Source organism: Diospyros lotus, chromosome 10, assembly GCF_014633365.1.
Source record: "Diospyros lotus cultivar Yz01 chromosome 10, ASM1463336v1, whole genome shotgun sequence".
Classification (NCBI taxonomy): Eukaryota; Viridiplantae; Streptophyta; class Magnoliopsida; order Ericales; family Ebenaceae; genus Diospyros; species Diospyros lotus.
The window spans coordinates 31320620-31437947 of record NC_068347.1 but is presented as its reverse complement, the minus strand read 5'-3'; the positions used below and the strand labels follow the sequence as shown (position 1 = coordinate 31437947).

General features: G+C 34.8%; 12 protein-coding genes and 1 long non-coding RNA gene across 14 annotated transcripts; 4 read left to right on the top strand and 9 right to left on the bottom strand.

The window, feature by feature from the left end:
* Positions 1–9330: 9330 nt before the first annotated feature.
* On the bottom strand, positions 9331–17235 carry LOC127812141 (glu S.griseus protease inhibitor-like). The gene is given in 3 exon segments (XM_052352472.1): positions 9331–9420; positions 9422–9528; positions 17217–17235. Coding segments are annotated over 3 exon segments (216 nt in total).
* Positions 17236–27169: 9934 nt separating this feature from the next.
* Positions 27170–27963, bottom strand: LOC127811606 (uncharacterized). The gene is made up of 3 exons (XR_008025738.1): positions 27838–27963; positions 27345–27717; positions 27170–27230 (listed from the first exon to the last, which is right to left on the bottom strand). It is a non-coding gene; the product is annotated as an uncharacterized LOC127811606 (long non-coding RNA).
* A 4820-nt stretch (positions 27964–32783) lies between these two features.
* Positions 32784–33981, bottom strand: LOC127811604 (syntaxin-related protein KNOLLE). The gene is made up of 2 exons (XM_052351614.1): positions 33376–33981; positions 32784–33238 (listed from the first exon to the last, which is right to left on the bottom strand). Exons 1-2 carry the CDS (start codon positions 33979–33981, stop codon positions 32909–32911), a joined length of 936 nt encoding a protein of 311 aa, XP_052207574.1. The 3' UTR covers positions 32784–32908.
* An 84-nt stretch (positions 33982–34065) lies between these two features.
* On the top strand, positions 34066–39085 carry LOC127811605 (uncharacterized). Its single transcript, XM_052351615.1, has 2 exons — positions 34066–34521; positions 38072–39085. Exons 1-2 carry the CDS (start codon positions 34218–34220, stop codon positions 38077–38079), a joined length of 312 nt encoding a protein of 103 aa, XP_052207575.1. The 5' UTR covers positions 34066–34217; the 3' UTR covers positions 38080–39085.
* A 1921-nt stretch (positions 39086–41006) lies between these two features.
* Positions 41007–45266, bottom strand: LOC127810963 (DNA repair protein XRCC4). Its single transcript, XM_052350607.1, has 5 exons — positions 45059–45266; positions 44832–44974; positions 44050–44178; positions 42304–42426; positions 41007–41500 (listed from the first exon to the last, which is right to left on the bottom strand). The coding sequence occupies exons 1-5, from the start codon at positions 45249–45251 to the stop codon at positions 41267–41269; spliced, it is 822 nt and encodes a 273-aa protein (XP_052206567.1). The 5' UTR covers positions 45252–45266; the 3' UTR covers positions 41007–41266.
* A 1318-nt stretch (positions 45267–46584) lies between these two features.
* Positions 46585–48338, bottom strand: LOC127811956 (uncharacterized protein At2g34160-like). The gene is made up of 5 exons (XM_052352176.1): positions 48136–48338; positions 47383–47431; positions 47152–47214; positions 47000–47064; positions 46585–46913 (listed from the first exon to the last, which is right to left on the bottom strand). Exons 1-5 carry the CDS (start codon positions 48295–48297, stop codon positions 46773–46775), a joined length of 480 nt encoding a protein of 159 aa, XP_052208136.1. The 5' UTR covers positions 48298–48338; the 3' UTR covers positions 46585–46772.
* Positions 48339–48726: 388 nt separating this feature from the next.
* Positions 48727–51408, top strand: LOC127812208 (40S ribosomal protein S15). The gene is made up of 4 exons (XM_052352582.1): positions 48727–48842; positions 48981–49126; positions 49231–49288; positions 50864–51408. Exons 1-4 carry the CDS (start codon positions 48840–48842, stop codon positions 51110–51112), a joined length of 456 nt encoding a protein of 151 aa, XP_052208542.1. The 5' UTR covers positions 48727–48839; the 3' UTR covers positions 51113–51408.
* Positions 51409–58337: 6929 nt separating this feature from the next.
* LOC127811239 (uncharacterized) lies at positions 58338–63761 on the top strand. Its single transcript, XM_052350947.1, has 6 exons — positions 58338–58732; positions 60247–60791; positions 60907–60960; positions 62051–62676; positions 62756–63285; positions 63405–63761. Exons 2-6 carry the CDS (start codon positions 60262–60264, stop codon positions 63618–63620), a joined length of 1956 nt encoding a protein of 651 aa, XP_052206907.1. The 5' UTR covers positions 58338–58732; positions 60247–60261; the 3' UTR covers positions 63621–63761.
* A 1805-nt stretch (positions 63762–65566) lies between these two features.
* On the bottom strand, positions 65567–67497 carry LOC127811238 (protein ACCELERATED CELL DEATH 6-like). The gene is made up of 3 exons (XM_052350946.1): positions 66915–67497; positions 66287–66831; positions 65567–66205 (listed from the first exon to the last, which is right to left on the bottom strand). The coding sequence occupies exons 1-3, from the start codon at positions 67495–67497 to the stop codon at positions 65651–65653; spliced, it is 1683 nt and encodes a 560-aa protein (XP_052206906.1). The 3' UTR covers positions 65567–65650.
* An 800-nt stretch (positions 67498–68297) lies between these two features.
* Positions 68298–68825, top strand: LOC127811237 (PRA1 family protein D-like). The gene has a single exon (XM_052350945.1). It carries the CDS (start codon positions 68298–68300, stop codon positions 68823–68825), a length of 528 nt encoding a protein of 175 aa, XP_052206905.1.
* Positions 68826–74562: 5737 nt separating this feature from the next.
* Positions 74563–79824, bottom strand: LOC127811968 (E3 ubiquitin protein ligase DRIP2-like). Its single transcript, XM_052352191.1, has 7 exons — positions 79169–79824; positions 78470–78569; positions 77053–77416; positions 76453–76889; positions 76301–76351; positions 75071–75143; positions 74563–74986 (listed from the first exon to the last, which is right to left on the bottom strand). The coding sequence occupies exons 1-7, from the start codon at positions 79290–79292 to the stop codon at positions 74813–74815; spliced, it is 1323 nt and encodes a 440-aa protein (XP_052208151.1). The 5' UTR covers positions 79293–79824; the 3' UTR covers positions 74563–74812.
* A 3227-nt stretch (positions 79825–83051) lies between these two features.
* LOC127811817 (protein transport protein SEC23) lies at positions 83052–95345 on the bottom strand. 2 transcript variants are annotated; one of them, XM_052351995.1, is made up of 4 exons: positions 94413–95345; positions 90696–92466; positions 90003–90056; positions 83052–83785 (listed from the first exon to the last, which is right to left on the bottom strand). In XM_052351995.1, the coding sequence occupies exons 1-2, from the start codon at positions 95118–95120 to the stop codon at positions 90811–90813; spliced, it is 2364 nt and encodes a 787-aa protein (XP_052207955.1). In that variant the 5' UTR covers positions 95121–95345; the 3' UTR covers positions 83052–83785; positions 90003–90056; positions 90696–90810. The 2 variants fall into 2 exon arrangements, with proteins under 2 accessions (XP_052207955.1, XP_052207954.1); XM_052351994.1 differs by lacking the exon at positions 90003–90056.
* Positions 95346–99398: 4053 nt separating this feature from the next.
* On the bottom strand, positions 99399–101636 carry LOC127810938 (auxin-responsive protein IAA14-like). Its single transcript, XM_052350571.1, has 5 exons — positions 101217–101636; positions 100882–101102; positions 100477–100612; positions 100144–100205; positions 99399–99743 (listed from the first exon to the last, which is right to left on the bottom strand). Exons 1-5 carry the CDS (start codon positions 101504–101506, stop codon positions 99706–99708), a joined length of 747 nt encoding a protein of 248 aa, XP_052206531.1. The 5' UTR covers positions 101507–101636; the 3' UTR covers positions 99399–99705.
* Positions 101637–117328: the final 15692 nt, after the last annotated feature.

Here is a 117328-nt window from a genome sequence, read left to right as displayed (position 1 = left end):
ACTTTCTAAAATTCTCTATACATTCTACACAATTTTACACAATTTGACAGTTATGAAAATTGAGATGATCATACATTGTTCTTCCCATCAGGGAGTTTTAACACTCTTTGAGTAGGACAGTGATAAGCATTGCTTGCCTTGTTTTCATCACAAAAGATAAGTTAATTCTCCCATGCATGTGATGTAAATTGAGATGAATTTGGATTGTTATTGTAAATTTGATAGTTGTTATCTTTAACTTGAATTATGAAGGTAAGCACTACTTGATATTAGTGGAACTCAAGTTACAACCTTTCAACTCTCTCAAAGATTTGATTGTTCTTGTTTTTCGCCTTTTAGCTTTTTCCTTAATTATAGTAACATAAGTCTTTTTTCAATGTAAAGTCTATTTTGACTTATCCAAAACGAAAGGCTTAATAATAGTTAAAATCAAATTTCAGTGTGGTAAGATATTAATTGATAATGTAATTTAGTAATTTAACTGATTGCGCTGACGTGCCATAATTTAATTAGAATCTAATATTTGGATACATTACCTAGATTGTACATAAACGAAAACGAAAAACCGATACGATGTGAAACTAAAATTGGAAAAAAAAATTTTTCAAAAAAAGAAGAAACAGAAATGTGGGGAAATGCATAAATAAAAAAAATTTAGGAACATTTTTATAAAAATAAAATTTAATATAAAAAATTATAAAAATTAATTATTCAATTTAAAAATAAACCTAAACTTCATCATGCATTCAAACAAATATGAACATAAATTTTATCATCCATAAACCATATGACTTATTCATTAAAAATAAATAATAATTTTTTTTAAAAAAAATAATCAATTAAACATAGGGCATCACTTCATTTGCAAATTATTATTTTTTTTTCTATTTCATATATGGATTGATTTGATAATGAGAGGGCAACCATTTTTTCATATTGAGTGAGGTTTCCACTTACACATAACAGTAATATAGCTTGGAGCATGAGATGACTTGTGGGGTGACCTAATTTCCCTCTAATGCTAAATATTTCCAAGAGTTATACATGTACTCATGAATATCCCAAAAACTTAAAGAAATTCTCCCAACACCTTTTAACCATGATTTCCAAAGATCTACAAGAGCAAGAAACTTAACTGAGATTCCCTAAATTAATTAAGTTGCCATCAAAAAACCAGCAACCATCTTCCTCCTATGGCAGATCATTCTATAACTAGACACATCTTCTACAACTTAACTTGGTAAGAAACGAGAAAACCCTTAGGATTCATATCCAAAAATGGATCAAATATACATATATATATATATATGATATATCTTCCTCACACGCTTAATATTCATAATTTCCATCACACAAGAAACCTCGCTAGCTTCATCATCTTCACACACGCACCCATACCCACACACATATATAATCATGCATCTTCATGATACATTATGCACAACTAGTTTAGTAACTCTATATTTCCTACTTTCTCAGCAAAAATGAAAGGGTTTCTGAGTGTTGCAGCAGTGGCAGTGCTTGCTGTTGTGATTATTGGATCTCAGTCTCAGGCATGCAGAGCCAACAGGATGATCCATGGAGTTGGAGAGGATGAAGAATGGGTTGGAATGAAGAAACCCGAAGCAATTTCTGTTCAAAGGGGACCTGTGCCTCCTTCTGCGGCATCTGGCGGCACCTACGTTCCGGGTCCGGGTGGTGTAACTAATTGCTTCGGGCAACCCGGCTCTGCTCCAATGGATCCAGTTAATGGGGCTACCAATCAAATCAAACCGTGAACATGTTTGTGCGTTGTGTGTGCGCGCCTGTATTTATTAATAATGTGTGTATGTCTGTGACTGTGTGTGTGTGTACGCATGTATTTATGAATAATGTGTGTATGTGTGTGTGTGTTTACGCATATATTTATGAATAATGTGTGTGTGTGTGTGTGTGTGTGTGTGTTTACGCATGCATTTATTAGTCATATTCTCACTTTGTGGGAGTATATATCTTACTCTTGTTCATTGAGTTTCTGATGAGTGGCTGGATCTTCCTTCAGCTGAAGTTTGGGACACATAATATAACACACTTTCCCCTGTTTCTATTTTTTTGGGTCTGTTTGGTTGCTCAGAAAATGGGAAAAAAAAAAAAATGATAAAGAAGAAGTGATTAGTCATGAAGTATGACTAATTAATGAATGGTTTTCTGGTCAAATAACTAGGAATTTCATGAACACGAAAAATGTTATTGGTATATCATGGTGTATATCTTGGGTTACATAATGATATTTTAATGTCTAAAATGCCCTCACCCAAGGTGCTGAGATGTAGTGAAGCGAATGATATTTATGTCATTTAAAAATATTGTGTAGTCCAAAATGTACATAAATGATGCACAAGTAACATGACTCCACGAATATCTCCTTCAGTGGATCATGAGATGGGCTAACAACTAATTAACTAATTAATGGTTTAACGTGATTAATTGCATTACAAGGAGAAATAGTTTTAATTAATTGAATATATATGGTGAAGTCATTATTGACCCGAGTCGTTCTACAGGGCCAAACAGCCCTACTGAGCGCCTCACCGAATGGGGGCAAAATGACAAATTTGCCCCGCCCCTACTTTCTCCTCTCCCCTCCCATGGTCGTTGCCCTCGCCTCTGTCGCCTCTCTGCCATCGCCGCCTCGCCTCACTGATAGTTGATGCAGCAACTGTTAGGCAGGCGAGGCGACGATGGTAGCGAGGTGCGGCGGCGAGGCGAGGGCATGGGCAAGGCGACTGCCATGAAAGGAGAGAGAAGAGAGTAAGGGCGGGGCAATCCATAGGAAAGGAAATGAGAGAGCAAGGTGTGGGGGTAAATTCATCTTTTTGCCTCCTGTCGGTAACTAGGTCTGTAAGGCCGTTGGGCTTTCTAGACTTTTTCTTATTGACCCTATAGGTAGCCGGTCATTAAACTAATATATATGTGTGTGTATATATATATATATATTATGCTTTTGCTTATTGATTAAACTAATATTTTCAAAGACATTTTTGTAATGAAGAAGCCAAATAATCAAAATTAACTACCATTTTGCCTTCTGATTCTTTGGATATGATTGCCATCTTGGCCTGCATGGTACCCACACACAAGTTCATATGGTTTAAAGTTTAATCTTAATTGACTGCCTTTTCAGATATTTTAGAACACTGATAATCCGGTTCAAAATTTGACCTCAATTATCATTTAACTCACATCAATAATCATTATGATCATTAATGCAAGAAATCACTTGAAATGATAATTCATCAGAAGATTTCGAGTGAAATATCATAACCCCCTAAATTCTATGAAGATACATATACTAAAAATGATAGACCATTGCGTTGCAACTCGCTTAATAGAGCCTACTCAACAAATTTGGGGGCCTTAAGCAAAAAAATTGTCGAGATCTGTTCATATTAATTTTTTATAAAAAAAATAAATAATACACCTTTTTACATAAACATTTCTTTTATTTCTCAAAGTAATTTTCATAAACAGAACATAAGCATACACTAACATACTAGAATCAGTGAATCAAATAACCAAAATGAAAGATAATAAATCACAAACAAATTAAAGCAAAAAAAACACCCACACAATAGCACTTATAAAGTCTCAAAAACAACAAACAAAGAAGTTAAAGTTGAAGAATAAACTTGTTGTAGCAGTGGCGACATTAGCGACGGGTGTGACCTTCAAAGCAACGGTGCCACTATTTGGTGTCTCAATCGAGACCCGGGGATGTGTTTGCGGTTGGAGCTCACAAGCGAGAGAGACTGCTTCGCTATCAGGGATGAAGAGAGCCAGCCCAAGAGTCACAATACAATAACACATATCACAAATGACAGATGCTGAAGTGAAACCTCAAGGATGAACCAAGCAGTGGGTGTATTGTGTGCAATGACCGTCGAAGTGCGCATGCATGCTCGAGAGAGAGAAAGGGGAAAGAGGGAAAAATTGGGAAGGGAAAGTGGGTTTTATTGGAATTGGGATTTGGAAACAACGCAATAGTAAAAAATTGAGAAATAGAGAAGGAAAGATAAAAAAAATTATTATGTTTTGTATTTAATTTTTTTAATAAAATATTTATTATTAAAAAAATAAAATATATATATTACAAATTTTTAAAATTAGGGCTTAGTTAGTTGTCTTCTAATGCTTGGATTGTGTTCTTTCTCTCGCCATGTGTACCCTTAATTAGGTGTTTAGGTGACGCCAAGATTTAGCTATGTTATCTAGAACTCGAATTTTCAGTCAACAATTTCCTAATTTTTATTTAACAAATTGTTAAGAAAAAATTGAGATTGATATTTTAACCTTTCAGCCCGAAAAAAATCGTTTTCACCTTAAAAAAAAAAAAAAAACACTTAACTGGCCATGAAAACCCCAACATTTATAAGGGCTGATTGCAATGTTAATTAAGAAAAACTTCCTTATGTTCACATTCAACCTCTAAAGCTGCATATGAAAACCAGCAAAAATAAATCTCTCTCTTTCTCTCTCTCACACAGAGAGAGAGAGAGAGAGAGAGAGAGAGAGAGAGAGATGGGAAATCATTCTATATCTATGATATATTTGTTACGGGTTAACTTAATTGGTAAGAAACAGGAAAACCAATGGAACGTATCTTCCTAATTCCCCAGTAATTAATGCTCTCCCAAAAGACTAGTTGATGATGAGCTCACAGCAAGACCATATATACATATAGTCCAACTAATATAAATGCTGAAGTGAAATCTAATGCCCAGAATTAATACCGCATCCTCCAAAGCTTTATTAATTTGGACAAAATCCACAGCCTCAATGCACATCCTGCTTTGCATTGAAGTCCAACAATTTATACCTGCTGAGATTACGTATCGTTCCCTAATTACTCCCAAATGAACCAAATTAAATGACTACTCACCCACCAAATATATAAGCAAAAACGCAATTGAGTGATGTCTGGATTCATAGAGGGATTTCAAGTTATCACTATAATTTTATTTTTTTTTAATTTTTTGGTTCCTAACCCTTGTAAATTCAAAATGTTTTTTTTTGAGTAGAGATGCAATTTGAAATGTCAAATATCAAATGATAGGGTCAAATAACCTTTTTCTCTAACACTTAAGAATATTTATAAAGATTCTTTACAATTCTATTAAAATATGTCTTGATTTTTAAATTTCTGTCTGATGTCGAAACTTGACTGAACTCAAATAATTTGAAAGAAAACCTAAATATAATTTTTTTGGGACAGTTTGTGGTGGTAGTGGAGGGCTGCGACGGATGCTGGAGAACCCCTAAAATGACATTTTCTTTTAGATTATCACTATTTTGATGGCTTTTTGTTTTTTTAGTGATATAGAGAAGGTTATTGGGTGTATTAGGGATTTTGGATTGTTGAGATTTAAAAAAGGTTGTATTGGTTCATTTTTTTTTTATAATGAAACAATTCGTCTCTTTTTATAGGCATAGATTACACATTGTGATCGAACTAGAAAACTCTAATGTTTAATTTTTTTTTCTTACTCACTTTTGAGTTGTTTTTCACAACAAAGACAAATGTTTAACTATATTTGTATTTTTTTAATTATATTCAGTTGTGCAATTAATTTTTGTTTGTTGAGTTGATTGGACTACGAATTGATCACCGTATCATTTTAATTTGTTGAAAAAACAAAGACCAGGCATGTATATAAACCAATCAAAAATAGGTGGGTTTTAACTTTTAATCAAAAATCCTAAACATCACTTGGTTTTATAGATTTTTTTTTTCTTAATAGAGAGGTAAATAATTAGTAGCCCTAAAAAAAGGAACCATTATTCTATTCAAATATAACTATTTTGGTATAAAGTTTCAAATCAACGATTTGACAAATGAACCACCGATCCTAACAATGAACTAAAACCTCAATCGGTCCGGAGACGGATGTCATGTCAATAACCATCACTAATTATAGAATTCCCATTAGCCAAGGTTAACCTAATTAGTAGCGGCCAAAACTTGGTTTCCTATTTAATCATCATCTTCACGAGATACATGCACAACTAGTAATCAATAATCAATCAATTCTATCCAGAACTTAAAGGAAGAAAAATGAGAGGAATTCTTAGTGTTGCAGTGGTGGCTGCGCTGCTTGTTCTGATTGTGCAGCAGCAGCCATGCGATTGCAAAGCCAACCACAAGATGCTGGCGCATGGAGATCAAGACGAAGCAGCAGCGGAGGACGTGAAACTAGGCGGCATTAGCTTGCACAGCAAACCAGTTCGTCCCCCTGGGGGGAAATCTACCGCCGGCGGCTGCGCCAATATTAACGTTCGTACCTCATCAAACTGCCCAAAAAATTACAAGAAAGAGAAGAACAACAACTTTGCTGCTGGTTCTTCGGCTGACGCATCATCCACCTACCCTAGTCCCTAGGCCTGCGGCTTCGGGATGATGAAGCCATGATCACACACACTAATCATAAAAATAGTTGAACCCATGGTAATTATCTTAACCATGCATATATAAATGTACTGAAATCACACTCTTTATGAGTGAGGATATGTATGTGCATTTGATTAAATAAATAAAGTTTGCTGTATGTATGTCTTTGGCTTGAACTATTTTAATTAATTGAGAGGTAAATATTGTTAAAGAAAAGAAGTTGTTGTTTGATCAAAAGAACTTATAAAAGGAACGTATAAAGGAACTGGGTGTTGACCAAGTGTATTTGACTTGTCCGGGTCAGCTAAGATGGGTTATAAAATGTTTAATTTAATAAACCAAATAACAAAAAAAAAGGGCTTAATTTTGGACCCACCCATTTTAATCTTTGATTGTACGTACATGAAATACTGAATAATTAACAAGTAGAGATGCAATTTCAGCTGGATAAGTAGCATTTTGTTTGGGGTTAATACATTTTTTTATTGAAAAATTGTGGTATTTTGTGGAGAAAATGAAAGAGAAACCAATTGCACAACTGTATCTCTCATGTCGAGACTAATCACATCAACAAATGTAAAATAGAAACAATAAATAAGTTCAACTGGTTATTAATTAGGCCATTTAAATGGCTTTTTTACAACCCAACTTAATTAGTCATCATGGTTGTCAATAGACGAATAAATAAAAATAAATAAATAATTGATACCCCAACACTAAAAAAAAAAAATAATAATAATAATAATAATAAAGCTTCACAATTATTGTGTGTTATCAAGTTGATATGACCTTTAACTTTAATGCTTTAATTACACTCAAGACGAAGTCGATCTTCAATCTTGTCTTCTTCACGTAGCACTGGAAAGCAGCCACTGGCGCCGCCTTCGGCGACCACCGTGGCTGGATGCCGGATCCTCATGTCATTACGGGCACTTACCTTTTCCTTGGCCAGGGATGTAAGTGCATGGACTGCCCCGCGACGGTGGCACAGGCCCTTTCGGAAGGGACTGGAAGATTGAAATATGATTCTTCACCCAGCTTTCTCCATGTAAAGGTCTCATGGCTTCTGCAGGTCGTAAAGACGCTGAAACCAATAGGATGAGGATCACAATAACGAACAAATTTATCAAAAGATTTCTTGAAGAAGCCATGATTTTGTTCTGAAAAAGCAAATGACGAGAGCTAGGTAGCTAGCTAGGGCTGGTGATGATGATATATATATGTTGGTGATCGATGTTGAAGAAGATGTGTGGAGAGGGATCACATATTGACACATATTTATATAGGGCTGTAGCTATATATGTAGAGTACTAAAGTTTGTAGCTTGAAAAATGATAGGAATTTCTTGGGGTTTGACCTGGCGGCCATATGGGCTTGAATGGGCGTGGTCAAACACACGTAAACTTCAACGTCGAATTGCAGTACGCAGTATTTGTTTTAAGGATTCAGCAGCCTGAAAAAGGTTCGACATTTAATGTTTCATGTTGGCTTAGCAGCTTTCGAAGCGCGTAATTGAATATTTAATCAAGTCGTCGATTTGCTGATTCCACCCCAATGAGTGGTTGCGTAGCTTGAGGTGGAGTTTTTGAGTTTTCCTTGACCAAATCAAGAGCGACAACGCCCCCTACAAACTGGAGTTCAATAGCTGCGCGGCCAAGCAGTTGTCTCAGTCAGTTTACTTTTTAAGTTCTATATATACATTACCCATATATTAATTCGACCGTCTTGACTGACCCCAAATCATACATACTAAAGCCATTTTACTATCTTGATAATGACAATGCTCTAGCTAGCTAGGGTACCAGGTTAGTAGCAATGGCTATATATATATATGCCACATATATGATATGGCAAAGGAAAAATAAATATTTACCTTCACATACTTTTGATATATACACCAAGTTTTTTTTTCTAACTTATGATGTAAAATTTTTCTATTCTGTACCCTTAGAATATGAAGACATATATGATGATAACAAACTCGTAATGATATAATCAAGCTTGAAGTTAAGCCATAGCCCATTAAATTTCAAAGCAACTATATGTTATGAAAATTATTTTAGTTTCAAGATTGCACGAGTTTGATCAGATAGGATGCTTAATAAAATATGTAGCTTCTAAGATTATTTTCTTTTTATTTTTGAGGTTTTGGATGTGAAAGGTAGGTACTCTTGTGCATGGATATATATATAATTCATGTTTTGTAAAAGTTTATCACCATCTAATTTGAATCACATAAGAGATTTTATAATCAAGAGTCATGAACTTCCAAAGCAATATAATAGTGGTGAAAAATAGTGTTAGCAATTGATATAGAGTATTAAAAAACAAACCCTCCCGATTTTGGTCAAATAATAGGAAATTATCTAAACTCACCCCGATCTTAGTTAAACAATCTTTGTTCCTACTTTAATTAGTGTGAATTTTCATGGGTTCATGTCATTTTATCAACTCTAATAAAAAATTAAAAATTCTGTCAAACGACTCTTAATATTATAATTTATATGTAATTATTGTATTAAAAATCTATCTTAGCATACTAACATCAATGGATTGATAGGGACTAAATGATAATTTTATTCTTATTTATTTTTTTACGATAAAAAGGGGAGGCACGCTATCTAATCGGTTGACCGAGCCGGGCCACAAATAATTTACCAGCATTAAGATGCCGAGCAGAAATACATATGGCCACAGGAAGCCCGTGGAGATGCCATGCCGGGCAAACCAGGGAAATTTCATTGCATGCTACCTAAGCTAAGCTGTCCCCATATTCCATGGCACGAAATTAAAATTCAACTGGGAGAGAGTAATTAATTAATGTGCAATAACACCAACTGGAAACTCAAAACACAGATGATGCCATGCAAATTAATGCTTGATTTGCTGGTATGGTAATTAACGAGTCAACCAATTACAGGGACTCGGGTCACAAAGCCCTTGACATCGACCCAGAGCCGGACTCGGTCACAGCGAAAATCGGAGCTCACCAGCTTAATTGCCTTCTTCAACGATGGCGGCCTGGACTTCGTCGTTCTCATTCTCAATGACCGCTGCAGCTGCACTTCCATTGGTTCCCACCAGCTCTGGCCATGAACTCTTCCCTGCCATCACCATCCCTCAACATACGACCATCGAGTCATCAATCGTCACCATATATAATGGTAATTTGTTGGAGATATCTCATGGATTTAAAGATTATCTTTTAATCTGAGTTCATTACTTGGCCTTAAATTTTTGGATTTAAAACCATCACAATTTTGAAGCACATGGTCTCTCGATTCCAAAATTTATGAAATTATACAAAAACTTTATGATTTAAATTAAAGGTGTAGCACACCAAGATATTAAGATTTGTAAAGCTTGTTTATAAGCACTGTTGTTGTTGTTGTTATAATTGTGATTTAAAATTTAAATTTGAATGTACTTGAGATTTTAAATTTAATTGTGATTAGGATGTTAAGTTTGACTGTAATTGGACTATATCTACAATTAAAAATTTATTTTTTTTGAGACTCATTAAGATTTATCTTCTTTATGACTTATTTTCTGATTAGAATATGAATTTGTTTAAATCTTTTATTGTATACATCTATAAATGAGTGGTAAATATATAAATAGGTACAAAGTATTCTGGAATTATTGTAGCTATATCACTATTGTAGTAGTAATATCATCAGCGATATTTTGTTCTTTATGTCACTGGATATTTTTTTCGATTTGAATTTTTCACATTAAAATTTCGTGTTTGTTTGTGTGTTTGATAGTTTGATTGTTGTTTGTTTTCTATTCAAAATCCTAATAAAACCTACACAAATTTGATCAAATGGAAATTAGAAAATAAATGCAATTCTAGACAATGGAGTTTATATTAGTTGTGTCGAATTTGGTTGAGTTTGATCCATAAATTCAATGATTTAGTCTTGACCCAACTAGTAGCGGTCAAAGCTCGACAACAATAATGATAACAAAACAAACAAAAAAAAATCAAAATCAAGCAAAGTTACAAAGCACTTGGAACCAAACCGCTGTGTTGGATTTGGTTGAGTTTGATCCATAAATTCAATGATTTAGTCTTGACCCAACTAGTAGCAGTCAAGCTCGACAACAATAACAATAATAATAACAAAAAAAAAAAAAAAAATTCTCATATAATTATTATGTTTTTGTTTCTTCTTACACAATCAATACTATCACTATCAATAATTACTTTCTACGAAGATCTATCTCGTCTAGGGTGAGGACCCTTTTAGAGATCTCACAATTAAAGAAATTTGAGGGAAAATTTTAAAAAGATTAGTATGAAAAAAAAATTAAATAATTTTTTTTTTAAATTTTTGTTACTTAATAATGAAAGCAAAATAAATAATAAAATTATAAATTTATTTAATACAAATATTAGGGGCTTATTTATCTGTAATTCTTAAAAGGTTAAATTAAGTTTAATATAATAAAATATGACAATCTTGTCCCTACACCCAAAATACTTCCTAACGATATTTTCGGTCGAGATTGCTCCGCACACAAATTTACCAAATGAGAATCAAGCTCTATTGGGCTCACCCTCAACATCCGCTTTCTCTTTTTCTGGAATGATATAAAAGCAAGTATAAGTCGTAAGGTTTAGCAAGTATAATTTTAAAACGAACGAAATCAATATGAATCAAAGTAAGCAACAAAATTATTATTTACATTAAACACACCCACACTATGCTTCACAAACATCATATATACGTACATAAATGCACACATATGCCCTTGGGGTCCATATAAATCATACCGGCACCAAATGCCTAAAAATAAGTATTTGCAAATAAATCATTAAACTGTGGACACAAATTCTTTTATTGTGTCAGACTTGCATCTACCCAACTTCGGACATAATAGCTATCTAAAACTCCTTTGCCTTAGGCGATTGCTTACCGAGCTTAAGGGTACTCCGCGAACATAATTCGTTGCGCAAAATAATTATCATACACGCGTAGACAATTCGTAAACATATATAAGTTCATGCATGACCACATGTTACCCACGTGACCATGTTCATGGATGCACCTTTTCAACATATAGCCCCAATGATATTATTAAATTAAATAATCAGCATAATATATATTATAAAGCTATACATTCTATTTTGACAAAATATTATAAAATAAATATAATTCATCAAAGATCCAACAGTTGTAAAAGCATGGATTATCGAAAGCATAACATCATTCCTTTAAAAATATAAGTTAGAATGAAACTCCATTTAGGCTTTTGAACAAGATTCATCAAGTATTATAAGAAGAGCAATAAAATTAAACATGATAGAGTATGCAAGAATCATAATATCAAACTTATATGAAATAAGAATTTCAAGAATAAAAATTTAGAAATAGAAAAGAAATTTAAAAACTTACCTTGTAGAAAGAAGATGAATTTTGTTTAATTATGGAAAAATTATGAACAAAAGATACTCCTTTTTTTTTTTCAGGTTGGTGCTCATTCTTTTTTTTTTTCCTCAATTTTCGCATCTCTTTCTCTGTTTCTAGTTGATTTAAAATTAATTTTATTGCATATATATATAAATAAAAAGTTTTGGAACTTGATGGTTAATTAGCAGTCAATTTTGTAAAATTTTATTATAATTAATTATACCTCTATTTTAATCTTAAAATTAGATTTAATTGAATATTTTGTGATTATATACTAGTCTATATAAAAAATGAAGATTAAATCAACATCAGGGCATATTTAAAGATTTAAAAAATATATAAATAATAATGATAATAAGGAAATAAATATAATACATATATATTCCATGCCTAAATTCATACATGCCATGCGTAATACATACATATATATATATGTATAATACATTATACATTATGCTCCATTAATTGGAGGCTAAAATCCAGCCGGTTGAAGTCCAAATTGAGTCCATGCTTCAAGTGCAATTGGACCCAGCCGCATGCTTAATTGTGAAGCACCAATCAAAGTTTCCAGCCACATGTTTAAGGCCCAAATTGAGGCAGCACGTGTGAAGTCCAATTCAATATCTAATCAAGCCCAATTGGAAACCCAGCAATGTAAAGCCCATCTTGACCCAGCTCGTGGGAGGAGAACAGCGTGAACGCGGTCCCTTATTCGCAATTATCTCATCAGTTCAAGGGCAAATTGGGAATAGTGGCTGGAGCGCTGAAAATTACAGAGGAGTGATATATATATATATATATATATAAGCTTGGACGGACAGTGAGAGGGCAGACCCCCAATCCGCCATTTCTGCAATCCGAATAAGGGGGAACAGCGCACAGCAAGGCGGAGAAGAAGAACAGTGCGCTGCTGGAGTGAGGGGATTAATTTTCGGACAGCAAGAATTTATGCACAGCACTGTTATAATTTCTGTTCTACCGTTCCAATTTCGGTTAATTTCTGTGCGCTGTTGATTTGAATCCCGTTCTATTTACATTCTAGCAAAATTTAGTTTCCATTCATATTTCAGTTCTTCTCATTTAAATTCCAGAATGTTTACTTTTCAGCATTTAAATTCAGTACTTTATTTTCTGTAATTTAAATATTATCTTTTAATTTCACCATTTCAATTTTAACAACTTTAATTCTTGTCATTTAAATTCTATTATTTAAATTCAATAATTTACAGTTCTATCATTTAAATTTTTGTCAGTTAATTTTTTGCAAATGAAGATGTGTGCTTAATAATTCTTAGCCCAAGACAAGGATAGTGTCCGATATCCAAAATTTCCTAAGTTAGTCGAACTTCATTATAAGTTGAGGTGTTTAAATTAATTTTTAAATCTTTACCAAATACTTGAGTTTGAATTGGGGTATATGCCTAACTCGAAACCCTCGTGCCATGTATATGGGCTTCCTAACCTGGAAATATCTTCATTCCTAAGCTTAAGTGTATATTATATACATTTCGATTTATGGTGGTTGTTTAAGTTAGAGTCGACATGTCATGTATGCTGATTACTAGAATTAGAACCATCATCATCTCGAAATATAATTAACATCAAAGATTTTACAATTAATTTAACTTGATGATTTCATCCTTTGTAAGTCTTGGGAAATATTTAGATTTATTCTGAAATTGTTTTGATCTAAGATATTTTGTTTTTAGTCACACATTTAATTTCCTTTTTCCTAAAATCAGTTGAATTGATCTGACGAATCCGTTTAGAACATAAAAACTTTCACTGCTTTTATTTTCGTCTTAATAAGAATCTCCCAGTGAATTGACCTGAACTCTCATCCAGTAAATAAATTTATACTGCGACGCACACTCGTACACTGGTAAGTATAAACGTCTTGTGTCTGTATGCTTGTTTTTTTCTTTGTTTGATTGTATGTGTTTGTTTGAATTAATTGCACAAGGTTAAACGTAGTAAAAATTTTTGTCAAAATAAAATGGGCGTTTGTTAAAATGAACAAAATAAAAGGTATCAATATAATGTTAGAATGCTTTCCGGATTAAGATATGAAGTGGTCAAAATAAGACTGAAAAACATTCTAGGATTTCTATTAGAGTGTTTGTTAATTTTTTTTGGAATCTAATGATAATTGTATTTTTTATTTTTATGTGTTTGTTAATGCATATGATAAGTACCAAGATAAGAGTTTTTTTTACCAAAATATCCCTATTACCAAATTCATTCAAAATTGTTTATTAACATAACAACAAATTTATGATTAAAATTGTAACGGCCTGCCTCCCAGAGCCCCTACCGCGGATAGAGGATCTGTGAGAGGGTCATTATTAAAATGATATCGAACAATGACGCACCTACAACACACACACAATCCCTATTAAAATCATAATCTCTTTTTATTATAACATCTCATAAACATCTTTACAAAACCATTCACCTCTTGGGCCCACCTAGGCTTACATAACATACGACAATCTAAAAATAAAACGTAAACATTAACCTTAACAGAAGTGCAACGACACCCAAGATCTAGTTTCGGGAGAGCTCTGCACTTGCTATCATGACACGATGGTCTGGACCCAAACCCCGATGAACGTACCTGGAATGATGTAAAACAACATGAGTCGCGAGACTCAGCAAGCTCTCTAGAAAGAAAGAGCTATACATAACACCCCATGCAATTCATGCCAATGCAATCACGCCATGTCATGAGCTATACGTACCTTACTTCTACATGCATAATATAAAATTAACTGCACATAAGGAACCAGGGGCTCACATAAGTCAAACATTGACACCTGGGTCCTACATACAAACCTGTTGCAGCCTAACACAGGCTACCATATTATTATCCTCTTAGATCAGCCTTTTCCTGACATGATCGGCTTTTCCTAACATTCGTTACATGCTTGTCCTGAAACTTGTTACATCCTGACATGAGTCGGTACTCCTGACGCCTAGCACGGTACTCCCGTCCAGAAAACTAATACTTGTTACATCCTGACATGAGTCGGTACTACCGACACCTGGCACGGTACTCCCGTCCAGAATAACAATAATAATAAAATCGTACAATGCAACACATAAGAAATGCAATGACCGTTGTAGTATAAACGTGATGACAAGGCCCCCATAAACCAAACATCAGGCCCTGCTATGCCTCACATAGGAATACATACATGCAGCATGCTCTAAATGCATATGCTCATCTAGGATACCCAAATTGGCTCTTAGACCAACCGGGTCATGCAAATGCTCATACATCCCATCACACACAAAGTATGTCCCCACGTGAATGCAACCCAGTCCTTTGTAGCACACATATCATGAAATGCACAAACTAAGGCGGGAATCTGGAGTACCAGCCCTTCTGGCCGTCTAATGCTTATCGTAACAACCGATGACTGACGCCCATAAATCCAGCCATCAACTACCACGACCCACGGTCAACAGTCAGTGGCTTTGTACCCATACCCTTAGACACACTTACTGACACTATTAACTTTATATCTTCCCAGCTTAACTTTGCATAACATTTCTCCATAACTCGTAACCCTTCATGTACATAACCACATAACATCGTAATACCATTCTCATTACTTTTCATTCACATAAAACCATCTCAACATACATAATAGACTCATTAACACATTCTTCTAATTCTAACCATAACCAACTTCTCTAAGAACCTAACCCCAATGGGTTCGGCATCATTCCCAAGGAAAATGGAGTGATACAAAGCTCTGTAACGGTCAAAATGAAAGACACCAAGATAATTTTGCTTAACTTATTCCATCAACAATAACCTCATTAATAGAATATAAATCATAAGGTGGTTGCCATGCGAATTATTATTATTAAAGCGTAGAACCGAGTCAAGGTGAGGAAAGGTTTAAAATATAAGAAACCTCGAAGACTTTCACAGGAAATAAATATCACGAGAAGAGGGTTAGGAGCTTGCCTGAAAACGGTTGATTTCAGCCTTTTTTGTGCTCCCGATGCAAAGTAAAACATTTCCTATCAAATAATACAACCGTGACTTAAATTAGTTAATTTTAACGCATAAACTGTATAATCTAACCGTATAAAATCCATGATTTAAACATATAACACTTATATTAATTTTACCCATTTACCTGGATATTTTAAACACCAATTAATCACTAAAATCCCTTGATTTTCCTCACTTTTTCCTTTCATTTTTAGTCGCCGTGCGTCTGCTGCTCTTCTCCATCAATTTCTCTCTTCTCTCCCTCTTTTCCTCTCTGTTTTGCCTGCAAAATGGTCCCAGAGCGCTCTCGTTTAAGGCCTTTTAAAGGCCCCCATGCTTGCTGCCCAAACCTCCTCAATTTATATACATTTGAGTGGCTTTTTAGCCATACAAAAGAAAGGCCATGAAACGGCCATGCACACACCCACAAACAAGTATATATATATATATATTAATTAGTTTAATTTAATTTAATTTGATTAACTCTTTTATTATTATTATTATGATTTATATTATTATTGTTATTATATTTTATTTTATTATTTTTATAAATACATTTAATTAATTTAATTAATCACCTTAATTTCCTATTTCTTCAAAATATCATAAATAAGTATTTTTTTCAAAAATCTCTAAATATTCTAAAATATCCTTAAACACCCAAATTAATTATTTTTACTTGTCTCCAAATTTTTGGGATGCTACATTTCTCCCCTCCTTATTGGAATTTCGTCCTCGAAATTCGCGTTCAATCCATCTCCTTAAGACACGCTCGCAACTCTCATAATCTTACTCAACATCACTTCTAGGACATTCCATATCATCATTTTTTGGTATCTCTCTGAGCGTCCCGTACCATAGGACATTTCCTAGGTTTTACCTATACTAGTTTCGTCTCATTTTCCTTATACCGAGGCAACTGTCAACCTCAATTTCCTTATATGACTTTTGACTTCCAAATCACTTCATCAATAGGGTTAAACCTATTCTAGTTATCTTCATGATACACTCTGCCCATCGGGTTTCCATTTGGGAGTCCTTACCAGTTGCAAATTCCTTAGATGGGTAATGGTGTCCAACTTTCACTCATTGCCTCGTGTAACATTTCCTGTTGTGGCTTCCTACTAAAAGTTACTCCTGTTACCACTCCCGCTACCAAGAAATCACCCAAGCACATTCTTAATATCCTGTAACCATTTATCATGCACCTAGCCTCTCACTTATATCCTATCTTCCATCAAGGCCGCAAGCTAACACCAATAGGGACGCAAACAATAAACTTGTACGTACTACCGTTAATGCTTTGAATATTTGTTTATAATTTACATGGCTATACTACTGTACACAGCTAATATTAATTCTTCACCTTGACATTCAGACGACATTTTGGATGCTTATATCTATATATATCTATATATATGTATTATATGACAAAGATGCCCTCCTAGCTAGCTAGCTTCGTCTTCTTGGTTGATGTGATGAATTAAGGATCGCGCTATTTATACATAAGGGGTTCACAAAAGCCCTTTATAGGTGCAATAAATCGTGATATTTTGACATCAAATATTGCAATATATTGCAATTTGTTCACCATCTTCTCTCTTTCCTCGCCTGCCTTGCCCAGTCACCCTTACCTCGCAGCAACAACCTCGTCGCCTCGCCTCTACGCCTTATCGCCTCGCTTCTGTGCCGCTGCAACCTTTAGCAACCAGCGACCACCTAAAACCAACCGAAGTGCAACAGGTGGCGATGCTCGAAAAGTGACGAGGGCGAGAGCGAGGGCGAGACACAGAGGAAAGGAGAGAGAGAGTGTTTTGGGGTAATTTGATTATTTAATTATTTCTGTAAAATTGTCTATACACCCTCTTTTATACAAATAGCTTTATCCGATGTATTAATGGATATATTATGGTTGGTGTGAGGTTTTGGGTGAGGTTGGGTGGTTATTTCTGACTTTTGTAGCTTCGTTCAATTTCTTGTTAAAGAATATGATCAGAATGAAAGGAAAGTACGTAAAATCCGGCTAATTAGATTGGATTTTTTGTGTCTTCAACGGAGCATTTGTGGACTATTATCCGGTGGCCGACGCAGCCAAAGCTTTTATGGACTAGCTAGCTAGCTATTGATTAAAATTTCAAGCATGAGTTTTGGGCAATTTTCTTTTCACACATGGCCAAGAAGATGTATTCCGCTGAAACACGCACGCATGCATGATGTGTCTGGATAACTACCTTAATATTTAAGCTTAACACATATGGCACCCTCAATGATTAAAAAAATATGTTATTTAATTCCTATGTATAAAATGTCAAGATTTGATGTCTCATTTATTAAAAATTATTGTTTTAAATTTTTACTGTGTCGGAACATTAACGAGTGTATGAACGCGCTTATTTCTACGAGTGACGTTATGTGAATGATTAGTTGACAATGTTTAAATAAGTTGATTGATTTATTGTGATTTTTTAATAATTAAAAAATATAATATTTAATTTCTAATGTACAATAATATCAACGTTCTAGGCTGGAGTTGGTCTTTCCTCCTAACGAGTCTAGTTGAGAAGGAGAAATGACCCTCTTTACTTGCTTTGCGTTCTCTTGATGCTTTACGTGTTTTTTCTCTCCGTATGTCTTTTGTTTCAAGTAAAAAATAATTCTTTCTAGAATTAAAATAAGATAGAGGAGAGAGGAAATAAGAATAAAATGGTAACTTTATTTTATTTTTAAACAGGTAATTGTTATTTTTAAAGTATAGGAAAAAATATCTGTAATTAAAGCAAACTTTATGGGTGGCTATTGTAATTTTATTGCTAAGATAAATATTTTTAAAATTTATGATTTATGAATTAAATCTATTCACTTAAAAAATATATTTTTTAATTTTAAACATTTTGTACTAAAAAATAAATATATTATAACATACTCTGTATCTTTCTAGCAAAAGAAAGTCAAGGGAACTCGGCCTAAGCCGTACAACATTGGCTATACTAGGTTGAGGGCTCTATAATTCATCGGTCAAAATGATATTATCTTCAGATTCAATAGAAAATTTATATTTTATACAAAAAAAAGTTAAAATTAATAAACAAAATAATTACCCCAAAATTATCTTTTAAGTGTTTCTTATAGAAAGTTGACCCCATATAAAAAGAAAAAAAAAATAGAGCTTTCGCTCTCAATATATAGATCGAACAGTTGAATAACTGATAAGTTAAATTTATACTGATGAATTGTAAGTTTGATTCTCGTTTGGTACAATGAGATAAAATTTTATATCGGTAATTTATTTCTTCTATTGAAATTAAAGGCACAAACATTGGAGACCGTACAGGGCAATTATCCCCAAAAATAAATAGAGTTTTTTTTTTATATTATATGTTATATTAATATAAATAAATATATATATATATATATATAAACATGGAATAGTCCACAAAACTAATCAAACCTACGTACGTACGTACGACCTTAGCCTGAGGGTTCATTCTTCGACTTTTTTTCATTCTTCCGATCATCATCGTCATCATCTTTTACAAGAAAGCTGCAAAAGTCAGAAACAACCAGCCTCTCAAGCTGACCCAAAACCCCAAAACTCTCTTTGTCTCTTCTATAAATACCCCACTCTTCCCGCCCCATTATTCATCGATCCATCAATCAATCACAAAGGAGACAAAAGCCAAGCCAATCTTCTTCATCGCCACTATCATCATCATCATATATAACATCCAAAATGTCGTCTGAATGCCGAGGTGAATTAAGCAGATTATATTTGTGTGTATATATATATGTGTGCATGATTAAGTTTTGATATATATATGATGAGCATGATGCATGAATGCAGGAAAGAGTTCGTGGCCGGAGCTGGTGGGGGTGTTCTGGAGGACGGCGGCGGCGACGGTGGAGAGGGAGAACCCGTACGTGGATGCGGTGATAGTGCCGGAAGGCTCAGTTGTGACGCAGGACTTTCTGTGCAGCAGGGTTCGTATATGGATCAACACGGAAGGCATTGTCATCGAGGTTCCAAGAATCGGCTAAGTCCGAAGATAACTACTGCTTCATTATGATTTAATTGCTCTGTAATAATATATATATATACATATATATAATTAAGCGTGCATGGAGATGGAGTATAATTAGCAGTAATTAACCATGCATATATATATATATTCTCTATTTATACATGTATAATTACTACTCTACTTCGTTGTTTGTGTAATGATTATTAATAAAAATGGCTCTGTGAGTCACCAGTTGGTTAGTTTTCTAATTTTTCATTTTTAATTTGTTCTTCTTTCATTTTTGGTTAGGTTTATTAATTTTTTTTAAAGTTTAGATAGATGCTTAATTTACTTATAGTTTTATTTTTGATTTCTTACCAAAATCATAGATTTTATGCCCAAAAAGAAATTCACCGCAATGCTTAATTAATTTTAAATGGTGACATAATTATTACAAATTTTTATCTTTATATATATAAAAGTAGAATAGTTTGTAAAATAATTTTTCCCACTAAAACTTGCATTAATTACTAAAAGTAGTAGTAATAAAATGTTTATATTTTTTAATAAATTAAAGATAGTAATTAAATTTAAAAATTAAGCATGAGTTTCGAATATTATTTATAATATTTATTTATAACTTAATTTTAAACTCAATTAATCTTCTCATCAATTAATTCCTCAATTAATTAAAAATAAGTATTATTTTTATCAATATTATTAATTAAAAATATTTATAATATTATTTTTGATTAATTCCTCAATTAATCCCTTAATCAATCAAAAATAAATATTATTTCTGAAGAATAATATGAATAGATAACTTAAACTACTAATTAAGTCATTTAAAATTGTTTATTTGTATAAAATAAAAATAATTTACATTTGGTACTTATTATTCCAAAATAATTGAAGATCTCTTATAACTTACCTTGAAATTTTTAATTATCAATTAAATAAATATTATTAATAAAAAATTTGAATAAACAATTTAAATTATTAATTAAGTCATATATAGATATATAATTTCTCAGTGAATTAAAAATAAATATTTTTTATAATTATTATTAATCAATTGATTAATTCCTCAATTATTAAAAAATAAATATTAATGTACGAATTTTTAAATATTAATTAAAATTTAACAGATCATATTTGCAAGACTCTGCAAGAAAATTAATATATAATGAAAAAAATAAATTAAAATTCATATTTTTAAAGTTTTAATTAGCATTAAAAAATTCATATTTTCTCACATTTAGAAGTTTTAATTTATATTTATATTTATAATTTATAAATAAATATATAATCTAATAAATAATTTTATTTTAATAATTAATTAATCACTTCTTTTAATATGTATGAGTTTTTCAATACTAATTAAGATTTAAGATATTGTATTTTCAAGATTAATATATAAATTTTTTAATATTAATTAAATTTTAATTTTTAAATTTATTATAATTATATCTCCGTACATCACATGAGTGAAGACTAGTTAATTAAAAATAAGAATACCAAACTTTCTCTCAACCAGAGGAAAATGGCGCTAATTGATAATTTGAAGGTAAAATTAGAGAACAAAAGGAAAAATGTATAACTACTCATTCCCTAATTAGGTCTCTTTAGCCAAGCCAAAATTTTTATTTATCACCAAATAAGGGAAAAACCCAAAATTAGAGAACAAAAGGAAAAATGTATAACTACTCATTCCCTAATTATAACATTTAAGTTATATATAAAATTATAACATTTAAAATTTTAAAAAAATAAATTTAAATTAATTAAACTATATAAAATAAAGATAATTTAAATAATTAATTAATTATATAAATGATATTAATCAAATTTTTAAAATTAATTATACATATATGACTTTATATATTTCTCCTGTCTATTAATTACCACATTTAAGACATGTCACATTTTTTAGAAAGCAACAAACAAAAATAAAGTTAAAAAATAAAATTATAACATTTAAGTTATATATAAAATTATAACATTTAAAATTATAAGAAAATAAATTTAAAATAATTAAACTATATATAAAAATAAAGATAATTTAAATAATCAATTAATTATATAAATAATAATACTCAAAATTTTAAAATTAATTATCCATACATGATTTTATATATTCCTCTTAACAATCAATTATCACATTTAAGACGGGTCACATTTTTTAAAAAGCAACAAAAAATATAAAGTTAAAAAATAAAATTACAATATTTAAGTTATATATAAAACTATAATTTTTAAAATTATAAAAAATAAATTTAAATTAATTAAACTATATATAAAATAAAAATAAAATAAAAAATTTACTTGGCAGTTAGTATTCGGCGGTATTACCTGATATCTCAAGATTTCTCCCGATTTAAAAAAGTCTTATTTTTCTGTAATTTATTTCAATTAAAATTTTATGTTAATATTTAAAAATTAATAATATGGATTAGATCTTGACTGTTCATATACCAACATCCTTACACATTGTTATTCAATTATGAAAAAAATCATTTACATATTCCAAAAACTATAGGTTTTTCACAAATCTAGATTCAATTAATGACTTGTAAAAATTTCATTTCAGGTAAGCAAACAAAATTAAAAAAATATAATAAAATATCAAAATAGTAATTAAAAATGGGGAGGAAAAAATTTAACAGCTACTTTGTTATAATATATATATAGATTTAAGCTTGGACGGACAATGAGACGGCAGACCCCCAATCCGCCATTTCTGCGGTCCGAATAAGGGGAAAAGCGCACAGCAAGGTGGAGAAGAAGAACAGTGCGGTGCTGGAGTGAGGGGATTAATTTTCGGACAGCAAGAATTTACGCACAACACTGTTATAATTTCTGTTCTTCCGTTCCAATTTCGGTTAATTTCTGTGCGCTGTTGATTTGAATCCCGTTCTATTTACATTCTAGCAAAATTTAGTTTCCATTCATATTTCAGTTGTTGTCATTTAAATTTCAGAAGGTTTACTTTTCGGCATTTAAATTTAGTAGTTTATTTTCTATAATTTAAATGCTGTCCTTTAATTTTAGCATTTCAAATTTAATAATTTTAATTCTTATCATTTAAATTCAGTAATTTATATTTTTATTATTTAAATTTCGTAATTTAAATTTCTGTCAATTAATTTTTTACAAATAGATGTGTGCCTAATCATTCTTGGCCCAAAACAAGGATAGTGTTCGATATCTAAAATTTCCTAAGTTAGTTGAACTTCATTATAAGTTGAGGTGTTTAAATTAATTTTTAGATCTTTATCAAATATTTGAGTTTGAATTAGAGTATATGCCTAACCCGGAACGCTCGTACCATGTATATGGGTTACCCAGCCTGTAAATATCTTCATTCTTAATCTTAAGTGTACATTATATACATTTTGATTTATGGTGGTTGCCTAAGTTAGAGTCGATATGTTATATATGCCGATTACTAGAATTAGAACCATCATTATTCCGAAATATAATCAATTGCAAAGATTTTAAAATTAATTTAACCCCATGATACCATCCTTTGTGAGTCTTGGGAAATATTTAGATTGATACTGAAATTGTTTTGATTCGAGATATTTTGTTTTTAGTCACACATTCAATTTCTTTTTTCTTAAAATCAGTTAAATTGATCTGACAAATCTGTTTAGAATATAAAAACTTTCACTATTTTTATTTTCGTTTTAATAAAGATCTCCCAGTGAATTAACTTAGACTCCCATCCAGTAAATAAATTTGTGCTACGATGCACACTCATACACTGCCAAATATAAACGTCTTGTGCCTATATGCTTGTTTTTTTCTTTGTTTGTTTGTATGTGTTTGTTTGAATTAATTGCTGAAGGTTAAAAGCAGTAAAAAATTTTGTCCAAATAAAAGACATAAAGATAAGGTTATAATGCTTTTCGGATTAAGATATGAAATGGTCAAGATAACATTGAAAAACATTCTATGATTTTTATGAGAGTGTTTGTTAATGTCTTTTTGGAATCCACTGATAATTATTATTTTTTTTTTATGTGTTTGTTAATGCATATGATAAGCACCAAAATAAGAGTTTTTTTTACCAAAATATTCCTATTATCAAATTCATTCAAAATTGTTTGTTAACATGACAACAAATTTATGATTAAAATAGTATTTTATGATTAATATGAAGTGTTAAAAAATAAAAAAAATTAAAAATAATATTTTATTTTCTAAATCTACGTTAAAAATTAGATTTAAAAAGAGTTAAAAAATAAAAATAATTATTGCTAAAATTACAATAATTTTGCATAGATAATTAAAAATAGCCAAAACATATTTTCATAATAAATAATAAAATATAAAATTAAATAAAATAATTTAAAAATTGGTGAAATGAATTGTATTAGTTATTAAAATATATACATAGAGAGAGAAAAAATTAAATTTTAAAAATTAATTAAAGGAATAATGTCATTTAAATTTTAAAAATTGTCAAAACATATAATAATTTAAAAATATATTAAATAATATTAATTATAAGACTTAAATAAATATATTCTTTTAATAAATTTAAATCTTTAAAATACATTAACTGACGTTAACTATCCTACAAGGTATATAAATAATTGAGACTTATTTTGAAAGAGTTAAAAAAGTTTATCTAAGGGAGATGTCAGATAAATTTATTTTGAAATAAAGAGATAAGAGGTTACATAAAAACTTTTTTAAAAATAGTCAAATAAATTTAACAAACACGTTAAAAATACCAAATATTTAAAATATTTTTCATATATAATATTTTCCCTTTTTATCTTGACAAACACCACCTAAATCGATAAACTTGTCTACATCTCCTAAGACTTTTGTCAGCTTCCTGAATCAACAGTTAGTAACTTATAGAATATTGAAATGGCCAAGAGCATCACATATGATTCATGATGTTTAATTAGCCATTTTATTTAATTAGAGAGAGAATTATTACTCCATGCATAATTAATTAATTTATTACTTTCTTGGTCTTATCTTGTCAGCACTCCTGCCCAAATATCCCCAATCACCCGGACTACCCGAACGAGAGCGCCTACGGAAGAAGAAAGAATGAAACACGAGACAAAAACTACCCTGACATGCATTCACAAAAATAAGAACAGCGGAAGTGAAGCTATACAAATGCATGCACTACGGGTACCCCGCTAGCACCAAGGTTGTTAAAATCGGGATTTTAAGTGGGATCGACAAAGGGTCCATAAAATCGGATCGTAAAATCGAATCGTAAAATCGTAAGATTTTAGAGATAATTAAAAATACCCTTTAATTTTTGTAAATATATGTTTATAATAATATAATTTTGTAGAAAATGAATTAATATTATTTAATAACTTGATTATTCCTTATTATAATTCAAAAAATGATACTTCCCAAATATAGCTCAAAAACTAGCAGGTTGGTATAGGCAATTTAGAGGCAAAATATAGGTAATTTAGAGGTAAAATATAGTTTAAAATTCTTTAAAGGATGCTTCCAATGTCTTCCATTAGATTTAGATTGTAATTTTTTCTTGATTTAACATTGATTAAATCAAGTAATATCCCAATTTGGGGTTGGGTGGTCCATTAATTAATTAATTGTTTGCCTTGATTTACTTATGCAATCAATGTTAAATTAAGTAAAAATTATAATTTAAATCAAGTAAATTGGAACTTAAGCAATTAATGTTAGATGTTATGTGACATTGGAATTTATGTAATCAATGTTAAATCAAGTTCCAATTTAGAGACAAAATATAACAATTCATTGCATAAGTTCCAATGTCAGATGCTATGTGACATTGAGACGTTGAAAGCATCCTCTAAATTACAACTTAAATCAATAGAGGTATTTGAATCGTAAAATCGTTTGAGAATCTCTGAAGCGTAAAATCGTAAAATCGTACATGTAAAATCGAGATTTTATAGGATTTTATCCCAAATTGGATTTTACATGGGATTTGAATCGTTTGGGGGTCTTCGAATCGTAAAATCGTAAAATCGTACGCGTAAAATCGGGATTTTAACAACAATGGCTAGCACAACGATCACATGATAAATAAATAAACACAGACTCTTGTGCCGACATACACGAGACTCGAGGAAAGACCTGGCACAGTACAAAATAATAGAGTAAATCCTACTCAGACATCAGAGTTGACAGGGATTGACAAGACTGTCTATACACCATACCGACTCTGCCGTCAAAAGCTAACTCCCTTGTCATGGCCCACGCTGCTACTACCTGGAATGATGGAAAGTAAGGTGAATCGAGAGACTTAACAAGCATAAGGAAAGAAAGGCTGAAGGCTACACAAAACCAAAAATCTCTTCCCAATATAAACCCCCAGGTACACACAAGTCATGAGACGCTACAACACAATAGTATAGTATAATAAAAAACACATACCGGTCCTTGGGGGCCATACAAGACACCTAGCACCCAAGTCCCATACCAACCTGCCGCTGCCATGAAAGACAACATGTATCTCCAACAAACTTGCGCGCGCTGTCCCGGGTCGGTGCTCTCATGACCCGTCTATGTCGGTACTCCCGACACCTGAGCCATAGGCTCCCTCGGAACAGTACTCCCGTCCGAGAACTATATACTACCAGTAGCCATGCAATGCACATAAAAATGCAATGGCATAGTGAGCATCAACGTGATACACTGGCGCCTATACATCCAAGCATCAGGCTATATTTTGCCCACATAGTAAACCACACGCGATACATATGCCCGTGCTGAATGCAACCTAACCAAACTAGTATGTCCGTGTCCAAACATACTCAATTAATGAATATCCCAACATGCAACTCGTACTCATGTGTATATCAAATCATGAACAGTAATATAATGAATCTAAACATACAGTAAATCACATATTGGCAGAGCTAGTCAGCAGTGCCCGGTACCGGTCAACGGTTAGTGACTAGGAGTGTCCACCTGACGGTCCACTTAAGGGCTGTACAATAGTCTACCCCAACGTCACCAACAACCGACCCCTGCCCAACTGCTCGATAGCTCTAACCGAACTATAAATAAATCCGAAAAAAATCGTAAATAAACCCGCACGTCTAGGAACCTAGTCCCCAAGCTAGGTTTGGCATCATTTCGAAAGGAATGGGGGCAGTACAAACCCCCGTAGGCACTCAACAAATAAAACTCTAGAAGTTTTGGATTTAATTTAAATTAAAATAAATAAACAATAGTTCAACAAATAAGGCTAGACGCCGAATTAGAGTAAGGGAGGTGATAAAATACGAGAAATCACAGGGTCTTTCACGGGAATTAAAGATCATGAGGAGAGGGTTAGGAGTTTGCCTTTACACGGCCGTTTCCTGCCTTTCTTGCACTCCCGCTACGAAGTAAAATGTTTGCTGGCAATAAATTAAATCGCAGCTTTAATAAATAAATATACTGTGTAATATAATTAATTTAACTAAATAAAATTCTTAGACATAGATCACTTTTAATAAATTTTACCCACATACCTGATCACTTCTCATGCCGAAAATCCAAAAATTCTATTATTTTTCTCTTATTTATTATTTTTTTTTTCTTTTCTTTATTTCATTTTCTTTCTTCTTCTTCTTCCTCTCTTCTTCTCCTTCCCGCGCCCCTGCTCCTGCGCCTTGCTTCTTCTCCCTTCTTTCCTTCTTCTTCTCCCTTCCTTCTTTTTTTTCTTCTTCTTCTTCTAATTTTTCTTGCTTTGTGTATCAATTTCCAGCAGCTTGCAGAGGGGTTCCTTTCCTTTTTCCTTAACCGTGGCCACAATCCTTCAATTTATAACCTCACTTCAAGAGGAAGGAGGTAACGGACCAGGGCCGCCACTGGTGTTGGCCTTGCTGCCACCTTCATATGCACCTACATACACACCGATATATATATATATCAAGTTGCAATTGACCATTTTAAACGGACTGTAAACCCACTTAGACGATCATATTTACACGGATATATATATATATATACACACACACTTACAGTTACTCACTTAGACACCGAGCTCACGCTCCAGCTCGCTACACCCTATATCAATAGATGGGTTTGCACCAAACGGTTATGGCAACTTCCTGACCCATCGAGCTCACTGCTAGTTATATATATATATCACAGCTTTGCAAAACTAGCGTATATATATGCTCTTAAGTTTCTGCCAACTCCACTGCCTCAATCTCAATCCTCTTTAATAATATATTATGCTAATAATTAAATATTGATTCATATACTCACGTATATAGCATGTAATTGAAACCTTGGAGGCTAAGTCTCCATCCCATTTCACTCTCTCCAGACGTAATCATGGCCTCCTACTTTCCCTTTCAATTATCTTTTCTCCCTTATCTCTTCCCAGCCATTTTGACTTGCATATGGTAAGGACACGCGCACACATATGCATTAATTGAGGTGGCAGCTCATCAAAGTCTCCTTATTTCCACTTTCCTTGCTTTCCTAACACACATAATATATTTATTAAGTTAATATAATAGGATATTAACATAACATGTATTAACTTAAATTAATATTTGCTATTAACATAATATATCATCACATATATGCACAGCCACTTCACTTCAAGATCCCTTCATTTGCCTTATTTTATTATTATTATTTAAATATATCCCATTCAACAAATTAATTATTATATTAATATTTTTCTTTATTAACTATAAACACTTAATGGTAATCTAATTTTTATTTAAAAATATAATAAATTTAATATTTTTTACAAAATTTCTTTAATCCACAAATCTCAATAGATCATAGATAACTTCAAATACAAAAATTAATGATTATTATCTGTTCCCAAATTATCGGGATGTTACATACCTAAACAATATTACACAGTACATAAAATCATAACCAGTGTCAGTGTTCTGTAAACGATACAAGCAGCTATATATCGCAAGCAACGCTTTAACCAATCATAGGAACCTTAATAACAGTGCCTACAGGACCGGCTCAAGGGGTTAGGGCCCTGAGCCATCAATAATTTAGGGGTCCCAATCCCTTAATAAAAAATTAAAAAATTATTAATAAAATAATTATTTATTAAGTTCTAGGGATTGGGCTTAGGTAATTGCCTCACCAGCCTACCCCTTGAACCGGCCCTGAGTGCCTTAAGATCATTAACCCAGATCCGAACCCTGGTGCAGAGAAAATCTCTCCGTAACAGTTGATCCTTCCAGTACAATCTCCGCATGCACATAAGGGTTCTTCCTCTCCACTGTCGCCGCCGCCAACCTACCGTCGATCCCAAGGAGCTCCGGCCATGAACTCTTTCCTGTTAATTACAACTTACAAGAAACAAGACCCTCAAAAGTCAAAACAATAAACTTGTACGTACTACCGTTAACGCTTTGAATATTGGTTTATAATTTACACGACTATATTGCGGTACACAGCTATTATTAATTCTTCACCTTGACATTCAAACGACATTTTGGATGCTTATATCTATATATATATATATATTATATGACGAAGATGCCCTCCTAGCTAGCTAGCTTTGTCTTCTTGGTTGGTATGAAGAATTAAGAACCGCGCTATTTGTACAGAAGGGGTTCACAAAACCCTTTTACAAGTGCAATAAATCGCGATATTTTGATATTAAAATATTGTGACATATCACAATTTGTTCATCCTCTTCTCTCTCTCTCCCCGCCCACCTCGCCCTCGCTTGCAACCTTGCCGTCACCTCGCAGCAGCAACCTCGTTGCCTTGCCTCTGCGCCGCTGCAGCCTTTAGTAACCGGTGACCACCCAAAACCAACCGAGGCACAGAGGGCGGTGGCCGTCGGCAAGCGGCGAGGGCAAGGTGCAGAGACGAGGCGAGAGAGAGACAGAGAAGAGGAGATAAGAGGTGAGAGAGAGACAGAGGAAATAGAGAGTGTTTTAGGATAATTTAGTCATTTTATTATTTCTGTAAAACTTTCTGTACATCCTATTCTGTACAAATAGCTTTATTCAATGAATTAATGGATATATTATGGTTGGTGTGAGGTTTTGGGTGAGGTTGGGTGGTTATTTCTGACTTTTGTAGCTTCGTTCAATTTCTTGTTAAAGAATATGATCAGAATGAAAGGAAAGTACGTAAAATCCGGCTAATTAGATTGGATTTTTTGTGTCTTCAACGGAGCATTTGTGGACTATTATCCGGTGGCCGACGCAGCCAAAGCTTTTATGGACTAGCTAGCTAGCTATTGATTAAAATTTCAAGCATGAGTTTTGGGCAATTTTTTTCTTTTCACACATGGCCAAGAAGATGTATTCCGCTGAAACACACGCATGCATGATGTGTCTGGATAACACCTTAATATTTAAGCTTAACACATATGGCACCCTCAATGAATAAAAAAATATGTTATTTAATTCCTATGTATAAAATGTCAAGATTTGATGTCTCATTTATTAAAAATTATTGTTTTAAATTTTTACTGTGACGGAACATTAACGAGTGTATGAACGCGCTTATTTCTACGAGTGACATTATGTGAATGATTAGTTGATAATATTTAAATAAGTTGATTGATTTATTATGATTTTTTAATAATTAAAAAATATAATATTTAATTTCTAATGTACAATAATATCAACATTCTAGGCTGGACTTGGTCTTTCCTCCTAACGAGTCTAGTTGAGAAGGAGAAATGACCCTCTTTACTTACTTTGCGTTCTCTTGATGCCTTATGTGTTTTTTTTCTCCGTATGTCTTTTGTTTTAAGTAAAAAATAATTCTTTCTAGAATTAAAATAAGATAGAGGAGAGAGAAAATAATAATAAAATGGTAACTTTATTTTATTTTTGAGCAGGTAATTGTTATTTTCAAAGTATAAGAAAAAATATCTGTAATTAAAGCAAACTTTATGGGTGGCTATTGTAATTTTATTGCTAAGATAAATATTTTTAAAATTTATGATTTATGAATTAAATCTATTCACTTAAAAAATATATTTTTTAATTTTAAACATTTTGTACTAAAAAATAAATATATTATAACATACTTCTGTATAAAGTTCTAGCAAAAGAAAGTCAAGGGGACTCGGCCTAAGCCGTACAACATTGGCTATACTAGGTTGAGGGCTCTATAATTCATCGGTCAAAATGATATTATCTTCAGACTCAATAGAAAATTTATATTTTATACAAAAAAAAGTTAAAATTAATAAACAAAATAATTACCCCAAAATTATCTTTTAAGTGTTTCTTATAGAAAGTTGACCCCATATAAAAAGAAAAAAAAAAAATAGAGCTTTCGCTCTCAATATATAGATCGAATAGTTGAATAACTGATAATTTAAATTTATACTGATGAATTGTAAGTTTGATTCTCGTTTGGTACAATGAGATAAAATTTTATATCCGTAATTTATCTCTTTTATAGAAATTAAGGGCACGAGCATTAGAGCTTGTACAGGGGTAATTATTTCAAAAAAAATAGAGTTTTTTTTTATATTATATGTTATATTAATATAAATAAATAAATATATATATATATATATATATAAACATGGAATAGTCCACAAAACTAATCAAACCTACTTACGTACGTACGACCTTAGCCTGAGGGTTCATTCTTCGACTTTTTTTCATTCTTCCGATCATCATCGTCATCATCTTTTACAAGAAAGCTGCAAAAGTCAGAAACAACCAGCCTCTCAAGCTGACCCAAAACCCCAAAACTCTCTTCGTTTCTTCTATAAATACCCCACTCTTCTCGCCCCATTATTCATCGATCCATCAATCAATCACAAAGGAGACAAAAGCCAAGCCAATCTTCTTCATCGCCACTATCATCATCATCATATATAACATCCAAAATGTCGTCTGAATGCCGAGGTGAATTAAGCAGATTATATTTGTGTGTATATATATATATGTGTGCATGATTAAGTTTTGATATATATATGATGAGCATGATGCATGAATGCAGGAAAGAGTTCGTGGCCGGAGCTGGTGGGGGTGTTCTGGAGGACGGCGGCGGCGACGGTGGAGAGGGAGAACCCGTACGTGGATGCGGTGATAGTGCCGGAAGGCTCAGTTGTGACGCAGGACTTTCTGTGCAGCAGGGTTCGTATATGGATCAACACGGAAGGCATTGTCATCGAGGTTCCAAGAATCGGCTAAGTCCGAAGATAACTACTGCTTCATTATGATTTAATTGCTCTGTAATAATATATATATATATATATATATAATTAAGCGTGCATGGAGATGGAGTATAATTAGCAGTAATTAACCATGCATATATATATATATATATATTCTCTATTTATACATGTATAATTACTACTCTACTTCGTTGTTTGTGTAATGATTATTAATAAAAATGGCTCTGTGAGTCACCAGTTGGTTAGTTTTCTAATTTTTCATTTTTAATTTGTTCTTCTTTCATTTTTGGTTAGGTTTATTAATTTTTTTAAAGTTTAGTAATTTACTTATAGTTTTATTTTTTATTTCTTACCAAAATCATAGATTTTATGCCCCAAAAGAAATTCTCTACAATGCCCTTGATAAACTTGTGGCACTAATTGATAATTTTAGGGGAAAATTAGAGAACAGAAGGAAAAATGTATAACTACTCATTCCTAGTCATGGTCTCTAGCCTAGCCAAAATTTGATTCATGCTATTTGTATATTATTTATGTATATTTTAGACTACACAATACACATAAATGATATATAAATATCGCTTGTCTCACTGTGTCTCAGTGCCTTGGGTAAGGGCATTTTAAACATTGAAACATCATTATTATGTAGCTCAAGATATATACATCATGATATACCAGTAGTATTTTTCAAATTTTTATTTATCACCAAATAAGGGAAAAACCCAATTAGTGTATATCTTAAAGTAAGACTCAATTTATTTTTGAATCAGAGAAGCAAATTAAGCTCTAATTTATCTTTGATGGGAATGAGATGGATGACTAATTAAAACAGGGGACCAATTTTTCATTAACAACACAGTCACAATTTTTGGGTCCCAAAACAGGGGACCTAGGAATTAAGCCAAGAAGATTAATAATACAAGAACAAGAAAGAAGTGTTCATGTTCAAGAGCTGCTGAGACTAGTGGCAATGGGGATGATGACCACCAGAACCAGAATTAGCAGCAGTATGATCCCAATGCACATCCACCGCCTGCTGCTCCTCTGGTACTTCTTAGCTGTCTTCAGATTCTTGGCCCCGTCGCCGACGTACTGGGCGGCGTTCATCACGTGGTGCTCGATGTCGTCGAGCTGCTCCCCCTGGGCCTCCACCATCACCGCCATGTCCAGGAACACCTGGTGCAGCTCAAGCAGGCTCCTCTCTATCTCGTTCGCCGCGTCGTGCCTGTCCTGTATCTCCACCACCGTCTCCAGCACTTTCCCCCTCCCGTGCTCCTGCAATCCCCATTCACGAAAAGGATTTTAACGCAGACTCGAAATATAGTGATTTTAATTTTAAAAAAAATCAAATCCATACAAAATGACCACCCCAAAATCTGTCAAAGGTGCGGGGGTGTGTGTGTGTGATGTACCTGAATGGCCCTTTGAAGGAATTCTTCGCCTCCGAGGCCATTCCCGTTGGAGATGACCTTCTCGATGACCTCCTCGTCGGGGTACTCTCCGGTGACCGTGAAGTACCTCCGGCCAACAGTCTCCTTGTACTCCGACATCATCCTCTGCCTCAGCCCCTGAAAATCCATCATCAGCTCCTTGAGCTTCTTCCTCAGCCCGTTGGTGACGGCCGACCTGGTCCGGTCCACCGGACTGCCCTCTTTGCAGCCGGAGAGCCTCCGGCTGACGGCGTTCGCCCTATCCATCTCCTCCAACTGAACCTTTATAGCCCTTGCTTTCTTCAAAACTGCCACCACATCGGAATTTATTCGGTTCCTCAGCAATTTCAGTGCCTCTGGCTTATGCGACGACTTGCTCGCTTCATTGGCTTCGTGGAGCTGACCCAGAATGTCTCTGATCGAACCCATCTCCATTTTCACCTTCTCTGCTTCTTCCAGGAACAGGCTGAGGTTCCGGTCCATCTTGGTCGCCCCCATCTCTAGATCGGGGCCGGCCTCGAGGTCTTTCATGGCTTCTTTCTTCAGATCCACGTAGCTGGTGAAGGATTTGGTCATCAGGTCGTTCATTTTCGCTTCTGAATCAGAAAATCAGAGAGATGGGAATGGAAACTGAAGATTTCAGATTTCTAGTGGAGATGGAAAAAAGGAAATTTTGAAGGTCAGATGAGGTGGGAGAAGAGTTTATTGAAGAGCTATAAAAAGGTCCAGATTTCGGGATTGCTGATGAAATTAGCCGTTGCCGGATCGCAACGGCTATATTTTGAACACAAATAAGAACGTTTGAAGTTTTATGAGAAACGGGAATGCAGCACGCGGGTCGTTGGATCAGGTTGACCCGATCCAACGGCCCGTATATAAAAGAACGGGAAGACCCGAAGGGTCTCCCCAAATCACTCGCCCAGCCGGCTTCTCTTTTCCTCTCTCCATTTTCCCTCCTCCTCCGGCCAACTGCCGTGAAGATTTCTGGCGATCCAACCATCGGATCGGTGATCCGACACCAAAATCCTTGTGAAACCGACCCCGGCATCCCCAACAGAGGTGTTGAATTCCACATCCGGCGGGTCTTAGACCGCCGGCGACTGCGCATCGGAGTACTCCCATCACAAGGTAAGCAGTTTTGGCCATTTTTCGGTGGTTTATGGCGGTTTTTCGGTGATATATATATTTATATATATGTATATACGCGCAGATTGGGTGTTGTTTAGGAAAAAAATAAAACCTAGATCTAGTAAAAAAATAAAAACTAGATCTAGTCAAAAAATAAAACCTAGAACTAGTGAAATCCAGCCGTTGGATCGTGTTGAATTTTGGGTATGTGGGTTACAAGGCAAGGGCGATTCCGATGGTTGATTCCGATCATCAGAATCTGTCATGGACGGTGACCGGCGGTGCTCTTTCAAAAACGTGAGCAAGACTAAAAATTAATTCTCATATCTGATAAGATCTAGCCGTTTGATGGTAGTGATTTTGGGGTATGTGGGTCACAAGACCAAGGTGATTCTGATGGTCGGTTCCGATCATCGGAATCTTCCATGGACGGTGACCGGCGGTGCCCTTGCAAAAACGTGAGCAGGTTTGACAAATTAGTTTTCAGATCGGGTAAGATTTAACCGTTAGATTGTGTTGATTTTTGGTTATGTGGGTCACAAGACCAAAACAATTTCAATTGTCGGTTCTGATCATTGGAATCTACCATGGACGGTGGTGCCCTTCCAAAAACGTGAGCAGGTTTGACTAAAAATTAATTTTCAGACCTGGCAGGATCTAGTTGTTGGATCGTGTTGATTTTTGGTTATGCGGGTCATATTTCCCGAGCGATTCCAATAATCGGTTCTGATAATCGAATCTGATAATCAAATACGTGAACAGTTTTGACAAAAAATTAATTTTTAGAACATACCAGATGTAGTCGTTCGATTAAGTTGTTTTTTAATTTCGTGGGTCACAAGACCATGGCATTTCCAATGGTCGGTTTCGATCATCGGAGTTTGCCATAGACAGTGACCGGTAATGCCCTTCTAAAAATGAGAACTTTTGACAAAAAAATTAATTTCCAGATCTGATTTGGCTGCTGGGTCAATTTGATGTTTGGGTATGTGGCTGACGGTAATAGAAATTTCAAGGATTACTGGGTAGATATAGGTAGATTTGATTGTTGGATCAATATATATTTTTGATATCGTGTTCTTGGCGACAAGGGAATCGGACAGTTTGAGTAAGATGGCCAAGGTCACCTGCTTGTGACCGGTGACGAGTGCGATTTTGTTCACCCCCTTTAACGGGGGTGAACAAAATCGCACTCACCGGTGACGGTCTCCCGGAAAGTACTTATAATCTCTCGGAGAACGAATTTTTTGTCATCATTGTCGTCTTCTTTGGGAGTTTTTCCTGATCTTCCCGTTGAAGTTAAGTTTTCGGCTTTCGTTCACCCCTAGAGGTGGTGAACCTTTGTTCTCGTGAAGATCGTCGCAGATTCTTTGTTTCCGATTTCTTGGAGACTGTTGCTGCCAATATTTGTCGTTTTTTTTTGTCTCGTTCTTTAAGGGTTGTTTGTTCCTTATTTATCAGTCTTTTGAAATGCTTTAACTCAATCTCCTGGAGGCTATTGCTGCCAATATTGGTTGTTTGTTTTATTGATTCCTTCAGGGTGAGAAAATCTTTTGAAATACTTTAACTCAATCTCCTGGAGCCTTTTCGCAGGTCCTCTCCTCTTCCTTTTTTCTTTTTGTTAATTCATCTAGGTTAGGGCCGTTAGGCATAAGAATCTCACTGGAGAAGTTCCTCACCCTGAACCAAATAGGATTCTTGGTAAAGCTTCTCATTTTAGAGAGACTGACAATGTGAGGATTGCATCATCATTTTCCTTTCACCCAGTTGGAAATTGCTAAAACTAATTATATCTCGAATAGAAAATTTGTTTTTGACCCATTCCTTGAAAAAAAAAAAAAAAACGTTTTTACCCCTTCAAACAAATTAATTGCATGCTGTACCCACATTACTAGTTTTGATCATGCCATCTAATTTTACAATTCTATCATTTTATTTAAAAAAAATAAAAAAAAAAATAAAAATAGTCAAGCACTAAAATACCCCAATCATAAAAAAAAATTGAAAAATGCTAGAAAGGCCGACGGGCTTACCGATGTGTTTACCGAAAGGGGGCAAAAGAAAGAACGACTCAAAAAAATTTACAAACTATTCAAATTCGAAAACTCTCTCTCTCTCAATACAATCTCTCTCTCTCCAAAACCGATCGGGTTTCATTGTTCGTTGACCGGGTTTCATTGTAGAATCCAAACAAAAGTTTCTCTACTAAAGGAAATGTAGGGATCCTCGGGGGCCTCTCATTGTGGGAGGAATAATACTAAGGGTTATTAGAAAGGGAGTTGTTATTAGGAATAATACAAATCTTAGGAGTAATGTGTAAAATTTATTAATATTATTTAATTTTGTTGTATGAAACATTTAAAATATTCTTATATTAATTTTAACTGGCAGGTTAAAGATAATATATAAGGGAGTTTATTCATGCTATCATCTAGGATTGTGAAATAGAACCGAAAGATATTATTTATTGAATAATAATTATATTTGGTCAAAATACAAGGCCGACCAAATCAGCCGAGGGAGGGACCCATGGATGAAATCTGAGCAATTATAGAGAGAAATGTTCATCTTTGGACAAGACATTCTTCGTCTCTTATTATGTTCGTTAAGTATTATTATAGGACGCGTCCTATAATATATAATATTGATTAAATAAAGGTATTTGAGCCAGTTAGATGTTTGGGCATATTTTGTTGGGGGGGGGGGGGTCTGAAATAACTAATACACAGTATTAGTTATTAATGTTCAAATTTAAGTAATACTGTTAAATAATGGCATAAAAATGATAGTATTTAGGTTCTCTTAATTTGAAAATTATTTATATTTAGTATACAAACATTACTTTACCGTTGATTTTAATTATAAAATGATCTGATAGCATCTAAAACTGTCACTTTATTTTCTGATTAATCTACATTCTTTAGATATGGTATAAATGTATGAAATAACTCCACATATTTTAAGAAATAAATATACTACATTTATTATTTAAACGTTACATCAAATTATTTTTAGTGTTAAATTTATATTACACAAGCAAATTTTTAAGATCTCCCACTGATATTTGATAAGAAAAAAATATAATAATTTGCAACCCTTGTATTTTTAAAAATAGCACACACATCTGTTGGCTTAAATAAAATAAAAATTAATTATTTTACTCTTATATTTAAACTATCTAATTGTTTTCTCTTTCCATTATGCATTCCTTTGTCTCTTTCTCTTCCACAATCAATAGCGACTGGGTTTCATTGTACAATTAAACTTGATTTCGGGTTTCAAGTCAAGTTTTATGTGACTGGGTTTCGTGGCTGATGAAATCTGATCTCGGGTTTTGTGGTTGAAACTCGATTTTGGGTTTCACTGGCCAATGAAACTTGAAATCGAGTTTCATGGCATGGTCTTATGAAACTTGTTATTAGGTTTCCACTAAGATATGATAACCCGATATCAAGTTTTATGTGTTTTGGCTTTTAGTCAGAAAATTTGATGCTTTTTCTTCCTAATCCATTTGTTGTTTTTGTATTGCTCAATTTTTTTTTTATGCCAGATGGATGATTAGCAGAGGAGGCAATACTCACTGTGAGATCAACCATTTTGGGTCAGTTCAAGAGGCTTCTTATCGTTATGGGGTGTTGAATAGGTTTGTGCAGGGTCATCATTCTATTCGATTGTATGACAATTGATCTATCAAGTTCTTTCTGGTGCTCGCGATGATAAAATGTGATTCGAGATTGATAGCGTGCTATATAGGTATGGGAAGCAGAAATTCGTATTAATGATTGGATTTCAATTCGGCCGAATTGATAAACAGAGCTTTGAAGCGAGGCCGTTGGGTTGGATAATTTAGGGGTGCAACTATTTTCCATTGCAGCAACAGGTGAACAACATAGTATACTACTAAATAACAGATGATATGGATCCAGAGGATGTCCCCAAGTTAGGCTACGTCAACATGATATTGTTGGACCAGGATGGGCGCAAAAAAATGGAAGTTGATATTCTTTTCGTTTTGTATTACATGATATATAATTTGTCTATATTAACTAAACGTTTATTTTGTTTTTTGTCATAGAACTTTTGGCTTTCTACAGTAGTGGTTGATTGAGACTTTTTCATGGATTGAGAGTTAATGGGTTGTAAGATTTTTTAACCTAGTCATGATTCTGAGGTGCAGGAAATGGTTGTCTGAAAAAAAGTCACAAAAAATAAATTACGATGAATGTCTTAAGAATGTAAATTTTCTAAGACATTCATCGTAATTAATTTTTTGCGACTTTTTTTTGGATAACTATTTTCTGCCCCTTAAAATTTTGATTGGGTTAGAGAGTCTTACATCCAATTTACTCTCAATCTATGAGAAAGTTTCGATCAACCACCACTGTAGTGATCAAAAAGTTTTAACAAATGTTTAGTTAGTATAGAAAAATTATAATAATGTAATATAATACGGAGAGAGTAAATATTACTGGTTGTACTTGAAACGTCCAATTAAAATTATAAGAGTTGACTTTCTTTCCAACTTTCCCATTTAGCTTCTCATTACTAGTGATACAAATGAATTTGATTTTGTAATTTTTTAAATATTATTTAAATAATAAATTTATATTTTTTATTTAAATTGTAATATAATTTGAATTAAATATATATTAAGTAGATATTATTTTTTGGTCATAGAATTTTTAACATAGTCTTCTTTCTTGTTTAATATAGAACATTGAAAAATAAGATTAGTGAATTTTGTGTCATTTTATATGAGATATAGGAGAAAGTTGAATGGGTGTTTGTATGAAATATTAAGCGGGATTGTTAACATTGAATCACATAAATTATATTTCACGGATTAATGATTTAATATGGGTTGATGATTTAATATTAGTTATGGATATGTAATTAGTTTTTAGACCTGAGTAACATAGGTATTAACAATATTATATGTAATTAATGAATTAAGATATTAACAATATTATATGGTTGTTTTAATAATAAATGATCAACAATATAACCATAAACAAATATAAGAATAATTTTCTTAATTTTACTGAAAAAAACTTATAGTAAAAAACTAGCAAGAAAACATTATTTAGTTTCTTTTATTTTATTTTATTTTACTATCTTCATAGACCAATCAAAAACTTCAAATAAACTCTTAATTAGAGAAAAAAGTTGGAAATCCTACAATTACAATGCGCATTATGTGGAGATATCTAATAAACTCTTAATTATCTATAACTGGTGCTATGAGTAATTTATCAATCAAATTTGGAAATCACGAATGAACCACTCTTCTATATTTGTAGGAAATTGACACATAGTTTCACTTAAATAATTTGATATAAAGATTAGTTAGAGTATAGTTTGTCACGTAGCAAAGCAAACACAAAAATTTGCCTTAATAAAAAAAAACTTTTATAAAAAAATTAAAAATTAAATGTAAAAAATACAAAATTAGTAACGTCAAAGAGAATGAGAACTGATAAGTGATAGAAGTTAGAAGTGGCGAACATGATGTGGCAATGACGATGATGGAGTTGGAGGTAATGATGTTGCGATAGAGCTAAACACATCAATGGAGTCGATGAAGGAGATGAAGATGGACACAGCAAAGGCGGCGATGGTACTGGAGGTGATGAAAGAGATGGGGATAGAGTTGGCAAAAGAGAGAAGGGTAGAGAGTTCAAAGTTTGTTTAAATAGAAAATTAAATAATTAAAAAATGGAAAAGAAAGTGAAAGACACAAGTTTTTATTTTATTTTATTATTGAATAGACTCAAAAAAAAATATATTCTGTTATAATTATAATTGAATTTTTTTATTAAATGGACTCAAGAAAAATAATTGAATTTTTCTTTTTTATTTATAATTAAATGGACCAAATATCTTTCTTATAAAATAAAATATTTTTAAATTTTCTAAATTTTTAAACGGATATATACAACCCTTTGTTTTCTCTTTTTTTCTTGGGACAAAAATAAGGAGAAAATTAATAATTTTAAAAGTACATATAATATATATATATATACTCTCTACTTACAAAACAGAATAATAATATTGTGATCAAATTATATAAATCTTACTAAAAAGTATAGTTTATATCGTTGACAGAATAAAATATTTGTGCGTGTGTATATATATATGTATGTATATATCATTGAAAAATAATTGTAAACCACCGGAAAATGGGCAAAATTGCTTATTTTGCGATGGGAGTACTCTGATGGGCCGTTGCCCGCGTCTGGGACTCGGAATTCAAGATCACAGTTTGGGAGGTGGTTGAGGTCATTTTCATGGTGATTTTGGTGTCGAATTGCCAGAAATCTGGCCGGCAATTGGGTAGAGGAGAGAATGAAGAAGAAAAGAGAAAAGGCTGGCTAGGCAAGCGGTTTGGGGCCTTCCCCAGTCTTTTATATCCGGGTTGTTGAATCAGGTTAACTTGATCTAATATTAATGACTTCACCATCTTCATATTTTTATTTAATTGAATGAATTACTATGTTATCTTGTTTGGCTAATGAGAAACTGTGTCCTGTTAGCTGTAACGCTTCTAAGTGAAACTGTCCTGTTACACATTCTTCTTTACAGACCAAGAATATATAGAGACAGAAGAGACAATCAAACATCAGAGCTTACAAGACCAGTTAAACTACAAAACAAGATCATGGCCACTGGTGAATGCAAAACAAGATCATAGAGACATGATGCATCCCAAGTCCCATCTGAGTAACAGGAACTCCTCATATGGTCTTCAAGTCTGTTTCCTTTTCCTCCCGCGAGGTTTACTTGCAGCTGCATCCTTGGAACTGCCATGACAATTCTCTGAGGACTCTTGGCTCTTTTCCTCGTCAGTGTTGCTGCCATAAGTCTCGGTTTTGTCTGTAGATTCCTCTGCTTGAGGCAATTTCCCAGATTTTTCCTGTTTCAACAGCTGGTCTCGAAGCTGTCTAAGTTTTGCTTTCTTCAAATTCAAGATCCCAAGAAACTGGAAAGGAAACAGGGGATATGTCATCCTAATGTTTAGGATGGAATGGAAGAAATGTGACAGAAAAAGCCTAAAAGTTTATGTATAGGAGATTGACTCAAAGTATGGTCACAATGAAATTACTCCAAGATGGCTTCTAAGGCTCTCAGCTCTTTCCTACAACATTGCATTACAAACCAGAGCCTTCAATTGGAAAGAGGGAGATGAGGCAGAGATCTAGGAATTGATTCCATGCCCTTGCAATCGTATGCAGCTTTATTGGGTGATCAGATCGCAAATCAATTTTCAAAATTGTATAAAGGCAAAAAAAAAAAAACTTGGAGAGAAACCTTTGAACATGAAATAGAATATAATGGCTATACAAAGAAATAGCCATGAATAGCAGTGTTTGGACATCTATAATTCATGTAGCCAACCCCATCAAATGGGATTTTTGTTATTCTCATGAGCTAGTAGACAATAGACAGTTATCTCCCAAAACAAAATTAGAATGTCAACATGTTGGAACAAAGTGAATTGTATAAGGAATATCATGCACAAGGAAAAACATTAAAATAAATCAATAGGGATGTTTGGCAAAACAATTATTTGTATCTTCAAGCCCTCAACACCTATTCGGAATAAGAATATGACCAGATGATTTGCGTCAAGAACTAAGAGCAACTTTGCAAGTAATGTGTTAATTGAGAACAACTAGTTATGTCCTCCAAGATGGAGAACAACTTATACAGTTATACTCCAAGCTCCATTGACAGAATAACAGGATAGAATCCAGGGTTTGGTGGTTAGCATAAGGCACACACCTTTGCATAGATTGCTTCTTCAAATTCTCTCTTCTCATTGCTGAATCTCTCACTTTGTGCCAAGCACTTCTCAGCTTCTACTTTTAGTTGCTCAAAGGATTGGGTTTTCATGACAACTTCATCCTATGCAAATCATTGTAATTAGTTCATACGCAGTTCAACATAATATTAATTCAAACAAGAAAAAGACCCTTCACAAGACAACGGTACACAACACTAAACTTCATAAAGTCATATCCAACATTTCATTGGATAGACGTCAAGGTGCACTAATAAATAGGTTTTAAATTGCAAAAAATACGTGGCTGTCTGATTTGAGTGTACTGTGGAAACTTAACACAGAGATGACATATATAAGATCAAAAGATTGCTCAATTGTTTGATAAAGAAGACCACTTACAAACACAAATTATTGAAGGGGACTTAAGTACACAAAAGATTCAAATACTACATTGACTCATGCTTTAATTGGTGCAACTGCCACATGAAATGAATGAAGTAGATGATGTGTAATCTTAAGCAATACCAACACCTAAAAATCAGCCCAAAAAAACCAACACCTAAAACTCAGACAAGACAATGACCCATGAGCTGACTGCATCATCTATGCTCCAGAAGAACAAATAAAAAGACACTTCAGTGCTCAGTAATAGGATGCCTAACCGCTCCCACATACCGATCTTAAAAACTGAAACTTATTTTTCTCATCACCAACAACCACTAAAAAGGGATCATCCTCAGTGCACAAGATACCCTGCTTTAAGAGACTTGAGGGGGGATCATTTTTGTATGTAACCTTATCTTTACTTTTAGAAAAGACTGTTTTCATAACTCAAACCAATAACTTTTTAGACATGATGAACAGACTATCACCAACTCAATGCAATAGGCTAGTAGAGTAGATTTATTAGCAAAAATTACTCGGACAGCTGGGGCTGGCCATTTGCTTTACAAGCATCAATAAGTATATACTTATTCCTATCATATTAACAGAAATGTAAAGGCACACCAAAAGTTCTTCCCCATTTTAAATAAGAGACCAATAAATTATCTCTGCAAGCTCCAGGTAACTTGCCAAGATCAGTTTGATGTAAAGAGTTTAAGAAGTAGCACATACAATTAGATCCCAACTGATATTGGCCGTCAAATTGAAGCTCTCTCTCATTATCTTAATCTATGCTCGCACATGCGTGCGTGGGGAGAGAGAGAGAGAGAGAGAGAGAGAGAGAGAGGCAACTCCAACTCCAGGCATACAGTCTGGGAGATATTTTAGAAAGTAAAGCTCAACAGGTCTAATACAGGATTGCGAGCGGAAAAAGCCCGATGCATAGTTAAGCATCATTTATTATCTGGCTCTACAATTCCAATGAGGATATGAAACCAAGATCACATTTTTGGAATTCCAACTTGGAGACTGAACTACCTCAGATTCTCACAATCAAATTGAGGTCAATAAGAAGCTAGAATCCCAAATCCAACAAAATTAGCTGTGAAACAACTTGACCATTAATTTGCTTATTTCGCTTTTCCAACCATAAATTAGAATGGTTGAGCATTCTACTGGTCTCACATTACCACAATATCAAAAGAAAATAAAGCCTAATGGCTAATGCTCATGAATAACCACTACTAATACATTGATAGAAAAACATATGCAGATTGCAGAATAAATGAGAAAGCACAGATTTTGAAAGGCTGAACCTAAACTAGCTTGAACCAAAAAAAAAAAAAAGTAATGTATCTTACACTTAGTCGTATGTTTGCATCCATAAGAAAGTCCAGGACTCCTGCTGTGGTTTTCTTACTATTAGGCGATGGCTTACATTTCCACCGCCATTCTAACTTAGTCCCTTCCTTCTCAAACGTCCATGACAACTGCACAACATTGAAGAACAAGTAAATCAACAAAAAAAATTTGGATAAAAAGGTAGAGAAAGGAGAGTGAGTTTCAAGATTTTTCAAAGTGATCAATATCCACTCAGCTTAGCTATGAAAACATGGCAATAGATTTCACCCATAATTTTAGAAGTTTAAAAGTTTCAAGTATCTAATTCAGCACTACAGAAACTCCACACATAATTCCTTTTCTATAAGTCATTCAGGAAAATAAATTTTCATGTAATTATTGTCTCGTATCTTCACATCTAAACTAAATTCAGATAATTCAGTATGCATTTCATCTTTCAATGATACAATATATATGAGCTCTAATATCCAGATTGATCTTAAGTCACATACCTTCAAACATAGAATATAAAGGACCTTATGAGTTATGGCAGTAGTTCATGAAAATTCTCAAAACTCCGTGTATGTACTCCTCAGCACTATAAACATCTAAGTACATAATTCATTTATTAGAGCACATCATAGTCTAATTTACAGTATCATATCATTGCACTTAAACCACCAAAGTTAACTAAACGGAGCCTTAAACCAAAAGTACAAAACGGAGCCTTAAAACAAAATTCAGAAACCCTAGATGAATGAAATGAACAGATATGATGAATGAAATGGAATACAAAACCCACTCTTCTATGGCCATTTCCGGCGTCGGCGAAGGCGTAAACAGAGCCGCGCTGCTGAAACCCTAGGTAGCGCTCGGCCAAGTCAATGTACTCGTCGACGGGCTGGTCCCACTGAGACGCTCTCTCTCGGACCTCGTCTTCAGTTGCTGCCAAGGAATAACAAACAACCCATAAAAAAAACAAAAATTCATGAAAAGTTCTGAGCCAATCACAGAGAAATGTGGAGGCACCGTTGAGAATCCAGGCGCCGAGACCGTCAGTGATGGCAAGTTCGAAACGGGACGCAAACCACGTGCCCTTCACGAAGATGGGTTCTGTCCCGTCCGGCTCCGACTGGCTTGAGACCTCAAGCTTCAGGCATGTGTGCCGGCTGGAGCTCCCTTCCATCGAACTTGTGTCTGTTTGTTGATTGTTAAAACTCATTTCGTTATTATAACAAGATTAGGTGTCCTCCCATTCAGAGGCTGTTTGGCTTACCATTTTTAATTGAAGCTTCTAAGTTAGTTAACGGTTAGTATAAAAGTTGTGTAATATTTAAGTTGATAGTGTGTTTAAATAAATATACTTTTAAGCTATTAGTTACTAATTATGTGTCTGATTTGTAAAGCTGATAAGTTATCAAAACTTGACAAAGAGACTAAAATAGACATGATGTTAAATAATATAAATAAAATTTATAAAAATATTATTTTTAATAAAAAAATAGATAAATTATACATACTTATTAAAAAATATATCAATATAATATATATACATCTTTTATTTTTTTCTTAAAAAATAGTACCATTAATATATATATAATATATATACCTATAAGTGTATATATTTTATATATACTTATAGGTTGGGGATGCCACCAGTGATGGAGAAGGAGGCGGCGATATAAGCTGGAGGCGATGCCTGATGAGGCGATGGCGATGGCTGAAACCAGATGAGGTGATGGTGCCACCCATCAGCTGAGGCGATGGCTGGAACCAGATGAGGCGGTGGTGCGATTGAGGCTAGAACTAGATGAGGCAATGGCACGACCGACCAACACAAGCTGCTTATGGCGGCCCAACTGTACGACGGTGATGGCGATATGGAGGAGGGGCAACGGCAGCAACGACGGTAATGGCAAAGCACAACTTCGAAGAAGATGATGGAGAAAAGAGCTCTGGGTAACGATAATGAAGGATATTTTGGTATTTTTGTTGGTCAACGATGCAACGTTTTCTGGCAAAGTTGGGGGTATTAGTTTTTGCTAAACGCTGCTATAACAACTTTTCAGTGGGATAGCGTATCAGTTGAAATGCTAAGCCAAATAGTTAACTATTAAACGTATCATAACAGATCAGCTACACAAATGACTTATACGCGATCAAACCGCTAAGTCAAACAACCTCTTATTCTTGGGATGACTCTTCCTTGCAAGGGCTTTTAAGTGCTCATTCCCTTGATTCTGTTGGAGGAGATAAATTGTGAGATGTATCTCGAGAGGTTGGGGTTCAAACTTGCGACCCACCGAAATAACACCAACAAATCACAGCCTGTCCTTTGACATCAGAGTTATGACCCGGGAGACGTCCTCCCACTTATTCTTATTTTATGTCTCACCCAAACACACCCTTATGGTAGAAATACTCATTAGTCCTGAAATTATACATTAATTATTTTATCTTTTATACATAAAAGATATATCTTAATTACAAATTATTAAAATTTTGGATCAATCACTTCACTACACAAAAGAACAAATATAACTTCAATGGTTGTGTAGATTGTATCCCTATATGGTGTAGTTACATGAATTAGTACATTGTCCAAATGAACAGCCAAACAGGATTGCAGCCTGACACTTGAAAGCAAAATGCAGACAAGAGGAAACAAACAAAGGCGGCAAAAAATGCACATCAGATCTGGCAACAACTCTGTGTGTACTGCTATTGGATTTACTATTTAGAGCTAGCTACTCTGTGTGGGATTAGGATCTGATTCTTTGCTATGAATTTGTCCTTCCTCCTCAGCACAAGTCGGTTCCATTTCTGGGTCTTCGATGGCCTTCCGATTTTCAACATTCTCCTTCTTTTCCAGCAGGATTTCAATCTAAAATTTGTCCCAAGGGAGATAAGAATAACACTGAAGTTAAAGTACTGGAAAATGGACATGAGATGATGAGTAAACGTGTATACCTTAGGCTTCTGAATCATGCGCCCTTTCGCGTCGTCCTTGGTGCCAACAGTAGAGAGCAGAATTTCTGATTCATTCCCCTAAACACAATCAGTCTAATGGAAATAACCAGACTGGATGGTAAGAGAATTTAGAAGATATGATGGCGGCTTACTTTTGTCCACTGCCAGTCCATTTGTCTTCAAAATCTCAGCAATTGTGATCACAGTGGGGATGGCTGAAATGAATATGAACCAGAAAATGGCAAGCACAACAACGGTAAGAAAACCAAGATTTAAATCATCTTCTCGGGTTGGAAGTTTTCTGAGGACAGCTTCAGGAACTTCATTCACCGTAGAAGTTTTCTAAATACAAGATTTACAGTATGAAAGATTCAAGCCCATACCCATTCCCAGGCCAGAAAGGAGGAGATCATTGTGCTGCTTAATGCATCTCTGCGGTACATACGTGTCGCGGTGTCGGTCAGCAATAAAATCCAAGGAACAGTTTAAGATAATATATCAAACTTTAATTCCATTCTGTACACGAATAGCTTTGAATTCAACAATGACGATAAGATATCAACCTTTAATCCCATTATCTAAAGTCTAATACATGAATATCTCTTTGAATTCAATTATGATTGGTAAAAGAACTCATCTTCCTGGTTTAATCTCAGCACCCCATGTTTATTCTCAAGTGTGCCCAACTTTCATACAATGTCGTGGAAAATTCATCAACGCTCCTTTAAAAAAAAAAAACACTTGAAACAATAATCTTGCAATATTCACTGGCGCTAAACTGGAAGAGAATAATTGGATATGCCCTAGATGGTGAAGGACAGATAAACAATCAATTCATCTTGAGAAGAAATCAAATGGGACCAAAAGCAAGCAGTTTTAACATTCTGTCAATGGGCAATTAATACCATAAATAAAATCAAGCAAGAACTAAAGAAAAGCGCACAATTCGTCAGACATTCAATTGACTAAAGCCCAAATTAAACACCAAGTCTCTGAATCAAATATCGGAATCCAAGATTCTCAAAATCAAGATCACAGACGCGCAACACTGGAGCCAAAAGAGAGACCAGTTTGCAAAATTTCACCGAAACCAGAAAGCGACGGAAGAAAAGCAAAAAGGCTCAGGTTGGACCTACCTTGGCGAGATTGAGGTAGAAGAAGAGAGGCTTCTTGGTGTTGGAGACCTGGATTCTGTTCTTCTTCTGCGTCTCGATCCTGCCGTATGTCTTGTTGATCTTGGCGCCCTCTACGGCGGCGACGGTGCGGGGCGTGGTGTCTGCAAGTGCCATCGCCTCCATTGTTGTCGCTTTGTTTCAGGAATGCAACTACGTGGAGCGTAGCGTCGAAGCCCGGAGCGTTTTAAATGGGCAGATCGAAGTTCTTGGGTAGGAGGGAAGGGACACGTTGCAGAGTGTGATTGGGCACCTAATGTGGCGGTTATGTTTTGGCAGTTGTAATCCAAACGGCAAAGTTCAGAACACATTTATAAAATTAAAAAAAAAAATTGCTAACAAGTACTCATGATATATTGTAACTTTGTATTTTGTAACTTTTTTTAATTAAAAATAAATATAAATTAGATGTAATATTGGGCCAAAAGTTTCCAGCCACTGGATAATTTGCTTTTTGAGAAACGGGCCAAACGGGTTAATCCTTTTGGACGGGCCTGGGGCCAGGCCCAAACAGTTCGGATAGATTACCCTAAATCATCCACTATATATTGACCTTGTCGAGGCTTATCATTTCTTTCAGAAAACCCTACCCGTGCCTTTCTGAAATCGAAGCCGCCTAGGCGTTCTCTTCTTCTCTTTTGCATTAGGGTTTTGCTGAGTCTCCAACAATGGTGAGTATGCATTGATTGTCAACTCGGTCTCGCAGTTTTTTTTGTTTTTTTCTTTCTCTCGTTGCCTTACATATCTATGTCATGTGTTTGAATTTTGTGTGAAAAATTGGGTATTTCTGTGTTTCTGTATGGTGTTAGGCGGATGTGGATACGGAGATGGCCGCGGGAGTGCCGAAGAAGAGGACGTTCAAGAAGTTCAGCTTCAGAGGCGTCGATTTGGACGCTCTCCTCGACATGTCCACCGATGAACTCGTTAAGCTCTTCCATGCCCGAGCTCGCCGAAGGTAGTAATTTCATCACTTTTCTGGATATTTAATTCCTGTTGAAATTTTACTCTCTGGTTCCGTGCATTAGTAGTATTGATAGGCTGTTCTTTTGCTCCGGAAAGGTTCCAAAGAGGTCTCAAGAGGAAGCCGATGGCCTTGATCAAGAAACTCCGCAAAGCGGTAAATCATTTGCTCTCATATATGATTTTTTCACATGATCTATTGGATCTGATCTTTTTAAGGATGTCTTTCGTTTCTGTTCTTTATGCATATAGATATGTTTATAAAAGCGACATTAGTTATGTTATGAAAAAAATTGAAGTGTATTTAATTTCCTTGATGTGGGAATTTCTTAGCACAAAATCTCCACCAATATATGCAGGCTTTATTTTGATTCGTTGTGGATAATCAGAATGTGCTAAGATGTTATTTTTCTCATGTCAATTTTACTAAATGGTTTTCAACGATCACTATTCTTTTTGTCATATGAGCTCATGCTCGGTGTTTGATCTGGAGCTTATGTCCGGTATGATGAGTATACAGCTTTTGTTGGCATAGGTGTGCTTCAAAGTGAATATGGTTGCTGGACAACTTAAAGAGTACTAAATAATTTGATGAAATTTGCAAATGCTATGATGAATTTAAGATTATGACTTTATTAATTAATCACTGAATATTATGAGGTATTTTGATGTGGCAATGCTGTATCCTTGGGATCTATGAGCTTGTTTATTGACCTGAATTTACTGCCCCCTGAATGGTTTTTTAGACCTGAATATGCTTTGATTATTTAGCTACACATATCTGTCTTGTCTAACCATACTTTTTTTATAAACAGATGAACAAAATGTTTTTCTTTGTTTTCCTTAATATCATTTAGGACTTCAAATATCTGATAAGGTGTCATCCAAAAATAAGCATTTGGATACAGTTTAAGAAAGCTTTGTATAGTAACTAAGTTTTGGGGGGGGGGGGGGGGAGGCTCAAGCTCAAACATGTACAAGGTTCAATAAATTATTTTTTCTCAGAATTTGTAAAGTGAACTGGCCATTTTAAGTTTGGTGTTCAGTATATTTGATCTATGTTGTTTACTTGCTTAGGGGAACTTTTTCTTTTTTTCCCTTTGGTTTTGCCTTCTTCTCCAGGTCTGTGGGATATACTTAATCTTAGTTATGTAAACATGCATATTTTGGTGGAAATTTACCATGCATTTTTTTAACTGCCTGAATTTTGAACTATCTGGATTTATGCTTGGCCTTGAAATGAAATTATCATCTTCCTTCTTGGTAAGATTAATTTACATCAACTTATTTCTTTTTATGTTTCAGTGATCAGTTGGATTGTTTGTCAAAATTATTGTTATATTTTCTTGATAAATTATTAGTCCTAATGCTGCTGAAGGAATGATTCAGATACCAGTTTGAAAGATTCATTGACATGACATTTACTTATAATGATTAAGTTGTGATGTATTAACACTTTTATCGAACTCTTGCAATTACTTTTGCCATGCTAGGCAAGGCGTGTTTGTCATACTGCCCTAACATGAAAGTATGACTATGGTGATCAGTAATTACTCAAACAATTGACTATGGTGATCAGTAATTTCTCAAACAATTGTTGTGTGCCAAAATTCTTGCATCCTGCAAATTTTATTTACCAAGATGAAGTTATATTAGACTTGGAACATAATTTCCATTTACTGGGGAAAGTATTTACTTTTGGATATACTTTGTTTTGTTCATTTTTGATTAGAAACGGGAGGCTCCTGCTGGTGAGAAGCCAGATATTGTCAAAACCCATTTGCGCAATATGATCATTGTGCCTGAGATGATTGGAAGCGTAATTGGGGTGTACAATGGCAAGGCCTTCACCACAGTTGAGATCAAGCCTGAAATGATTGGTCATTATCTAGCCGAGTTCTCCATCAGTTACAAGCCCGTAAAGCACGGAAGACCTGGTATTGGTGCTACCCATTCCTCAAGGTTCATTCCTCTGAAGTGAGACATCTATGCAGGAGATCTTTGGTTTTGGTGCCACCAACCGTAAGGATTAATCCGTGGAATGCAGTCTAAATATAGAGAGGCCCATTTTGTTTTTGAGTGCTTGATTAGTTATGTCTGCCTTTTTAATTTAGGTTATGGAAGCCTGAACAATTTTTTGTTTCAAGGAGTTTTGTTGCTCTGGATTATGAATATTTCTATGGCTCTGGGAAAAATGTGTTGCTGAACAGATCCTCAGGTTGTCCGCAATGTTTGTGATGCAATCTTATTTGCGCCAGTGATCTGAATTTTGCAGCATTCTCCTTGCCATGCTTAATTGTTTCTCTGGCCTCGCCGCGGTCTGTTTCTTTCCATTTTTGCTATTGTGAATCATCTGGTTTAGGTGGTTATTATTTTGTGCTTGTTTCAGTACCTTTTAAATGGGTTTTTTAATAATAGAATATTTGCAGAGAGATTAATTGAGTTTCCAAACATTGCTTTGGAGAGATTTGTCTGAAAAATAGTTTACATGGGTAAGGTAGGTCGTATCAGGGGACCTACTGATCTGGTTTAACTTCATTAACAATCAGTGCAGATTTACTAGATTCATATATTTGATATATTTGGACTAGATTTTATTACATAAATATTTATTACACCATGAAATTTTATATCTTTAAATTTTAATATTTATTCATATATTTTTAAAGTTATTTTATTAAATTTACATATATGTATGTAATATGTATATTAATGTGTATACGTACATTATATGTATACAAAGATGCACATATATGTTCCAAGTATTTATACTGTTAAGGAGATACAAAAATACCTCAATTGATTGAATGAATGGCCAACAGAGAAGGCCGATAATATAAATACAAAAGAGAGTAAAGTTAAGGCTATGTTTGGATAACCAAGTCTAAACATAATGCCAATAGTTCATATTATATAAACCAATACAAGCATAGAATATAAAAATCATTATATGCTAATACTTTCCCTTAATATGGACTGCGAATATCTAGAATAAGCATCTTGGACAAAGGCTTGGTAAATAGGTCGGCCAATTGATAAATAGAATGAATGGGCAACAATTTGAGGACACCAGCTTCCAGCTTATCCCAAACAAAATGACAATCCTACTCAATGTGCTTGTTGTGCTTATGAAAAGTCAGGTTGGATGCAATGTGAATCGTAGCCTAGTTATCACAAAATAAGAGAGCATAGAGTGATAAGAGAAACCTGCAAATCAACAAGAAGCTGATGTAGTCATATAATCTCACTAGTTGTAGCTCGGTACTTAGTCTCAGTAAAAGAACAAGATATGATACTTTGCTTCTTAGCCCTCCAAGAAATCAAAGAATCACCAAGGAATATGCAAAAGTTCATGACAAAACGCCTAGTATCTAGGGAAGAGCCCTAATTAGCATTCGAGAATGCCCTAATCTACAAAGAAGTAGAGAAAAACAATCATTGTCCTGGGAAGCTTTAGGATATCTTAATAAATGGTGGATTGCTTCAAGATGTGGCTTTTTATGCTTAGAAACATACTGACTAAGCTTATGAACAACATAAATGATATGAGGGCAAGATATAGTAAGATAAAACAAGTGACCAATGAGCTGTCTATAAGTAGAGACATCCTCAGGGCCGGCCCTGGGCATAGGCTGCCTAGGCAAAAGCCTAAGGCCCATGCCCATTTTTAGCCAGTAGGGGGCCATGCCAATTTTAATTTTTAGATTTTAAATTAATTAACAAAATAAAATTAATTAAAAATAATAAATTTAAAAATAAAAGAGACGTTAGGGGGCTATGCCTATTTTAAACTATTGTAAATTTTTAATTAATCTTAATCTCTCATCTTTCTTTTATCAATAATTAATTCCATGAGCATCAATATAATTTTTAAAGTGAAATATTGTGAATTTTATATAATAATTTTTTTTATTTATATTAATTTTATTTTTAAATATAATCGTAGAGGGCCTCATAAAAAATGTAGCTTAGGGCCCTTATAATCTCAAGCCTGGCCCTGGACATCCTTAACCAAAACACCCCAGTGGATATTTAACATTGGAAATCATAGGAACCATAGCTAGTTTGCTAGATAAGAAACCCATATAAGATGTTGTAAGGTATAGTGTCGTTGAGACAAGAAAATACCTCTAAATGAGTGAGCAATCTCAAGGCCAATGAAATACCTTAGACACCTAAGGTCTTTAAGTTTGAACTGACCATGAAGAAACCCTTTAAGAGATGCTATAACAACAGTATCTGAACCTATGATGATAATGTCATCAACATAAACAACTAAGGACACAAAAGAGGAATCACTACCCTTAGTAAAAAAGGAATAATCAAACTTGGACAAGAGAAAATCATATTTAAGTAAGGCATTAGAAAACTTGGCAAACCATTGTCGGGAAGCCTGCTTCAACCCATAGATAGATTTATGGAGTTTGCATACCAATCTTTCCCCTTGAAAATGAGCAACAACCAAGATTGTTAAAATCGAGATTTTAAGTAGGATCATAATAGAATTCATAAAATCATATCGTAAAATCGTAAGATTTTACGAAAAATTAAAAATACCTTTTAATTTATGTAAATATATGTTTATAATGACATATTCCTTATTATAAATGAAATAGATGCACCAATTTCAAAATTATTTTATCTATTAATTTCAAAAACACTAAATAATATAAAATTTTTAAATATTAAATTCATCATTCATTCATCCATAATCAAAATTTCAAACAACAAATATTATTATCATCATCAACATTGTTAAAAATAAATAAAAATACTAAGTCATAAAAACAACAAATATTGTTAAACTTTTACATTGTGTTATTACACTAATTAAGTTACCAATACTAAAGAGGTATATTTGTTTCTTACTAATCATCAATATTAATATAAAATTAGACTCACCCATGATCTGATTGTGACATATTTAAGATTAATTATTTGAATTTGCACTTACTTGTAGATGTAAATAACATCACAAATGAGAATGTACACACACAAGCACAACTGCATAGTATATTCATTCAGCACATCAATTGGACGTAACACAAAGCTCATCACAGTGTACACATGATATTTGATTATCGAACTTAGCAAAACATAGTCACTCTCACTCACAACTCATTCACATACCCATGTTGGGTTTGATTCTTCAAACTTTCAAGGTGAACGAAAAAAAAAAAATGCCAAAACAAGATCGACAACAATTAAGGTTTGTAGAATGACACAACAAGTGAATGCAGCAAGTACACAGACACAACGTCATTTAGGGTTTGTAGAAGAACCAAAATAGGAGATTGACAACGATTGTATATACATATGTTGGTTAGGGACGAAAATATTTTTGTTTCTAACCTCAAAATTGTGGGCAAATCTAAACATGGTAAACTCGTAAAATCATAAACTTAAACCCAGTAAACTCGGATCCAATTCTATAAAACTCGATCCTAGAAGCGAGTTGACTCATTTTATGCCTTATGACTCGTAAACTCATACGAGTTGACTCGCGATTTTAACAACAATGGCAACAACCCTAGGCTAATACCCAAGTGGAAGGTTCATATATATATACTTCCTCAAAAAGATTCCCATTGAGGAAAGCGTTATTGACATCAAGTTGGACAGAAGGCCAATTATGAATAGCTGATAAAGCTAAGAGAACATTGACTGTAACTAGCTTAGTTATTAAGGAAAAAGTGTCAAAGGAGTCCAAACGCTCTTGTTGAGTGTACCACTTACCCACTAAATGAGCCTTATGCCTCTCTATGAAATCATCTAACTTATAATTGATCTTATACACTCACTTACACCCAACAACATGCTTGTCCCGAGGTAAAGTAGTGACCGGCCATGTGTTATTCAAGTGCATGGCATCCAACTCAGCATTCATGGCATTCCTCCAATGAGCATAATGCACTGCCTGAAAAAAATGAGGTTCAAAATTGGAAGAAACATTGAGAAGGAAATATCTATGAGAAGGAGACAATGAAGAATAAGAAATATAATTGTCCAAGGGATAAAATGATGTGCAGAAGGGGTTGGTGTTTGGGTTAACAAATGACAATGAAAATCTTGAAAATAAGAAGGAGGCCTAATGACCCAAATGGACCTGCGAAATGATGGTTCAGAAACATTAGTGCCAAGAACAAAACTAGTAAAAGGCTTAAGCAAAGAAGTGAGCCAAATGCAATTAGAATGGGGGAAGACACATCAAGACCGAGCTGGGGTATAACCAGATCAAGAAAATGATCCACAACCTCTTAGGAGGAAATAATAGAGTGAAAATGAAAGACACCTTCATGAAATACAACATCCCGAGAAATAAGAAACTTCTTGGAGGCTATATCATAGAGTTTGTATGTTTCACACCAGGGGGATAACCAAGAAATATACAGGTAATGGCTTTAGGAGAAAATTTGGATCTATGGGAAGGCAAGGCAGAAGCAAAACAAAGACAACCAAACACCCTAAAAGATGAGTAATCCACTGGTGAATGGTAGAGAAGCTGATAAAGAGATTGATTTTTCAAAAAAGAAGCATGAGTCCTATGTATTAAGAATGTTGCTATGAGAATGCACTCACCCCAAAATTGAATAGGAACTTGAGATTGGAAAAGCAGTGCCCTACCTACACTAAGAAGGTGTTAATGCTTACGTTCTACCACCAAATCTTGTTCAAGCCTTTCTACACAAGAGAAACTAATAAATTACCCCTTTGGCACTAAAGTAATCATGAAAATGCAGTTCAGGTGGATTGTCTGACCTAAACTTCTTCACCCTTTTATTAAATTGTCTCAACCATAGAATTTTTTTTTAGTAATATTGCCCCTAGCTTTTGACTTATGCCTCATCAAGAATACCTAAGTGAAACGTGTACAATCATCAACTAATGTAAGAAAATACTTATAACCAATATGAGTAGGCACATGAAATGGATCCCAAGTATCATAGTGAATTAAGTCAAAGGCATGCTGAGAAATATGGTTATTAGAGACAAATGACAATCTCCTTTGCTTAGCTAAGGGACATACAAAACAAGGTACAATTTCATCATTCTTATATCTCAACAAAGTTTTCAGTTTGTCCAACTTTTGTAAAAAAACATGACCAAACCTACTATGCCAAGCATGTTTACTTACAACATGAACCACAATGCCATTGGAATTAGAAGTACAAGTCAAAAAACCAACATGAAGCACATACAAGCCTCTGTGAAGATTAGCCTAGCCAATTATTTTCGAAAAATGGACAACCTAGATATCACATGAATTAGAGAAGAAACTGAGGCTCACATAATCCATTTTAAGTAGTGCACTCATAGAAATCAAGTTAAACTTGAATTGAGACACATACAAAACATTTTCTAACACCATATAATCACTTAACCTCCAGTCCTTATACAAGTTACTAACAACCAAGATTGGTCTGAGAGAATAACAAAGATATCCTTAATAGGTTTCAGCTCATGAAAGTAGGATTTACTAAAATAAACATGGCTTGTATCTCCTGAATTTATTATCCAATATTTTGAATGACCAAGTAAAAGACTAATCAAAACTAAAAAGCAGATACTTGATGCTTGATCTTGAGGAATATCAAATTCTGCCCTAGCCTTTGTTGCACCAAGGTGATTATGCAACATACTCAATAGTTGTATAGCTGTTGATACTGTGTAGGGCTCAAAGATTGCATGAATTCCCCCATGCCCTGAGTAGTTGTAGTATTTACTCACAATATTGGAGCTTAAGTGATTAGTAGAATTTAGGAGATTAGGTCCATTAGGATTATTTTGTTTAACCTTATACCTCAGGGGATAACCATGTAATTTATAGCATTTCTCAATAGTATAACCATGTGCTTCTCTTTGTAGGCAACTTCGAATTATACGGTAAATCATTGAGTTACTTGGATATGAATGCGTTGCATAATGCTCTCCTGCTGAACCAAAGTTTATTACAGTCCAATTGGAAATGCTACTGAATGTATGTTTGTCCAGAAGGCTTCTTCATCGTCTTTTGGGCTTGTGAGAGGAATAATCTCTTCTCTTTTTTAGACATGTCAATTAAGTTGTGTTTAATTAAAAAAATAATTAAGTAGAGAAAGGACGACTCTGGTGTTACCCAATCCAATCCAATCCTTCTCGTCGATTTTAAATATTTTTCTAGTACAAACCTAAATCATGCATGTGAAATGACAATAAATTGGGTTGTACCAAAACTATGAGTAGAATGTACAACTAATATAGAGAATTTCTAAGAGCGTTTGATTTGTGAAAAATAATCCTAAAATAAATGTTCAAATATTAATTGAAAAAGATAAGATATAAAAAATATTATAGACTTTTGTTATCTCTTATGTGATTGTTAAACTTATCTAGTAATTCTTAAAAAAAAAGTCACATGACTTCTTATTCGATATTTTTTAAATATATTTATCTCTCTCTCATTCAAATAAATGTATTTTGAATTTTATAGATAAGAAAAATGATGTATATGTCTTCGATTACATTTTAAAAAATTTAATAAATAACTTAATAAAAATTTTATAATTTTATCTTAATACAATTTTATATTACTCATTTTAGATAATATTGATTAACTAAAATATAAAATTAAAAAAATGAAATATAGAAAACATCCTAAATAAAAGTGTTTTTTATTATATTTGTTAAATTTATTTAAAAATAAGTTATGTAATTTTTTATTTTAATTTTTTTAAATATTGTTTTTAAATAAATTATCTTAAATAAAAAAATATTTTAATATAATTTTATCTTATTTGTCATAAGAAACACGAGTTTATTACACCAATAATCACTCAACTTTATATTTTGTTACTGTTTGATTATTGAACTTTGAAATGTTACTTGTTAATCACTAATATTTTAAAACTGTTACTGTTTAGTCATTAAACTTTAAAATAGTACATATTAGTCACTAATATTTCAAAATTATTTCTTACTCATCACTCGTTAGTCACTGAACTTTAAGTTCACGAGTGACGGATAAGAAACAGTTTTGAAATATGAGTGACTAATAGATAATATTTTAAAGTTTAGTGACTAAACAGTAACAATTTTAAAATATTAGTGACTAACGGGTAATATTTTAAAATTTAATAATTAAATAATAATAAAATATAAAATTAAGTAATTATTAGTGTAATTAACCTAAGAAACACTATCCTAACAAATACTTGGTTAATTCAGAGAAAGCTAAATTTGTTTTCCTCCGCTCCGAGAATCTCAGGTCCCAACTCACCAAAAAAACCCTCTCATTACCTCCTCCATTCCCCCCTTCCATCTCCGTCCTTCGGGGCTGCAGCTCCGTCAAGATCGAAGGTCTGCCCTTCATCTGCGGCTTCTCCTTCATCGTCAGTGTTGGGCCTCATTCCTTTTCCTTCGCACAACAGAAACCTTTCTGTTTGCACGGGAGAAACCTCTGTGTCTTCATTCCTCTTCGCACGACTTCATCTTCATTTCTACCCCTTTTTCCTCCCCGCAACTCCCTTAGCCTCACAACTTTTGCTTTTTCACTCAGTGAACTCCATGCTTTTGACCCAAGTGTGAAAGAAGGGTTTCTGTTGGCACCACGCTATTGATACTAGTGAGTTTCTCTTCTTTGAATATTATGTAATGATTCCTTCTTTTGTTTTGGATTTGTATAAGCTTGGATGTTTAGTTTTTTTTCCCTCCCCCCGTTTGAATGATCTCAACTTGTTTGCTAAAATGCCGCAGACCTATCTTTCAGTTGCGTAACCCCTTTTCTGTGCTCTGTTCAGATGTGAAGGTAAATGTTGATTGTATATGTTAATTACATCGTATAAGATCAAATAAACCAGGGGAAGAATTGTGGCAACAACCCTGAATATTGTTTCTTAATATATATATAAATACCAATACGATTTTGCAATTGATATTTGTTCCAGTTTCCTAAACTTAACGCGTTTCCCAAATTTTCTATTGAAAATGAAATCGGAGATTTGTGGAAAATTGGAGATAGAAAACTGGAAATATTTTCCACAACTAAATGGGTTGGCCAATTTGTTGCCACTTGGAGTGATCTGATAAAACTTTGAGATCCATGCTTTTTTAGCTTCTTTGTTAACCAATTTTTTACTTCACTGTGTCTTGTATTCCTGGTGAATAAAATCAAAAGTAGGATTAATGAATTGGGCTGGCTGGCTGATGGAGGCTCTATTTAGTTGTTCTTATTTTCCCACTACCTTCCCATGTTTAACTCATTCATTCTGGACTTTAACGTGTAATATTACTTGCTAGAGTCTCATATGCTTTATGCATCTGTTTGAAGTATAAAGAGAAAGAGAAAAATGTAATGTTGTTGAGAAGTTTTGAGATTTGGAAACTTTCTGTTTCTGTTTTGATAATTCTTTATCTTCTTGTTTGTTTGATAACTTATTGTTAGTTGATGGAAAAATTATTGAAGATACAAGCATTGATGGCAATTCTGTAGTGGTGATGATGGTGTTAGAGGAAGGACAATTCTCATAGTGAGTTTGAGATCTAATAGAAGAGTTTAGGTTTCTTTCACCAGTTGTATAAATTTGCATTTGGAGCATGTTTATAAGGGGGAAATATTGGAAGTATGGATGGCTCGGCCCCTTCAATCATTGAAATTATGAAGGATAATATTAGTAATCTATGATGCAGTTATTGTGCAAAATGATGAACATTGAAGAACATGCCATTTAATTGCTACTGGTATGGTTGAGATGGTGACACTTCACACCCCTTCTCTAGTCAATTCAATGAATGGTTTATCTTTTGAAATATTGATCCTGAAATAGGTGAAGATGTGACTTAGAGTTCAGCATATAATTTATTGAGTTGTTTCATGGTGAAGTTATCATATTTTAGCATGAGAGGCTTGCAAAGAAGCTGTAAATGGAAGCCTTCCATGGTTTCACCTAGCATTTCCTTTGGGACTCAAAAAAAAAAAAAAAAAAAAAAAGGAAACAGTCATAAGCATATCATTTGCTGCTTTATTTTCCAAATTGAAAGCATACTTTCTGCAAGCTTTTTTTTTTTAATTGTTTGTCAGATCTTTTTACTTCTGGAAGTAGCTCATTTAAAAGTTTTCTTTCTTTGGTTATTTGGCAGGCAGAAACTATTACCATGTTTCTCAAGGTACAACTCCCTTGGAATGTCATAATTCCTGCTGAAAACCTGGATAGAAAAGGGTTGATGCTCCAGAGGTCAATAATAACTCGCCTCTTAGATGAGTTCTCAGCCAAGAAGGCTACAAAAGATCTTGGTTATTTTCTTGCAGTGACCACTCTAGACAACATTGGAGAAGGAAAAGTTCGACAGCAAACAGGAGATGTACTCTTTCCTGTACTTTTCAGCTGCATCACTTTTAAGATTTACAGGGGAGAGATCTTAGAAGGGGTGGTTCACAAGATTTTGAAGCATGGGGTTTTCTTGAGATGTGGCCCAGTTGAGAATTTGTATCTTTCTAACCAGAAAATGTCTGATTATCGATATGTGCCAGGAGAGAATCCAGTCTTCATGAATGACAAGCTGTCGAAAATAGCAAAAGATGTGGTCGTTCGCTTCCTTGTCATCGGGACGAAGTACATAGAGTCTGAGAAGGAATTTCAGGCAGTTGTCAGCTTGGAGGGCGACTACCTCGGACCTGTTTCTTAGTCAAGCTCCTTGTAACCAACATTCCCTCCTTTCGTCTCATTTTACAATGTCTAATGTGACACCTTTTCGTGAAGAAGACTAGTCTTTTGTAGGGGCGTTCTGTTTCTTTAGTAGTATGATTCTCAGGAAATCTTTATGGCCCTTTCTTGTGTTGTCTGAAGTGACTGAGTGCTTATTTAGCTTTTTCTGTTTTTTCTTTTTGTATATTTTCAATGCTGTTTAGTTAATATAAGACAATAGTTTTCTGCGTTAAGTCCTTTTTAAAATTTTCCTAATTAATTTGCTTGTCCATGTTTGAGACTTTCATTTGGTTGAAGCAAGGAATCACTCAAATCATGAATGGTGAAATCCACATCTAATTTTGTGTTGGAGAACGGGATTCGTGCTCTTTAAGTGGCTGTCAACCTCTCTGAGTTTGGGGGTTACAAACTTGTCTCATTTTTATTCCAAGAGATTGGTCTTGTTCAATTTCAATTTCGCATGCCCGTTGTAGCACAAATATTTGTAGCTAATCCTTTAGCTGGTTTGGGTCAAACTAGTCCCTTGGGCCTCTAGATTTTGGAAGTTTGTCATCTAAGGTCTATGCTTTTTCCGAATTAAATTGTTTATTTTTGAGTTTTTGTGATCAGTTTATCTTTTTTACTTTTTGTGTACCAAAAAAAAAGTCCAAATAACTAAACTCAAAAATTAAAGAGGTGCCTGAAGGCTAAGAATCATAAATTCATTTGGTCAGGTATCAAAAAAATATTTGAAGGTTGAGCAATGTCACTGTGCAACACACGCCTACCATTTCAGGGTTTGATTAGCTAGGGTTAGATATATGTAGCATTGTTGCATTAAGGTAAAGAAAAGAAGATGTGCAGATAACGGCACACACCCTAGTAGAAAAATGCTACTTAAATTTATTTCTTGAATGTACAGGATTACCAATATATATACCTAGTACATTCTTCTATAAAAATACCATCATCAACCAAAGAATCTTAGAGAAGGTAAGGAACACAAGAAAACAATGAAAGAAGGGAAGAAAGAAATGAATTTCACAGGCTTCAAGAAAGACGTTAAGTGCCCAAGGCCTCATCCAATGCCAGTTCCCCCAAGAAGGGATTTTCTTTAATACTTGGAGACATAGCTCTGGCATATACCAAAATTCCATTTCAGACTCCCACCTAACCTGAAAGTCAAGAGATGCCAATGCAATTCACTATATATTACCCAGCTCAGATGCTGCAAAAACTAGAGAGATATCATAAGAATAACTCAGCTTTGTTCATATTTTCTCACATAGCAGTAATATGGATCCGAATTTGTACAATTCTGCTGTGGAAGGCAAAGTTGATGCCATCCGTAGAAATGCTCATAAGCTCGGCATCCAAGTCACTCCTGCCAACAACACTGCCGTCCACATCGCCGCCCTGTTTGGCAAACACAATTACATCATCAAAGCCCTCGGAGAGTGTGCATGGCTTCTTTTCAAGAAGAACATGAATGGAGACACTGCTCTTCACATTGCAGCTCGGGAAGGGCACCTGCGAGCTGTCGAAGCTTTGATTGACTGCGCCAAGCGTGCTGCTGCCTGTCCTCATCCTGAAGGCAAGCCTTCGGCAGTTGTGGGGCTGTTGAGGTTGAGAAATGAGAAGAAAGACACTGCTTTGCACGTTGCTGCGAGGAATCAAAACGTGGAAGTGGTTAGGATGTTGATAGAAGAAGATCCTAATTCCAGTATGCATCTTCCCAATAGTGCTGGGGAAACTCCTCTTTATATTGCTGCTGAGAGAGGATACCACAAAGTTGTGTCCGAGCTCTTGGAAGCCAAGGAACCAGCCTTCAATGGCCCTGATCGTAGAACAGCTCTGCATGCAGCAGTGATTTCCAACGACAAAGGTTTGTACTTTTTACCAGAATCCCCAAGAAAATGAAGCCTTATTTTCTTGGCTAATTAACTTCTTGTTGGCTGTGTTAGTTGAAGGTTGCACCAAAATGTTATTGGAATGGAACAAGGATTTGGCCAGGGAGGCAGACAGGTACGGCTGGACGCCTCTGCACTATGCTGCGCGATTTAACAGGAAACAAACGGTGAAACTGCTGCTAGAATACAACAGTTCCATTGCCTACCTCACCTCGCACGAAGATGACAGGAAGACAGCTCTTCATGTGGCAGCTAGTCATGGAAATATAAGCGTAATCAAGGAGCTTATATTGAAATGCCCAGATTGCTGGGAGATGGTGAATGGCAAAGGCCAGAACATTCTTCATCTTGCAGTGCAGAATGATCAGGAAGAAGCGACCGAATTCATCCTGAAACATCCTCGTATCAGCGGCCTGATAAAGCAGCAAGATGACGATGGAAACACCCCTTTCCACCTGCTTGCTGTTACCGGCTCCAAAATAAAGGAGCTCATGTTTCACAGAAGTGTTGATGAGATGACCTTTAATAATGAGAACGAGACTCCCTTCGATCTAATGACAATGCACTTGGATCCACACATAGTGGTAACCATGGATTAACTTTGCTAACTCTAAATAGCCTCTCATAGATAATAGTCCACTTAATATTTGCTTGGATCCCATGTTTGTCTGAGTGATGATTGAAGAATGTGTGAATATTGCAGGATTCTGCCCGGGAAGAAGCCAAAATATCCCTGTTGGTGGATTGGATGAAGAAGAAACTAACAGAAGAAGCTGGATTACAACATGGTGCCAAGGCAGACATGACGGAAGAAGTCGCTCCTCTCGGTTGGCGAAACGTGGTTAGGAAAGATAATGAGATTTTAGCAAGCAAGAAGAAAGCTCAAGCAAGGGCAAAAGTTATGATTGACATTGTGTGATGACCGCCCGGGGGGGGCACTACCCCTAAGAAGCTGAAGACTCTAAGAGGGGATAGCAAGCATGTAATGAACATATTCCTCTCACATGCTAACATTTCAAATAAATTACAACAATATTGCCATCATCTTTATACTAAAATTAAAGTGCCCTTTGGGCCAAAATTCATCAAATGCTTATAATATTCAAAATTTATCAATTCACATAAAGAAAAAAACATTAAACCTCCCTATGCACAATTCCTATGAGGTGAGGTGTACATGTAGTATAATCATTTACCATGACTACAAAATTGATGCCGACCTACAAAATTTGAAATATTAAGGGATAAGCTTATTATTGGCTTAGTGAGGGGTAAAGAGTATTAAAATGGGGGAAAGTATAAAATCAATGCATCAAAGATAATCATTATGTCATGTCATGCCCAGAAGTGATTATAACATTATGAGAGATGATGAAAAAACATACACATTAGGAGTTAATTATTTAGAACCAAAATTTACATATTACATCCTCTTGGTATGGACTATTTCACGCTACCAAGCTCTACTTCAGCAGACTATCTCACGCCAGATATAGACATGGATGGCGGACTATCTCACACCCATCCAATGTGGATTATCTCGCACCCTAACGTATAAGTGGTGCACCAATAACTAACTCTTACTGTAGTTAGCCATACAAGACTCTAACTAGTTACTCCATTTAACACACGTTTTATACTATCATTTAAAATTCAATAAGTGCCACATGCACTATATCAAATATAAGTATCAACATTCACAGTATGTGATAACATGAATCATATTCTTCCCAAATGCAGATTTAATACAATGCAATCAACCATAAGTGTGGATTCTACTTTCCTAGATGCAATTAAGAAATGAAATCGTGAATAGTATATATAGAATATCAAGACAATTGGAGATATGAATACAACAATTACCACCATAATACAATTCACCTATTCACATGTTATGAAAGATTTGGGATTTCCTCGGACACCACTTGGCTGGGGGTATCAATGTCACCTAACATGATTATCAAATTATATGAGAATTAAATAAATGCAAAATCAAGTTACCTAAGATGTGAACTGACCCAAAGGCTGCCACAACTGGGCCAGACCCAACCCCAACCACTTTGGACTAGCTCTTGAACTAGCTAGGCCCCGCAAACCTAAGCTAAACCCAAAAACAGCCTAAACCAACCACAATCGTCACCACCAACGACCATCGCCAGTCGAAGATTCCCACGATTAGAACCAACCATTAGAAATGCCAAGCCAAGGAGGTTAACATACCAAAAAGAGGGACAAATTTAACGATTGAATTTTTATAGATCTGATTTTTAACTTTCGACTAGAACTAAAAAACACACTGGCGGTCACCACTGACCATCGACCCCATCGATCAACTTACCCAAAAACCAACCAAACTCAATGGCCGAATCTCCATAGATTTAAGCTTTAACTCGCCAAACCCAACCACACGTATATCGTATATATATCATGGATCTATGCTAAAAATAAGGTTGATAAAACTAAAAGACTTCACTTTCTTGTAGATTAGAGTTGCTTTCACGGTGAAAATAGGTCGAATTCAAGATTGGACGGTTGGATTTCACAAAATTAGTGATTTACTAAAGTGCTCTTGGAAGAGAATGAACGAAAGAGAGAGATTGTAACGGGCAAGAACAAAAAGATGGGGAGGAAGGGAGCTGGGAGCCTTAGTGGCTTTATTGTCACGAGTGCCTTAATTTGGTGGGTATTTCTTTCACGTCATGTTGTGTATATATAATCTTTTATGATAAATGGAATTATATCGATTCATCTCGATATGAAATTCAACATATTGCTGATTCAAAACCACAAAATACAATTGGAGGACATGCAATTACAGGTTCCTCAGTTGTCACTTTTCTCATGGAATCAAAAACTAATCCCAAAATCAACAATGAAAGAATATCCAGAATCTGTTTCTCATATGTTAGAAACTTCAAAGCTAGCAAACTTCTCAATTTAGTGCTGTTTCTACCAAACCTTTCTTTGGAAAAAATGGTTGATGAGAAAAGGGAAGCATCCCATAATACATAAGGTGACTGCAAGGCCTGATGAATCTGCCAAGACTGCATAAAAGCCGGTGACAAATGCAAGCACCATTGCTCCCATCGCAAAGATGAGAAGCAAGTAACCGATGGTGTCATGCTTGAGAAGCACGATCCTGTCTGAATCTCGTGCCACGACAGAGTAAGAACAAGCTGCAGCAATAGAGGATATCAAGGCTAGGGCATCTGTTACCACAAAAGCTTTGAAAGCTGCTTTTCTTGTTAGAGTTGCCATGCCTTGGTCACGGCCATTGCTGCTGTTGTAGCCACCCGGAATGGTGAAGCCGGCAGAAAATGTTGCTGTGGCTATTAGTGCAGCCACTATCAAATTAGTGTTGGCTGCTCTCCTGATCTCTGCTGGTAATACTTTGTCGTGTAGGTGATACTTCTCTTTGGTTGCCAATTCATCGTTATCGCTTCTGGCAACATCCCTTTGGCCAAGAACAGCACCAGCATTTATGAGACTTCTTTTGGTGGAATCCTGCAAATTTATGTTCTTCATTCAATTCCGAAAATAACATGTTAAAACATCTTTTCTATGCAAAATATGCTTACTGCTTACCCATAATAATCCAGTGTATCCATCACTGTAAACCATGTCCAGAGGAGTTAAGCTTTCCTTGTTGAAAGCCATTCTATCCACTTTGGGGTGATTTACGAGGAGAGGTGCATAGCAATCAGAAGCAGCCAGCAAATGGAGCGGCGTATTCCCATCGATGTCTTTCTGATTTATAAGGCTGCTGAGTGAGAAATCCTGCAAGATGAACTTAATCGCCCTCTTCTTGTGGTTCTTCACTGCAAGGTGAAGAATATTCCGGCCTCTGCCATCAACAATCTCCCAACAATCGGGGCAGTGCGATATAAGCTCTTGCATTACATCCACATGGCCACGGCTAGCTGCTAAATGAAGAGCCGTCTTCTTGTCATCTTTGTCTGTCAAGTACCCGACGGATTTGTCCGTGTTTAGCAGCTCTCTGACTCTCGACAAGTGGCCAAATTGCGCAGCATAGTGAAGCGGTGTCCACGCTTGCAAATCTGCTTCCCTGGCTAGTCCTCCCTTCCAGTCCAGTAACTTCTTGGTGCACCCTTGAAGAGAACCAAAGGAACAAACACAAAATTACTAAAAAAAAAAAAAAAATGCATCAATGCTGTAATTGAGCTATGAAAATGGACAGTTTTTTGGATGGTACCCTCGTGATTGTGGATCACGGCCGAGTGCAGAGCCGTTCTGCAACCGGGGCCGCCATAAGCCGGGGCAGAACAAGTCTCCAGTATGACAAAAACCAAGCCAACATACCCTCTTTCAGCAGCAAGGTACAGAGGAGTTTCCTCAACACAGTTGGCAGGATGGCAGAACTCTGGATCCTCTCTTGTCAGCAACTGCACCGCCACCGGGTGATGATTCCTGACAGCCTCGTGCAGCGCGGTGTCGCCAACCGCATTGGCCATCCGCAGCATGTCCTTGGCCGTTCCAACTCCATCTTCGAGTTCCTCATCGAGTGCATTCGCATACTCGACCAGGGCCCGGAGTATAGTGGACTGCCCTTCCCTGGCAGCAATGTGGAGGGCAGTGTCACCCCCCGAGTTCACCATCCGGTACATGGAGGGACACGTGTTTAGGACCTCCATGACACACTGGATATGCCCAAATTGGGCCGCCACATGGAGGACTGTGTTGTTGGTTGGGGTGAGTTGGGATTCAAGATGGTCCTTGTTCTGAATCAAGTCCTCAATGTTGCCTTCCCTGGCAGCTCTGTACAAGCCTGCATCCATGGCAATCAACCACTTGAATTCTTACCTTAAAAATATGCTCACAAGGTGGCTGCTCCCCAACAATGTCCATGGTCACTGGTTACTCCCCCATTGTACGGTTGGGTTGATTGTTGCAGTGAGTTGGTTAAGATGATGACCTTAGATCTTGATCTTCCAAGTTTTGGGAATATTGGCCGGCGGGGGAGGCGAGCATTCCAAAGAGCCTAAATTGTCACCTCCCTACTTGTCAATTCAAAGAATCATTCAGCATTTTTGTTTCTCGTTGCTTATTTTATTCTTTTTTTTTTTCTTGGATAAATTTGAATTGATGTTTCAGTTTTATATGAAAAAATTTAAAAGAATACATCTTGTAATTAAAATAAAAGATAAGTGTGTAAATATTCCCATAATATAGATTGAGCAGTCGAATAAACAATATATTGATGTTAATTCGGTGATTTACGAATTTGATTCTCACTTTGCGTAAGTGTCAAAGATTCAACTTACGATTCATTTTTTTTAACTTAATCGAAAGTATGAATACTAAGAATCATGAAAAAACGACTATTTAATATAGGTGTGAATATGAAAATTAACATCGATCATGTAATCAATTTTGACTATTATAATGGAGAATTGAATAAAAGACAAAATATTTGCATTTAATGAAATGATATCAATTTTATGAAATTTTCTGGCAAAAATTTGAAAAGTTTTATAAAAATGATAATTACGAGGTTGACCTGAGGCCATGAAAGTAGTTGTTCTGAGATAATCGTCCGATATTTCCATGGTCGTCACTGTTGACTGGTAAAGACACGATGGCGACGACGAACCTCGCTGCCGAAACCCACCACTCAATCTCCGGCGTCCTCCTCCGCCCGTGGCGGCTGCTCCTCGACGTCTCCGCCCTTAGCGTCCCCGTTTCCTTCTCCGAAGCCGCCTTCCGCCTCCGCGCCAATTTCCTCTACTTCCGCGTCAACTACGCCATCATTTCGCTCATCGTCCTCCTCCTCAGCCTAGTCTTCCGTCCTCTCTCCCTCATCATTTTCCTCCTCATCCTCGCCGCTTGGTTCTACCTCTACCTCTCCCGCGACGAGCCCGTCACCGTCTTTGATTTCCCGATTGACGATCGCTTGATGCTTATCGTGCTCGGTTTGGTCACGGTTTTGGACCTGTTTTTGAGTCATATCTGGTGGAACGTCTTCGTTTCGTTGGTGATTTCGGCCGTGATGCTTGGCTTGCACGCGGTGATTAGGGCTCCGGAGGATGTCGATGATCAGGAATCGCCGTACGGGGCGTTGCTTTCGGTGGTGGATAGTCCGAGAGGGGAGTATTCCCAGGTTTGAATTAGATTTCGGATTCTTTGGTGAACCTGGGGCTGCCATTGGCTGAAAATTAAAATCATGATTTAGGTAATTGTTCTCGGTTTCAATGTTAGGAAATTTACATCCACGCTGCAATCAGTTAGTTCCAACCGTGGATTAGTTATGGCTGATTTTTCACATACAGTATGTCGGTCTGACTTTGTGATTTTGGAACCGCAATGTAAAATGAGAATGATTATTTTGGGTGTGTAAATTTGGTGATATCAATGCGTTAATTTCCCTTTTAGGTTAGGAGATTGGTAACTTATTGGCTGAAGAAGAATCCATACTTAATGGATGGAGAATTTGTATGGCAATTGAATCTTTTCCTTTTCCTGGGGGAGAACAAATGGACTAGGGTTAGCAAAAGGAATGGAAAATAATGAAAAACGAGATGTGGATTAAAGTTATATCTTTTATTTATTTATTTATTTGTTTTGGTTGACTTAGAAACAGATAACTATTTATCAAAAAATCATTTTTGGGTCTGGTTATGCACCAAGATGTATACATTTAGTAATTGAGTTTTTCCTCAGATAAATCCCACTTCCACTATAGCATTATTGTGCTTGTGATTAGCATTTGGATGGTTCGTGGAGATTGGATCATAGGAATTGGACAGCGTGAGACCAAAAGTTTGAAATTTGTTAGCATAGTAGCTTTTTGGTGTTTTGTTTGTGTTTCATGCACAGTATGATGCTATGGGCTTGTAAAAAAAAATGTTTAATCCTTTATCTTCTTTTTTATCCCAAAATGCTAATGTGTATGGTCTTGAGGATTGTTGACGTGCAGTTGGACCTTCAAAGAGACCAACAGAGAAGCTGCAATATGAATTTTGCAGCTGCCACTTATGCATGTCAGGGGACATATGACATATCTATGCAAGTGTGATTTTGTTTTTGTTTTTTGTTTTTTTTTTAAGGGGTGTGTGTGTGTGTGTAAAAAGTGTGAACTGATTTATAGTCAAAGACTCAAAATTACATTGTGAAAGAACAAGATTGTGCATGATAAGATGCTTCTTTGTAGTATATATCTGCGTAATTGCACCTCCCAATGCCTTCTTTCTTGCCTCTAATGCAATTTTGTTCCAAGCGTATATTTTAGACATGGGCAAATAGGCTGCTCTTTGGCTGTTATGAGAAGCATCTTTCTTGCCTCATTGTATGGGAGTTTGAATATGAGAATAGATCTGTGAACTTATAGCTCTTCCTTAAACCAAGAAGCAAAATCTAAGTTTTGAAGGGGCAAAATCTATTATGTATAGCTGCAGGCTGCTTCTTCCTCAAACCAGTGAGAAGCAAAATTTAAATATATGGCCAGAGGTCATTTTTTTATTCTTTATTCTCTGTTCTAATATAGTAGACCTCACTAAATTTTTCCTCATTATTCTAAGTTTTTCTGTGGATGCCATTCTTGATCTCTTATTCACCTGGTTAAGTCAATCACCTACCTACTTCAGCCTTGATCAATACAAAATGTATTTATAATGGTGTATATATTTATGTTTTGGCAAGTACTTATGTGATGCCAAGGACTTGCTGACTCAGTCTATTACTACTCAGTATTATCAACTTACAAATACACTGGAGGTGGTTATACACTAAGCAAATTGATTTATTTAGTCATTGTAATTGAAAGTGAGAATGAAACATGAATGCTGTTATGTTAGTGAGTATTTGTCAAATTTGTTCTCTGGATACTTCTTCAAAATTGCCTATTAGCTATGTACTTTATTCCCTTTACTATTATATATTTTGATTAATATGAAAAATTGTCAAATAGGAAGAAGGTAACCGTTAAGGGAGAGAGAAAAACTGTTGCAAGTAAGAGTGTGTTTTTTTTCTTTTAATGATAAAGTTGTATTGCCCCTGCTAAATTGTGATGTTTTCATCTCTTTCGTGCTTCCTAAATAAGAAACTTAGTTATACAACAGCACTTTGCTTTCTTTATAGAGAAATAACAATCCAGTTAATCTACAACATTGGATCAGATAGAATTTAAAACCGAATATTGTAACGTTTTTTGAGCATCTTAAAATATATTTGATGATGTGTTTGTAATGTTTTAATTGAAAGAAATATTATTAAAAGGAGGTTAGTTGTGTTGACCAACACACATATGGGTCATTGAGTTAATTACCCAGGTCAATTACAAGTGATTAGGGATCTGGCGATGAAATTTTGTAGGGGGCAGAGCGACCTAGTCTATTGAATCCCCTCCACCTCTTTTCTTTCTTTTTTTTTTTTTTGTTATCCCGTGGTGATTGAGGGCCAGTAAAAGGTAATTTCCGTGGATGTTTTTACTTATCTATTAGGGGAACTGCAAACAAGGCCATTATGCTTTATCAAATCTTCTCATTTCTTTTGTTTTGTTTATTTATTTATTTATTTTTTTGGGGTGGGGATATGCGTTATGTGTGGACTTATGACACGATTGATGCCCTTCCCTAAAATAATATGAAAATTCCATTTTAGCTCTCTCCATACGTTGCAAACTACTCTTAGGATGTTCATATGTTTTCTGCATTTTTTATGCATACTTTGCTGTTGAATTTGTTTACTAATCATAACCGCAGGAAAAGAAAAAGAATATTGTTGAACTGGGTTTGCGTAATTTTAAGATTATAGTTTCCATATTACCCTTAGTAGTATCATGTTGTTTGCCTTGAAACTGCTGTTCAACAAGTTCTTCATCTATTTCTAGTTTTCGTATCATTATATACAAACTATGATGTCAAGGCTGACACAGAAAACATGAGTCCATAGTTTCTTCTTTTGAAATAGAATTTTTAATTTCTCGCACTACTCAAATTAGATGGCATGCTAGTTGACTGGAAATTGCATTTTTTTTTCCCTCCAGTTGATAAAATTGAAGAGGCCAGTGAACCCTAACCTGTTGAATTCCCTCCACCCCTTTTTGTTATCTTATTGTGAACGTGCAAACATTTATTGAATAAATTAAGATGATCGCAAATTTGTGAGAAACACTGTACTTAGTGCATGTCCATACTACAGAGCCCTAATTTTGCTCAATGATTTTGACATTAATGCGGGGAAATAAAAGGTAATTGTCATGGGTCTATTTACTTATCTGTTAGTGGAACTGCGACAAGGCCATTGTGCTTCAAATCTTCTGGATTCTTTTTATTTGGAGAATATCATGATCAAGCGATGCCATGCTTTCTTTCCATATTTTTTTGTGCATTTCTTGTCCTTTCTTGCCAGTTCCTTTCATACATTTTTCATACCCAGAGAATTTGGATCTGCTAACAGTTCGAGGGTACAAAATATTCTTTTTCTCCAAGTCCGTATTGGTAACCTCTTGCAAATGTGCAGCAGATTCTTTGCCTTTTTTGTGAGTAGAATTAATTAACTTTATCTTGACAACACTTGTACTTAGAACAAGATGCTAGAGAATATTATCAACTCTGCTCTTGCTGCATAGAGCCACTTATATCTGAAATAACTAAATGTAGTTGTCAAGTTTGCTATTGGCAATTATCTTATCAGCTGCTTAGCGTGATGCTCCACATCTGCTTAATTCTGGAACCACCATAATGGGTGAAGATGGCTATTGCCCATTTCTAGTTTTAGCATGATGACATATATGTGCATCACATGTTTGTGTTATCCCGATCAAATTCATCCAAAAGGTTGGAATGTTTCTTCATGAGATAATTAGATTGATTGAAGAACACTTGTTCATTTATCATTGCGTTTGTGTTGCCTGGCTTTGGAATACTTACCTGATCTGTTACAAGGGTTGTAGTGGATTTGGTAATTTTGGTTAGACAATGATCAGAAACAAGTTGACTATTTTTTGATGGGCATGGCTTGTTATAGCTTAGATAAACAAGTTCTCAACGAGAAGTTGAAAACTTGCAAACTTTGAGCTCTGTTTTCAGCTTCATCATAAACAGCTTAGGCCAGTTCCTGGGAAATCTTGTGATTGCCTCTGCAACTTAAATAGTCTTCACTGTAATTAGTTTTGTGTTTTTTGGGATCATGCAGAGAAAACTAAGAGATTACTTAAGACTGAACAATTTGTAATTTGGTAGATATGCCGCATTGATGACTCAAAAATTGTAGTCATGTTGTTTGTTACAAGGCTGGATTCAGTGACAAATATCATTTGTAGTGTTCCACAAATTCAACAGAAGTTTGTGAATTGTTGAATTTTGTAGTAATCAGAGCTAATTATCCATAATGACAATTTTTGTTACTTGGATGGGCATTAATTAGTTCAATGAATATGTCAAGTCACAGAATCATTCAGTCCACAGATGGTGTTCAACTAATTAATTTTTTCCCTCCCCGGCTCTCCAATTGGCAACATTTTGCTGAAAATTTTGAAAGCAGGCCTTCAGTATAGATCGTAGTAAAACCCAGTTGAAAACTGCAGCTGACCAATTATTATTTTTTTCACATATAATCTACCTAAATAGTAAGTCATATGTAAGAAGGCCTGGAAGTAGATGGCAACAAAAAAAATCGTCCTAGATTTTGCAACTTTTTCTCCTAAACAACTAGGATCACTAGTCTCAACTTCAAGGATGATGAGTGAATTCTATTACTTTATTATTCCTCCATATGGTCATATCTTTTGTAAAATTTTAGCTTAAGGATTTTTAGTTAAAGTTGTTTAAAGTTTTAGAATGTCTTCTTTATGACGAGCTTTTTTCGATCCATCTACTCATCTCATGTGTTCATTATTGTGGTTTTATTCTCATATTTACAAATTATTTTTGTGTCTTATTTATTTTAATTTTAGCAATTCCACCCATATTAGGGTTATTGTCTCTTGTTTTTAGTATATATTCATTTATTAAAAAAATTGCTACCTATACAAAACCTTTATCTCATTATGTGGGAAAATTTTGTAATATTGTTTAAATAATATAAATAAATTATTATAAAAATATTTGTTCAAAATGCTTAGGTCAAATACATATTTTAGTCCTTTTACTTGCACATTTTTCTCATTTAGATATTTGAATTTTTTGTTATTTTAATTACACTCTTTAACTATGCAATTTTGAATTAATCATATATTTTGATAAATTTGTTGAGAACAATGCATTCATAGACATAATTTAATAATAAAAAATTTAAGAGTGTAATTAACTCGAAATTGCAAGTTTAAGGGTAATTAAAACAACAAAAAGTTCGAATATCTAAATAAAAAAATATGTAAGTAGAGGGATTTAAATATATATATATTTTCACAAATGCTTATTTAATATATTATTATCTTAGTTTACATTTTAACTAAAACTTACTATTTAATTTTAACATTAATAAACAGAGTATCACAATTATATATTTACTAAAGAGTATCGTTTTGACACCTATTTTTATACAACACAATATAACACAATAATCATAGCAGAATGCAATACGGCTAAACAAACCCTACATAATCAAATATTTTTCAATGTAAACAATTAATAAGCATAATAGTATAATCAATTATTAAATGCTATTAATATCATCATTATTTTTAGAGAGATAATATAAGACAGCCGAACCTGTCCTTCAGTTTTGATGGACAAACTCATGGCATATGGTCACATTTATTTCTTTGATTCTAATTCATCATTGCAAGTTGAATATCTAAATGCTAATGACATGCAAAATGATATAGAATCAATGCTATGAACCTCCATGCATTTGGGGTAAATGAAGCCTGCAAATAATGTTTTCTCAAACAAGACTATATTTTTATGCTTAAAGGCAACAAGATGTAACCAAAATGGAACAAAGACCAATCCACAGGTAACATTAACAAACACAAATGTTCGAAAACAGCATCTGCATCCATACAATGACTGAACTTCAAACCTGTACACACTTCAACTTTCTTCCATGGAAATGTATAGGATAATAAAAGTCTGAACCAGGGGGGTTGGGGGTTTCACTGTTTCTCTAGAGTTGAGAGGGGTCTATGCAGTATGCATGGCTGAAACATGTTCAAGAGGGCCGAGTCTTTCGACCATAGTGCAGAACCATCACAAAGTCCTTAGCTGAGCTGCCAACAGTAGTCCTCATTCTTTCGGATCTTGGCATTGTCTGCAACCACAGCTCCATCAATTGCTGCAGTAACAAGACGGGAGGCACCACCTGACCATGCAGCATGACCTCCACCTGGGAGAAGCTAGGACTAATCAGAAAATTTTCCTGTAGATATCAAGGAATCCTTGTATAAGTGGTTTGGAAAAACAAGGTTACCTCATCTTCACTGATAAGACCGAGCTTTTGCACGAGATACTTCTGGATGAATGAAACAGGCAGACATGGATTCCTATGTCAGGACAGAAGTAAAGCAAGTCAGGAAACAAATAAAGTTGCTTCATCAAACTGAAAGAACCCCTCTGATAACAGTTGTGAAGGCACGACCATGGAGATGGAGTGGCCTTTTGACTATTTATTCCTGTGACAATGCATTCTCATTCAAGTAGATGGAAGAATACGAAGAAAAGGTTGGAATTTAAACCAGAGCTGAGAGTACAGACATAGTACATAGAGGTTATCAATTTGCATTAAGTTTATGGGCCAACAGGTCATTTAACTTTTCTTTTTTCACAAAAGAAACCTACATAATAAATTCTGGTTTATAGTTTCTTCAACCATCGATTCTGGAACAATGAATTCTTATTCAAACATCATTTCACAAATATTCTGTTACCGAATGCCCTATGTGAGACAATCAGACACCATAGGGGACAGGGACCAGGGAGGGGTCTATCCAAATATCTTCACATTCCAAGTTAGAGAAAGAACATGAAAATGTATTCTCTTCTAAACAAAAATTATTCATGTCACAGTAGCTTCTTTTCTCAGTCAGAACTTCCGGGGCCTTTTCATCTGTATGGTAGTATGAAATTTTCCTTGAAATGGCACCAATAATATGATCTCCTGACATTACCAGTACTAAGTTTAAGATGTATAATGCAAATTCATGAAGTTTAACTTGGATCATTTTCTTTTCTTTAGAAATGCAGTTTCATCTACTCACTAGACATACTTTGAAGTACTGCAAGTTTCTGTAATAGAAAATCCAAAACTGTGGCTTGACTGTTTTTCTCTACTGGGAGCTGTATTAACATGTAGATTATTTCTGATGAGAGAGAGAAATATAAAATCCTTGCTGAACAATGCAGAAGCTATTGATTTATATGTAATAAATACTTTGGAAGGTAGATCACAAAAAGAAAAAGAAAAACAGAAAAGCCATGGAAATGACTCTCAAACACAATAGTATCTCGTACCATAATATTGTAGTTATATTTGTGTAAAACTATATACAGAGTATGCCCATACAATCTACCTAGTGAAGCATTAACAACATGAGCTAATGGAATCATATCAAGTAAAACAAACAGAAAAGTTCTCATTTAACCGACACAGATAAGCAGAGGAAACAAGTACTCAAAAGGCAGTGCTTCTGAAACAACTTACTTCACCATCAAGTAGCTGGAAGGTATCTGCGGCAAGGGTGCATCTCCTTCCCTGAAATGCACAGGCAGGATACATAAGATAATTCCAGGATTGCAGCTAAAATTATTTTGATTATGATTATGATTATGATTGCAATTAAGATAGAACCTAACTGCGCATCAGATGCAATTAGGGAGAACCAAATTGCATTAACTCTTCCACAGCATGTAGTGCGCGTAGCATTCACAACAGCTTGTGATGCAATATTTGGCCCTTCAGAGGTTGAGGCTTTCTTTGGCCGATCCCCATAAACCTTTCTAGGTTTTACTGAACTTGATGGCATAGCATTTGGTTGGACCTCATCGCCATGGAACTTGTTATCTAGTTCTTTATATTTGGATTTGTTCGCTTGTTCACCTTCATAGGCATGGAATGCCGATGATTTTCCAACTGATCCAAGCAATGTAGGCTTGCTAGGCCTTTCCATGCCTGCAGCTTCAACAAGGCAATTTAGGGGTTTCCACAAATCAGCCATCCCTTCCAATGGTTCAACAGGGGACTCTGCTACCTTATGAGGCATGTGTTGCTTGGACTTACCAGCAGAGAAATTCTGCAGCATTAGAATGATGAGCACAAGTTTTAGCCAAAGTAAAAGCAAACTGTTCTCAAAGTAGAGGCAATACAGTGAAAATATAAGATTCTCCATCTACTTAAGAAACAAATTAATGCGTTGTAATTAAAAAAAAACAAGCCGTAATCCATAAATTTCATACCTGCTTTCGACTTTGCACAATTCTGCTCAGAGTTGGAGGAGAGCATGAGTTCTCAGGGTTGTGTTCTTCTTTCTTAGTAGGCTCATTTATGGATAAAGTTAGTCCTCTTGCAGCGGGGACTTTTCTTGTATATTTCCTTTTTCCTGTGATAGCAGTCCGGTCTGGTTCTTTGGGTGGGCTAACCAAAGAAGAGAGAGACTTCTCCTTTCTTCTGTGAGGCAATGGAAAAGAAAACGCTTCTTCCCAATGATTGGACTCTACTGGAGCAAGCGATGGACTAGAACATCCACCTTGTGATTCCTTAGAGTTTTTTTTTACCATAGAAAAGATTTCTGCCCTCAGATCTTCCCAACTGTGATCTGCCCTGAAAGTAGGTGAAAAGCAGAGTGAATTTTGACTAAAATGCATCTGTGTTCTGACCAAATGCATAAACTCATACAAGTTTTTCGTTTTGATCTGGTAATGTTGTGTGAACACAAATTCACATATATGGAAACACCATTACAAATAAAGGTATGAGCTAAGCAATAGGCTGGTAATATTTTTGCGCTCCTCCATATCATCTTACTTGAATCATGTAACAAAAAAGGAAGAAGAAAAGAGCTGCAGCCATAGCAACAACAATAATCATGTGTCCTTGCCGTCTGCAACTCATATTATACCAGATTATCATATTAATCACTGGTAAAGGCATAAATCTTTGAAACAATGGAGAGTGACCATAGCTATCAAAAAAAAAAAAAAAAAAGAAATCATAAATTCACCATAAGATCACAAATCTTAATAAGGTAGCTGATACGAGCTCCAAGTGCAATAATGCTAAAAAAACAAAACAACCAAACACTCAGCTGATTATTCAAATGTGGTTATCTTCTAGAGATGATGTACACAAACAAACAAAATTACAGTTGGCAATTACATTCCATAGTGTCTCTTCCATCAAACAGAAACTATATCAACCATCATGGCTATCCAGACCACCATGCATATCACTGTCAAATAGTGAGTTGAACATGAGAGTGTGTAGCTCTGATCTTGCATGTATTCATTAGATGAATTTTGGTGAAAATAATGATGCCATTTTAGCACCTATTGCACGTATTGACTTGAAACTAATTTTCTCATGGCACAGAAGGAAAGTCTACTTGACAATTCATCAGTTATATTGCAGGCATAGATCATGTAAGTTTTTATTCCTCTTCCTGCAGTAACTTCATAATAATTATGGAAGTATCTGGATTGATTGTATAAGTTTGGTATCTTTTTTGGTTCCATATGATTAGATCTTACATAATTTAAGCATGCCACATCAATTGTTCAGCGTGCCACCAATGTGTCAAGTGCCTCTTCAACAATAGTGTAAATAAAATCAACCTTAGTTAATTTCTCCAACCGAGCCAAAGAAAAGAGAAGATACCTTAGTTTCTCCAATGGAGCACAACCAAGATATACATTGCACTCTGGACAGCAATTCAAGTCTTCTTTTGTTATCTTGTTGTAAATGCACTTCCTGCAAACTGTTCGAAAAATCAAGAGAAAGTATGAGATGTTGCCTTTTTTGTCACGGCAAAAACGATGACCTGTATCAAACAACTCGCACCAATGGAAAGGGTACAAACACAAGAATTCAAAATTGATTATAATACAAGCAAGAATATACAAATTTTGGATTAAGAAATACTTCATGACGACTGATCGGCCCAAGGACTTCTCCACGACCACATAGAACACCCATAATGAAACTCTAAGCTTATAGAATAGGCATGCAATGAAATTATCAAGGTTCTCTCTTGGTTATAGCAATCTCTTTATATAGTTACTACGCTTAACTCTGTCGTTTATTACAATAGAGAACATTAACATATTCATTTTATCTGACTAAGAAATCAGCTGATTTGTCGTGTGAAAAGATAAAAGCACAAGAAAAAACTGAAGCATACCCAGATCGTAAGAGAGCGAAGAGGAGAACACACATATCATAAAAACACAAATTGAGTAATATCCACGCGCACACACACACACACACACACACACATATTGCTCAAAATCCAGATAAAGATAAAGTTGCAGAAAGAAAGTCAGCGATAATGTAAACTGAGAGAAAGAGAGGGCTCACAGGTGTGAAGACACTCGTTTATGGTGGTGGCTTCTCTCAGGAGCTTCTTGCAGATGGGACATGTCATGCATGGCGTGATCGCCTCTCTCCGGATTGCCTTCAACTGCCTGTTACTCGCCATCATATATAAATATATATATATATATATATATCACAGTTCTTAACAGTGATGGCTTCTCATTGACGTAAACAATTAAACCAGGAAAATCATGAGATCTTTCACCGTTCCTCGCGGGAAAAACTTTCACCCAGATGGCCCAAGAACCACGAAGAGGGCTTCCCAATTGCGGCCGCTTCGTCGCTCTCTCTCCACTGATAAATTGTTCTTTCTCTCTCTACATGTGTGTATCCACACATCGATCGGGAGAGATACAGAACGAGAGCGCGTTTGGAGAGGGGATTCTGCGGAGATGGGTTTGGATAATTGAAACCGACGTCGGCTTCTTTAGATTTGGACAATGGAGGCTTGGTGGTGACGACGACGATACACACTGATGATTTGTTCGAGGCTGAAACTCTCTCAAGCGACCATGAACAAAACTATAGAAGATCGAGTGGGAGTAAAGGGGAGGGGTTGAAGTGCAGCGGATTACTCTCACAAATGAGAAAACGGTGGGCCACCGCTTGGATCGGATGCGTTAAAAGTAGACGTGTAAAATGAGTCGTGTCGAGTTTAACGTGGACCGATAATGCATTTAGCGTGAACATGCGCATCGAATTGCTTTCCCAAGTGAAACGATGGGCTATCTCTTGGCGAGCATGCAATAAGTACACATGAAAAATGAGTCGTGTTGGATTCAAAGTATATTAATCGGCAATCCATTCAGCATTAACCCACCTGTCCACCAAATTACTCTTATAGATGGAAAGGTACATTATTACCTGGTTGGCATACGTTATTAGTACACATGTAAAACGAGTCAGTGGGACCAGGCGAGCTGGATCACACTATACCGATTGCGTTAATAGTGAGAATTTTTTTATGTTTATATAAAATTTATTTTTATTTTTTATTAGAAAAATCATGCATTTTACATAATACAATATTTTTTGTATTGAATTATAATTCCTCAAATTATTTTTATTGTCTCAATCTCAATATAAGGTGTTAAGTGAGTATATATATAATTAGATGACAATTAAGCCAATATGAGTCTAATATTTTGTCGCTAAAGGGTTGGCCAAGTTCGTCACCTTTTTAGTTTTAGGCTCTCTCTCTCTCTCTCTCTCATCTTAAAGATTTGTGCGCCTTTTATCATTCCATTAATATTTTCTTATTTTAATTCTTTATTAAATAATTAAATTTTATTAAAAATAAAAAATTAATTTTTAATTTTTCAATTATACTATGAATTATAAAATATTACTAATTTATAAGTAGGTTGTAAAGTTCCATGAATAGTCTTTAATTGCTTTGCTTTCTTTCCTAATTAAAAAACAACAATCACTTATTTTTTTTTATTTTTTTTATGTGTATATGTGAGTGTCACTTATATATTATTTTTATAGCATGTGATGTATCACATCAGTAATGATATATGATTCTCAAATTGATTTCAGGTATTAGATAAAATTGTATCTAATTAAAATAAAATTGTAAAATTGAAATATTCGGATAAATTTATAAATTTGCAAAAATATTTAGATTTTTTTTGCTATTTACCCCTTCTAAAAATATATGTTGAAAGTTTGGGGGGAAATAATTTTGAATTTCTCAAATTTAAAATTATTAGTTGATGTGTCAAAATTTTAATTATAGATTAGGTGTATTAACATATGCTTCTTATTGTGGGGTTAATATTTGATTTATTTGTGGATATTAGTATTATTGAAGAACTAATAATTCCTTTAGTATTCGAGTTAAATAATGGTAGGATAAAGTTAATGATACGATAAAATAATATTAAAATTAAATAACATTGTTTTGTGTTTGGTAAAAATAGATATAACCTAGAGTTATACCAATCTGATGGTTGGTATATGAATTGTAAATAAGATATTATTATTTAACTGAAATAATCAAACCAAATCGATTGAAATTGTCAGTTGGTTTGGTTTTTGATAAGATTTAGTTCGATCTAGTTTCAAAATTTGTAAATTTTGAAAAGTTCGGTTTGGTTTGGTTTTCATGTTGAAAAAAAATCCAAATAAACCAAACCAACCGAATTTCAAAACAATGTCAATTTTTTGTCTAGAATAAAAGAAGAATAATGAAACAAACCAACCTGAACAGAAGATGGCCCTTTGCCTTTGGCCCTTCCCCTTCATCTCCCATCACCATCTCCGTTCCTTTAACAATTTATGGCATCTAAGTTTTGGTCCCTTCAGGTTTTCGACAATCTTCTTAGTTTTCTAGTATATGCACACACGAACTGAGGTGCGTATTTTGAATATTAAAACCTATGTCTATTGAAATTCGACCATTATATCTTTTTGATTTTTAGGTATGTAAATCATTGAGCCAACGCTAATCTGATAACCAATTTTAATTGTCGGAACGTGGATGGTGGCTAGCAATGTTCTTCTAGAAATGCAAGTTTTAACAATAAAATTAATTTTAGATTTACAAAAAATCGACTATTGAATCAAACTCATTTTTAAATATATGAACTACCGTTATTGGTGGGAATCCGATGACCGATTTCGATCATTGGAATCATGGGTTTGCTCGATGAATAGCAGCAACAATAACTTGGAAATTATTTTAGTTATGTTTTTATCCTTTTTTGTTTTGCATTTTTTGATTATTTAAGTTCGTTCATTTTTTTTTTTTCCAGTTATTTCAGTTTTCAACTTGCTTGATTTTTTTTTATTTGTTCGATCGGTTCAATTCTAGTTTTTTCAAAATTTTAATTTACTCGATTTTAGTATTTTACCGAACTAGCCAAATATTCACCCCTAATATTAAACTTGATTTACTTTATTTCATATTGAATGAGATATCAAACATAATATCTCTATGTAGAAAGATAATTCTATATTTTATAACTCTTACCAAATTAGTCAAGTCATGAGTGCTTCTAACAATTCAAGAGTTAATTGGAGAGTTGGATTAGTAATCCAAGGGCTCAATTTCCATTGGAACCTTGCAACCCAAACATAATTCATTAACTTCTAAGTTCTACTTGACTTGTTACAAACACAATCTAGCCTAACTTATTTTTCATGCCTATAATAAAGACAAAAGTTAAAAATGACAATACAATCCATGCTTAAAAAATTAATTTTAGTAATGGTAATGAATTTTTCGAAGGCTAATTTATTTGAAATATTGAATAACCTTTGATAAAACATTATATTTAGGATATCTTTTTGCTATTAAACTTTGATAAAATTGAATCCTACTTAAAATGTGTGAAGTAATCTACCTAATTGGGTTTGTATTGTTCCACCCTCTAATTTGGTTTATGGCAAGAGATCTTCAGGTATTGGCTTTCAACCAGAGTTGCCCACCAACTAATTTCCTTTCCCTCCAATTCTTTCATCTTTTATTTTCTTTTAACAAGCAAAAATGAAAAAATTCTTATGAGTATGAATAACTTATAAGGTTCTTTAATTATTATTTAAGAAAATAAATACGCTCATTGTTTAATAGATGTAGGTGTAAGTTTGCTTACACCGAAATTCAAACTTAACACCTCATCATTAATTACTTTTAAGTAAGATTCGTTAGTAGGATCTCTTTGATATAATTATACACCCCCGCTTTATATATATATGTATGTATCTTCTTCAAAATCTAATCAAAAGTGGGGAACCATGCCATGCATGAACTGCAATGGACTATTTCTTAAAGTACCATGTCTATCAGTAAACCACAAGTCGAGCAAGCAAGTTACCTACCATTCAGAATCATCATATAGATGGCCAAAAAGCATGATGGTGCAAGACCAAACAAAATCAATGAGATGTTTCAACTCACAGTCGGCTACACTACAGAAGACGAGGTACCTCAATGTCGTCAAGCTTCAGCCATGAAACAAACACAAATATGCTCCAATTTGGACCAGAGTCTTGCTACTCAATGCTCTTGCTATGAATTATAAACAGGATACACTTATGATAAAAGCATGAAGCACAAAGCTTCCAGTGTCAGATGATGGCCTAGCATTAACCACAAGCGGTTTAAGCCGGCAACAATGTTTCTAGACATGGAACCTGCCCAGATTTCAGTGACCAGAATTGGGCTTCAAGAGGTCCTACTTCCCGGTAGATTGCACTGTGGTAAGACTGAAAACCAGTGTTCAAATGAATCAGAGCTAAATTTGACCATAAGTCGGGCACACCCAAGATCACACTTAAACCTCGTGTGGGACAATCAGAATGCCCTGCCGACCAATTCAACTGGAAAGAACAGTCTGACAAGCAACTTCTGTTCTTTTTCACAATGCTCCAATCACCATAAGGAAATGGGAGAATCAGTGAGGTCATGCCAATTCTTTATTCATGAAGTTGAATATGGAAATGAACAACCATAACAAGGCTTCATGAAAAATTTCACCATTGAGAGATATTCACCAACTGCTGGCAATGGAAGCAAGCCAGGTTCATATATTGAACTTCTTTAACACTTTGCTGATCATTCAAAAACTGATAATTAACCAGGTACTAATATTCCTGGAAAGAGCAAAAAGAAAGAAATTGAAAGGTTATTATGATCATAAGAGTGAAGAATGATAAAATTAAAAAAGGATATTGAATTGTTAAAGAGGAAATTACGTTCCTTCATGCACATATTATGTAACATAAATTAGTACCACTATTGGGTCAGGATGAACGCCAAGCATTAGGATGACTTATTACTCAAAATCATGATAATGGAACAAACAAAATATAAACTCAATCAGATGCTCTTTCTGGTACTACATGCTAACAAGTTTTGCAACAATAAATGGGATCTAATTTGATTAAATAATTGTTAAGAGTTAAGAAAAAAGTTGATAATTTTAGTACCTTCAGTCTTCTAAATGGTGGATACTAGATGCATGGAGCCAATCATTGACATTCATGCAGCTGAGACACAAATTTAAGGGAATTGTATGACAATTAAGCTTACATGCCTATGTAAGGGGTGCTGTAAACTAATCCAAACTATTGTTGTACTAACAATAATAAAACAAACCATGTGCACAAAGAACTTCAAGTATATCAGATCACGTGCCAGACCAAAATACTTACCCAAGTTCCAGAAAAGAACCATTGCTAGTAGCCAAAATTTCAGCTTATATCAAGAAATAGTTGGTGTGATTGCATACAGGTCACTTCATGTGAGAAGCTGAAATTCTAAGGGGTGTCCTGAGTAACCAATCCTACTTTCTCTAGTTAGTATAAGCAAACTGAGTCACACCCTCACCCTCAACAGTCATAGTATAGAACTGAGTTTGACTGACCAAAGACAAAGGCCACATAGACACCATTGCACATTTCAGTTGGCAAGAGACGGGAAAGGTCATGAATTAAACTGTGTACAATCCCCCATCAAAAAGGAAAAATCATTGTCATCATCAATCCAATCCTTAATGCACTAACATGCATCATAAAATCATAATCAAATGTACATGGATCAACAATTCAGCTTCCTTAAGCCCAAAATACAACATGTCATTCATCATTAACAATACATAAAAGATCATATTATCAAGACATGCTCCTAGGGTAGCTATACACCCACGCATCAGGTGAGCATCTAGTCTTCACTCTAGCCATGTCCACTGGTCCCCTCATCTGAAAAATAATAAGAATACATGCAATGAGCTGCAAGACCATTTTCCATCAACAAGGGACCCCTATGGCCACAACGCAAGCCCCATGTTCACTCCATCCCTATCGTTGAAACCCACTTCATAGGCCATTAAGTTCAACTTTTTGGGATGAATATCACCCTAAGCCTTGGCACCAAGTACCAAATCAGTTTGCATGTTCATATCAGTGTGCAATAATATAAACAGCACACGTCATACCAAAATAGGACAATTACTCGTGAAAACCATCACATGCTCATACTATGCACATGTACAAATTAATGGGGTGATCTTACCACAACGCAAATAGTTGGACAAAATCCAAACATAAGCCTGCACCACCACAGTCAACACCACAGCTTCTTTGAGAATCTCAGTTGCAACCACTTGCTCTTAGCAAGTTCCAACACTTCAAGCTCGATACAACTCAAGGCTCACACCTACAATAGAACACTCACATTGCCCAACATGAAGGACACTCAACTCTTAACACCTCAACAAATACACAATCTTTAGCAGCTTTAGCCAAAATTAGGCATTACCCTGATTTGTTCACAATTCCACAGACCATATCAGTCTTTAGCAGCTAAACTGTAGAAGAAGAATGAAACTGCTTCCTGTATATTCATATTGCTGCACATTGCACCAATACATACAGTCTAAATCCTAGGATTATACTCTAGGATAATCTACTTTTCATATTTACTTAAATCTAGTTTCTATAACACTCCCTCTCAAGTTGGAGCATAGATGTTAATCATGCCCAGTTTGTTACATAGATAATCAATTATAGATCCATTCAATGCTTTTGTAAATATATCATCGTTGTTCGTGTGTCTTGACATGACCAGTTGATATAATGTTTTGTTGGATTTTTTCTCGGATGAAATGACAATTAACTTCAATGTGTTTAGTTCTCTCATGGAAAATCGGATTTGATGCAATATGAAGAGCAACTTGATTATCACACGACAGCTTCATCGATGGAGAATTGTCCAATCCAATTTCACTCATCAGTTGATGGATCCACAAAAGTTCACACGCTGATTGTGCCATTGCTTGATATTCTAACTCTGCACTAGACCGAGATACCACATCATGCAAATTACTCTTCCATGAAACCAAATTTCCACTAATGAAGACACAGTATCCTATTGTCGATCTCCTGTTAACCTTAGAAGACCCCCAATTTGTGTTTGTGAAGCATTCAACATTAGAGTGCCCATGATTTTTATATAAGATACCACATGGGGCTCTTTTTAGATAACACAAAATCAGCTCTAAAGCAATCCAATGAGCTATTCTGAGAGAGGACATAAATTGACTTACGATACTAACTGGATAAGCAATATCAGGACGAGTTACGATTAGATAGTTCAGTTTACCAACCAACCTTCTATACATTTCAAGATTTTCAAACAACTCTCCCTCATCAGCTGTTAAGTTGTAGGTTTGTAATCATTGGCGCACTACATGGTTTGACCCCCAGCTTCCCTGTTTCAGTCAAAAGATCAACAGCATATTTAATGGTAGAATCCGGTTTAAGGGAAGAATGGTTATAGGTGACAATGAGCAGCTTAAAAGGCAGATGTTGCAGTCCTTACATAGCACCCTTGGGGGTTCACTCAAGTATAAGGGCCACCTATCATAAGTTTAGGCAGCTGTTTTTTTGGCCAAGTCTTAAGAAGACTGTTACAGAGAATGTGATGGCCTGTGAAGTATGCCAGCGCTGCAAGCATGAACAGGTGGCTGATCTTGGACTGCTGCAGCCATTAGACATTACAGGACATGCTTGGGCTGGTATTTCCATGGATTTCATTGAAGGGCTGCCTAAATCAGAAGGAAAGGATGTGATTCTAGTGCTGGTGGACAGACTCACCAAGTTTGCTCATTTCTTGAGCCTTTCTCACCCATTCACTGCCCAAGAAGTGGCAAGAGTATTTATGGATTCAGTGGTAAAGCTGCATGGGGTGCCACAGTCTATTGTTTCGGATAGAGACAAGATTTTTACCAGTGTTTTTTGGCAGGAACTTCTCAAAAGTTTGAGGGCAGGAACTTCTCAAAAGTTTGAGGGCTGGTTTGAATATATCTACAACTTATCATCCCAAAACGGATGGACAAACTGAGAGAGTAAATCAATATGTGAAAGCTTATTTGAGATGTATTTGTTTTCTAAAACTGAAAAGCTGGCATAAATGGTTGTCTCTAGCCCAATGGTGGTACAATTCCAGCTACCATAGCTCTTTAAAGATGTCTCCTTTTGAGGCACTCTTCGGATTCAAACGCCCTATACTACCTGCCACTGTGGACTATACAACATCAGTTGCAATGGTGGACCAATATTTGCAGCAGAGGCAAGAAATACTGCAGTTAATTAAGAGGGAGTTTGATTCTGCCCAAAATAGAAGAAGCAGTACGCAGATAGGAGGGAGTGAACAGGAGTTTTCAATAGGAGACTTGTCTATATTTGGGTCAAAAGTTTCCAATAGAAGTCTTTTTCTCACTCTCCTGTTTCTAAGCTAAGTCCTAAGTATTATGGCCCTTTCCCTATTGTGGCTAAAGTAGGACCTGTTGCTTACAGATTGTAGCTGCCATCCAACACTAGTATACATCCAGTCTTCCATATTTCTTTACTTAAGAAGACAATTGGTCCATAGGATTTATCTAGTACAGCCTTACCTCCTATAGAAGATGATAATAAGGTTGAGAGTGAACCAATGGCTATATTGGACAGAAGAGTGATTTATAGTGATAATCTGCCCCTTATACAGGTGTTGGTCCAATGGTCCCATTTGCATCCAGATCACAACACTTAGGAGTATCTGCGGGACCTGCTCACCCAATTCCCTCAGGCTGCCCAGTTTCTTTAATTTCTTGAGGAGAAGACAATTCTAAAGGGGAGTTGGGGGGGGGGGGGGGGGGGGAAATGCCAAGACCTTAGGTGTATTAGGCTTACAGGAGAGCCGATTGTAGTAGATTAATTTCCAGAAGTAGTTAGTAGCTGTTATTTCTGTTATTTTAGTTGATGTCAAGATCCAAGGGTTAAAGCAGTAAATATAGTTTATTTGTATTTTTCTTCTTGTATTTTTTGTTGCTGATACAACTTGTACCTTTCAGTTACAATTACAACTGAAAGTTAGATAGCCTATAAAAAGGCAATCTATTGGAAGATGGGGATTCATTATGAGAAATAACATAATCTTTTCCCTCTAAAAATCTCTCTCTTTCTCAATTCTTTCTGTTTTCTCTCCCTCAATTTCTCTCATTCTCAATTTCTTCCTAAATACCTAAAGAAACCCTAAATCAGGTCTAGCAACCTGACAGTTGATTAGTTGCAGGACAACTGTACATTTTCAGTTACAACATGTAACTCAAAAACTAAATAAAGAGTAGCAATATAAAGCTACTCGAGAATGTTGTAACTCAAAAACTAAATAAAGAGTAGCAATATAAAGCTACTCGAGACTGTATTGAAGGAAGTTGAGAAATTAGAATCTGAATTCCTTTCTCTCTCTTCAATTCTCCCTCTCTATTCTCTTTGCTTCTCCCTAATTTCTCTTTGTTTTTCTCCCTCTTCTCTCTCATTTCCTCTCTCATTTCCTATCTCATTGTCCATTCTGTTCTTAATCAAAACCCTAGATCAAGGCAAGTTCTTGACAACCATAAGCATTATTAGGATATGACTCTCCTCCTTGCTACACATGGCCTTATTAGTACACCTAGCTTTCTTCTTTTTATCTGGCCACTCATAGTCCTCTCGCTAGCTGTGTATTTACATATATTTATATACTTTTCTTGGGCCTTATTGGTGTCTATTAGCACTCTCTTTTGCAGCTAAAGGTCATCTTTTCCAGCATACCTGGTATGCTCAGCTCTCTCACAAAGTTGTTAGCCTCCTTCCTTTGTCCTCTCTGTCTCTCAAAACAATATAATTTATACACCCACATGAGCACTCAAAGATGACCATGCTGACACATGAGAGTCACAACTTAAACCTTTCACACAGCATTTTAGTTCATAATTTAACTTGATATTTAATCCACCAGAAATATCAAAATTGGGTGTTCAGTGTTATCCATTAAGATCATCAAATGGGCCTTCAAACTCAATTTAAGAAGAATTCTTGAAAGTCTTCCAACCAATTCCAACAGTCAACTGTCCTTTCAACAGTTGATCTCCTGGGCATTCTGGTTTAGAGAGACAGAGTCAGTCCCATAGTTGACTCTTTGGTTGGTTTGTGCAAACTTCAGTCCAGTCAATGCTCCACAGACAATCAAGCAGTCGACTATCCCTTCGACCTGGGTATTTCTTTTCTGCAGTCGATCCAACATTCAACTCTTGGTCGGCTATCAGCACATCTAGCCCAAGTTAACTCCCAGTTCAACTATTCTCACTTTAAGCCTCAAATTACTTAATTTCTATCATCCCATGCATAATTAAGCTTTACTAATCCAATTATCCACAAAATTATATTTATTAGGCATCCATAATTAGTGAAAAATATTATGTCATCGCCAATTATTCCCTGAAAACACATCTATCTCACCACTGTCTATTATGAGAGGGTTGTAGGAACTGTCGTCACCACCAAAACAATGCAATATAACAGCAACAAGAAGAATGATAGCCAAAGCAGTCTGTTCCTAGTGATGGAACTGCCAATTAAGTTTTTGGTTATAGGAGTTCGATTCCGGAAGATAACAAGATAAGAGGATTTAATCAATAATGACGATGTAAGAAGGTGAGCAATAGAGTGGTAGGGCCAAAAGAGACTACCAGAGTTGAGGTGGCTTGGAGAACTCGTTAACTACATTGAATTACAAGACTTCATTGAAGTGAAGTCATGTATAGGACAAAAAAAGAAAAAAAGGAAAACTCATCTTGAAAGTGAGAATGGACAAGTCAAGCTTGAAGTCATGCTCTTATCCGATAACTTCATAACTAACTGATCGGGAGATAACTTCATAATCTTATTTTTATAATAATGCTTTGCAAGGCCTGAATTTGGTTTTTGTTTTTGTTTAAGAAAAATGAAAATAAAAGACAAAAACAAAAAGTAACCACAATCCAAGCAGCCAAAAGTGTATTATTACTTTCGAGAACCTTAATTGCATTGAAGAATCAGATGCCTTCAAATTCTCTGGAACCTGAAAGGGAAGTTCAGGCAACAATTATTATTCATCTATTTTCACTCAGATATTTCTATATTACTTCACAATAAAAAATTATGGTGATTGCATTATTTAATAGGTCTATTGAGTCCGAATAATACATGATAAAAAACGGAGGTTTCAATGAAGTATACTTCTGTCACGACTCCAAGGATATAATAGTAATTTTATATTATGTGTCTTTTTTGTTGTACTTTGTTGCTGTAGCAATTTGTACCTTTCAGTTGTATTGTAACTAAAAGGATAGAAAAACCTATAAATAGACTAGATCAATTAGAGAATAGTCATAGTTGAATGATAATAAGATTTCCAGACTTTTCTCTCATCAATTCTCTCTCGATTTCCTCCCTAATTTCCCCCTAATCTCTCAATCTTTCTCTGTTCTTTCTGAATTCTTCTTCCGTTCTTCTGATTTCTCCCTCCCTTTCAATTCTCTCTCTCTCGCGATTTCTACCAATTTCCTCTTAAAACCCTAGGTTAAACCTAGGTTCCGGACAACTTCATGGAACATAAAAGCTGGATCAAACATCTACTTGGAATTCATGTACACCAAAATTGGAACTGAGAGTAATAGTAATTAGCTGTAATTAAAAATTGAAAAAGAAGACACAATACCTCACATTCACACATTGTCAACAAAGGACAACAAGACACCTATACTCCAAAAGCAACACAAAGCAATTCTTTCTGGATCACCATAGGGAACAAAGAAATTCTGTACAACAAACTATCAACCCTGCACTGCCAACTCCTGCAAGTGTTCTACAAAAACTTGCAAGCTTATATCATCGGTGAATATAATCTCTGAATTATCCGTATATGTTGAGTTCTGCGTAACAGATGGATTCAACTTGGCTAGAAGAAACCGTGCCTGACTGCTGTGCTGGTCACATTTAATAAGCTTTGGCACTGGTACTCGTTCAGCCACCAGTTGCTCTGCATCAAGCTCTGGGGCTTCCAGAAGCTTTCTGAAGCTCTCAAAGTTTGGATCCTTGTCATAACCAAGTTTTCTCCACTGAGCAATCTTAGAACCATAGTGAATAACCACATGGAAGTAAGAGTCAAAGAGCAAAATAACATCTGGGGATATCGAGCAAACATCTAGGAGGACAGGAACAGGTGGCCCATCAAAAGAATATTGGGAAAGAGTAGGTTGGATCATAATAAGAGAACCAACAACTCCCTCACGGTTTAACATCAAGCGGAAAAAAGCAGTCTCATCAGGACTGCTGTTGAAGACATCGATAAATTGTGACCTCCTTAAATAATACATAAACTGGGGGTACAGGGAGAAGTTGGATGACAGACGAAATGAGGAAGGATCTTCCTGCACATAATCACCAAACTTAGAAGCAAAACGTATCAGCATATCATCCAGCCATCTGATAACATCTCGAGCAAAACCCCTCTCAGCTTTGTGGATAGCAAGTCTAGCCATAACTGAAGCTGCTGCTTCCTGATCAAATCCTGCAGCAATTTCTGGTGAGTGTTTCCCCACCCATCTTCTAGCAGCTGTTATCACCCTTTTCCGGATGCCCAAGTTTCCATACCGGTAACGTGTTATGAACTGTATCAAGAATGCAGAGCTGGGTTGAACTTTCTGTTCATCACCTACTTGGAAGAAGAAAGCAATGCATGTCTTGTTAGTGAGTGTACATAACTTCCACAAATTGGTACCACCCTCGCCAATTTCTTTCTCACTAACTGAACTGTTCTTCTTCTGAAGAGAAACACAGGGACCAAGGGCTCCACAGATTTTCACATCTTTTGTGGTCAGTACCTCAATAGTTGCATCAAAACACATATTCAAGTTCCCTTCTTTATCACGATCAAATAAATGACGCAAACATTTTTTAAATTGTTCTGACCCAAATGACTCTCCTAACATCATGAATCCACCTGAGCTCTCAACAGAGGGTCTTAACTCAGCTGCTCCAACTTGATCGAGAGAGCAAGCAAACAAATCAAGGGCAATAGATGAATTTACTAACCTCTGTGATAATTGCTGATAGAACTCACTAGATTTTCTAAAGTTGGTTGCACGACCACTAATCAGGTCTCGATGAGTTCTGATGGCATTAACAAAGTCTGACTCTACAATCAACCCAGGGCCAACAGTTGCAGGCCCAGATGTGAAGACCATAATCCTGGAACCTGTGTTAATTAAGCATCCTTCTAGAAGTCCAACTGCAGCTGATATTGCAGCACCCATGGACCGTTGAGGACGGTGTCCAGGTTTAATTGGTGGGGAAGAATGCAAATCTTCAATTGCAGAGGTTATATTGAACTCACATTCAGATACTGGTAATAGAAACCCTTGGCTATGAGGAGCTGCTGCTTTTCCAAGTAGTTGCTTCACATTATGAATTCCCAGCAACTTTTTGGTCTGACATTAAATAACAATGCAATATAACTAGAATTAAAACCAATTATACTGCATAACAGGGGAATTGCATACTAATCCTTCACAAATTGTGAAATTATCTTCGACAAAATGTAAGTATATATATATTGCATAACAAATGGAAACTACATACTACACAACCAACAAAAACAGCAATCTGGAGAAGTAATGACACATACTAGGATGTTTCTGAGAAGCCAAGCTATTCCTATCTGACGTACAAAATCATTAATTGCAGAATTCACAAATCTGTAGGAGGACATGAGCATATCCCAACATATAAACAGTAAAGCAGGTAGATATAACAACCAAAATATGTTGTAGAGAAAAGGACAAAATAACAAGGATGTAAGCCTTCACAATTTAGGAAGTCTTGGCAAAATTGCGAGGACAAGTATACAGAGACATTTTTGGGTTCTATTAGGATATTCCATAGGGAGGACAGACTTTCTTCACTATCAAAGATATTTGGTGAACTAAAACAGTGACAGATGAAAAAAAAAAATTTATTGGTATGCATTCTGCATGAGATGAAGGCTAGCAATTTATGAGGGAGCAATATTGTATGTGAAGTGAGCAAGTTGTAACAGAATCATGTTGTATGACAAGAATCAGTAGAATAAGAATGAACAACTTTACAACTGAAGATATTAGGAAGAAAAGTAAAACCATGAGTTAAGATGGAAGATATGGCATTTCAGTGTTTGAAGTCAGTGGGTTGGGAAAGAATTTTCTAAAGCACTGTCTCAAAAAAACTTGTCATTCCAAACCTTTGTAATAAAATTTCTACTTTTTTTTTTTAATTTATCATAATTGAAGTGGTTGTCAAAACCACAACTTCATGAAATAAATAAATTCACTTGTATATATTATGACAGAAAATGTGAGCCACTAACCAAATTTAGTTCCAAAACCTCAGTGGTCTATCCTTATATAATGGTTCTTACTTTGACTTTCACAACTCTCATTCCAGAAAAAAGGGTGCCCCCACTAAACAAAGTCTCTTCATTTTTTGAGGGTCAAGGGAGGGTTGTTTTTTACCTTTGTTTTGTGAAGATGTTCTCAAAACTCAAATCCATGACCTTCTAATTGCAAAGAAGCAACCTTACTATTGCTACTAAGGCTCACTCTCATAGCTCCCATTTTATATCTTCCCCAATGAATGTAGTGGATACCATTGATTTACTCAACAATAGATATTGGTAGACATCGTTGATTTACTCAAGGGTAGATATTGGTTGAGCATTTGGATTTTATTGGGAGAAAATGTCTCATACCCAAATTAATCCCTCCCTACCTCTCATTTTTACCAAACATAGTTGCCATTTGATCTGGACTAGAACTACAAAGCCAAGCCATTGAAAATCATGGGCTCGAGCCAGGGCTTAGTGAAGTATTGGCTTGGAACCATGTGTTCATTATATACATACTTGAATTTTCTACCAACATTAAAATGGAAAACAACAAGTTTATTGTTCAAGGCCATAAGCTGAAGGCCAACTCATGGCTTGCAATCACTTGTCCACTGTGCTTGAGAATTATCTAGAAATCCCACTGTATTTGGGAGAAAAAAACTCAGTACCAACTAGGTTTAGTAAAGAAAACCAAAAGAAACTCCACCCTTCAGATGGCAATTGGAGGAAACGAACTCATGTAACTATCGGTGTAATTGGGCCAAATGTTCGTTGAGAAATTGAAAGGACCAAACCAAGCAGAATTCTACTTTGCTTTCCAATTGGCATCATTGATAACTTCTCCATCTGAACATAATACCAATTTCATTCTCTATTTACTTCTGCTGCTTTAGGCTACATTAAACTATCAAATCTAGGTTACCCAAACAGGAAACATCTGAATAAAGCTATGAAATTCATAACGCCTGCTAATTTAACGCTTACTTACTGGGGAAAAAATGCTTACTAATTTACCTGATCCGATGACAGCTCCCGTTCACCATGGAGAAGCACAATCCTCGAACATTCCGTAAAACCAAGGTCGTGAACCCGAACCATCGAATCAAAAGTCACTAACCCCACCAAAGCGTTGTCCGGTAGCCGCGACACAACAAGCAACAGCTCATTCTTAAGCGCCCGAAGCTCCTCTTCTGACGAGCAAACATCCACAACGAAAACGGATGCAAATGCCTGCCCAATCCCTCTCGAATCCAATCCGGAAAGAGAAGAAGACGACGAGAAGGATGAAATCAACGAAGCCGAAGAGGCAGACGGCAAAAACCCCTTTCCCCAATTATCATTCAGACCCACACTCGAAGCTGAGGTTAACGATTTCTTCCCCAGTTGGTACTCCACCGTGCTGTACGTCGGAAAAAGCTCCGCCGGGAGGTTGTTCTCGCCGATTCCGGCGTACGATCGAGGGAACTGATTTTTACCCTGGCAAAAAGGGCAAACCCATATCCGAGACTGGTAATCGACGCGGGCGTAAGGGTTCAAAACGGCGCCGCATTTGTTGCAGACGACAGGATCGTAGGGAAGCAGTGGAAGCTCGTTGAATTGCATCAATGGCGTGCACATGATCGAGAGAGGGATTACCAGAGCCGTAGCATCGGCTTTGCCCGCCGGCCACGAGTTCCACGACCATCGCAGCCCTTCGATCGCCTCCAATTCCACGAAGTCCATTTGCAAAGCTCAATAGTGAAGTTGAGCAAGAGTTGAGATAGATTTCAATTTCATTTCAGAAGCTCAAAGAAACAGAAGAAATTGGAGAGCTTTCGGGGAAGCCTTGGAATCAACAAAATCAACGGTTCGAGCAAACAGGTTTAGGGTTCCGGGGGAATCCTTCGTCTTTGATCGTCGTTGTTCGGTGGTCGGTGGGCGGTTGGCTAAGACACCGGGCAAGCATAAAGTGACAAAAATCAAACAATATTTAATATTCTTGTTTAAAGATTTTCGACAATTGACAATAAAAATCAAACGACAGCTTCAATTTATTTAATTGAAAATAAAAATTAAACAAAAATATTTAAAAATTAACATTAGAAACAAGGGTAAATTTATATTTTTGTTGCTGTATTTTTATTTTTATTTTTTTATATGACTACTAAATTTTTTATTATTTTAATTATACATCTGAACTTAAATTTTTAATCATTTTAACTCTTAAACTTTGAATATTTTTTCACGTGAGAACTGAAACTTTTCGTTATTTTAATTATATGTTTAGATCTATATTTTTATGTTAATTTATTTTTTGTACTTTCATGTATAAAAAAAATAAATAAAGTGAGATAATAAAATATATATTATCCTCTAAATAATAAAAAAGTTAAATTAAGTTAAAAATGTAAATTTAAAAGTATAATAGAAATAATAAAAATTTGAGTTACCATGAAAAAAAATTCAAAATATAGGAATTAAATTAATTTAAAAATACAAGTCTATATAATCAAAACAACAAAAAATTTAAATAATCACACACACAAAAAACATAATAAAAGTATAAAAGAAAAAATATAACTTTAGCCTTCACAACAAACATCTAAACTTGTAATACAATGAAATGTCCCTTTAATTTGTTGACATGTGAAAAATGAATTATTCCTAATTTTTTTATAAGATTATGGATGATTAATCAAATAAAAGATAATATGATGATGCAAAATGTAATACATAAATCTATGGAAATGTAGGGTTGCAAATGAGTCGAGTTATTCGATATTCAACCCAACAAAAGTTCATTCAAATTCTTTTATTAAGCCAATCTAATTGAACTTGTAGTTTAACTTTAAAACTCGATTTTGAATTCAATAAATTTTGATTAATTGAAACTTGTGAATATATTCAATTAGAATCTTATAAATATTAATAAACTCGATTAAAAACTCATAAACATGCTCAATTATAAATTATAAACAAACTCATTTATAAATATATTACTTAATATAAAATCATCAAACTTTAATTTATTATAATAATATAATTAATTTAAATATGTTTAAATTTATTATATAAATTACTTTAATCATTTGACATAATATAATATATGTATAAATAATAAAATAAAATAAAATAATAAATTAAATTTAAATAAAATAATAGATTTTGATGAATCTGAGATTGCTGGGGAGCCCAAACTTGAGCTCGCCAGCTAGTGCTAGAGCTCAAGCTCGAGCTCAGCTTATATTAATTGAGCTCGAGTTAAAAATTTAGAAATTGACTTGTAAATCGAACCCAAACTCAACAAAGATCAACTTGGTTAATTCAATTCGATTGTAATCCTAGGAGCTGCATTTGTTGTGCATTAGTGCATCAATCGCAGAGGGTCCAGAAGGAAGGCCCAGCATTAGGCCCATTGGGCCATGAACCCTCTTCTTTTCTGCTAACCTATACGGGAGAGGAGAATAGTACTTCCATATTCCACAATGCACAGATAAGCATCATTTCAGTCTCCAGGATCTGCCTCGATCGGTGGTCATCTGGGAATATTCTTCATATTTGGTGTAAATTTTTCTTAAGAGAGTGGAGGATTCGAAAACAAAAGCCTTGCTTGAAAATGAGTGGTTGTGATTAAATAGTTAGTTCCATCAACCAGATGATCAATAGGTGGAGATGAATGTTCATGGTTTTGCTACCTCCTGTTTCTTAATTTATCTTGGGACAATGATAAGCACCCACCCAGGAGGACATATACGGTTATAGAGATTAGGGAAACGATTAATGGCAGAAAGAGGCCAATAATGATTGAGGGCTAATTAAATACAAATACTGACGAAATTATTGTTCACATGATCACACTTGAGGTTCAATTAGGGATTTGAAATAAAAAAAAAAATTTAGTGTTAATGGGTATTTTCTGGAACTACTTCTTATGGGCTGGACTTGATCCAACAGATCGATTCAATCGTCTGAAGTTCAATAGACCCAAAACTGAACTCGTCAGAACAAAATTACACTTCGTTGAGACCCGAGCTCAGACCGTGGAGCGGAACCAAGCAAGCTCTAACGAGCTCCCACGCTCGACCAAGTGAGCTTCCAACGATGTTTCCAGTTCGTTGGCCTAACCGTTCAATTCGCATAACAACATTGCTACTAAATAACTGGAGACAAAGACCCACCTACTTTATCTAAAGCAAATCAGATCCCTGGTATTATGGAGTTCACTCCCCGTTTTATGGAATTGATAAGGACATCTTGTTTTCATGATGTCATCCTTTCAATTTTGGATTTTATGTAATTGTAAACACCCCTCAGTATAAATAGGGGGTCAAAATACCATTATAAAGGAGAGGGAAATGATATACTGTTACTCTGTCGGTATAACTAGATAACAGTCGTGGAGTAGGTATCGTTTTGGCTGAACGACGTAAAAGTTCCCATGCGTACTGTCTAATTTATTGTTCGTTTTCATTTGTTCCTTGATTTATTGTTCGTTTTCATTTGTTCCTTCTTTTTGTATCTGTACTAATTTTCTCATTGTGAGTCTATGAATTACAATTGACTAATTCTGGACATCGATATTTAGGATGACCATTAGGTTATTCAAGGGTCACTTAACAGCCAACTTGAACTCAATATAGTAGCTAGTTTGGATATAGATTTCTAGAATTAATTGAGATTCACACTTACTATTTGTTTGATTGAAAAACTTGAAATTTTTAATTTTTTTTTAAAGTTAAATTTCAATTATATTTGAAATGACATGATGATATAATTAGAATATTCGACTTTTATTATGACTATCAAATCATTCGGTAATTCAATTTTTTTGTAAGTATGGCTTTTAATTTTAGTTGTTGATGATTGAGTCTAATTTATTTAGACATCCGTTAATTATATTATGCTGCCTAAACGGTGTTGTATGAATTGATTGCTTTCTTAGATTCACCATAACAATTTTATAATTAATTTTTCATTTACTAATTACATTTTTAAGTTTGTGATAATTTAATAGTGAACTTTTAATTTTATAATTCAACTTAGTGAAGTACTTGTAAATTTGTTACAATTATAGAACACTTTTAAAAAAAATTAGTTTTACAAAATTAAAAAAGAAAATAAAACTTAAAGGTAAGTCGTATATATCATCATCATCAATGCCATGTTTAGCTTGTTTTTCTTTTCATATTAAAGCTAACATTTTGTGTGTATAGCAAACTTATAAGTTTTATTTGTTCTAAAATTATAACAAATTTAGAAATTTGGTCAGTGTGTTACAAAAATAAAAAATTTATTATAAAATTATGAAGAAACTTAAAAGTTGAGGTTTTTTTATAATTTATCCTTAAAAAATTAATTAAGCACAATTCCCAATAAAAGAACTCTTTCTTAATGAGAGAGAGAGAGAGAGAGAGAGAGAGAGAGAAATTCTTTTGCCATTTCTTGACATGAAAAGTTGAATATATATACCCTAAGCTTAACCAAGATTGTTAGTCATATATAGAGCAATGAAATTTCCATGAAAAATCATTAATCTTCGCTAACCTTAAATTTAATAGAAAATTCATGGAAGCAAGATAATTATTAATTTACTGTTAGTGATCCCATAAAAATGACCAATAAATAGTATGGCCTGATGTTAATAATTTTATAACACAAAGGCACATGGATGTGCCCCTAACCAACCACCATGCCACATTATACAACTCCAACAACACCCCATTTATTATGGTCATTTAGTATTCAAGGAGCCCTACATTCACTATAGCTAGCTAGCTGCTAGCCATGGCCAGATGAACATATAAACAAGTCATGTTAACCAATGGCCGCGATGAATCCCCCACCCCCCCCCCCCCATCAGCATGCACATGGTCTTGTTCCCTCTCTCCCTCGCTTAGATTCAAGGGTCTTAATTAATAATTTATTAATTAGACAGAAAAAAAATTAATAATTGGTGATATATATATATAATCAATGAATTGATGAATAAACAAAGGGGAGTACAGGATACGAAGAATCTGGTGGAGGGAGAAAAGAAAAGATCGTAGCATTAGAATTGAAGGAATTAATAATAAAACCCACAACAACAACAGCAGCGGCAGCAACTGTGACAACAAGGACAACAACCAACAGCATCAAAAAGGGGGGATTATTAAGCAAGGGAATTTAGTAATAAACAAGCCAGACAACAACTAAGTTTATTGCTTCTTGTCCATTACAAATGTCCCCAGATCGATCTTTGATATATATCTATATACTATATATCAAAATATTAAAGTACAGACACACCCAGCTGCTTGCTCGATCCATCTTGGGCAATCCTGGCAGTTCAGCACCTGCTCTTGCATTTCTCCATGGCTCTTGGTGCTGCAAAGTGATTGCATTGACATTTCATTGATTAGATAATTAATATATATATAAATGAATCTAATAATTAATGTCGACTGATTTATTCTACTGAACAAAAGATTCGATTATTCTTAGCTAGTGCTAGCTAGTAATTAACCAATACCATTAGGTTAAGTATATCATTTGCTACAATTGTATATGGCCGCCTGCCCCATCTAACCCTCAAAGTATTTTTTCAGTTTTGAGGATTAAGCAGAAATAATTGATAGAAGCTTGATCATCTAAAGAAATAACTACTAGCTAGCGAGCTAGAATCTTATATATGTGAGATAAAGGCTTGATACGTGTGTCCTTGCTGCTGTGGTTGATCAAAATTGTAAATGTTACAGACATGTTTGTGCGTGAAAAAGGAACTTACCAAGCCCGATTGCTTCAGATCCTTTCATTATGCGAAGGCGCTTGCATGAATCGACAAACATCCTGTGTTAATTAAGTTAACGAAACCCAGGTCAATGATTTTTGTCGTGGGATAAATTTCACTTATCATGGCCTAAGATATTGAAAACATACATAGAACTAGCTAGTTTTTCAAAAATTAGTTAATCTGACTTAATCCATGGCTTAATTATATATGATCTGCCATGATGAGTAAAGTTTTCTCTTTCTTGTTATATCTGAATTTGTAGATATATATAGCTAGCAAGTTGCAGTTTTAGGGTCATAATTTATAAGAAAATGAATTGAAACTTACTCCCATGGGACATCCCCCACCAGCATCCAGTCTCCATCCTTATCTTCATAGGTTGGCACATACTCAGAGCTGTTCAAGAGATCCATCAACTTCCTCTCATTCATAAAATCGATCATTCCTGGGGCCCCATAGTTTCCTGCACATTAAAATTTATGCAAAACCATTATCAGAAGTTGAGGAATCATATAATAATTTAATTATATATATATAATCACTCAAATTAAGCAAGCATAAGCTAGGCTGTATATAGCATCACCAAAATGATTCAAAGTTCCACTTCATGTTCTCAAAAGTTTTTATGTCATTTAGTAATCAATATTCTCCTAATATTGTAATTGTAATATATATAGAGAAATGAATGAAAAGGTAAAGAGTTGATATATTGTTTTGTTGTTATTTGCATACCCATGGTGAAGGAACTGAACATCTTGGCCAAGGCATCGGCGAGCTCTTGGTAGCTCTTGTACATTTTCAAGTCGACTTTGCGAAGGTAAGGGGCGCCATCCATGGAAACCTTCACAAACGCGGCGCTAGTACCGCCCTTCTCAGCCTCTTCTGGGCTGCTCTTCTGAGACATTATGTTCTTCCGGAATGACCTCACTGGTGGCCAACCCACAACCTGTGCCCTACAACCCCGAAAAAGGGAAGAGAAAAATTTAGATTTGATGTTCAATCTTTGCAAATATGGATAGTTAAAACCCTAACAGAAAGAAAGAAGGTGGAAATAATAAAATTATTACTTGGCGGGTGGCTTGGCGGGATCTTTGGTGCAGCTGGGAAGGAGATTTTTCTCCTTGTTGGTCTGAGTGTTCATCATCATCTTCTCCTTCAGATCCACAGCCGATTCATTGGATTGGAGGTTGAGTTTGAGATCGACAGTCTCGGAGAAGCCTCTCTTTCCGGTGATCTTCACAGTCTCCGCTTCAGCTCCCCCGCCACCGCCGGGCAAGCCAAGGCACAGCTCGGTCTCTTTCAGGTTCAGCTCGGTTGTCTCGCCGAGCAAGTTGGACATTTTCCGGCAAACTTCCATGGGAACTCCACTTTCTTCTTCTTCTTGAACTTGTTCTACCTTAACAATCACAAATAAGAGAGAAAGAGAGAGAGAGAGAGAGAGAGAGAGAGAGCGCAATAATGTAACGGGGGAGAGGGAGAGAGAGCAGCTTCATGTGCATATATACCAATGGCTGAATATTTCCTATCGTGTTCCAAGGAATAGCGTGCTGGCACGTGGCAACACTATGTATGTTGATCTTCTTGGATCAAGAGCATGTTAACAGTCATAATTAAGTGATTAATAATTTACTAAAATGACCTGAGTTTTTTGTGAAAAAGAATGGGTATGACATGATTAAAGGAACCAAAGCCCTTGTGGTCCAAAAGGGGGAACAATCAATGTGGGTAAGCTTTCTTTGATCACACCATTTTTAACATTAAATATATATGTGTACATATACATGCATATATAGTTGCATGCCCTACCATATGCTACTTCATTTTTCATGGGCTTTGGTTCACTTATTCTCGTATACCTATATATATGTATAATTATTACAGTATAATTTCATTTGATTATTCTAATCATCTTACTATAAATGTATTTTTAAATACAAGTGAAAAAGCAAAATTGTAATACATTTTCATGAAATTATTAATTCATTATTCTATTTTTCCTTTTGTTGATGATGAGAATTCATAATTACCTTTTGAGTAACTCGTACTAGTACTTAAGAATTTCTTATTTATTTAACATATATAATAAAATTTTTGTATATATATATATAGTTTTAGTCAATTAAATTAATGCTTAGTAACCTTATAATTATATATGAGCAGTCGAGCATAAACTTCACATATATAATTCATAGCGGTGGAAGATTATTTAAAAAGCAAAGATTAGGGTTAAATATGAATCACCAAAACATAATTAATTAAAAATAATTATAAACTAATGGTGTTAAATATGAATGCATTTTCTTCTCACATGGGAATCCTTTCTTTTATCTAGGCAATATATATATATATATAATATAATATAATCCCCTCGATTAGAGGGGTAATTAGTTGGGTGTTGAAGGGAACAACATATCACTGCAAACTGGGTACATGACATGACCATATACATGCCATTTCACTGAATTCCATGTTCCCAATTAAAATTTAATTATGAGCAAATTAATTAAGGTGAGATTCTTCTAACGAAGCTCCCATGCAATTATGCTTGTGCACACATGAACAAATCATTCGTGCACTACACGGATTTGTGACGATTACCTTTGAATTAATTCATTAAGCCAGTCCTCTCTCTCCACATGGCTGCCCTTAGCCCCAGTGAAGTACATTAGCGTAAATAAAACTTTTTTAACTCTGATCAAAGGATTGACTAATTTGAAAGATAATGACAACGAAAAAAATAGAAAATTATTTTTCTGAGTTTTTTCTAAGTTCCCATTGTGAAGATGTCTATATATATTGAATTAGATTTGGCAATTGCCTCAGATTTTTCTGGACATATATATTGTTTTGATCCCATCAAAGGCAGGAAATTAAACATGCCATAGAAACGTTTCCATCTTGACCTAAACCACCCCGAAGAGGTGCATGCACACTGTTTGAATGCCATGCAATTTCAGTCCTACTTCTGAAAGCAAGCCAAAAGATTTTGAAACTGTTAATTGCCAACCAAAATTAAACAAGTATTTAATTAACTAGTTTAATTAGCTGCAGACATTTATCCAAAACTAATTAGGAAAATTGGGCAGCGCAGGACACATGAACATCAAGCAGTAGCAGAGAGCAACATCACTCATTCTAAGCTTTTTAGGGTATGGTGGTGACTTAGAGACAGGTCACATCCCAAAGAGAAGGAAACATCTCTAACCCTAGCTGTGCCCTTGCACAGTCAACATCTCTCCCAACCCCATTCTGGTTTGTTTCTTCTACTAATCTACCTATATATATATATATGAGCAGCAGCAGTAGCTTATAATTATGATGTGAAACCTTCCCAACCATGCACAAAATTTTCCATTGGGACTTGTCCAGAGGGCTCCCAAAAGATAAACAAACTCTTTTCTGTTATCTTTAAGCTTAAGGTGGAGTCATGATCATACAAGAATACAAGAACCCTTTTTATTTGGTTCTGCATGTCTATCCAAACACTTCTTTTTTATCTACTAGAGAGACAGTGACTTCGACTGAGATTACTTTCTGGATTCAGTATTTCATTTTGCAACCATTTTGATCAGTTTCTGAGAATCTCAACTGTGGTCCTTTCTACAAGTACTCATCAGATACAATCAAATTAAAAAAAAAATCTGGGTGACACTTAGCAGAAAAAATAAATAAAGAAAGAAAAATCTGCTTGACATCTGAGAGTACAATGGTCCCTCTCTCTCAAAAATTTTCACTTTGTAATTTATAAAATGAGAAAAATATTTAAAACAAGCAAGAAAAGGAAACGACATTTTTTTCTTTGTTGTTTTTTTTTTTTTGGGCAGTGTTATGCCCAAGCTACTATATATTTATAAATGAAAAATTGCTGAAGGTTAAGTTAATGGTCTTGGGTCATGTTTGGAATTCAATTCTTGTTATTTACTACTTAATGAAGCAGATTATTGTGATTGAGAAAGAAGACAATGGGAACAGGAACAGAGATAATTAAGTCTCTTTTCCGGATAAATTGATCACTATGCTTTCCTATTAGGATATACGTCACTTGGAGGTTTTTTTTTGTTTCCATTCTTTTTCTTTCCTTAAATACCAATGTGCAGATTGATGCTACATATATATATATATATATATATATGCAGAAAAAGATAGATATGGTGACTCTTGAACCCAGATAATTCTTGCAAGGGTGGCTAAAAGTTGGTAAATTGGCCGGTTGGAATTTTTGCAAGAGTACTTATATAATTAATCTTTATTATAACAATATGTAATAAGGTCAAGTCAAATGGTTTCTAATACTAAATTAACAAAAACAAAAAAATCAACTTCATTGTTTGAGTTGGTTTGAAGCTACCTTGACAGCAAATTAAACAGAACAAAATGAAATGAACGAAAAAAGTAATTAAGATGAAGGAATTAAGTTATGAAACTCTGGATCTCTCTCTAAGCGTAATAATTTATTCCAATTAGGGAACGTAACATGAATTAGTTGATGGGAGAAATTTCAGTAACTAAGACCAATAATCAGCACATGTCAAACATCGTTTTCTTACAAAAATGTGTGACTGAAGTTATTGAAAGTGGTGGAGAAGTCAAAACAGCTTTTGAAATATATGTATATATATATATATGTTGAGTTAATCAATAAACTTTCATTAGAAAAAATAAATTAAAAAAGAAGCACATGCCTTTAGCAAATCAATTTACAGCTTGGATCTAGGGCAGCATTATCTTTTTAATTTGATAACTATTTTTGTGGAGGAGACATGTTACATCGATGATTATACTATTATCGGCTAATTCATAATTAATTATCACTGATCTTGTTTAATATGTGTGCGACCCTCAAAGGCAATATATGGGAATCTTCACCACAATAATATTATTCCAGATGTTGGTTGAAGCTGGGACAATGAATCTCATGGTGGGGGCTGGCCATGGCACTCATCACTCGGAATGTCTAGCATGGAAGTGGTCTGACCAGGCTGCTGATGGGGTCATTAATTATCTTTCTTTTAATCTACGCGGTTTCACATTTATCTATTGTCAGAAACTTACAAACTAATAATTAATGTGCATACCCAATTGAAGTCCACTGATTTATTTGTTAATTAGTAATTAGTTGAATCATATATATAGTATGAAATCTGCAATATGATCTTGGACTTGCACAACAGAAAGAGAGAACACTCGGTAAGTTGCAAAGTCCATATATTAAACAATCAGATACGGTTCATGAATTTGGACAAAACTAGTGGAAGAATTCATCAAACTCAAAGAAGCCAATATCTGCTAGTTTGATTTTGACAGTTTGGAGGTGATCATATTATGCATTTGGGAGAGATTTTCTCAACTCGAAATGAGTTGGAGAGATCTTTACTCTGAGGATAAACAGGTGGGTAGTAGTTAAAAGCAGACACTAAATCACTAATACAATGTTATGGTTCATGGAAATTAACAACTAAATATCCAACTGTTCCGAAACCCCACAAGTACTGTACAGAATGTTCTCTGACTCGTATATATATATATATATGTAAGTATTTCATAAGCAGGCTAGAATCTTTAAAACAAAACCCTTTTAGTTTGTGTGGACAGATATATGCACACAAACATATATAGTTATATGCGCGTATTCATAGTAGACCACTCCCTCAGCAGCCAACTACTTTTTCCCACCTAACTAAGACAGGGTGACAAGCTCAATATCTCTTGTGAATAATGATCTGGCTATATAGGAAACTTCTATTTAATTACCCTTTAAATATAAGGTACTAAAATTCTATTTCTTGGATATGAAACTTCAAGTGGAAAAGGTTATTATATGATTAGAGATCTCTTTAAGAGGTGCATTTTTAGTAGTGGTTAAAGAAATTATAGTATGTCTTATTGAGCCAGACAAATAAGCTTGTGTGGAGTACTTCTCTGAAGGTTTGTTCTCAAATAAAATCCTCTGATTTGAGGTTCAGGAAGCTGAACTACTAGTGGAGTGAATTTGCTAATCATGGGACCTGACTCCTGACTGAATGCATTCCTAAGATCCTATATTAATTTTTCCAAACATTCATATATGCTTTGTTCTTGTAGTGAAGAACACAAAAAATAAATACAAGAATACAGGAATGAAGATTTTGTGGTTTGGTTATAGTTTAAAACATTTATGCTCTGTTCTTGCTAGTTGCCACATCGATCTGTCCTTTCAAGCCTTTTCAACAAGATTATATTCATGCTCTGTTCATTCCGGCCTTCTAGTAAAAGAGGCTGATATTGTACTGAGAAACTAAAAAGAATTTGACAGTGTTGGGAGAGGGACAATTATCGTACATTGGTGCAGGTCAACGGTGATTAGTAGATTATAAGCAACGAGCCACACTCTCTTGTTTTTGACAATAAAATCGTGCGGCCACAGCTATGTTCCTGTGCGTCCCTCTTAAGTTAAAAGAGACAATATTTGGTCCACAAGAGGCAACCATATTTTGACTATGTGGGTAATACGAATCAAGAGTGAGTTGTGGGTTATCACGAGAGCCCTTTTCATGACAAAACCGCGACCACATCCATCCTTCTCTATTTCGAGCCATCTTTGTATTGCTAGCTAGTAATTGATTTGATTGGTACAGATATGCGCCTAGTGGTGGTGGCTGCTTTTGGTGTTGCTTTCGGGGCTTTAAAGGTTCCAATCTACCCAGAGCGATCAAATGAATGAATCCAGATGGAGCTAGCTAGCTCTAGCTAGGACTTGTTGGATCAAATAATTAAAGTGTAATCAAAACAAGCACGCTGAGGCTGAGGCCGAAGAATTGAATGAAAAATATGGAAACGACATTCATTCTCATGTCACATTAAGGGTTAATTATTATTGGTGACAGGTACCATGGAAAAATAGGCTAGCTAATTTATGACATTCGTTTTCTTCTTCTTCTTCTCCTTGGGATTACCGCCCTTGCTTCTCGTGCTGGTCGTTCGTTTGTGGCTGATCCGGTTGCCTGCAGGCTGCCGTCCATGGTCTTCAGGCTTTCCATTAAGAGGCCTTGTCCTATGCCTCAATCATCGTATCTATATATCTATATATATATATAAAATCACACCACCAACATTTAGTGAACAAATAAGTTAGTCTAGTTAATATTTTACAAAGCATACAATACTTGCACCTATCAACTGTGTCGGGTTTATTAGCCTAATATGAGAAATTTCTATTTTGCCCTTACTCGATAGATTTATCAGTATCATTTCAAAAAAAATATATAAAAAAAAAAAGAGATTACAGACCTCAAAAGAATAAATTACGTCCATAAAAAAAGGTTACAAGAAGTTGGTCTTAGAATCTCATATATTGCCTGATATCATGGTGAAGTTGTTGTGAAATTCAAATGAATTACAGTGGTCTGGGCTAAATCAAGGCAGTTAACCTCCTCCTCATGAAGTTGCTAAGCCCAGCCTTCAAGAATGCAAAACTTTTCTTTTTATATCTTTTCCAAATGTATATATCTCATCAAGCCCCTCAAATGTATCTTTTCTAGAGACATTTTTGTTTGTAAAAGGTGAATTCCCTTACCTTAAGCGCTCCCACACACTGTTCCGCGCATGTGAGAGGGGTTAATCACGGTACACGACGGCACACCAAGTAGGAGACACAGTGCATAATGCTCATAAGGAGCCACCCTACATAAGGATGAAATTTCCACACTGTGACTGTTATGACTCAAACTTACATCTTTATCTGCAATCTATTACCTGATTGCCATTCGTGCTACGTCTGTGGGGACTTTCTAGAGACATTTTTAACTAACAGTTGTGGTGCCTAAGCATAACAAGCAAGTTATAAAAGTCAATAGAAATATTTGTTAACTGTAGATGATCTCCATATAAATAATCGAGACTAAAGGATTTAAGTGTATTTTAACCTTAATTTTAATTACCTCACAAAAATAAAAAAAGGGAAGAGTTAAGATAAATTCCACTCACGCCGAAGAAGCTCATGCATATATTTTTTTGAAATGATAAATATTTTTCTTAATTTTATTAAACTCGCTTTACTTTTACCTTTTATCATTTTTTTAACATGATTAAACTTTTTAAAATAACTAAATTATCTTCAAATTTATTTTTCATCTGTCTTTTATTTTCTCTCCTCTTCATCCCAGAAGTCCGTGATTACCTCTTTCTTTTTTTGTCTCACCGTTTAAATTACTAAGAATTTATTACCCTTTTTATTAAGAAAAAGTTAGAATGCTTTTCAAATCAAAATATGAAATAGTCAAAATAAAATTGTGAATCATTCTAAAATTTTTATCAAACTGTTTGTTAAAGTTTTTGCAATTCACTGAAAAGACATGTGCGTTATTTTTTTTTATTGTAAGATTCAAGATAAATTTATATAGAAAGAAAGATAAATTGAAGATAAATTTATCCGAAAAATACTAGATAAGAAGTCATATGTCTTCTTTTTTCAAGAAACACTAGATAAATTTAACAAATATAATAAAAAAACACTTTTATTTAAAATGTTTTTCACATTTTACTTTTTTTAATCTATATCTTAGTTAACAAATACTATATTAACAAATAAAATTTAATTTGAAAGAAAACTAACATGTTTTTAGAGTGCTTAAAAGTCCAAAACACATGGAATTTAATTTTTAAGGTAACAAAAAAAAGAAGCTCAAACCGTTTAAAAAAGGTTGTTCCCCAAACCATCCTAAAAACTAAACCTGTATTTTGAAACTAAAAAACAAAAGATCAAGTGGACCAAATTCTATAAGGGTAAGAAATTGTCTTACTTTGAGTAAAAATGGTATTTTAATTGATTCAGTTATTTTAATCTTTTTTAATATGATGAAGATCGAGTCGAACCAAAATAATCGAAATTATCAAATTTAAAAACTGAACCAAATCGATCATTAGCTTAAATTGAACCAAATCAGAAATTTCGGTTCATTTGGTTCCATTATTTCAGTTAAACTAAAATTTTGCTTTATCCCTAATTATTAGAATAAGGATGTGTTACATATTATATTTGTTTACTTACCCCACCCCCCCCCCCCCCAAAAAAAAAAAAAAAAAAAAAACCCTTATTTTTGAGTCCTAAATGATGGGTTTTGCTGGAAATGCTTATTTGTTACAACAATTAAAACAATAGGTATTGGTGATTGGGCCGATTGTTCCAAATTGCACAATCTAATTTCAGTCCACGAGGAACACCCACATACATAAAAGCAACCATCTTAATTATTGCTTTCAAAATTTAATCTTCTATGACGGTACATAGTGACATAAATTACATTAATTGTCGCTTTTGTAAATTTTGTACTCCCTAATAAATTATTTTTTATATTTTAATTGTTATTATTATAACTACTAAATATTGATTTTTTGTTAAAATTTAGTTCATCTTTTAATTTTTCATCAAATTTTGTTAACAAAATATGCTGCATGTGACATATACATTATTCTAAACTCTAAAATTACTAAATTATGGGTTTTAGTTAATTTTAATATATATCAAGTGATTATGGTATTCATATGTTAATTCTTTAACATAATTTGACAAAAAAATTAAAAAATAGACCAAGTTTTAACAAAAATCAAAATTTAGACCAAGTTTTAATATGAGAACACCATTAACCTATTCATTTTTAATCACACACTTAGGATAATGAACATTAATATAAAAAAAAGTTATGGATTAGGGATAGGAAGTACCACAAATGAACACTAAAGTGAGCTATTAATTGGAGGGGTAAGAGCAAGAAGAAGAAGGAATTCTTCTTCTCAAATAGCCAGAGGCTAATACATATATTAATAATTAAAACGGATTAGAACTTAATTAATTAAGAATTATATAATAAATCATTATATGGGCTTTAATTGAAAACCACTATCTTGAAAATAGGCACTTCTTTAATATATTCTAACAAGACTTGACAAGCTGCAGTACTAATCACAAACTTCGAAAATGAAAATGAATTAAACCCTCGACTGGCTGCTAAAGTAAAACCAAATAAGACTTCAAAGGAAATGTAGCAATGACACCGAAATCATGCCCTAATTACTCGTAGAACAGAACAGAACAATACAATTAATTGTTCAAAGATTTAATTAGTCCAAATGAGGTTCTGATTACTTGGAATTAAGTTGGTTCATTGATTCTTGTCTTACTTTTATTGAACAACGTACCAGACCACCCAAACTATTAAAAAAAATGAGTGATTGGCTAAACAACACTTCAATGTCAAGCAATAACCCACACCTAATGTGAGACACAACACTCTGTTCCAACCTCCAATCCTTATAAACTTGACTCTCGATCGTCGGTCGAGTTGCCACCTTGAGGGCTATCTCTATCTCCTTAATTGGTCCTTCCTTTCATTGATCTTGAAGCTTATTGAACCTGAAATCCTTGATGGGATTGGGATTGGGATCTACCAGTACTCTTGGCCGGCCAGCTACAGCTAGCGAAGCTAGACTCGAATTAATAGATGTATACATATGCATGGGAGAGCATGTGGGGCCCACGAAGGAACCTTCATACTTACCCTGCCCACAAACATTAGAGAAATTCTATTCGCAGTCCGAATAATTACTCTTCACAGTTCACGTTCAATTAAATTTTTTAATAATTTTAAAATACCTATTTTACCCTCGCAGCCAACCCTCTCATCCGATCACCTCTCATCGCCTTGCATCTCTTTTTTTCCCGTACCATATACACACATACATACATATAAATATATATACTGTATACACACTCACACACCTATATATATATATATATACACACAAGTTTCATGGCTGCGGCCATGATAGCCACAACCATGGAAACACCCCCGCACCTCAGCAACCCTCGCATCGTGAGGTGCGAGAATTTCTCAAATCTCCGCACCTCGCGATATGGAGGATTCTCAAACCTCCGCATCGCGAGGTGCAGGGTCCAAACCTAATTTCATTAAATTTTAATTTTTAAATTTTTTTATTATAATAATATAAAATTAAAAAATAATACAAATAAATAAATTTTAAATATTTACCTTTTAAGTAATTATAATTTAACTAATTTTAAATTTTAAATCATTGTAATTAGGTGTTAAATTTTCAATACTTAAAAAAATTTAAAATTAGTTAATTTATTTTATTGAATTACTTAAAGATACACATATCTAAAAATTCTATCATCATTTAAAATAATTTTTTTTAATTATATATATCTTTACCTAATTCAATAAGATAAATTTAAAAATTCTATCATTATTTAAAATATTTTTTTTTAAATATATGTATCTTTACCTAATTCAATAAGATAAATTAATTAATTTTTAAAAAAATCAATAAGATAAATTAATTAATTTTAAAAAATTTTAAGTATAAAAAATTCAACATGATTTAAAATTTAAAATTAGTTAATTTATAATTACTTAAAATACAGATATTTAGAATTTATTTATTTGTATTATTTTTTATTTTATTATAATAAAACAAATTTAATTAAAATAAAAAAAATAAAACCAGTCTTTCCCGACCGCCAACAGTGAGGGAAGGCTGATTTCCCCGACTGTTGGGCAGCAGTCAGGGAAAGCTGGTTCCATGGTCGCGGCTATGATGGCCGCAACCATGCGTGTGTATATATATATATATGTGTGTGTGTGTGGATCGGCCATGGCCGATCCATTTTCTATTTCTTTCTCTGCTACGACTCGCGGCCATTGCACAAAGAGAGAGTGAGAATGTGTGTGTAGAGGTGCTAATGATGGTGAGTCGACAGCCACCGCCCATGTGTATATATATATATACGTATGTGTTTGTGTGTGTATGTGGTGTGAGAGAGACAAAGAGAGGTGAGCGACGATCGAAGGTGGTCGGAGAAGATAGTGAACAGTGGACTGTGGGGGATGTAATGAGAATTTTAAAATTTGTGTAAAATTTCATGAGGTATAGACTATGAAGAGCAAAAATACGGCCGTGGATAGAATTTTCCTAACATTAATATTGGGTCCTACTCCTACAAAGGTGACAACCATGTCTGTGGTCTTTGCTCCACAGACGTCCCTTCACCAGCAACTGCCAAACTGTAGTACTGTACTTTCATGCATGCATGCATATATCCATATATATATATTAATACATGTATATAAAAAATGGTACTTGAACATGAAATTTTAACACTTTAGGTGACATTAAGCATTATAATTAATTTAGTGTCCAAATATCATATATATATATATGCATATATATTAATTGTGTACAGATGGGTAACGCGGAAATTGTTAGGTGCGACAGCCATTGTTGGCCATGCAACCCAAGCTCCCATGTTTCTCTGTTTCCATATATATACCACAAAAGTTAAGTAGGGACTGATCATTTGATGATCTCTCTCTCTCTCTCTCTCTCTCTCTCAATTTGGACCCTGCCAGGTCATCAACAACATTGGACACCACTCGTGTACATTAATTTGATTGATGGCTTAACTTGCTTCTTGTCTTCCACTTTTAAATTTCATGTTTTTCTCTACTTTGTTTCTTTCAATCTTTGTCCTCTTCTTAATTTCTTAATTTGAATGTGGATATATTGATAATACCAATGTTATGAGAACTCAACTAGACCACGTGGTTGAACTTGTTAGAGAGCTAATCCAGTCATAAAGAAACTAAATTTGGAACAAAATCACACCTAAAAAATTAAATTTATGGAATTCAAAAAATAATGCTTACATCTATGGCAGCGCTAGATATTATTTGAAAATGTTACTATTATAAGAATTATATTCACATAACTCTTCATTTGGGTATGTTTAGCTCTGAGAGGCTTCGCCACGAAATCTTTATAAGGAGAGTTACCCCTTTAATTCATGTTTACTAACTCGACAGGAATCCGTGTTGATTTTATGTAAGTGTCATAAATCAAATCACACTCCCCATCCCTCCTAAAAAACTAAAAGTTGATGAGAAGCAAAAACCCAATTAATTGAATCAAAAAATAGGTCTTTCATTTAGATTTAAAAAATATCTTTAAATTTTTTATTTTAATTTATTAACTATATATTTGAAAACTACAAAAAAAAAAAAAAGGATGATTGTTTTTTCATACTATAAAATTGAAAACTTAAAAAATTAAAATTAAAAAAAAAACAGAAAATATTCTCTTGTAACTAAAGGAACGAGATCTAAACATGAGAGACCCTACAGCTTTTCAGTTTTTCCTTTGGTCACGGTGGCATTGCTTAGTTGTAATATAAGATTTTGGCACAAAGGAACATATTAAACATATGTAACACAAAGGCCCATGCCATGTCTGATTAATTATTGTCTTAGAGAAACTCAAATAAACCTTTTTCTCTAACCATCATCTTATGTCAATTAAATGAGTTTATCACTCCATTATGCCATATCCAAGCCCACATTTGAGTCCTGTAGGGCTGTAATAACCTCTTCTACTATATACCTCTTTGGTTAACTTACTCCATTTTTTTACATTCGAATGATAACCATTAAAAAAACACTGGTGAGGCCCATTCAGTTATCGAACATATATACTTTTGAATTTTTAACTTTAATTTTATTGCTAAATATAACATTTTCTATTCTTTTGTTAAGAAATTCAACCATTCAATAACAGTGTAATTGAACAGACGCATAGACTAAGGTGTCTTTATCAAATACCTTGATAAAAACCCATATGTATTATGTGTTAGAGAGAGAGAGAGAGAGAGAGAGAGGTGGGGAGTAGTTGTACTAGAAACACACGAAAACTGGTCCAGTTCATGTCTGAAGATATTGTGGAAGCTAGCAAGAAAAGAATAGAGGAGAGTAGAACATTTTGTGGTCTAAAGACAAAGGTGATCATATATATATATATAAGAAATTCTATATATGCTGGTCTGTCACACGGGGGTTGCCCACGGATTTAATGCCACAAAGGTGACACCCTGTTTCATGTTTCACCGCTCTCGCTTTGCCAGGCCATTCTGATCAGTACTATTTGGTACCCATAGCTAGCTTCCTTTGCCTATTCACTGTGGTGTGTGTGTGTGTGTCTCTCTCTCTCTATATATATATATCCACCTATATTATATATTGCTTCAATTCCGATGCATCTAGCTCCTTACCAAAGTTAATGCCAACGATAAAGATTGTCTCATTGTAATTTGATTCACATATACTTTTTATGTACGTACATTTAAATCTAATCTAATCCCACAAATGGTAGAGTTTTATATGTTCCCGGGATGGATACTTTAGATTATTATTATTCATGTAAATTACAAAATTGGGTATTTATATAATAGTAATTATACTGCAATATTAGTCACACATTATGTTATTTTGTAAATTTTTTTTTATTAATCTTCTGAGCCCAAAGAGTCATCAGCACCGACTTGCAGGAAGCGTGTAATCAAAGGGTGGGAGGGACCCTTTGGTCTCTCCTTTAGGGAATACACAGCCTGGGCAAAAGTACAAATTAAAACTGGAAATATTTACGACACTTTAATGGTGTTTGTAGTGGCATGGTCAATGTAAAAGCAACTAATGGATTGCTTTTAAAAATACAAACCATGAGAATATATAAAGTTAGAATTAATAAGTCCACATATGTATTATCTAATCTGTAAATTAAAACCATACACATCTAATCTGTATTGTACAATTATTTAGTCCATGGAAACAGCAATTAAAAGACAGGCCAGTAGTTTCGACTCCTAATTGGATCATTGGTGAGCCATATCCATCCAAGCTTGGAATTTAAGTGACGAAGCTAATTAGAATAGGACTTGTATCCGATAAGTTGTCGAGCAAACAATTAAGATAGCATGCTTTTAGGCTGATCTGGAATGAAGAAAGAGCTTTGGCTGCTACAGCCACAGGTTTTAGCCAACTACTAGCAGATTTTGTTGCTGTAGCTATCGGAATTTGTTGCAGGACCAACAATGACAAAACGGGCGATTCAAACACAGCCATAGACAAGCACACGAATCAGGACATTCCTACCAGAGGTTGTTGAATCATTAAAGTCGGAGTTAGTGCATCGATTGGGAAAGATCGAGACGAAGAAGGGGTAGAGTAGACCCCGAGGTTGGCCCGGTAGCGAGAAACTATAGTGGTATCCTCTGCCACCAAAGTTTAAATTGCTAAGAATAATCCATCGATGCCTAAGACTTAGTTACTATGATAGAGAGCCCCCAACATCAAACATATATAATATATATTATACAGTTTCTGCAGATTTGTATGTAAAGAATTTGTTTGTGTCTTGTGTTAATTATTGATTGATGCACAAGCTCTGTGATTGACCTGCAACCTGTAAGGTATCCCAATCTTGAGAAATATTAATTGGGTTAGTAATAGTTTTTATTTATTGGATTCTCAGTTTAACTGAAAGAGATAATAATTGACAGACAAAATTTCTGAAGAATTATTAATCGCATGGAATCTGTGATGCTGTTGAGATTTGTAGCTTTAATTTGTAGCATCTTAGGTTTAATTTGAAGTATATACTATCGTTATTGCACGGCTACAATAATAAATTTATGTATGGGAGACTGTCTTAAGATGGCACAAGAATGGTTTGTCTGGACGATGGATGATTCACCCGGGAGAGAGTGACAGCAATGGATGACTCACTCGAGGGAGTGTGACAATGATGAATGACCCATTCACGCAATTGATGATTCACCCGGGAGAGAGTGACAGCAATGGATGACTCACTCGGAGGAGTGTGACAATGATGAATGACCCATTCAAGCAATGGATGACTCACCCGAGAAAGAGTGACAGCGATGGATGACCCTTCCAAGCGATGGATAACTTATTTGGAAAGAGAATCGGTTAGGGGCACAGTTTGAATCCCCGCGCAGACCCTTCGATGCCTAAGTTAGCCTCTTGAAAGTATGAGATAGTTGAATGCAAGAAGGAAGTTCGAGTGTTAAAGATTACATACTGAATGGGGGGAGGACTCTCCTATTTATAAAGATGGAAGGGGCAACGAGGTGTCGGGTGACCTGATTTCTTTGGTGAGTAACTCGGAGGTGGTTTTAACCGAGTCTCGCGAGAGTGATGGGGTGCGGGTTGCGAGTGTGCCCATGGCACCCCTGAGTAGGGGTCACTGTGTAAGGGTCACTTCAAGGTACAGGCACAAGCATGGGCGGGTGAGGAGGCCAACAACGCGCAGGGCCATGCGAGGCTGAGCATTAGTACGGTGGTACGGGCACGGTCGTAGGAGCGTATCGGGTTGTTACAGTGCTTGCATGGCGGGTCGCGGCCATGCACGCGGGGGCTCCTTGCCTGGCCACGTGGCATTGTCTCCTTCCTCCGATTCTTTCATTTATTTTCGCTAATCCACTATGTCCACTTGTTTTGCAAGGCATATCAATTGCTTTCTACTCTTTTGTCTAGGAGTCCCAAGTAGAAAAATATCTGGCCCTACAAATCTCGTACATGTCTTCATTTTTCTTATTTCTCTTGAAGTTCTTCTCCATGTAGGCGACTTTCTTGATCATTTCGAGTCTTTATATTATTTGTAGCTCTAGCATTTTCATATTTAGACTTCTCATAAGCGCTAATGGCTTAGAGATGACGTGGTAGAGTCTTCAAATGACACATAACGTGTTAAAGCTTCTGTCTTTGCGGTAAGGGTCCATGCATTCAGTTCTTCATCTTCTAGGAACATAGACACGATTCCTTCATGCGCTCCCAAAGTAGCAGGGGTTTTGTTTACTGATGATTCAATTCTTTTAGAGAAAGTTCTTCAAATCAACTCAAAAGTGCCAGACATGGACTTGGTGACCGTATCTATATTTTGAAGGGATAAGGATTGGTATATTGGGAATTTTCTCCTAATTGGGAGTATTCTATTTCTTGATTGTCAAATTATATGTGTAATGATGAATGACGCATCTTCGTTGTCAGGCTTCTTACAGGACAACAATTATTTGATCACCAGGCAAAGCTGTGTATGTTGTTTACGGGGCCATGGATATTATGTTTCCTCACTGTAGGGCTGCTCGTGGGACAACAATCTAATACCTTCTCGTTCTTGGGTTACTTATGGGGCAATGGGATGTGTTTGTCTCCTCGTTATCGGGCTATGAGCAAGGCAGCCAGACCCTTTGTTTTTCCCTTGTTGCCGGGATGCGTAAGGCAACGAGTTTGTGTTTTCCTTATTACCAGGCTGTAAGCTGGGCAATGGGCCTTTT

Excerpts from the sequence above, each read along its gene's own strand:
- LOC127811817 (XM_052351995.1), bottom strand. The coding sequence starts at position 95,120 with ATGGACTTCGTGGAATTGGAGGCGATCGAAGGGCTGCGATGGTCGTGG. Across the intron at positions 92,467-94,412 it reads GGGAGCTGTCATCGGATCAG|ACCAAAAAGTTGCTGGGAAT; the intron begins GTAAATTAGTAA and ends ATTTAATGTCAG.
- LOC127811237 (XM_052350945.1), top strand. The coding sequence starts at position 68,298 with ATGGCGACGACGAACCTCGCTGCCGAAACCCACCACTCAATCTCCGGC.
- LOC127810963 (XM_052350607.1), bottom strand. The coding sequence starts at position 45,251 with ATGAGTTTTAACAATCAACAAACAGACACAAGTTCGATGGAAGGGAGC. Across the intron at positions 44,179-44,831 it reads CCGGAAATGGCCATAGAAGA|TTGTCATGGACGTTTGAGAA; the intron begins GTGGGTTTTGTA and ends AATGTTGTGCAG. Across the intron at positions 41,501-42,303 it reads AAGAAGCAATCTATGCAAAG|TTTCTTGGGATCTTGAATTT; the intron begins GTGTGTGCCTTA and ends TTTCCTTTCCAG.
- LOC127811956 (XM_052352176.1), bottom strand. The coding sequence starts at position 48,297 with ATGGAGGCGATGGCACTTGCAGACACCACGCCCCGCACCGTCGCCGCC. Across the intron at positions 47,432-48,135 it reads TCTACCTCAATCTCGCCAAG|AGATGCATTAAGCAGCACAA; the intron begins GTAGGTCCAACC and ends TATGTACCGCAG. Across the intron at positions 47,065-47,151 it reads TGGACTGGCAGTGGACAAAA|AAATTCTGCTCTCTACTGTT; the intron begins GTAAGCCGCCAT and ends GGAATGAATCAG.
- LOC127811238 (XM_052350946.1), bottom strand. The coding sequence starts at position 67,497 with ATGGATGCAGGCTTGTACAGAGCTGCCAGGGAAGGCAACATTGAGGAC. Across the intron at positions 66,832-66,914 it reads CGTGATCCACAATCACGAGG|GTTCCTTTGGTTCTCTTCAA; the intron begins GTACCATCCAAA and ends AATTTTGTGTTT. Across the intron at positions 66,206-66,286 it reads GATACACTGGATTATTATGG|GATTCCACCAAAAGAAGTCT; the intron begins GTAAGCAGTAAG and ends ATAAATTTGCAG.
- LOC127811605 (XM_052351615.1), top strand. The coding sequence starts at position 34,218 with ATGCAGCACGCGGGTCGTTGGATCAGGTTGACCCGATCCAACGGCCCG.
- LOC127811604 (XM_052351614.1), bottom strand. The coding sequence starts at position 33,981 with ATGAACGACCTGATGACCAAATCCTTCACCAGCTACGTGGATCTGAAG. Across the intron at positions 33,239-33,375 it reads TCCTTCAAAGGGCCATTCAG|GAGCACGGGAGGGGGAAAGT; the intron begins GTACATCACACA and ends TGGGGATTGCAG.
- LOC127811239 (XM_052350947.1), top strand. The coding sequence starts at position 60,262 with ATGTTTCTCAAGGTACAACTCCCTTGGAATGTCATAATTCCTGCTGAA. Across the intron at positions 60,792-60,906 it reads TACCTCGGACCTGTTTCTTA|TATGATTCTCAGGAAATCTT; the intron begins GTCAAGCTCCTT and ends TTTCTTTAGTAG. Across the intron at positions 63,286-63,404 it reads ACTTGGATCCACACATAGTG|GATTCTGCCCGGGAAGAAGC; the intron begins GTAACCATGGAT and ends TGAATATTGCAG.
- LOC127810938 (XM_052350571.1), bottom strand. The coding sequence starts at position 101,506 with ATGGAAGTTTGCCGGAAAATGTCCAACTTGCTCGGCGAGACAACCGAG. Across the intron at positions 101,103-101,216 it reads CCCGCCAAGCCACCCGCCAA|GGCACAGGTTGTGGGTTGGC; the intron begins GTAATAATTTTA and ends TCGGGGTTGTAG. Across the intron at positions 100,206-100,476 it reads GTGGGGGATGTCCCATGGGA|GATGTTTGTCGATTCATGCA; the intron begins GTAAGTTTCAAT and ends TAATTAACACAG.
- LOC127811968 (XM_052352191.1), bottom strand. The coding sequence starts at position 79,292 with ATGATGGCGAGTAACAGGCAGTTGAAGGCAATCCGGAGAGAGGCGATC. Across the intron at positions 76,890-77,052 it reads TTGTGCAAAGTCGAAAGCAG|AATTTCTCTGCTGGTAAGTC; the intron begins GTATGAAATTTA and ends CTAATGCTGCAG. Across the intron at positions 76,352-76,452 it reads CTAATTGCATCTGATGCGCA|GGAAGGAGATGCACCCTTGC; the intron begins GTTAGGTTCTAT and ends TGTGCATTTCAG.
- LOC127812208 (XM_052352582.1), top strand. Across the intron at positions 49,127-49,230 it reads CATGCCCGAGCTCGCCGAAG|GTTCCAAAGAGGTCTCAAGA; the intron begins GTAGTAATTTCA and ends TGCTCCGGAAAG. Across the intron at positions 49,289-50,863 it reads TCAAGAAACTCCGCAAAGCG|AAACGGGAGGCTCCTGCTGG; the intron begins GTAAATCATTTG and ends ATTTTTGATTAG.